The following is a 144179-nucleotide window of genomic DNA, read 5'->3' on the forward strand; positions in this document are numbered from 1 at the left end:
AGTCCAAAAATCGATTGAAAAACCCTACTTTTCTTCAAATGACCGCCATTTTGTTTCCTATGGTCCAAATAACTTAAGCGAGGTACAGCTCCTAAAGAATCTTATATACTTCGCTAACGTAAACTCAATTTTGATTTCAGACGAGCCGGCTGACTTGTGACATACCGCTCGTGGAGGTCTACGTCGAAATTTTGTTTCGTTCCGACGGCACTTCCGCCTTTGCTCATCGACATTTTCGATCGAAAAAATTCTAGTTTGTAGAGGAAATATCAATCAACATTTTGACCCAATTTGACATTGAATATCCGGAGAAAAAATTCTCAAAGAACATGCTTTTCTCGGGCCAAATATAGTAAATCTCCCTTTAAAACTCACATACGACGGCTCGCTCTACAAAAGATCTGTACCCAAAATAGACTGGAAAGTTGCAGAGTTCACACGAAATTCAAAAAAGGGAGTAGGAATAATCCACAAAGTTACATGCCCATATTTTTAACGTCGATATGTAGCAGAATTTTGGGACAGATATTGTCTTCGAACATCATAAATTGCCTCGAAGAGAACGCTGTATTGACACACAGTCAATATGGATTTAGAAGACCTCGTTCTTGCGAAACACAAGTTGCTGTCTACTCACATAAAGCGTTGAGTGCTGTCGACAAAGGATTTCGTATTGGTCCGTGTTCCTAAATTTCCAGGCGGCCTTTGAGACTGTATCTCATAAGCGGCTTGTAATCGAATTGCGTGCTAATGGATTATGGTTATCCGATTGGCTTCGTGATTTCCTGTCGGAGAGGTAACAGTTCGTAGTAACTGTCGGAAGGTCATTGACTTAATTAGAAGTTATTTCTGGATTTCCACACGGTAATGTTACAGGCCCTCTTTTGTTTCTGATCTATATAAACGTTTCACGAGACAACCTGAGCAGCCGTCTTACATAAATAACACATGATGCACCTGTTTGTCGTCTAGTAAAGTCATCAGAAGACCAAAAGCAATTACAAACCGATTTAGATAAGATATCTGTATTGTGTGAAAATTGGCAGCTCACACTAAATAATGAAAAGTGTTAGGTCATCCACATGATACTAAAAGGAACCCGTCGAACTTCGGTTACATGATAAACGAATCAAATCTTAAGGCCGTAAATTCAACTCAATACTTAGCAATTAAAATTATGGACGACTTAAATTGATAGAACAAATGGAACATGTTGTGGTGAAGGTGACCCAAAGACTGCGTTTTATCGGAAGAACGATAAGAAGATGCAACAAGTGTACTAAACAGACAGCCTACACTACACTTGTCCGTTCTCTTCAAGGAAGATCAGCACATTTTGCATAACCAAGAAATAGGGGAGAGAATGTCACGGACGTGATACAGGATTTGCCGTGGAAATAATTAAAACAGAGACGTTTGTCGTTGCGGCGGGATCTTCTCATGAAATTTCAGTCACCAACTTGCTCCTCCAAATGCGGAAATATTTCGTTGACGCCAACATACATAGCAAGAAATCATCATCTTAATAAAATAGGGACAACACAGCTCGCAGAGGTATAGATATTCGTTTCATCCCTGAATATTCGAGAGTGGAATAACAGAGACTTATACTGAAGGTGATTCGATGAACCCTTTGCCAAGCACTGAAGTGTGATTTTCAGAGTGGCCATGTAGAAGCTGATCAACTGCCGATGTAAGAAAGTAAACAATCTACGATACGATCTGACTGTTACATAGGTGCCGGTTGAAGAGCGTGTAGTTCTGATTTCTCTGTTATGGTGCAAATCACCAAAAATGCATCTTTGATGTGAAGTCCGTGACGTATGATAATTAATTTGGTCATTCTGTAAATTTCGTTTCTTACGTAAATTCCAATATGCACAGATCCACATTGCTTCGCTTAAAATGCGTGTAACTTTGCTAGAGCTTTAAGTAGAGATAGTGTAGCAACACAAGGAATTGTATCAATAGTCGCGTGTTGCAAGTTGGTCTCTATAGATGCTAGTAATAGTTACGTGAAAAAGTGCTTCGTTTCGGATGAAGCAGCGACTAACGTCTCCGCACATTTGAACCGTCGCTACGTTAGTTTCCGGCTCCGAAAAACTTACTCAAGTGAACACGTCCGTGGTAGCCTGAGGCTTGATGTCTGCTGTGGCCAAATGCACAATAGAGTCTTAGATCCATATTTCTTTCCAGAGAATAGTGCCGGATCTCCGCGGAAGTGGAGTGTGGCTGGAGAATGTGCCGAGGCAGACTGCATCAAAGCCCCACTGTGTTTTGATGTCTCGATGTCCAGATGCCCGCAAAGTTCAGTTACGACCCACCCACGAGCACATGTCACTCTTGAGCCGTGCACTGGCTCATCATAACGGAAACCCTCATTGCCCCTTCCACATTCTCAGCTGCCATCTCTTTTGGACGCTGAAAAGGAAACAGCCAAATGGTGTCTGTTGTACAGTTGGCCACATCATCTGTTGACCTCTTCGGTAAAAGTATTTGTTGCGTCCATCCCTTTCTCAACTGCACGCTCTGCTCTGGTTCTCCAGGGTCCTCTTCCAACGTCTGCTCTGCCTCGCCTCCTGATAGTGACCACAGAGGCGCAGGCTATACCCAGTTGGGTTTGCCACCTGTTTTATCCGACACAACCGTTCTTCTAACTCTCTGAGTTCGTCATCCTCTTTCTGCCTATTTTCGATTTTTGAATTTATCTCACTCTCCCTCCGCAGTCTACCTGGTGGTGTTTCACCTTCGCTTCTGCACGCTAATTGCAACTGTGCTAGTTCTTCCCTATGTTTCCTATTTGTTTCTAATTGTGCCTCTTTAAACTGTAATAGTGATTGTATCTCCTCCTGGTCGGCATAAACCTCTCGCTGCGTACTGTCAGAGCCTGTTTCGCCTCTTATACTGATCTTTTCTACATTTGCGCTAATCGTATTCATTCTGACCACTACCTCCTCAACTTCATCCCTGTGTTTATTTAGCGCCATTTCCTGCCGTGTGACTTGAGCTTCCACGCTGTCTAATGCCCCTTGTTTATCTGCAAGTAAGTCCTCCACTATCTCTTTGATTCGCTCATCCGGCCACACGCCCCTATGTTCTGTAATATCGCTTTCTATTGCACTTATTCGTACCTCCAAATTATTGGCTTTTTCTTTCACAGCATCACATTCTTGCTGCACCGCATCCAGATTCTTCTCCCCCTCATCTAACCGATTATTAACTGCGGACAGACGCTCATCGATAACTGTGTGTAGCTTCCTCTTTGCCTCTTTATTTCCCTTATCAATGGCCTCCAATCTTTCCTTATTTGCTTCCAATCTCTCCTTAGTCTCCCTATCCATTGCTTCCAATCTCTCCTTAGTCTCCCTATCTCTCTCCTTAGCCTCCCTATCTCTCTCCTTATTCTCCCTATCTCTCTCCTTATTATCTCTATTGATTGCTTCTAATCTTTCGTTAGTTGCTTCAAATCTTTCCTTAGTCTCCCTACTCATCGCTTGTAAAAACTGCAGTATCACATCGTTATTTCCTACTTTCGACGCGCTCACCTCGTTCGCCTGAGAACCCGTAGCTTCGCTAAGGGTAGCTGCACTTTCACCGCACACCTGGCCTAGTCTCGGCTCGCCCGCGTCGTCGGGAAAAGCCCGTGTTTGTGGACAAAGCCCGCCGCATAAAGGATCCCCATGCAGCGGTCCACTGAACAATACAGCCTCTTCGGAGTGTCTGCCGTCCCCGCTTATTAACCCATGGTCAACAGCTACTTCCTGCTGCACTGCTACGTTCACGCCAGAATCGCTATTCTCCATTGTGGCTACGTTTTTCGACTGCGACCTAGTTACTACGGACATTACGCAAAAAAAAAAATTATGAAACGATCTTCCAGCCTTGTGCGATATAGCAATTAATTACATAAAATAAAATAAAAGATCCTCACCAATCCAGAAAGAATTTGCAAACAGAAAAAATTTTACTTCTTAGCGCTATCACAATACATTCCATAAAAAAAATCTTAACGGCAAACCCTAACAACAAAATATCCTAACAAAAACGATCCTGGCAAAGGAATCCTGGCAACAAATTAAATATCCTGGTAACAAAATTATCGTGGCAAAAAACGGAATCCTGGCAGAATATCCTGGAATAAAACAATCCTGGCAGGGTCGAAATTATGAGAGGCACCCACTTGCCTTTCTCATACTGTGGCATCAAGCAGTCAGGCCTGCAAGATGAGTGGTTTGCCAAGCGAGTGGATTCTTCCTTAATTTATCGAGCAACATGAATTCTCGTATCTTACTATTTAGTTACAAATTATCCTCCTGTATGAATAATACGCAACGGAAATACGCATCTGACTATCAGTGATTTATAGAACTCTGACTGTACACTACGCACTGGCAATACCACATTTACCTTTTGTCTTTGATTCAACGGCTTTTATATAAATTCGGGACGTAACGATGACATACAATTTAATGAAAAAGGCCACTAATCTCTTTCTTTTCACTATTTGATTTATTCCTAAACACACAAATTCTACAACCTACAACAAAATCACATGAGAAATTCCGCCCAGTGGGCATGGCTTTACGTTAGTGAATCTCTATACTATGGTCTCGTAATCTATTTACCGCAACAGTGCACTCCCTGGATCGGATGGTGGATCTTTTATTATACCTCACACTTCGCCTCTCACAATAATCCTCACGAAACTTTCCTCCAGATCGAGCGATACAGAAGGAACAGGCATACCCACAAATCTTTCGAAACTACCTTGCTACTCCCATGCAAAACACACATACCCAAATTACAAGACATACACAACACAACAATATGAAATATTACACAAAGAACGGTTACAACTTCATCACTTTCCGCTTTCCCACTTCAATCAATATTTATCCCAGTTTCACACGACACTGCCCCACTTTGTAATTCTACTTTCCTACTGTGAACTCTGGAGATAAACGCACGTCTTCCTGTGCAATGCAAGCCAAGTGGCGTTGCTGGAAAAACGGCCGACTCACCTTGATTCTCTCTCAGAGTTTAAATTTAGCGTCACACGGAATGATATTTCTTAAATACTTCAACTTATGATACACACGCTATTTCTTAAATATTTCAGCTTATTGTACACACGCTATTAATTCTTAAATATTTCAGCTTAAGCTCACGGAAGTATCTCAACTTATAACTACACGTTGGCTCATTGTGACCGTTGGTTTACTACAATCCCCTTAAAATTACCTGCCTCATTTTGTAATTTTCCCCACAAAAGGTCCTGTGAAAGAGAAATTATTAATTCTAACTACTCTTAAATATTCCACATCCATACCATGCCTCCACTCTTTCATTACGGAGCACAACAAAAAAACAGGTCTTTACAGCAGAAGGTTCAGCGGCAGAGTACCTGAAACATGGCCGTATTCCGATTCTCTCGCACCTCTCTCGAAGTGGGAGAAGCACCCTGCTACCTTATTGGTCAGCCACATTTCAGACGCTCAAAGCTCTGGTAACTTCCATCTCTTTGGTCTCACCAAAGGTAGCCAAAGGATCGACTCAAAGATGATCATATATTCCGATTCACTATCTGTGGTTAGCAGACGACCATACATTCATTCCTTTCACAGATCTCACCAAACTGGATGTAGGGATTTATTTTGAGGGAGTGCACATGTGATCAATTAAATAAATAAATTGTCATTCTTTCCCACACTGGTATCCGGCTTCGCTGTGTTAATTGAACTTGAGTTACTTTTACACAAAAATGTGTTGTTCTGACAAGAATTTCGTACCTATTTTCAATGTTGGGCGGTACTGTACCCTTTCACCACCGGCTACCCATGCAGAAAAAAATGGCACGGTACTATCCTTGCAATGCGAGGGTAGTTCTGAACATTATTTTTTTTTTTTTTTTTTTTTTTTTTTTTTTTTTTTTTTTTTTTTTTTTTTTAGGGAACTGTATTAAAACAAACGTAGCAATTCATCAAAATAACCAGGAGGAGACCTTAGCCCCTGGTGACCTCAAATTGACGACCAAATGTTGTTACTTTACCAAATTGGCAGTTGTTGCATTATTGTACTCTCCACAATCCGGAGTAACGTACACATACAAATTTACAACAATCTACATGACAAATAAAACATCACATCATAGAAATGAAAAAATAATCTTGAGATAAAATTTTGCTTTAGTTACTGGGATCTTCGTTATTTTTATGAGTAATCCAAATTTCAATAATTCTAAAACAAATAAAAAATACTTTCTCTGGTGTCACACATATAGACGACAAGAACTTGCATTTCGACTAGCCTTCGTTACACTTTAATGTGAAATGTCACCACTGTGATAATAAAAATAAGTGGATTCAGTCAAAACACCAACAAGATTATTACTATGGACGACATCAAAATACATCAGTTAATTCCGATATTTGTTGTGCAATGCAAACTCTTGTCCCCTGTGACAATCTTACTGATCAATGCTACATGAACCGCTACGTTAGTATTACGCCACTGGCTTATAATTAGAGCATCATTGTACCAAATATTCTAATAAACATGCTACGTGAACTTGATAACCCAGAACAGACAAAAAAACAAACACTAACTATTCTAAACACAAATGTTGATGAAATACAATTACACTTGCTGTCCCTTCAGGAATGAAACACATAAAAAAAAACATTTACACAATTACAAATACATTATTCCCTATCTTGCGAGTCACACGGAAACCTTTCATTCTGTGATTTTCTTGGGGTCAAAAAGTTGCTGATAGTTTTCCTAGAACCACTGTCTCGGTGCCAAAGCTCTCCCATGGTTACCCGGACGAAAGTCTTTGAGTCACTCAAATCGGCATTTTGAACACGCACTGAACAGTAAACTGTATCTCACATTAAACACAAATGTCATAGTCACTGTCAGAGTACCATCCACACGAATCTGTTCGTCCAAAAAAATGGCCCTACAACTACTATTACCCACGGTTCTGTCCTTTCAGTTCATGGTGTAATTAAAAGTCGTAAGTTTCAACAAACAGCACTTATTCCCGCACCAGTTCAAGAAATGTCTCCTACTACAGACGCAAATGTCAATGTCCCACTCTAGTTTCTTGCCTTCATACAATAATTGTTCACCAAACGACAACTGTCCTCTAAGTATACCAAGTGTCCCACATGCAATTCACAAAGCACACTTAACAAGTCGCTACCAAAAGTTTATGGATCCCACCATTCAGTGGTCAAGACAAAACAAAACGATCGTCCTGTCTGCTAAAGACAAAATCTTTTCCACCACTCACAACGTGGAAACACCAGTCCTTCACTTTCCACATTATGAAAAGTCGCAGTCATCTTGTTTCACGGCTCCACAGTCCAGTACTAGTTATTAGCTGCTGGTAAAAAAAAAAATGCTCGCCGGGCTCTGCCGCGCCTCGTCCATTCTGCAGTAGCGCCGCTGCGCGCGCCGTTGAGCAGAAGAAACCACCCGCTGTTGCCTCCGCGGGATACATTCCCCAGTCGTAAGGGTGGCGGAACTCATGAATGGCCAGTGGTACGTGCGTGTCGCCCCAGGCCGTTGACCTGCTGTAGCGGGCGCGTGGAGTGTACCCCGTCCGACAGTGGAGTGGGGAGTGCCGCGGCTCTGTCGCCTGTCGCCATGGCATCGTCAGCTCGGCCCGCTAGCGGTATGGGCGTTACGACACCCAATCAGTTAGCCTTCCGTGCATCTCGCAACATTACAGACAAAAGGAAATTCTTACATTAAAATTATACACCCTAGTTTTCTACACATACAACATCAACATTTATCTCTTTTCTATAGACAGCCCACACTCGTGCTATTCATTGTACCTGTCGTCCCTCATACAAAACATGAAAGTAAAAAAAAAAAAAGGAATAATAAACAATCTATACAGCTCATAATTACAATATCAAATAGTAGGCTACTCTAACATCCTATCACAGTGAAAATATTAGAAACTTTATCCTAAAACTACAATATACAATGAACTTTTGTGCTTGTGACACACTGAAATTAAACCCCTTGAAAGTGTTCTAACAAAAAATAAGAATAATCTACATAGCTCACAATTACCTACCACATGTTATTAAATAGTAAACTACTTTAACATCCTAACACAACAAACATTTTAGAAACTGATGACTCTAAATCTACAACATACAATGCACCTTTGTGCTTGTGACAGACTGAAATTAGTATCTTTCTATATATTTTACCTTTTTATTATATATAACAACATTTCTAGGACATGTATGAACCATCCACATGATGTCAGATCCTGACCTCCCATCGAGGTTCATCCCAATCAAACAATACATAATAATGTTGTAGTTACAGAACGGTAGCATCCCCTTTACAGGAGTGTGCGCATTTATCACACTACTCTACGACTCTCACTCACCAGACATCACATTTTCCCTCTCATTCAATCCATTAATACACTAACAGAATAGGTCTAGAAGTCGGCTAACCTTAACACCACCACACTCACGACAACATACCATACCTTTGCTCCCTTATACTCAACCACATAACACATGAAGCTGTTTCAGAGATAGCATTCCAGTCTCCGAATTCGTCCTTTCACTCTGGCACCTCTCTCCATCGGCTTACCTCCGCATTCGCTTTACCCATTAATCATTCTGCTAAACACCAACTTAGAATTGCGAAATTTCATCTAAGAACAAAAAATACACAAATTAATCAACCTGCAAAATAACTGTACACATTCTTGGTACCGTTTTGATTGGTTATACTGGTACCAGGCTTCAACAACAACAAAAAATATTATTTTTGCCCAATCGCAAATTTTATGCTAAGAATTAGATCTACACTTATATCACATCTTACGTCAGTATTCCACAACGTTCACCATCTGGGTCTCATACTCCCTTTACGTCCTTTCACATTGTGCAGTTGTCCTCATCTCTTCATTCGTATTTCGGCTCTCCGTCCGTCCATTACTCCATCATTTCCTGGTCTTCCTTCATCATTGGCATCAATCTCTATTGCAGCATACACAGGCCTCTCTGTAACATACATCTAAGACATCTCCACATTATTAATTCTACTCACCTTTATTTACCACTGTTTCATCACGTCGAATCTTTCTTTATTAATCACACTGCTTCACGTCGCTTCTCTCCTTAAATATCACCTTTATCTACTACTATTTATCACGTCGCTTCTCTATCTACCATCTTTATCCACTCATTAATCATCACGTCGTTTCTGCTTGATCCTTATTCATATGACAAAAAATACGTACATACGCCACCCTATCGACTCCTGTTCATGACTCATTCGACCAGTCTATTCCGTCATACTTCCTGACATCCCGCCTGAAAATTCTTATGTTCGATTTTGACCCTGCACAACGTTACACACCACAAATAAATACACTGACTATCTACCATAAATTGCCTACTTTAGATCTATCCTTAACTTTTCCATAATTTGATGTTAGAAATGTGATGAAGCCCACGAGATTGTTTTCCCTTGATCGTCTCAATCAGTACAGCATTTTCATGGACAATCCGCCTCACTCTGAATGGTCCACTATACACAGTAAAGAATTTGCTAGTTAGGAATCTGTGCTTCTTTGATAATCGATGAGTTTTAATTAGAACCTTGTCTCCTACTGCCAATTCGATCTTACGGATCTTTCCTTTCTGCTTCTCCTGCCTATCCTTAGCTGCTTTCTTAATACGCTCTATCGCAACCTTGACAATTTCTGTGTGCCTCTGCTTTCCTGATCGCGGAAAATCTACCAGCTCCCTGACTCGATCTGGTGGTGGTTCATTCTTTAGTACAGTAATTGGTGATAATCCAGTTGCTCCATGTGGTAGCTCATTGAGGATGTCCTGAAAATCTTTGAGAAAAATACTCCAACTTCTGTGTTGCCTATGGCAATAGATCTTACACAATTTTCCCAGTTCTTTTACCACTCTTTCACTGGGGTTACTTGCAGCATGGTATCGGGATATGAACACCGGTTTTATCCTTCTTCTCTTCAGTGTGGTTAGCCATTGTCTGGATCTATATTGCGGTCCATTGTCAGCTATGAACTTTTCTACAGTTCCTACTTCTCGCAAAAAATTTTTAACGATCGCTGCTGCCACTGTCCTTCCCGTCGCACGTTTCAAGGCGGTAAAAGTCACATACTTTGACACCAATTCCACTGCTACTAAAACATATCTATATCCCTGCACTGACTTAGGTAGCGGGCCAAACAAATCTGTTGCTCCGAATTCCCTCAATCTACCTGGCACTATCGGAAAAAGCGGTGCTTTGCATGAGATAGTTAACAATTTTGCCTTCTGGCACAATTTGCAACTACCAAGCACGTTCTTGATCCTCCTCTCCATACTAATGAAATAAACTGATTCCCTTAACTTCTTACAGCATTTCCTTGCCCCGTAATGCCCGTAACTTAGGTGAGTGTACCAGATCAGCTTGTTGACTATTTCATTTGGTATACACAACACCCAGTCCTGTGTGTTCGGATTTCTACGGTAGAAAAGGACCCCGTTCTGAATTGTATAAAAACGTGCTATATTGGCATCTCAGTTCGCTCTAACTCTGTCCTTCACCATTCTCCATGACGCGTCTTTATCCTGCTCTTTCGCGATATTTGTGAGTACCGTCCCTATGTATTTCTCGAACGGCACGCCCTGCATATACAATATATCATATCTGTTCTCGTTTACCTCCTCATCAAAGCATTGACCGTGACCTACTGGATTCCTTGACAACGCATCTGCCACTATATTCTGTGGCCCAGGAATATACATGACCGAAAACTGAAACTCCTGTAAATAGAGTGCCCACCTAGCGAGTCGTCTATGGTTAAGTTTGGCCGACATCAGAAACTGTAGTGACTTGTGGTCAGTATAGATTTTAGTATGCCTTCCATACAAATAGTATCTAAACTTACTAAAACCCCATACTATTGCCAAAGCTTCAAGCTCAGTTACCGTGTAATTTCTCTCAGCTTTGCTAAGCACTCGGCTTGCAAATGCAATAGGTTGTTGTATTACTTCTCCTCCTTGCTCTTGCTCTTGGAACAATGTTACCCCAAGTCCACTACGGGAACTGTCCGTGGCCATACAAAACTCTTTCCCTAGGTCTGGATGCCCGAGAAGAGGTGCCGATAGCAGTGCCTTCTTTAACGCCTCATACTCTTCCTGCGCAACAGGGTCCCAATTCCATACCGTTTTCTTTCCAGTCAGCTGACATAGTCTGGGTGTCGCTGCACCCCCAATCTTAATGAACCTCCTGTAAAAATTGATTAATCCTAAATAACCCCGTAGCTGACGTTTTGTTCTTGGCACCGGAAAATCTCTGATTGCTTCGAGTTTGTCTGGATTTGGTCTTATTCCCTCTGGTGTCACAATGTGACCTAGAAACTCGATTTCTTTTCGTCCAAATTCTGACTTTCCCAAATTCACGGTCACCCCATGTCTCTCCAGTGCACCGAGCAATATGCCTAACGTTCTATTGTGGTCTTCCCAGTTTCTTTCGGCTATCAGGACATCATCCACGTACTGTGTTACCCTATCTTTTATCTCATTAGGAATGACAGTATTTAGCGCTCTGATAAATGCCGCGGATGATACATTTAACCCAAATGGTAGTTTCCGGAACTGATACGATTTCCCGTAGCACAAGAAAGCAGTGTATTTTCTACACCCCCTGTCTAAATCCACCTGCCAGAAACTCATTCTCAAATCAACTGAGCTGAGAACTCTGATCCCGTGGAACTTTTGTAGCAATTCGTCAAGTGTCAGCGCCCGATCTGTCTCTGGCTCTATTACCTTATTAATCCTTCTTGCGTCCAAAACTAATCTAATTGACCCATCCTTTTTTTCAACACAAACTAAAGGACTGTTGTACGGACTGGATGCTGGTTCGATAATCCCTTGTTGTAGCATGCTTTCGATCTCAGCTTCCACTCTTTCTTTGTACACAACAGGTATCGGGTACACTTGGGCCCTAAACTGTTTATGTGGCTTGACCTTGAATCTATACACAAAATTTCTTATTGTACCCGCAGCATGTTTAAATACCTTTCTATTCTCGTATAAAATTTTCTGCAATTCCCCGTAGACCGTGGTCCCTCGTAAATGCCAGATTTTCTCCCTGATCTCCTCCTCCAAACATTTATGAATTTCCTTCTTCTCCTGTTCGAACCCCGTATTCTGTGCCTGTTTACCGGACTTTACCGCCAGACATAATGCTAAGTGTGCGTTATCTTTACCATGTAAGCAATCGTCGAATCTTAATGTAATTTCCTCCGAATCTCGTTTCAGCTCCATCGAACCATTTCTCATGTTAGCGACTGCTTTATATTGGTTCAAAAAATTAACCCCTAATATCCCTTCAACAGTTAGAGATGACACAATCATGAACACTGTACTAAACCTCTTCGCCTGGCACACGAAGTCTACCTGCGCTTGTAACTTCACCTCAGTTCCCTTTCCTGTAATTGCCCCTCTCACTGTTGTCCTTTGCAATGGCAACGTTGGCCATGGTTTTGTAAGACTACAACACTTGAACACATCTTCCCTCAAAACACTCATAACACTGCCTGTGTCGATGACACAAGGTACGATTATATTATTTATTTCTACGCTAATTATTGGGTGGACTTCACTCCCCACATCTCCTACCTCCTCTAACAGATTCTCCCTTAGTTTTCCGTAATCGATATACCTAATATTTACATCATTAATAGTCCTGGTTTGTACCCGTCTATCAAGTAGTCACCTTCTTGTCCCTCCGTCATTGTGACAATGATTGTCCTGTCGTGAACCCTATAATTGCCTATCCTCTCTTCGCCCATCATTTTCATTTTCCCTTCTTCTTCCATCTCTGTCCCATCTTCTATCTTCCCGGTTTGCTGGTCGATATCCCCATGAATTCTGCCCCCTATTTCCTCGCCATCTTCCATTTCCGACATTCCTCTGATTCCATGCTCTCCTGTCATTCTGATAGTTTCTACCGTTCCTATCCTCAACTCTGTCTGACCTAAGAGTCATGTCGCCGTTCACAATGTTGCTCTCGTTACCCAGTTCCTGTAAGAGGTGCTGAAATGACGCAGAATCGTTCAAGCCTCTGCCTGCTATCACTATATCTCTGCGCAATCTCACTGGCAACTTCGTTATACAGATCCTAATGAGCTCCCCAGTTTCGTATGGCACATCCAAATACCTGTTTCGTCTCAGCATTTCCTGATAACACGACACTGGATCTCTTATACCACCTTCGTTACAATTTGGCATCATCAATATGCTTTGCTTAACCTGGTCCTGCTTACTTTTCGACCAGAATTCATTTAAAAATTTGTCACAAAACATCTTGTAGTTACTACAGTCTTTAATAACTTCCTGCATTTTCGCTCTAGACTCGTCCCTCAAATGGTTACACACAAACTTCATTTTTAGGAGCGGTCCCCACGATGAAGGTAATGAATCTTGAAATTGAGACAGCCACAGGCATGGATGTTGGTAATTATCAGGATCCGGAAAACAAGTGTACGTTTGTACCGACACGAAGTGTCTCCTACATTCTTCTTCCGCATTTATGTTTTCCGACCTTGGGCTATACCCAGTTGGGTTTGCCACCTGTTTTATCCGACACAACCGTTCTTCTAACTCTCTGAGTTCGTCATCCTCTTTCTGCCTATTTTCGATTTTTGAATTTATCTCACTCTCCCTCCGCAGTCTACCTGGTGGTGTTTCACCTTCGCTTCTGCACGCTAATTGCAACTGTGCTAGTTCTTCCCTATGTTTCCTATTTGTTTCTAATTGTGCCTCTTTAAACTGTAATAGTGATTGTATCTCCTCCTGGTCGGCATAAACCTCTCGCTGCGTACTGTCAGAGCCTGTTTCGCCTCTTATACTGATCTTTTCTACATTTGCGCTAATCGTATTCATTCTGACCACTACCTCCGCAACTTCATCCCTGTGTTTATTTAGCGCCATTTCCTGCCGTGTGACTTGAGCTTCCACGCTGTCTAATGCCCCTTGTTTATCTGCAAGTAAGTCCTCCACTATCTCTTTGATTCGCTCATCCGGCCACACGCCCCTATGTTCTGTAATATCGCTTTCTATTGTACTTATTCGTACCTCCAAATTATTGGCTTTTTCTTTCACAGCATCACATTCTTGCTGCACCGCATCCAGATTCTTCTCCCCCTCATCTAACCGATTATTAACTGCGGACAGACGCTCATCGATAACTGTGTGTAGCTTCCTCTTTGCCTCTTTATTTCCCTTATCAATTGCCTCCAATCTTTCCTTATTTGCTTCCAATCTCTCCTTAGTCTCCCTATCCATTGCTTCCAATCTCTCCTTAGTCTCCCTATCTCTCTCCTTAGCCTCCCTATCTCTCTCCTTATTCTCCCTATCTCTCTCCTTATTATCTCTATTAATTGCTTCTAATCTTTCGTTAGTTGCTTCAAATCTTTCCTTAGTCTCCCTACTCATCGCTTGTAAAAACTGCAGTATCACATCGTTATTTCCTACTTTCGACGCGCTCACCTCGTTCGCCTGAGAACCCGTAGCTTCGCTAAGGGTAGCTGCACTTTCACCGCACACCTGGCCTAGTCTCGGCTCGCCCGCGTCGTCGGGAAAAGCCCGCGTTTGTGGACAAAGCCCGCCGCATAAAGGATCCCCATGCAGCGGTCCACTGAACAATACAGCCTCTTCGGAGTGTCTGCCGTCCCCGCTTATTAACCCATGGTCAACAGCTACTTCCTGCTGCACTGCTACGTTCACGCCAGAATCGCTATTCTCCATTGTGGCTACGTTTTTCGACTGCGACCTAGTTACTACGGACATTACGCAAAAAAAAAAATTATGAAACGATCTTCCAGCCTTGTGCGATATAGCAATTAATCACATAAAATAAAATAAAAGATCCTCACCAATCCAGAAAGAATTTGCAAACAGAAAAAATTTTACTTCTTAGCGCTATCACAATACATTCCATAAAAAAAATCTTAACGGCAAACCCTAACAACAAAATATCCTAACAAAAACGATCCTGGCAAAGGAATCCTGGCAACAAATTAAATATCCTGGTAACAAAATTATCGTGGCAAAAAACGGAATCCTGGCAGAATATCCTGGAATAAAACAATCCTGGCAGGGTCGAAATTATGAGAGGCACCCACTTGCCTTTCTCATACTGTGGCATCAAGCAGTCAGGCCTGCAAGATTAGTGGTTTGCCAAGCGAGTGGATTCTTCCTTAATTTATCGAGCAACATGAATTCTCGTATCTTACTATTTAGTTACAAATTATCCTCCTGTATGAATAATACGCAACGGAAATACGCATCTGACTATCAGTGATTTATAGAACTCTGACTGTACACTACGCACTGGCAATACCACATTTACCTTTTGTCTTTGATTCAACGGCTTTTATATAAATTCGGGACGTAACGATAACATACAATTTAATGAAAAAGGCCACTAATCTCTTTCTTTTCACTATTTGATTTATTCCTAAACACACAAATTCTACAACCTACAACAAAATCACATGAGAAATTCCGCCCAGTGGGCATGGCTTTACGTTAGTGAATCTCTATACTATGGTCTCGTAATCTATTTACCGCAACAGTGCACTCCCTGGATCGGATGGTGGATCTTTTATTATACCTCACACTTCGCCTCTCACAATAATCCTCACGAAACTTTCCTCCAGATCGAGCGATACAGAAGGAACAGGCATACCCACAAATCTTTCGAAACTACCTTGCTACTCCCATGCAAAACACACATACCCAAATTACAAGACATACACAACACAACAATATGAAATATTACACAAAGAACGGTTACAACTTCATCACTTTCCGCTTTCCCACTTCAATCAATATTTATCCCAGTTTCACACGACACTGCCCCACTTTGTAATTCTACTTTCCTACTGTGAACTCTGGAGATAAACGCACGTCTTCCTGTGCAATGCAAGCCAAGTGGCGTTGCTGGAAAAACGGCCGACTCACCTTGATTCTCTCTCAGAGTTTAAATTTAGCGTCACACGGAATGATATTTCTTAAATACTTCAACTTATGATACACACGCTATTTCTTAAATATTTCAGCTTATTGTACACACGCTATTAATTCTTAAATATTTCAGCTTAAGCTCACGGAAGTATCTCAACTTATAACTACACGTTGGCTCATTGTGACCGTTGGTTTACTACAATCCCCTTAAAATTACCTGCCTCATTTTGTAATTTTCCCCACAAAAGGTCCTGTGAAAGAGAAATTATTAATTCTAACTACTCTTAAATATTCCACATCCATACCATGCCTCCACTCTTTCATTACGGAGCACAACAAAAAAACAGGTCTTTACAGCAGAAGGTTCAGCGGCAGAGTACCTGAAACATGGCCGTATTCCGATTCTCTCGCACCTCTCTCGAAGTGGGAGAAGCACCCTGCTACCTTATTGGTCAGCCACATTTCAGACGCTCAAAGCTCTGGTAACTTCCATCTCTTTGGTCTCACCAAAGGTAGCCAAAGGATCGACTCAAAGATGATCATATATTCCGATTCACTATCTGTGGTTAGCAGACGACCATACATTCATTCCTTTCACAGATCTCACCAAACTGGATGTAGGGATTTATTTTGAGGGAGTGCACATGTGATCAATTAAATAAATAAATTGTCATTCTTTCCCACACTGGTATCCGGCTTCGCTGTGTTAATTGAACTTGAGTTACTTTTACACAAAAATGTGTTGTTCTGACAAGAATTTCGTACCTATTTTCAATGTTGGGCGGTACTGTACCCTTTCAACCTCATAAGGATTCATGGTGTTAGTTCCCTCCAGCAAAACTTCAGACTTGAGTTCAGTCCATTCCACGTCGTGTTGCGGCGCTTCTGCATGCTCACGGGGATCCTACACGATATTACGGAGTCGTACCAGTTTCTTTGAACCCTTGGTGTAGTTTCGCCTGGTCATAACACGAATGTGTTGCAATTCACCGCACAAATTCATAACGGGTAAAGTTTCGTTGATATAATCGAACTATTCCTGCAACCTAAGATCGAAGCGCTACTGCTGTCCATCATCTTCTAACATAATGGTGAAGCGCCACAATGGAGCTTTAACGTGCAAAATGGGGTGAAAGACATATTTCTTTAGACGTGGATGAGTCCAGAGGGACCTTTCCCATGGGGCGCCCTCAACCCACTTTCAGGCCATGAAACTTTCTTTTCTGGGGATATGTCAAGGATTGCATTTACACAACACCAATCAATAGCACAGCTACTTCTAGTGCACAAATCAGTGAAAAATTCAGAACTGTTGATGCTGCAGTGATGACCCGTACATTGTCAGAATTAGAAATCGCCTTGATGTTCTATGAGCTAGTGGGACACAACTTGAAATTCTGGCTCAACAGAAGGAAACTTTGAGAAAAACTAAACGCCTACCATAATTCGCAATGCTCCCTTTCTAATTGATGCCAAGTACTATTCTAAAATAACGGGGGTTTATGGATACGGGCTATACCTCGTTTAGGGGTTATCAGTACATGGTTTTTATAATTAAAGTTTCGCTTTCAAATCGCTGTAGAAAGACAAACACGTGACAAAATATAGTCGAATTTTAACAGCATATTATTGACGCAAGGGAAAAGGTAGAACAAAAAGAAATTAACGAAAATTTGACCAGTAGATGGCAGTGTAAGCGTCAGAAGATGCACACCAACAGACGCTAGGCGTCCGAGACGCTCTGCATGAATGACTCCGAGGAGGATGGAGCGCTGGTGGTAAAACACTTTTACAGGTACTTTGACTCTGCACCATAGCCTTGTAGAAGATCCGGACAGTCAAGGTATGAAAAAAGGCATTGGTCCAATGTCTGCTAAGTGCCTGCAGAAAATGATCATAAAATTCGAAAAGACAGGTTCTTTTGAAGAGCAGTGTGCTACAGGGTGCAATGCAGATTATTTGACGTCTCTCGAAGATGTTGCCACAGCACTGCAAGAGTGGTGGGGCGGTGGTCTGAAAACATACAATGCACGAAGAATTGCCTGCGAGCATAATGCATAAAATCCTCCGAAAAATGCTGCTTTGCTATCCATGAAAAAAGTAGCCGTCATCAAAAGTTGCTTACTGCTGACCTGCCAGCAAGACAAACACACGGTCTGGAATTTCCTGCTCGCATTGAGATGAACGGTCATGGGAAAGTCTCTGGACAGACGAACTCCTTTCCCATCTCCAAGGACGTGACGGTGCGCGGAAATGCAGAATATGCCCAACGGAAAATCCGCACGCACATCAAACGTTACCCAGTCACTGTGCAGACGTCACTGTGAGGTCCATACTTTTTCGAGGACATGAGTCCTTCGAATCTTGTTACCTGTACCGTTAGTGGTAAACGCTACAAGAGTCTTTTACGCGCCACAGTCATTCCGGCCCTCCAACGGATCATTTTTATGCAACACGGCGCCTCTCCGCACATTGTACAGCCAGCGAAGTGGTTGCTGCAAAGACGCGTCGAAAATGCTATAATTATCAGCCTTCATTTTCCAACAGCCTGGCCATCCAGATCAGCTGATCTTAATCCGTGTGCCTTCAGGACGTGGGGTTGTTTGAGACATGTTGTGTTCAGTGCTCCAATCACCAACTTAGCGGACTTGACGGCACGCACTGCGCAATGTACTCCGAACTTGTACAGGCATTCACACTGCACAGGATATTGTTGTTGTGGTCCGCAGTCCTGAGACTGGTTTGATGCAGCTCTCCATGCTACTCTACCCTGTGCAAGCTTCTTCATCTCCCAGTACTTACTGCAACCTACGTCCTTCTGAATCTGCATAGTGTATTCATCTCTTGGTCTCCCTCGATGATTTTTACCCTCCACACTGCCCTCCAATGCTAAATTTGTGATCCCTTGATGCCTCAGAACATGTCCTACCAACCGGTCCCTTCTTCTTGTCAAGTTGTGCCACAAACCTCTTCTCCCCAATTCTATTCAATACCTCCCCATCAGTTATGTGATCTACCCATCTAATCTTCAGCTTTCTTCTGTAGCACCACATTTCGAAAGGTTCCATTCTCTTCTTGTCCAAACTATTTATCGTCCATATTTCACTTCCATACATGGCTACACACCATACAAATACTTTCAGAAACGACTTCCTGACACTTAAATCTATTCTCGATGTTAACAAATTTCTCTTCTTCAGAAACGCTTTTCTTGCCATTGCCAGTCTTCATTTTATATCCTCTCTACTTCCACCATCATCAGTTATTTTGCTCCCCAAATAGCAAAACTCCTTCACTACTTTAAGTGTCTCATTTCCTAATCTAATTCCCTCAGCATCACCCGACTTTATTCGACTACATTCCATTATCCTTGTTTTCCTTTTGTTGATGTTCATTTTATATCCTCCTTTCAAGACACTGTCCATTCCATTCAACTGCTCTTCCAAGTCCTTTGCTGTCTCTGACAGAATTACAATGTCATCGGCGAACCTCAAAGTTTTTATTTCTTCTCCATGGATTTTAATACCTATTCCGAATTTTTCTTTTGTTTCCTTTACTGCTTGCTCAAATTACAGATTGAATAACAACGGGGAGAGGCTACAACCCTGTCTCCCTTCCCCACGGCTGCTTCCCTTTCATGTCTCGCGACTCTTATAACTGCCATCTGGTCTCTGTACAAATTGTAAATAGCCTATCGTTCCCTGTATTTTACCCCTGCCACCTTTAGAATATGAAAGAGAGTATTCCAGTCAACATTGTCAAAAGCTTTCTCTAAGTCTACAAATGCTGGAAACGTAGGTTTGCCTTTCCATACTCTTTCTTCTAAGATAAGTCGTAAGGTCAGTATTGCCTCACGTGTTCCAATATTTCTACGGAATCCAAACTGATCTTCCCCGAGGTTGGCTTTTACTAGTTTTTCCATTCGTCTGTAAAGAATTCGCGTTAGTATTTTGCAGCTGTGGCTTATTAAACTGATAGTTCGGTAATTTTCACATCTGTCAACACCAGCTTTCTTTGGGATTGGAATTATTATATTCTTCTTGAAGTCTGAGGATATTTCGCCTGCCTCATACATCTTGCTCACCGGATGGTAGAGATTCCATTAGAACTACTGACGGCCTTGGGAGAGCCAGTCCTGCACAGGATAGGTGGTGTAATATACAGTTGAAACCACAGCCGTGGTATTGCAATTCATTTGTCATTTGTAGGCGACGAGATTTACATTAAGATGCTTACAGTGCCAACTATTGGTAGAATTTTCCTTCATTTATTTTGTTGCATGACATTTCCCCCTGTGTCAGTAAAACTTGAAGTTATTCTGAGCAGTGGTTCTCTTTCTACAGCGTACTAAATTTAGAACTTTAATTATGGACGCCATGTACGTAATGAGACAGATTAGCACGCTTATAAACCATTTTCTCTCTCTCGCGTAGCGAGGAGGCATAACTCTTTTTTTCTCACAAAGTTACGTGGCATAGTTGCGAGACGTAGTTGTAAGACAAAGGACTTAAATTCGAGAGGACGTCCATCTTAAATCCCATCCGAACAGAAGTATTTAGGTGTCTCATGATTACCCTAAACTACGTTAGGCGAATTCCGGATTCGCTCTTTCGAAAGGCCACGGACGATTACCTGCCAATTTCGAGCTTGTGCTCTGTCTCTACGTCTATAATCCACCCGTGCCTCGGGAGAAACGTGAAATGAGTAGAGGACTGGCAATTGCTACTGTATTAGGAAGTTATGCTGTGATGGTTTTGATGAGGAGGCAAAACGTTATGACCACTGCCCATCATGACAATGAATGCCACCTAGAAGTGTTAAGAGCACGTGATGCGGTATGGAGGCGAAACTGACAAGGGGACGGTACTTACTCGTCATCACCGATTACGTCTATTGTACAGAACACTTGGGTCCTCTGCGTTGCCCGGGTATCTATTTATTCCATTAGAACATCTCCTTTCCTCTCTCTTGGTCCATCTCTCCCGCCCTCCTCTCCCTCAATCTCCTTCCCGCACCTCCCTCTGCCTACTTCTTCCACACCATTCACTATCTCCTCCTCTTTCTCTGATTGTCTGTTCTTTCCTCCTCTTCCCATATCCCTCTGACTTCCTCTTGGCCCTCTCTCCTCCTCCGTTTATCTCCTCCTCTTCCTCCTGCTCTCTCTGTCGACCTCCTCCTCACACTCTCTCTTCATCTCATCCTCCCCTCTCTCTCTCTATCCTTCCCCTTTTCCCTTTCTCCATTTATTTCCTTCTTCCTATCTCTCTGTCCACCTCATCCTTCGCCAACTCCTCCTGCCTCGATCTCTCTTTCCATCTCCTCCTCTTTCAGTCTTCTTTGCGTCTCCTCCTTTCCCTCTATATCTCTCCCCATCTTTCTCTGTCCCTCTACATTTCTCTATTTCCTCCACCCCGTCTTTCCTTCCACCTCATCCTCCACCCTCTCACAGTTCATCGCTTCCTCCCCCTTCTGTCCATCTCCTCGTGTTTCCTTATATGTCCATATATTCCTCCATCTCATAGAGCGGTCTAGTGCCAGTCGAATCTCTGGAACAGTTCTCAAGCGAATGCCACGAAGTGGTCCCTTCATATTCGGAATCAAATCAGAGTCGCAAGAACTTAGGTCACGGGAGTATGGTACAGCACTTTGCAGTCCAATCGACCAAACAGAGCAGCCACAGCTTGCGCTACATGCTCCCGCGCATTGTCGTGCAAAATGATGGATGGTAGGCGCAGAAAGTGTAGCGGCTTCTTTCACAAAGCTGTTCGCAGGTGATGCTCCAAAAACGAACCGTAATGCGGTACATTGACGGTCTGCCGTGGAGGAACATAATGCGTTAGGATAATACCATCACAGTCGCACACGAAAATTACCACAACTTTCACCGCACTGGGGCTCTGACGCACTTTCCACTTCCGCGGCAACCCGTAATGACGCCATTCGTTGGATTGGCGTTTCAGTTTTGTCTCGTACGATGTGGCCCATGTATCATCCAGTGTTACGATTCGGCGTAAGGAAGCCTCTCCTTCACGCTCATAGCGCTCCAAGTGCGTCTGAGCAGCGTCGTAACGCATCCATTTCTGCATTTTCGTCAAGTTACACGGAACCCATCGTGATGCGATTTTTCGCATGCCCAGGCGTTCCTTTAGGTTGCGAAGCAAAATCGTATGCGCTAATTGGGTTTCGTGGGTGATCTCACAAATCGTATGGCGTCGATCACTGTCCACTAACGTGGCAACACCACGCACTTCTTCTTCAGAGACGCTAGGACGACCCACCCGATTCTTATCTGCCACTGTTTGCCGACCTTCGTTGAATGCTTTTACCCAAAGTGCCACTGTTTTGTACAGCAATGCCGATTCCCCGCACCCCTCTTGAAGACTCTGATGACACTGTCGTGCTGTACGACCTCTGGCACATTCAATCTTGATCCAACTACGCTGTTCTTGTTTCGAAAACGTACTGACACCGTTGCGTTAGACCGCTCGCTCACAAGTGACTGTCTTTTCCCTCGATTGTGCGCACGCCTGTGACGTGGGACGGGCGAGTCCATTTGCTCGGAGGTAAGGTAGGTAAGTCAACAACGTGTGCTATCAGCGACAGTAGTACATTCTATTGCATAGTGTCTCCACAGCAGTGTTGCCACCGTTTAAGTTCCTACATACGTACATTCATTTTTATAATATGTATGGACACAAATCTTGGCCAGAGATGAAAGTGACAGAAGGGCGAGCTCCAGAAGACGAATCGTTTCGAAAAAATAGAAGAGCTTATTTGGAGTGGGTCGGCCGTGGGATAATCCAATTATGTTAACGTAGTTGTAGGCGGTGGCTGGCGCAGCGGAAAGGATAAAAAAACGCCAATACGAATGTCGGGCAGCCGAGTCCATACGAGGAAACACCGCTCAGATTTCACGTTAGGTACATTGCAAATAATCCGGAATAGTGCTCAATATATTGTATTTAATATTATTTCCATGAATGACATGAAAGGGAAAGCCAAATTAAAATTTGGGACTGCAATTAAATTTCCACGTACAGTTAGTAAATCGTGCACAAGAACTTCGTGTACAAAATTAGATTATTGATTTACAATTGATGGTTTGCATGCGCTGGGGTGATACTCATTGTTAATACAGGGTCTGATGAAGTTTCGTTTAATCTGCACTGGTTGCCCGGTATTCGCATACTGTTGCCGAGATTGCCCGAAGGTGAAAATTAAACTAACGAAATGTGAAGTCCAGTGCGCTTTCAATACAGTTTTCTCTTGAAAAGTATTTGCAGGGCACTCGTGGAAACTGTAAGTACAATTCATTCCCCGAAATTTATCTGGAATGCCAAACATTCCTTCACCTTTCCCTTCCATTCCTTTTATGAAAAGAACTGTAAGTACATTACATTGAACATCATTTAGCTTTCTTTACAGTCTAAGTAATTGTAGTGGGACGTGAAATTGAAGCGTCACCCATCCACCAGTGTCAGCCCAGTTTGCAGGTGAATATAAGTTAATTTAGTGTTTTTTTAATGTATTTTTGTAATATTTGTAATGGCTTTGAATTATCTAAAGTTTTGTATTTATTTTTTATGTTTCATGTACGGAGAGGGCGGCGCAACGAACGGAGACAGCATCTTCACTGCCGGGACCAGAGAGAGAATTGCTGGCCACTATACGTCGCGGGTCGACAGCAAAAGAGCAACAGAAGATCCTGAAACCGAATTGTTGCGTCGTGCTTCTAAAAATTGAAAAAAAAAAATAAGAATTTGTAATGTTTCAACAACAATGACGTCATAGAAAGTTTAATCATGTTGTAAATGTTCAGTCCTATCTTGTCAAGGCTCAGGTTCACGTCTATATGTAGGAAGATAATAAACTAGTGTATACTACAAAAAGTTTAAATACGTGTTCCGAGAATTTATGTATGAAGAATTATGTTACGTAATTTATTTGACAAGATTATTAATTTTTGACAACGTTCATCGCGAGTTGGAGTCTTGAAAGTTTATTCAGTGTGGTTCTAATATCTATTAAAGCAGATAACTTGCATTAATATAATTTCTGAGGAGAAACAAACGATATCTAAATAGAAAAAGTTTGCGCAAAACCAATTGGATTGAGTGACGTAATTCAGCGCATACGACTCAAATGATGATGTTTTACAGTTTCGTTCAAGAACCATTCAGAGGCAATTTAAAAAGAATTTAAATAATTTTGAAGTGTTTCGTAACTGACGTAGTTGACGAAGTCTGCACATGGTCATTTGTTAAAAGAAAATCATTTATACAAAACTTGCGTCGTTACACTACATAATGCAGAAATGGAAAAGAGAAAAGAAAACATTTCTTCATAGGTACTCGACCCGACAACCTATGATGAAGCAAGCTGTGATATTTTTTCTTCCCCTCTTGTTTTGCCATATGCCTACTTAAATTCAATTTTTCAATTTTGAATTAACTACCATTGACGTACGTGAATATACTCTGCATTTTCATAACACAGGAAGGAGGACCTCAGTTTTAAAAAATATAACAGAAGACCTAATTTTGTGCTTAGTTTTAGGTATGTAATTAATTTCCTGCATTATTTTAAATATTTTTTATTTTAAATATTTCTAGTTAGTATCTGTCATTATAGGGTGAAATCAGTAATTGTTTTGTAACTTAAATTATATTGTTCACATATAAACAAGAATATAAGTTCAGCGCTAATTATAAACGTTTGGAAGACGAAATGCTAGTAATCTTAAAGTATCTTTTTGGCTCTATTCGAAAACATGTTAACAAAATCAGCCCTTCATTAAGTCCAAACAAACTAACAATTTTGTCAAAAGTATTGTTTGCATGTCTATACTTGTAAATTTCATGATTTAAACAAATAATTCGGCTTAACCCTGGTAGTGGAAGAAACTGTGAAAAAGACGGAATTTTTCGATGTAGTCAGTTAATGTAACGAGTTAAATTTTAATTGTAATTTCTGTAAATTACACGTGGAACAAGGTTTAGTTTTAGCACCTATTATTGTGAGGTTATATAAGGGCCTGATTTTTGGTCACGAGACAGTCAGTCCACGGCCGACCTTCAGACGAGAAACCTGTGTTGGTTAGAACAACAGCAATGCTTCAACTTAACTGTGGAAAAAGTGTTACACAATTATGCTGTGTGTAAAAACAATGACAGTGTCTGCTCCATACGTACCCGACTATTCTTCAAGAACTGTGAACTTTGTGGTTAGGTGTGTACATGGAGAGTTGTGAAAAGTGAAAGTAAAGGATAGTGAAATGTAACTGTGCATCTGTCGGCAACATTATTTACAGTAGACAGTGTCCAAATTACCAATCCCATTTTTCAGGCAGTCTAGCAACGCAGTATGTCGAAACCGAGGACAACAAACGAAATAAATAAAGCAAGCGGAGCCACTACAAATCCTCGGATGATTGGTCTGCGCTGTTCCCCCGTGATAACGCTGCCTAGATAATACTCGTACGTAACAGGCCCATGCCTCACACGACCCACTCCAAAATCGCAATTTTTTTTGAAATCCCAGGACTCTGGAGGTATCATATCTGTCGCTTTCATTCATTGTAAAGACCTTCATACACCACAAATTCGGACGCAATCGACGATGACGGGTGGGCACGGTCCCTTTCTGACACGAAACTGGAGTCATTTAATCGACGGGGAAGTGCACTGACACTAGCGACTCTGACAGAATGCAAGGTATTAAGGACAGGCGCCTGACAACTGGCACTTTGCAAGCCACAAACCTGGTCAACTGTTATCGTGCTGCTGGTATCAGCATATACTGAAAGTGATTGATGGATGATGAACCCAAGAGGACGGGAAAACGTGTTGTATGTCCACACAGCACAACTGAACGTGAAGACTGGATGCCTGCTCCCTCTGTAAACCATGATAACTGGCGATTTATGGCAGATTTGACGTCTGTTTTCAATGCGAGGCATACAGCTAAACATAGCTTGTTGAACACGGCGTTAAGCCGAAGACATACCCTAATTGTTCTTATGTAGACCCTACGACTCTGCCAGTTACTATTCGAATGGGCACAGAATCATCCAGATTTGCCCATCGATCCCAGTTATACGTTTCTCGTAGCAGCAAGTTGATAACCTGGATACTCCGTCATCCACGCAGAAGCCTGCTCAAAACATGATTCACGCCATGAAGGTAGGCCAATGAGGGCAGTGTTACGATGTGCTCCAAATTCACGTCGGCTTTCATGGTCCTGTGGTAGATACACAAGACTGCATAACAGCTGTAGGCTAAGTGAACTTGATTTCAGAACACCTGTGTCCCTCTATGCTTGATGTCTTCCCCAATGGCGATTGCATCTTCCAGCAGGATAACTCTCCGAGTAACAGTACCGGAAGCGGGCTACACTGGTTTGAAAAGCGTGGTAGTGAACTCACGTTGCTATCGTGGAACAAAGCTCAGCGCATCCGACTCCAAAGGAAGACGTCAAGGACGTCAAAATGTTAGAAGTATTCACAGTCGAACTACACTAGGCCCGTTACAAACAGTACTGTAAGGTGCATAAAAACGGCTTTACGAAGGCAATCAGTATGTGGTACTCAAATAGAATAGCTAATTCATAGGATAAAAGTAAAACCATATGGTCAGCCATGAAAGAAGTCTCTGGTCAGCAGCATGTCATCAACATAGTAGATTCGTAGTAAAAATATTTCTTTACTGTTAAGTCAAATATATGTATAGTATTTAACAATCACTTTCTGAGCATTGCTGGTGACTTAAATAAAAAGCTTCTACAGGGAAACATATCATGGAAACATATATCTCCCTTCGAAAATATCTACCCGAGACTGATGTCTGAAATACTCCTCTGTGATACTGACAAGGGGGAGATTGAGTCGCTAATTAAATCGCTGAAGACTTAGAACTCTCAGGGGTACTATCGATTACTTAGCAGAAGATTAAAGTACTGCTCAAGGTAATCCTTTACTTAGCCATATTTGTAATTTTCCTCTTAAGAATTGTCAGTTTCTTGAAGTACTCAGCAGTAAAGCTATAAACGTGGAGAAAGGAACAATGCAGACAATTTTAGACCTATTTCTATGCCATCAGTGTTTGCTTAAGTTATTTTAAAAGGCTGGTAAGAATAATTGATCATTTTATTTCACACTACACTAACAGTGCATGGTCTTTCTCCTTGGTACCAATACTGTTCATTCACGTTATGTCATGTATAATGGTAATGTGCATGTCATACCATCATTCTAACAGCATACAGCGTCAGATGTACACCTTGTAGCCAATATCGGAACTAACTTAGCATAAATCGGTTCCGTATTAACGCATTAGCATATCGTTCAAGTTTCGTCCCCATACGATAATTACAGCCCACACTGGACATTCGTAGGTAACGGCACATTCATTGTCTATGACAGATGTGTGCGTTGCCTACTTTGAGATAAATTAAACAGTTTCCGAACTAGTTTTGATTTTTCCTTCCCTCCCCCCTGCAGCTCGCTATAGTCCTACCCAATATATGTGCTGAAGTTTCTCCATTCTTTGTCTGACTGGTCAGCACTTAGCGCTAGCCGCCATCCCGCACTCAGTAGAGACATACTGGTCTATGACAGCGCTGAAGAGAGAAAAGGCAGCTCCATTTGGAGCGCTGAGCGCTTCTTTCCGCGGCGAAATTAGGGCTAACAGAAGTACATCACCCCTTTCGACTGCAGACCAAATTGCCCGTCCCGCAAAAGCCGGCGGAATTCGCAGGAATCCTTTGCAGCGCGGAGAAATTTCATTTCGCGTTGCTGATCCATAAAGGGTCATTCTTGCGGTGTGTGTGTGTCTTCCTCCTTTTTTGTCGGTTCTTGTTCCTCTTTCGGGAATTCAGCGCGGAATCTCTTTCCCGGAGCCGCAGCACATAAACTATTCTCGCCCGAAGGCGTCGAAATAACGAGGCCAGGCCCCGCAGGGAGTCGGCGACTTATTTTCCCGCCCACTTTCCTCGGGCTTTGCGGTAAAATACGGCCAGCGTGCCGGGAGGTGGCTGGTGCCTTCCCTGAAAGGAAAACCGACCTGCGCGGATGCTTGAGTTACGTCCGCGGTCGCCAGATAATGGGAACGCGCTTACGGTATCATGTTTCCTAGGGGAAACGGAGCGGGACGGCGATGATGTTTTCGCGAGGGCTGCTATGCGGCGCATTAATTCGCAAAAAATACTCGCGTTCGAGTGGGCGATCCTTCCGCGACTTACAACCTCTAAACCTCTCACTGTGGGACGTCTTAGACTTAGTAATATACCTGGCAGTTCTTCACTGTGAGAGCTTTTACGAGTAACACGTTCACTGTAAACAGCACCAAGGGTCAACTCGCCGGCAGTGTCCAAGAGTGGGGCAAGATCTCAGGTAGTCGCGCTCTGCGATTGTAGACCTATCCTGTAGAAGCACTCTCCATCTCTCGAGAGATGATCGCCGTAGCTCTCAGACAAGAAAAGCTGTATTGGTTGAGCTGTGGGGAAGATGCTGGCGCCAGTGATTCTCTTATCTGCCCTAGCAGCAGTAATCCCGTCCGTTGTGGCAAGTGCGTTTTCTCTTTGGTTTTCCTCTTCTGGGCGCTATTTAAGCGTGGCGCTTCCGCGTATGGCTCTCCCTCCCTCCTCCTTTTCTCCCCCCTCCTCCCCGGACCTCCCCTCCCCTGTCCCTCTCCTCCTGCCCCCGTCTCCTCAGCCATTGGCATCCTTTTTTCCTCCCCTCTCCCCCACCTCACCCCTGTTCCCCTCTTGGCAGGTCCCCGGACTCGCACACGCTCAGTGGACATTCGCGCGCCGGAGATCACCGCCATCAGTGTATCGTGTGTGCCGTCATGTTTAGTGTTCAGTTTCGCCGTCACACTCCATTGTTCATCAGTGCCATCGTCTTCTTCAGTGTTTGTGCGTCGTGTCAACAGTTCGTCGTGTGGATTGTCATCGAGTGTGAACGGCTTCTTGTGTTTTTATGTTCATGTGTCTACTGTTTTTTCCAGCCGTTTTTCTAAGTGATGTCTCTTCTCTGTTTATTTCCTTGTACTCTCTTCGGCTGAAGAGCGGCGTATTGTGCTGCTGCCAGCCTACCTGCTTGTTCAGGTGTCAAAATAACGATAGAGTAAAAAAAAAAAAAAAGCGTATGGCTCTCTTGGTTTTCCGCTACGGGGCCCTAGTGGTCGTGCCTTCCCGTTGCTTGCGCATATGTTGTGTTGGCGAGCCATGGGGAGACCGTCAGGCTAGGCGGAAACTGAGACGCGTATAGCGCGTGCGGCAAGATGCAGCGCAGCGCGCATTTTTGTAACATCACAGGTTCAAATTGGACCGCGCAAATTGAGACGCGACGCGACTGGGACGCGACACGCGCCTGCGCCAGGTCGCGCGGCGTTGTGGTTGTGGCACAGTTTCTCGCGCCGCGCGTCGCGCGTGCCTCGCTAGCACCGTGGGAAATTTGAGGCGGGGAGCGGAAAAGTAGCCCGGCCGTATGCTCACACCGGAACGGCGCATATGAGCAGTGGTAGTATTACCCATACGATAAATTTTGCCTCACTGTGTACTAAATTTTATTGGCCTTGAGTAGTGTTTCTTTTTTCGTCATTTAAGCGCTCCAGATTTTTTCGTTAGTACATTATACTCTTCTGTTATTTATATCAGTATAGTTTTGTTTTGCCTTGATTTTCTTCAGTCAAGAAAAATGCATAATTCAGTAACTGGTGAGCCATTGCCCGCTAGAATTGTATTATATGCCTCGGCGATGTTTTCAGATCGCAAGAAGGGACAGAGGGTAGTGAATAAGGAAGCAAGGAATATTATAAAATTATGTGATTAAGAAGCAAGGCAGGAAAGTAAAACAAGGTTCTCTTCTCGCTGCCTAGTATGATGGGGGATATGTACGATTTGTTACAAAAATTTAGGAAGCGATGATCTCCACAGGTATGATCTCTTTGTGCTCCTGGTGAAAAGCGTCCAAGATCTGAAGTATAGAAGTCTCACTGTGATTACTTAGATATGGATGTAATAATGTAATATGACACACTATACTACACGTGTGTGAACCATTTTCACTGCAAGCTAGAAACACTTGAAAAGCAGTTACAAATAACAACGTGATGAAAAAAAGCATTTCAATTGTTGCATGCACATTATCAGCACTAATAAAATAATTATACAACATGTTACACAATGAAGAAAATGGTCGGTATTATTACGAAAGCAGGAATATACTAAAGGAGTGTCATGATTAGATATATTTAACTTGTTGAAATGTACTACTGACACATAACGCTACAAGTAAGGCAACAATCAAATATTTTCAGTGAGTAGTTTCTGTAAAATAGTTTGAGAAAGATAACAGGTTGCGCGCGCTTCGGTTCTGTCCGCGCAGAGCGTCGCCAGTCGGCACGTGCGAAGTATGTTGTACGCGTCGCCATATGCGCTGGACCCGCGCGACCCGTGCAGCACGTGTGTGTCGCGCTGTAGTGTCGTGTCACGTCACACGTGGTATACACTCAGTCGCAAAAGTATTCGGACAGCACGTAACGGCGCATAATTTTGCAGTTTGCCACATGAACAAATACAGAAATTTCACTTTGTAATGAAATTCGGACTCGGGGTACGTTGTCGCAACGTGAAACACGCGTCAAATACGAAGAATTGTTGTTGGACATGTGTCTGTTACGTAATATTTCCTGAAAACGGCATGGGAAGGTGCAACAAAAGTATTCAGACAAAGGCGGACAACGTGAGAGAATAGTTCATTCCGAGACGCACAGAGGGCGAAGCGACTGCAGTGTGTCTGACATTTCCGCGAGACCATAGCAATGATTAGTTAACACGTATCGCGAGCCTGTGCAGGTCGACGATGGGACGCAGAGGGAAGTGTTCTAAGTTCGAGCAAAGGCAACTTGTCGTTTATCATCATGCGACGGGGAAAACCTGCAGGGAAATTGCCGCAATATTGAACATGAAGAAAAGTACAGTTCACGACATTATTAAACGGTTCGAGAAAGAAGACCGATTGAAATTCCGTTGCAGTACAGGACGGTCACGGACATTTTCACAGAGAGATGAACGTGTGATTGTGCGAAACGTACAACAGAATCCGAAAATATCTGGCACACGAATTGCAAGGGAGGTGGAGGGAGACCTGGGTATAAAAGTTCATCCCGAAACCGTGCGGTGAGTACTAAGACGAGTACTACGACGGCGAAAGCCATTCATAAATGCAGTGAACCAGGAGAAACGTGTGCAGTTTTCGAGGGAATACTCCGAATACGATCAGGCTGGGTGGAATCGGGTGATATTTTGCAACGAATGTAAATTTACATTATGGCAAAGCGACGGAAAGGTAAACGTGTGGCGAAAAACCAATGAAGAGCTGAATCCCGGGAACCTTAGACCAACAGTAAAATATGGAGGTGGGAGCATCATGGCGTGCGGATGCATGTCCGGCAATGGTGTGGGTGATTTAGTGTTCATTGATGATACGATGAACAAGGAAGTGCATTTGAATATACTGCGAGGACATTTGAAGCAGAGTGCACGACATCTAGGTATTGCGAACAACTTTCATTTTTATCAGGATAATGATCGCAAGCGTACAGCGCATATTGAACAAATGTGGTTGCTCTTCAATTGCCCGAAAGTATTGCACCCCCCTCCCCAATCACCAGTTCTTAAGCCAATCGAACATTTGCGGGATAAATTGAAATGGACCCTCCGCGCGGACAACATCTATATGAAGGAGACCTTGAAAGAGAAACTGCGTCAAGAATGGGCAAATATAGGTCCAGGCTTCACGAAAAAACCCGTGGAAACTATGCCTCGTAGATTGGAGGAGGTATTGAAAATGTAAGGTGGACCCACAGGGTATTGACATTTTCGTCGTACAAGTTATTGTAGTGCACTGACCAGACAACCAATCCACTATGAACGGTAGCCGAAAGGCACGCGTTTAAGCTCACGCAGTCTGGCGTGAGGTCTGGAACAGGTCAGATAAATAAGACTAGCAAAACAGGAGGTAACTGGTAGAATACTTAACTTTAATCCATAATTGGCGAACATCGGTCTGATGGTACAGGCATCACAAGTTAAATATCTATTGATGATGGCGCCTTGCTAGGTCGTAGCAATTGACGTAGCTGAAGGCTATGCTAACTATCGTCTCTGCAAATGAGAGCGTAGTTTGTCAGTATAGCATCGCTAGCAAAGTCGTCTGTACAACTGGGCCGAGTGCTAGGACGTCTCTCTAGACCTGCCGTATGGCGGCGCTCGGTCTGCAATCACTGACAGTGGCGACACGCGGGTCCGACGTATACTAACGGACCGCGGACGATTTAAAGGCTACCACCTAGCAAGTGTGGTGTCTGGCGGTGACACCACACTTATGAACATTTATTGGACAGTGTCCGAATACTTTTATAGCAGCAGGGTGTGCAGGATGTTTCATTTTTGTTGTTAATTTTTCTGTTATTTATGTTTTGGAAACGAAATAATACAATAATTCTTTTGTAATTTATGTTGTTATGCATATATATTGCTAATAAATATATTTGGGTTTCATAGTCAGTGTTTCTCGAGCACTCGTTGTGAAACTTCCCACTGTCCGAATACTTTTGCGACTGAGTGTACGCGTCTCAATTTGCGCCTAGGCTTACGGAGGAGCGTTGGTTGCTCGCGGCGCTGGGTTATGATTTGATGAGTAGGTCGGCGGCTGGCTGGTGGTGATGCTGGATGCCTATGTATGCTATGTGGATTCTCATCGTTTGCTGCTACTAACAGTGGGTATCTGTTATTTCTTTGAAGTTGTGTTTTGTGATCAATCTCATCGTAATTTGTGTTCACAGCAGCAAACAGTGATATGTATGTGATCATCCCCACCGTGGTGGCAATACGGAATTCACTCTTAGTTCCGGTATATGCTGAAAAGTGGTGTTAAGAGTGTGAACACTGCTCAGTGACGGGAGCACTAAGCGTTAGTAGCGTAAAGGCTGCATGAGTCATTCTAGGATAGTGCGCAGGCCCTGTGTGCTTGTAATGTTGCTTGAGTATCTTCTGATTTATTCTGTGGTCTCCGTTTAAAGGGACCGTGACTTTGATGTCTTGCATTATTGGTTTTTATGCTCTTGGTTTGGCAGGCCGTTAATTTCTCCAGACTTTATGCTTGTTGTAGGGGTCTGCCTGTTCTATCTATCGCTTGAGCCTTGTCCCACAGGTACGCTGGGTCAGCCATCGTTAGTTGGATTTGGCATGTTAAAGGTTAAGGGGTGGCCGGATCCCTTTCCTACCGCCATCCCGTACCCTCGGGATGGAATGAGTGTACCCTAACTGTCTGCGTCGAGTGTAATCCATGGAATAGTGCGAATGTGTTCAGAGGTCTGCGAGCGGTGTAACTGAGGCGGAACATGGGGACCAGCCCGCTATTCACCTAGTGGGATGTGGAAAACCGCCTAAAAACTACATCCAGGATGGGCGGCACATCGGCCCTTGTCGTTAATCCGCTAGGCAGATTCGATCTGGATAGGCGCGCCTACCCGAGTCCAGGAAGCAGCGCGTTAGCGCTCTCGGCTACCCTGGTGGGTTATTGGAGTCTGCCTGTAAGAGTACAGAATTATGAGTTGTAAGGGGTGAATATTTGTTTGGGGTCTTCCTTGTGATAAGGACATTAAATTTAAATTGGAGGCATAACTCTGAAACAAGAGGGTTGGTTCTTTGCTGTTTACAAACGTTACAGTGTACTACGAACGGTGGGTGCAATCAGTTCCAGACTGACGAATAAAGGGTGCGGCGCCTTGATTGAAATCGGTACGGATGCCGTTAGCTGGGCCAGCTACGTTTTGGTGACGCTGGTCTGTATCCGGCAGAGTCGCTGCTCGACCAAGTAGTTGATAGAAGTGGACTCTCCTGTAAGTATTTGGAGATTCCTTTCGTTAATGTGTTCGGGCTGCTCTAAGGTGCGTTTCAAGTAATTTGGCCACTCTTGTATTAGGGTGAGTCTTCCGTTGGGTTGTGCCCGCTGTTGCGTTGAACTTATACTGACTATTGAGACAACTGTCTTTGTTGTGACTTGGCAAGACAGCCAAGCCACTATGAGGTAGCCGAAAGGCACGCGTTTAAGCTCACGCAGGGCTGGCGTGAGGTCTGGAACAGTTAAAGGAGTTGAGTCTAGTAAAAAAAGTACGTAGCTTCTGGAATACTTAACTTTAATCCATAATTGGTAAACATCTGACGGTACATGCATCACAAGATAAATAGCAAATGATAATGGCGCCTTGCTAGATCGTAGCAAATGACGTAGCTGAAGGCTATGCTAACTATCGTCTCGGCAAATGAGAGCGTAATTTGTCAGTGAACCATCGCTAGCAAAGTCGGCTGTCCAACTGGGGGGAAGTGCTAGGAAGTCTCTCTAGACCTGCCGTGTGGCGGCTCTCGGTCTACAATCACTGATAGTGGCGACACGCGGGTCCGATGTATACTAACGGACCGCAGCCGATTTAAAGGCTACCACCTAGCAAGTGTGGTGTCTGGCGGTGACACCACAGTCTTTTCTGCCCATATATAGTTGTTATACGTGAGAGGGATTTCACTAGTGTGTTCACTATATAATTGGTGGAATTCAGCTCTTATATGACCTGTTTATTAGTCTACGGCTCCCGTTTGAGAATTTGCTATTTTACTTAAAATTTGTTATTTAATACTCAGCACTGTTGTTTGTTTTAAGAATGGTGATTTAGTCCCTGTAACTTCCTGGTGAATTTGTTATGCTTGTCATCTATATTTTATCTGAGGCCATTTGTTATTTAGTTAAAAAGAAGGATATTTACTTAAATGCTTCAAATGGCTCAAAGCACTATGGGACTTAACATCTGAGGTCATTAGTCCCATAGACTTAAAACTAATTGAACCTAAGTAACCTAAGGACATTACACACATTCATGCCCAAGGCAACATTCAAACCTGCGAACCTAGCAGCAGCGCGGTTCCGGACTAAAGCGCCTAGAACTGCTCGGCCACATCGGCCGGCGAACTTTGCTTAACTTGTTTCTTGTAAACACTATATATGAGGTTTTTAATTATATTTGTTATTGATAGCTATTGGAAGTCTGGTTTTGTAAAAGATTTTGAATAACTGATGTGTATAAATTGTTCCGAACTACAAGTCTGTTTTTCCGTTTTCTTGTCATTGCCTTTTCTCACTGGTTTGAGGATTGTAAATTTCACGTCACGACTGATCCGAAAGTGCCGCACTTAAATAATGGCCAAAAGAGGAAAACCAAAGAGAAAACGCGCATGGTATAACGAACGGATTTACTACCCCTAGTAGATAAGAGAATGACTGGCGCCAGCTACTCCTCCACGGCTCACTGGTGTCGTCGGGTGAGGTGAGAGCACACGGAAAGTGGCGAGCAGCCACATTGCGTCCGAGATTTGTGTCGTGTATTACATGCTCTACACTACCACATCCTGGTAATATACGCCCATGTTCAGAAAAATCAGAACATCTTGAACGACTAGAGGTAGGACGTTCATAATCACAGGACGTGTACAGTAGTATGTTCCGCAGAAATGATTAGCATTTGAACCGCAGGTTCATGGTCGTTATCGATATCGCGAGGCAACACCACCTATTGCTAAAATGTGCTAGCATCTCTCGTTGTTGCTAAAAACTGAAGGTAATTGATCAGTGGCTACGAGATGTACAGGGTGCCTCCTAGACGTGTGCACAAAACCGTAACATCAAATGAGTGAGTTTGAAAGAGGGCGCACTATTGGCATGAGAGGACGTGATGCATCTACCTGGGAAATTGGAACTCCTGTGGGAAGAAATGTTATACAACGGGTGTGTGCATAATGGTGCACGGGAAGCAGTAGAATACGACGAGATGGGTCAGGTCGTACTACCCTGACCAACAGCGAGAAGATCGACATCTCATCCGAAGGGCTTTGCAGGACAGATGTGCGGCTCTGGCGCAATAGAGGAACAGTGTGATATCGTACAGTAGTAGCGCTTATTAAGGCATGAATTACGTGCGCAGCATCGACTTCGCCACCTACATAGTGCAGAAACATGCTATACAGGAGTGGTGTATGGAACGACGTAACATCAGATAGAGTTTCCAGACGAATCCAGGTTCTGTTTGTTTGAATATGATGCCTGCGTTTTGGTTCACCGCAGACAGGCGTAGTGGTATACAGTGACTGCATTCGCGCAGGGGATACAGCGCCAACTCAAGGCCTTATTGTCTGGGATGCTGTTGGTGCGTGTCCAGGGCACTGTGACCAGTATGATCTACGTGAATGACATCCTACGACCTGTAGCCATTCCCTTTCTGCCATTTTCAGCAAGCCAATGCACGACGATATGTTGCTGCGCAAACACGTGCCTTCTTTGCTTCGTTGGATGCCAGCCGTTCGCTCTGGCCCCTTAGATCGCCTATCGGAAATGTGTAGGGTTTGGACAAGCAACGGATGCAGCGCTGTGATCCATTGCCAACCTCCAAGTTTGAAACCAGGTGAATGCAGCGCAGTAGGATATACCACAGGACACCATTCGCGCCTTACACACGTCGATGCCATCACTCATGAAAAAAGTTATCAGGGTCCATGGCGGCCCTTGTGCCTACTAGCCAACATGCTGAGCCGAGGTGACTGAAATTATAATCATTTCTCCAGAACATGCTAATCTGCATGTGTATGAACTTCCTGCCTGTAGCCGTTCAAGGTGCTATGTTGTTTTTGTGAATATCAGTGTATTTTGGCGTACTTCTGCGCATATCAAATAAAAGTATCCAGTGAAGTGGGTGTTTCGTGCCATAAAATATGGCCGTCACATGTTTCTGTGAGAAGAAATCGGCCTAAGCGGACAGCATTAGCAGTTAGACTGTTTCGAAAGTTCTAAACATTGCTACATAGCAAATAACATATAAAAACATCATAGTCATATTATGTAGAATCAACAAACAAAAATAAAATAAATGTTACTGAAGAGACTCGAAACCTCGTTACTAAAATGCGAATGTTGTACTGGCACGCTGCTTACCGCACCACGTCATCACTTCAGCAAAGTGTCGTACAGTGGGGAGACCAGACTGAAGGAATAGCGATATGAACCTATACAGATGGCAGCAGTGTCACGTATACAAGGCATAAAATGGCAGTTCGTTGGCGGTGCTGTCATCCATGTGGAAAGATATTCGACGTGATTATGGCCGCACGACAGGTATCAACTTACTTGAAATGAGAAATGGTAGTTAGAACCAGAAGCATGGGACATTCTGCTTTGGAAATCGTTAGGGAATTCAGCATACCGAGCTCCACAGAGCCAAGAGTGTGCAGACAATACCAAATTTCAGGCATTACCTCTCACCACAGACGACGCAGTGGCCGACGACCTTTACTTATCGACCGAGGGAAGCGGTGTTTGCGTAGAGTTGTCAGTGCTAACAGACAAGCAACATTTCGTTAAATAACAGCAGAAACGAATCCATTAGGACAGTGCGGCGAAATTTGGCGTTAATGGGCAATGGCAGCAGACGGCCGATGCGGATTTCCTTGTTACTAGCACGGCATCGCCTGCAGCAACTCTCCTGACCTCGTGACCATATCGGTTGGACCCTAGGCGACTGAAACACCGTGGCCTGGTCGGATGAGTCGCAGAGCTGATGGTAGGTTTAGAGTGCCGTGCAGACCCTACGAAGCTATGGTACCAAGCTGTCTACAAAGCACTCCGCAAGCTGATGGTGGTTACCTAATGATGTGGCCTCTATTTACATGGACCAGCTCCTCTGGTCAAGCTGGACCGATCATGGACTGGAAATTGCTATTTTCGGCTGCCTGGAGACTTCATGTCCCAAACAACCATGGAATGTATACTGACGCTATGAGCTATGTTACGAGGCCAAAACTGAACAACATTCTGTAGCATTAGAGCGAATGTTTTGGCCGCCCTGACCGCCCAATATGAATCCTGTCGAACATTCATGGGACATAATCGAGAGGTCCGCTCGTGCACAAAATCCTGCCCTGGCAACGCGTTTACAGTTATGGACGTCTGTACAGGTAGCATGGGCTGGTATTTCAACAGCAAACTTCCAACGACTTGTTCAGTCCATGCCACGTAAAGATGCCGGGGAAACGATATTAGGAGATATCCCACGACTTTTGTCACCTCAGTGTACGATGAACCTGAGTATTACAACTTACTGTACATTCTAATGAAAAGATAAATTTTTATAACGATGACAAAAGAAGAATTAGATACAGTCACTAACATTTTGACCAGCATTCACCCTGAATTAGTTTCAATGTTCTTGAACTGCAGTGATATATATTGTTTCACAATATACAGAAAGCCAACTCCATGTAATGTGATCGTAAGTGATCTTGTCACCCACGTAAGCCGAAAAAAAAAAGAGTTTTTCCCTCTGTAATTCATAATTGCTGAAATTCCCCTTTGAATCCATTGAAATCCAGGGAGAGCAAGACACATTTTAAGCAAATTTTCCCCACCAATCATTTAACACTAATAAAGTTGAAACGTTATTTTATAAATTACGACAGTGCAATTCCACTCCTGCAACTCATAGCAGAAAATCTATTAAATTAACTCATATGGGAAGTATTTCGAACAGAAGAAACAGATTATTTAAACATACTTAAGTGGCCATTGCTTTGCCGGCCGGGATGGCCGTGCGGTTCTAGGCGCTACAGTCTGGAACCGAGCGACCGCTACGGTCGCAGGTTCGAATCCTGCCTCGGGCATAGATGTGTGTGATGTCCTTAGGTTAGTTAGGTTTAACTAGTTCTGAGTTCTAGGGGACTAATGACCTCAGCAGTTGAGTCCCATACTGCTCAGAGCCATTTGAACCATTTTTTTTTCTAGGCGACTGATGAGCTCAGAAGTTAAGTCGCATAGTGGTCAGAGCCATTTGAACCATTTGGCCATTGCTTTCGCTACTAACGATCTACTACAAACTAAACTGAGACATACGATTTGCAAGTGCATAATAGGTATTAAATTCAGGTGCATCTAAAATATCGTGCCAAGATGTTGGCCACACAGGAAGAAATAGTTCAAGGAACATACAGTAGGTACTTTTCGCAACAAATCACTGTTAGATCAACATTTGACGCAGAATAAGCACTCACAAGGATCCACCGACAATATCTTGAGAATTCTTCACAAGCACCTAAGGGATTTATACGTATTTTATAAAGAAATTACTGTCACTGTTGAATGAACAGCTTGTTTTTAGGGAAAGGTACGTTTTCAACTTTTTAATGGTTTAATTTAAGGCTTCTGTGTTCTTCTCATTATAATTATATATTAAAGAAATGAAGAGCTTCATTCATTATCACTTAAAATTGGTACAAATAATACTAGTTAAGAAGAATATGTCTCTATATATTATCGTACCGTTGTTACATGTAAGGGTGGTTGTAATGTTATGTGAGTCACACTCCCTTTTTCTTAACAAATTTGTGACTAATTTCATTCTGTAGAGCTCAGTAATGTATGTAAATACCGTAAAAAAGTACTTGACGTGAAGCGCAGCTCAGCTGGACAGCAAGAAACTCTTTAGCGCATCAATCCCCGAAAGATAGTAGTTGTGAACCTTAACCTTTGAGTATGGACTCAAAAAAAAAAAAAAAAAAAAAGAAAAAGACAATTGAGTTATTGAAAAAAGAGGACTGTTAATCTGTATCTTGTGGATTGGATTGGATTGTTTGGGGAAGAGACCAAACAGCGAGGTCATCGGTCTCATCGTATTAAGGAAGGACGGGGAAGGAAGTCGGCGGTGCGGTTTCTAAGGAACCATCCCGACATTTGCCTGGAGCGATTTAGGGAAATCTCGGATTGAACCGTCGTCCTCCGAATGCGAGTCCAGTGTGCTAACCACTGCGCCACCTAGCTCGGTTATCTTGTGGAAAAGGAGCGTGTTGCTAGACCGTCGGTCAGAATTTACTTTTACATTTAATGAAAATTGCTACTTCAGTGATAAAACCAAGTAAAGTATGTGTAAGAGTTGTCAAACACTTATGTACACAAATTTTCTGGAAGTTAAGAATAGAAATATCTTGTATTTGGAAAAGGAAGTGAACTTCATTGCCGTCGTTGGCTATCAATCGACAGAATTGTAAACGTACAAAGTTCACTAAAGTTCAGGAAAGGAAATGCATTCTCTATAGTTTTCATTCAATACCTAAAAAAATCTCACCATTTAATTGCAGTAATTGGATTATTTTCTTGTATAATACTATGGTGCCGAACTCTGCTGACCAATTTTGATGCAACAGGACGTGTAGTTTGAACGAAGTTTGTGTGCCAAGCAATCTCCTTTTCTCACTAAAAGCAGATTGCTGTTTGATCTTATTTACTTACAACAGTGGTCCCTTAGGTATGAAAAGCTACGAAAACTTGGACTCAAGGCTATCCGCAATACGGCCACGTAACCAACAGAGTCGTATTTTAGACCTTAAAGAACAATAACTTCATCCAAACTGTAATACGTCACCAACTGGTGCAGAAACTGATCATTGAAGGAGGCAGCAACCTAAATTCAGGTACCAGTTGCAACTTAAAGAAGTCTCAATCAAAAATCAATCTCTCTCTCTCCAGACACATATATAAATATTCATATTATTAAGATAAGTAATTTTATATGGTCACTAAAATTCTCTCTCTTTTAAATAGATATTTTGGGATTTTAGTATTTTCAATGTAAGTACTACGTGCTTCAACAGTTTTCTGTAAAAGACATTAGTTCTCTTACTGATGTAACTGACGCGTATTTTAGATGTACCAAATGTGATTCTTTTATGTACACGGTTTTCTTTCGACAGTGAGCTTGACAACAAATTTGTATTTTTTGGAGTATCTTACTTGCATATTGTTTCACACGGTATTTATTTATAAGACCAATGTACTATTATATTATTGGAAATATTTAGTTAATGCTAAACAATACGTAGATATTTAGGACCAAGTACTTGTTCAAGTTTATAACGAGTTTCAAACAATGGAAAATCCAGTAAGGAACGGCTACGATATCATGAAAAGAATGGGTTGATCCTCACCATGTACTGAAGATGTTGAGTCTCATACAGGCAGAACAAAAACACTGCTAAAAAGTAAGCTTTCTGTCAAAAGACTTTCTTCTGAAGTAGACAAAACAAACACATACACATTCATGCCAACGCAACGTCGTCCAAATGTGTGTGTGTGTGTATGTGAGTTGCTTTCACGAGAATGTGTGTGAATATGTCTAATTCATAGGAAGGCCTTTTTTGCCGGAAAGATTACCGTTTAGCAGTCTTTATAACCAAGTTCTTTGACAGTAGTCTACAATCTATGCTATTGATCCCTTCAGTAGTTCATTGTGACCACTGGAGGCCGAATTGCGGCAGGCAGTATCTGCGATACTATGATCTATGAAAGCTGAAACACGAGATCGAATTCCAAGGTGCAGCACATTGCTCCTAAAGGTGCTTCATATGGGCAGCAGAACATTCACAACAACTACTCCTATAATGAACAAGAATAATACGCTAACGTCATTGTAACATACAAACTGAACCTCCATGCCTTAGAGCAAGTAGAACGCGACACTAAAATTGTACATTCCAAAGGAAAATATATTCATAAATGATTACAAATCACGTAAATTATTGTATCTGTTTTCGCTCTTTAATAGCACAACCAGGTATAACGGTTAAACTGAGACTAATGAACCATCTACCACTAAAATACATCACGGTCCAAAGCCAAAATCCCGTATCGAAGTCTCAAATGGAGCCAAAATAGAATACACATAGTGACTTCATCATGGCGGGTGGATAACTTCGGATCATTGAATGTGTATCGAAAGGTAAATAAAAATGTCAGCTATCAACTCAGTTGGAGTGATGTACCTAGGATGAAGCAACAGCGCACGAGAATGAAGCAAGTTAAACCGTTCCCATGTTTACACAAAAAAAAAATGGTCGGAGTTTATAGAACAAAGTTCCTGCCTCGTTTCCGAACACCTTCCTCGACCTCCCTTTTATATTAAAGCGAAAAATTTCATTCCGGGCCTCACTTTATTCGCCAGCGCCTCGAGATCCAAAAAGTCGTAAAAGTAGGCCTTCATATCGGATGAGGGAGCGTTTGTTTTCCCCGCTTTCACCGCTCCTCAGCGTGGTTTATCGTCGCAGTCTTTAAAGCTACAGCTCGCACTTTTTCAGAAGATTACTTGTTATTCACTCGATCACACTTCAAAGGCTCCGTTTTTTCCTCAAAACGTTGTAGAAAGTATTATACTATTCGTTAAATATGATACTGCTAACTCAGAATTCGCAAAAGCCGTTGTAGAGCCAGGTGTGCTCAAGTACGAGAAAAATTGAAGATTATTGTTGTTATTTAATTAATTAACTCGAAGCTTAATATAAACTTCTTCATTCATGTAGCATAGAAGCTTTCGTCTACATATTCACCAGTCTGCTTTATATACACTGAAGCGCCAAGGAATCTGGTATAGACATGCGTATTCAAATAGACAGATACGCAAACAGGCAGAATACGGCACTGCGGTCAGCTACGCCTGTATAAGACAATAAGTGTCTGGCGCAGTTGTTAGAACGGTTACTGTTGCTACAATGGCAGGTTATCAAGATTCAAGTGTGTTTGGACGTGGTATAGTCGACTCACAAGCGATGGGGCACAGCATCTTTGAGTTAGATCAAGAGAATCATTCAACGTGACAGAAGTGCAACCGTTCCGCAAATTGCTGAAGATTTCACTGATGGTCCATTAACTAATATGAGCGTGCGGACCATTCATCGGAACATCATCGGAATGGGCTTTCGGAGGCGAAAGCCCACTCGGGTACCTTGATGACTGCACGATACAGAACTTTAAGCCTCGCCTGGGGCCGTCAATACCGACATTCGACTGTTGATGACTGGAAACATGTCGCCAGGTCGGACGAGTCCCGTTTCAAATTGTATCGAGCGGATGGACGTGTACGGGTACGGATACAACCTTAAATCCATGGACTCTGCAACTCTGCGGATTTATAAAGAGCACTGCAAGACTCGCGGTGTCTATTCTCTCCAGCACTACTTCAGACTTTATTCGAGTCCATGGCACGTCGTGTTTCGGCACTTCTTTGTGCGCTCGCGGGGACTTTACACGATATTAGGCAGGTATACCAGTTTCTTTGGATCTTCAGTGTAGGTACTTAGATTGAGAAATTCTTTAACTAAAATGTAGACTTTCAAGGCCGGAAATGTCATGTCCATTATGATTATCCGGGCTGTTATGCCGTGGTCGGTTGATGAATTTTGTCTCAATTCCCAATGTTTCGTCCCCGTCTGCGGGAGACATCTTCAAGGGGGTCTGTAGCTCGATGGAAGCGAGCCAGCGGGTGTGTTGGACCTTCCATCGAGCTACAGACCCCCTTGTAGATGTCTCCCGCAGATGGGGACGAAACGTTGGGAATTGAGACAAAATTCATCAACCGACCACGGCATAACAACCCGGATAATCATAATGGACATGAAATTCTTTAACAGCAGTTTTCATCAGTTACTTACGTTGTCAAAGGATTAGATCCACCAGCTATACAGATGTAACTATAGTACATTTTAATGGCTTTTATTTTTACAAATCCCATCTAAATGTGGACTACAGCTACTTTTTTTCCAAGTAATTGACGTATTTATATCAGACACTAAAACTGAGCGAACTGAACAACAACTCACCAATTTTGTTAACAAATACCTCAGAGTTCCTTTCCAGGTTGTTAGACAGTACTGCCTTCCCCTACAACATTTCCTAAGTGTTCTTTCAAATTTAAGTTGTTCCTGGTTGTAATTCCTAGGTATTTATTTGAATTTACGGGCTTTAGATTTGACTGATTTATCGTATAATAGAAGTTCGACGGATTCATTATAACACTCATGTGGTTGACCTAACATTTTTCACTATCAAGGGTTAACTTCCTATTTTCGCACCAGACAGATACCGTTTCTAAATCGTTTTGCAATTTGTTTTCATCTTCAGACGACGTCTTCACTAGACAATGTACGTCAGCATCATTTGCAAACAACCTAACACGGCTGCTCACTTTGTCTAGTAACCATGTATAGATATACATAGGAAACAGCAGAAGGCCTACAACACTAACTTTGGGAACGGCAGAAATCACTTCTGTTTTCAAGTGGTTCAAATGGCTTTAAGCACTATGTGACTTAACATCTGAAGTCATCAGTCCCCAAGACTGAAAACTACTTAAACCTAACTAACCTAGGTAGGATTCGAACCTGCGACCTTAGCAGCAGCGCGGTTCTGGACTGAAGCGCCTAGAACCGCTCGGCCACAGCGGCCGGCACTTTTGTTTTCCTCGATGTCTATACGCCAGTTACTACGAACTATGATCTGACAGGAAATAAAGAAACCAGTCATAACTAACACGATACTCAATAAGCGCGAAATTTACCTACAAGTCGCTTGTGTGGTATAGTGTCAAAAGCCTTCTGGAAATTTGAAAGTATGCCGGCCGCTGGTGGCCGAGCGGTTCTGGCGCTACAGTCTGGTACCGCGAGACCGCTACGGTCGCAGGTTCGAATCCTGCCTCGGGCATGGATGTGTGTGATGTCCTTAGGTTAGTTAGGTTTAAGTAGTTCTAAGTTCCAGGGGACTAACGACCTCAGTAGTTGTCCCATAGTGCTCAGAGCCATTTAAAAGTATGGTATCAATCTGAAATCGCTTCCCAGTAGCACTCAACACTTGGTGTGAGTAAAGAGCTACTTGTGTTTCACAAGAACGATGTTTTCTAAATCCGTGTTAACTGTGTGTCAATAGACGGTTCTCTTTGGGGTAATGTTAGAACATAATATATGTTCAAAATCCTCCTGCACATCGACGTTAATGATATGGGACTGTAATTTAGTGGATTACTCCTACTATCATGAATATTGATGTGGCCTGTGCAACTTTCCAGTCTTTGGGTACGGATCTTTCTTCAAGGGAACGATTGTATATGATTGTTAAGTATGGAGCTATTGTATCAGCATACCATGTAAGGAACTAAATGGTGTACAGTCTGGAACAGAAGGCTTGCTTTTTAGTTGCTTCCCTCCTCTGAGCATATCTTCTTCGATGTGACTGATATTGCCATCTACTCTTGAGTCGACTTCTGGAATATTTATTTCGTCTTTTTGGTGAACGAATTTCGGAAGGCTGTGTTTAGTAGCTGTGCTTTGGCAGCACTGTCGTCTATAATATTTCTATTGCTATTACGCATCGTTGGTATTGACTGTGCCTTGCCGCTAACTCTGATTCTGGTCATGGGTCCGTCCTTGCAGTTTGTCTTTTTTATTAATGTTCACCCTGCACACAAATGTTAAAACTATTAAAATATAAAAGTGAATGAAAGTTCAACAGTCCGGAGTAGCTGTTTTTATATTAGTCGATTAGACACTCACACAACCGGTTTCACAAATTCTAAGTTGCATCTTCTGGTGTATTTAATGCTGTGTCATGTGGTATAGGAAGCTATTACAGAAGGCTGCAGCGTAACAGTTGGTGTGGCTACGCAATTTCCAATATTCTCCTGGATAACATTTGCGAATGGTGTCGTGCGTTGCTTGATATGTGGCCACAGGAATATACACTAAAGAGCGAAAGAAACTGGTACACCTGCCGAATATCGTGTAGGGCCCGGCGAGCTCGCAGAAGTGCGCAACTCGACGTGGCAAGGACTCGACTAATTTCTGGACTACTGCTGGAGGGAACTGACACCATGACTCCTGCAGGATTCTCTATAAATCCGTAAGAATACGAGGGGTTGGAAATCTTTTCTGAACAGTACTTTGCAAGGCATCCCAGATATGCCCAATAATGTTCATGACTGAGGAGTGGTCAGCAGAATAGTTTAAATTCAGAAGAGTTTCCTGAAGCCACACTGTAGCAATTCCGGATGCGTTGGATGTCGAATTGTCCTGCTGGAACTGTCCAAGTCCGTCAGAACGCACAATGATCATGGATGGATGCAGATGATCAGACACGATGCTTACGTACGTGTCACCTGTCAGAGCCGTATCTAGAAGAATCAGGGGTCACATATCACTGCAACTGTACACGCCCCACACCATTAAAGGCTGTCCACCAGCTTGAAAATTCCCCTGTTAACATGCAGAGTCCATGGATTCATGAGGTTGTATCCGTAACCTTACACGTTGAAACGAGACTCGTCCGACCAGACATCATGTTTCCAGTCATTAACAGTCCAATGTCGGTGTTGACGAGCTCAGGCGAGGCGTTTTGTGTCGTGCAGTCATGAAGAGTACACGAGTGGGCCCTCAGCTCTGAAAGCCCACATCGATAATGTTTCGTTGAATGCTTCGCTCAGTGACACTTCTTGATGGCCCAACAATGAAATCAGCAGCAGTTTGCGGAAGGGTTGCACTTCTGTCACGTTGAACGATTCTCTTCAGTCGTCGTTGGCCCCGTTCTTGGAGGATCTTTTTCCGGCCTCATTGATGTCAGAGATTTCATGTTTCACCGGATTCCTGATATTCACGGTAGAGTCATCAAATGTCCGTACGTGAGACTCCTCACTTCATCTCTACCTCGGAGATGCTGTGTCCCATAGCTCGTGCGCCGATTGTAACACCACGTCCAAACTCACTTAAATCTTGACAATGTGCCATTGTAGCAGCAGTAACCGATGTAACAACTGCGCCGGATTCTTGGCGTCTTTTGAAGGTGTTGCCGACCGCAGCGTCGTATTTTGCCCGTTTACATACCTCAGTATTTGAATACGCAAGCCTATACCAGATTCTTTGGCGCTTCGGTATATTTTAAACCACAAAATTGTGACAGTTTATTATTTTAACAAAGACTGGGCATTCATCATTAATGATGGTTTTACTAATTGATGAAAGCTGAGAACTTTGCGTACTTTGCGGCATTCTGCAATGGCTCACTGTACCACATGTCAAAGTATTATATACAGCAGAAGACGCTGCTTAAAAGTTGTGAAAATCTATTGTGTGAGTCTCTAATCGTCTTTAAATAATACAGCTTCTGCTAACTATTGGATTTTGCATTCTGTTTTATATTTTAACAGTCTTGACACCTGTATGCAAGCATCTGTATCTTACTGCATGAATTGGTCAGTCTGTTTTGTTTAGCTATTTTACCTGTGTCTTTCCTAGTTCTAAAAGTATCTTCAAGTCACTCTCCGTATAATTTTAGTATCTAACTGAGGTGAAAATGCCATCTGTTCGTCAACAATGTTCATAACGGCGTACTAATTCAGGGAGGGGTGGCTGTGTCTCTGGATTATTTCTGCCTCAATTAAATGTTCCTACGATAATGATGAAATGCATTACGCTCGCACGGTAATTTCGTTATTCCACTGAATAGAGAATTTCGTTACAGACGATAACTCGATTGTGTTTTGCTTTAGCCATCACTCACGGTCCTGTTTATCTTATTTCCGTAGTATATCTAATTTCACAATGCTGATTGACTGTCAAAAGGTCGAAAGGTACTACCACGAATTTATTTCAACTATCGAAATTTCATTTGTCCATAAATGTCATTGTTCTGCGTATGCTACGTAAGGTTAGTCCGGTGTATGAGCATAGCGCAACTGCTAGTTGAAATGTATTGTACATTATTACTTTTCTGCTAATAAGGTTATAATGAGGCGGAAAATTGTTCTTGTTCCACGTAGGAGTAACTGCCCGTTTCAGGTGTTGTCGAGTATTGAGCTGTTGAGGCAGACTCCAGGAAAAGTTTCACGCTGTCATAATTGTCATCAGCCATTCGTTTTTAATAAAACGAACGCGAAATACTTGGTGCTGTTATCCCTAGGAGTTTCTGTTGGGCCTTGTTGACTAATCGTTTCTTTAGCAGTTAACAACGTGACTTCCGTTGTGCACAGTTGCATAATGTTTGATACTAAGACTTAAAGCGTGATGATAATATTTTCTCAGCGATCAGGAGGGCGTATTTTCTTGCACGCGGTTGTGTAAAGCATAATACCATGAATTAAATCTTCATGATGAACAACGTCTTCCACAGACAGGATTGTGTATCATGCTGAGTTTCACTGATAGATTCAAAGAGCTGAAATCAGTTACCTTAGCAGATATACACCGAAGTGCCAAAGAAACTGGTACAAACATGCGTATTCAAATACAAGGATATGTAAACAGTCAGAATACGGCGCTGCGGTCGGCAACGCCTAAGACAACAGGTGTATGGAGCAGTTGTTACATCGGCTACTGCTACTACGAAGGCAGGTTATCAATATTTAACTGAGTCTGAACGCGATGTTACAGTTGGCGCACCAGCGATAAGACACAGTATCTCCGAGGTGGCGCCGAAGTCGGATTTTCCCGTACGACCATTTCACGAGTGTACCGTGAATATGATGAATCCGGCGAAACATCAAATCTCCACATCGCTGCGGCCAGAAAAAGATCCTGCAAGAACGGGACCGACGATGACTGAAGAGAATCGTTCAACGTGACACAACTGCAACTCTTCCGAAAATTGCTGCAGATGTCAATGCTGGGCCATCCACAAGCGTCAGCGTGCGATCCATTCAACGAAATATCATCGATATGGGCTTTCGGAGCCGAAGGCCCACTCATGTACGCTTGATGACAATTGGACACGAAGCCTTACGCCTCGCCTGGGCCTGTCAACACCGACATTGGACTGTTGATGACTGAAAATGTGTTACAAATTGTATCGAGCGGATGGACGTGTACGGTTATGGAGACGAACTCATGAATCTACTTGTCTAGTGTACTGTTCAAGCTGACGGAGGCGCTGTAATGGTGTGGGCGTGTGCAGTTGGATCCCTGATACGTCTAGATTCTGACAAGTGATACGTACGTAAACATCCTCTCTGACCACCTGCCTCCATTCATGTCTATTGTGCATTCCGACAGACTTGGGCATTTCCAGCGGGACAATGCGACATCCCACACGTCCAGAATTGCTGCAGAGTGGCTAAAGGACGACTGTTCAGAGTTCAAACGCTTCCAATTGCCACCGAACTCCCCGGTCATGAAAATTATTGAGCATATCTGGAATGCAACGTGCTGTTCAGAAGAGGTCTCCAGCCTCTTGCACTCTTGCAGATTTATGGACAGCCGTGCAGGAATCCCCTCCAGCACTACTTCAGAAATTAGTCGACTGCATGCCACGTCATGTTGCGGCACTTCTGTATTCATGCGATGATCCTACACGATATTAGGCAGGTGTACCGCTTTTTTTTTTTTTTTTTTTTTCTATGTGGCTCTCACCGTGTAACCTTATGTAACATTAATTTTTAGGTTTGCGCATTTGGGGGGAGGGGCGCTGATTTCGCAACTGTTGTTGAGTTAATGCAAAACAGTTCCTGTTGCTCAATTATCTCTTTATTAAATCCACATGACCAGTGTCGACCTTAATATTTGGCCTTCATCAAGCTTATCAGAAAATTGTACTATAGTGATGCAATGTAATATGACCATTTGACATTGCATTAATTTTGCCAAAACTCCATGTGAGGTTCCCGAAACAGTAAGACTGAATTGTCTTCTTGAGTTTAAATGGAAACGAGCACGGTGCCGGTACAATCTCTCGAGCAACTACAATTGACAAGTAAGGAGGGTCACGATTAGTTGAGATGAGCCTGTGAACTTTCCGCTTGTTTAATGTCATCTTCCAACAGAATCTGAGTGCATCACACAAGCTATCAAACAATACGGCACTCCTTGGGATACACACGGTGGAGAACGAACGACGAGATATGATGATACAGGACTATGCAACTGAGCGCTAACTTCAAAAGGAGACGCAGCTGTGTTCGCGCGTTTTGTTGTAATGGGAAAAGCATTCTCGACTAGAGTGTCTGTGAACGGGAAAACGGAGCTCTAAACCGTTTACGAGAAATTCCGGTCCCAAAACCTTAGGTGTACTCCCATACTTTGTGTAGTCGTTGGTACTAAAGCAGACTGCAGCAGAGCGAGTAAGCGCCTAGTTTCATAAGCGTTAGGTCTCCGGATCAAATCCCACTGCCGGCATTGCTTTTATTATTCGTTGCCACGTAAGCTTCTCTACATCTACATCGTACTCTCCAAGCCACCTAACGCTGTGTGGCGGAAAGCTCTCCTGGTAACCCCAACTGATGCCCCCTTCCCTCTTTCATTCGCCAATGGTGTGTGGGAAGAATGAGTGTCGGTAAGCCTCTCTCTTAGCTCTCTTTGCTTCGTCCCTCATGCGCTATTTGCTGCCGAGGTAACAGAATTCCCGACTTCACCTACGTTGTGAATCCCAATCCTGGTGTCACGTTTGTCGGTTTTATCATTTTTGCTACTTCTCACTGCTTTCATCTCTTTCAGATTTACTGTCATTCAGTATTCTGTACTCATTAGACTGTTCATTCCATTCAACATCCTATAATAATTTTTCGCTTTCACTGAGGATAGCAATGCCATCGCAGAATCTATCATTGATATCCTTTCACCACGATTTTAACCCCACTCTTGACACTTCCTTTCTTTCCTTCATTATTCCTTCGATGTATTGGTTGGACAGTAGCGGCGAAAGTCTGCGTTCCTGACTTACACCGTTTTTAGCCGGGGCACTTCGCTCTTCGTCTTCCAATCCTATTGTTCCATCTTGGTCCTTGCACATATTGCCGTTCTAGGCACTTCAGTCCGGAACCGCGCTGCTGCCACGGTAGCAGGTTCGAATCCTGCTTCGGGCATGGATGTGTCTGATGTCCTTAGTTAGGTTTAAGTAGTTCTAAGTCTAGGGGACTGATGACCTCAGACGTTAAGTCCCATAGTGCTTAGAGCCATTTGAATCATTTTGAACACATCTTTCCCTTCTGCTCACTTCTATTTTAGTAACAAATCTTGCATCACTTTACACTGTCCCACGCTTTATTCTAGATCAGCGTTCAGCAATTTGCAGACCCCGGTTCAAAGTCCGAACCGGGGCAAGTTAAAAACTGGCTCACCAAAAATATTTTGAAACTATAAATTACGTACCCATATTATTTAAAAAAATATTTTTCTCTAGATAACAATTCGTTTGAGCGCAACATCTGCAACTTTTTTTAGTAGTGTAAAATTAAATGTGGAATAATTATAATTCGTGAAGGTTACTTATAGGCAGATTACATCATTGCTATGCTGTACAGCGCAGGAATAGAAGAGTAGGGTCGGAAGGGTGGTCAGCCGGCGCAACGTCTTTTGCCGATCCCCGTAAAGATTCTGTACACACCAATGCAACACAAGATTTTATTTAATGAACAAGGAAATTTTATAAATCTGTTCAAGACTCTGGCAACCTCTGAAAGCTCTGTTAAATCGGAGAAGGGATATTCATTTAAACACCATTTCTTGTGCTCGTAACTCTAACGATAGCTTAAAGCCTTTCAATGAAATTCCAGGCGAGTTCACCCGGAGGCGGAGAACTTTAACGACGAAATGCCTCCTTTGCGGTGCGGCTGCTTTGTGGTGCGGCAGCATACACTTTGACACGGAAGTACTGTAGCTGCTTTTGCGGTGCGTCGGTAGGAATGGATCTAAAAACAGTACACAAATTTTATCGCCGTTTCGTCAGTTGAAATCTCGTACCGACCGTTCCGTTGTTATCGAGGCTTACAACGCTTCTGTTACTCTGACATTGATCCTAAAACGCGTAAAGTTAATAGTAAAAATAGGAAATTTTTGACAGTGAACTAAGCAATATTGTTTTACTCTGCCTGACAGGGCTGGAGATGTTCCACGTTGCCTCATATGCTACAGCACTGTCACTTTTCATAAAAGTGCCAATTGAAAGCGTCACAACGAAATAACTCATCAGCAGTTTCATAAATATTTTCCTCTGGGTAGTGAAGTTCATCAAGGAAAACTACAGGCATATCTAGCTTCCCACAAAAAAGCAAGGCCTTCCTAGCAGAAGCAGCGATGTGTTTATGTTGGACGCTTAATAAACACCAGACTCCATTTTCATTGAGATAGCAAAAAATAGTCATGGCCCTTTCTGTAGAGATAGAGAGAGAGAGAGAGAGAGAGAGGGAGAGAGAGAGAGAGAGAGACAGAGACAGAGAGAGAGAGAGAGAGACAGAGACAGAGAGAGAGAGAGAGAGAGACAGGGAGGATGCTGTTGCCACAGTTCAAGGTATTCCATTGTCGGCAACAGCTAATAAAAGATGAAGTGAAATTTTGGTTGCTGACAATAAAATTAGTTTACTAGATCTTTCGCAGAAGGCGCTTTGCTAAGTCATTGAACCAGATGAATCATGCCACATTGTTAATGAAACCAAATGTCTATTTTCGTGCGATTTGAAACGCAAGACTTCTGGAGAAGATACATTCAAGACTTTCGATGATTTCATGAGAAAATCAAACACTAATTACGATTAAAAGGTGTCTCTTTGAACTGTCGGGGCCCCATGCGAAGATCGGCAAAGGATTCAAGCATAAGAATGCTGGGTTACTACCTTATCAGTATTCAATTCACTAGGCAGCTCTTTGTAGAAAACTTAGTGTGACTCTGAAAGAAGTAATGAAGTTCATTAGTTTTATAACGTTTCGTTCTGCTCTTCCGCACAGACCGTTCAATAGAGTTTCTTTGGGAGTGTGAATTGGAGCGTTCTGAGTTACTGCAGTACAGCAGTAATCATTGTCTAAGTAAAGGTCAAGTGACTGAACGCTTTTGCAAATAAAAGAAGTAACATACTTCTTAGAAACCATTTGTATATCCTAGCAAACGAACGCTGTTCGCTAGTTGTGGCTTTCTTGAAAGACATTCTGGTACTTTTAAATGTTTTCAATACCCACCTACAGGGAAAGGGGAGATTACTGTCTGATCTGATACGAAGTGTGTCTTCTTTTCGTCGCAAGCTGGATATTTGAGAAAGATGTTGCAAACGAGTACTTTTTCGCGTGCTAACGATTTTTCAATGCAAAAACAATTCTGAATCAAACATTTTAATACTCTCAGATTTTATGTCAGATCTTAAGAAAGAATTTGCAGCAAGATTCCGAGACTATCCAGCGATAGAGAACTGTTGCGATTCTTAAAATCTCCTTTCGAAGTCTCACCAGCGGCATAATCGATGGATGTGGCTGCAAAGTTGTTCTGCCGTTCAAAGCTATACTCTAAACGGAGATAAGAAACTTGCAGGAAGACATCGACTTGTAAACGTATAAAACTGCGTCCGCTGAAGAGTTTTGGAGTGAACACGTCCCAGAAAAGCATAAACCTTGCAAAAAGTTTATGATGTACCTGCTGTTGGGCTCCATCTATGAAATTTCATTTTCTGAAATGAATATTTTGTGGAACAAGTATAGTTCAAGATTAACGGCCACCATCCTTGAAGATATTTATTCGCATAAGCTGCTCCCCACGTGAACCTAACTCTAAGAAATTGGCTCAATACAGCAAATGTAATTTCTCCCTTTGATTCATAATAAAAAATACGCCTATCTATTGTATTTCGCATTTTGTGAGTGAAAATTAAAATAAATAAATACTACTGAATATGCGTTTTTCTGAATTTTTCAATACACATATCCATATGTAATGTAGTTCATATCTTTTGAGAGTGAAGATTAAAACAAAAAAAATAGTAGATCACTTGAAATTTATCTTGTGGACCTCAGTAAAAAATATTACAAGTATCTGGACTCCATCTAACATTACTTGTCGCCCCTGTTCTAGATCACTAAACCTTAGGAGTGTATATTGATTTTCATTCCGTCTTGCTTGTGATGTCAGGAGCAAAGTCAGAATTGCCTCTCTGGTACTTTACCTTTCCTAAGGCCAGACAGAATATTGTCCAGCAAAGCTTCAATGTTCCTTTTATTCCTATTTATATTATTCTTGTGAGTAGCTTGAACGCATGAGATGTTCTGGCCTTATTACATTGGATATTACGTAGATGATAATTTTGCAATAGAGTCATAGTACGTTACCGGTCTCCAAGATTCTACATACCATCTTGAATAGTCATCAGGTTGCGACTGTCCGAAATGATTTTAGGAATCACCCGTCCCTTCTGCCTTATTTGAACCTAACTCCTTCAAAGGTGCCGGCCGGTGCAGCCGAGCGGTTCTAGGCGCTTCAGTCTGGATCCGCGCCACCGCTACGGTCAGAGCCATTTGAACCTTTTGAATCTTACAAAGGTCTTTTAAATTCTGACTCCAATATTGAAGGCCCGATCTCTTCCCTATCGACTCTTGTTTCTTCTTATGTCACGTTATCAGACAAGTCTTCCCCCACACAGAGGGCTTCAATGTACCCTTTCCTCGTATCCACAATCTCCTCTGCATTTAACAGTGAAATTCCCAAGGCACTCTTAATTTTCTCGCTTTTAATTTTACGAAAGGTTGTTTTGTCTTTTCTGTATGTTCAGTCAGTCCTTCCGACAGTCATTTCTTTTTCGATTTCTTCACATTTTAGTGTATCAACTTCAACTTAGCTTCTATTCGCTTTCTGTTTGTTCCATTCCTGATTGACCTGTATTTCTGCTTTCTTGTATTTTCCGGAAGGTTTATACACTTCCTCCTCTCGTTGATAAACGGATTTCTTCTACTACCCAAGCTTTATTCGTTGTTACCTCCGTGATACATATGTTTGTCTGGTGTAACATCTGTTTTTACCCCATTTAGAGATGTCCACCCCTCTAAAGCTGAAATGTGTACTGTAGTATTTCTTATCACAGTGTCTACGTTGTCAGCGCACTACACTTGCGTTTCATCATTCCCCAGTACTTCAGTATCCAACTTCCTTCCACACTGGTTCTTCCTGACCAGTCTCTAAAACTTCAGTCTCCTCTTCATCACTCCTAAATTGTGATGTGAATCTATATCTGCTTGTGGATATGTCTTAGAATCCAGTATCTGATTACGGAAGCTCCGCCTGACTATGACACAATCTAGCCGGTGTCTCCCATGTCTCCGGGTCTTTCACAACTGTACTTTTCCTGTTCTGATTATTGATCAGCGTATTCGCTATTAGCATCTGAAATTTATTGCGGAACTCAATTAGTGTTTCATCTGTCTTCTTCTTACTGCCAAGCAGTTATTCTCCCATAACCCGTTCTTCTATCGCTTCTCCTACAACCGCGTTCCCATTCACCATGAGTATTATATTTTGAACTCCGTTCATATGCCGAATTACCCTTTCTGAGTCCTCATATACTTTCCATATCACTCCAGCTTCTGCATACTACTTTACCATCTATACCTGAACTATCACCGTCGGCATTGAATTTCTGTCGATTCTGATGAGAACAGTCCTGTCACTTAAATGTTCACAGTAGCTCAATCTTCACTCTCGTTTCCTATTCATAATGAATGTTACTCCTGTTACACAATTTTTTGCTTGTGTGGGTATTACCCTACATTCGGGAATCCTATCGTATTTCTGTTTCACTGGCACCCACTACCTTTAGACTGTGCCTTTACATCTGCCTTTTCAGATTTTCTAGTTTTCCTGCTACATCAAACTCTTGACATTCTGTGCCCCTCCGCGTTGGTTATTCCTCCTTTTTCTCATCGACACTACTGCAAGGTTAACATAACTTGAGCTTCGTCGCGCAAGATCGTTGAAGCTGCACCATTCGAAACACTTCGTGTCGATTATACAGGGGTAAGTAAATTATTATCCGCAAATAAGTTATAAAATTTTATTGTAATGAAATAGGTAACTTACAAGAACATCACTTTTCGACATAGTCTCCTTGCTTTTCAATGCACTTGGCCCATCATTGTACAAGCTTCCTGATGCCCTCATAAAAGAAGGTTCTCGATTGAGCTGCGAACCAGGAATGCACTGCTTCTTTCACTGCTTCGTCCGAGGCAAATCTACGTCCCTTTAATGCCTGTTTGAGTGGACAAACGAAGTGATAGAAACGGCTGGAACGGGACTATATGGAGTATGATCCAGTACATCAAATTTGAGTTTCTGGAGCGTTTCAGCAGTGTGGGCAGCAGTATGCGGACAGGCATTGTCGTGCGACAACACAACACCTTTAGACAGCAATCCTCGGCGTTTGCTTCGAATTGCAGACTTTTGCCTGGCAGTAAGCATCTCACTGTAACGTACACTGTTTATTATTGTGCCCCTTTCCCCATAATGTTCCGTTACTGGACCTTGTGCGTCCCAAAAAACCGTGAGCATCAGTTTTCCTGCGGACGATTGGGTCTTGAACTTTTTCTAGCACGGCGACTTTGGATGTTTCCATTCCATACTCTCCGGCTTGGAATGATGGATCCATGTTTCGTCACCAGCAATGATCCTGTCTAAGAAGTTGCCCCTTTCGTTAACATAACGATCCAAATGTTATTTGCCGATGTCAAAGCGCGTTTGTTTATGCAACTGTGTGAGTTGTTTTGGGACCCATCTTGCACAAACTTCATGAAACCCAAGTCTGTTGTGAATGATTTCGTAGGCAGCACCGTGAGTAATTTGCAGACGATGTTCCACTTCGTCAATAGTTTATCGTCTGCCTAAGGCAATCATTTCTCGTGAACGTTCAATGGTTTCTTCTTTTGTGGCTGTAAACGGTCGTCCGGCTCCATCATCGTGCGTAACACTTGTGCAACCATTTCGGAATTTTTCAGTCCATTCGTAGCTCCTATTCCCGTACTATACCAAATGTCTGAGATGGATTTCGGCCCCTGATACGCCTTCCGACTGCAAAAAACAGATCACTGAACGTTGCTCTTCTTTGGTGCAAATAGACAGCGGAGCAACCCTGATTAACAGCATGGCAGCGATAACGAAACTAACTTAGGAGCTTGAAAATGGCAAAGATATAACAATAAATAAATAAAGCATGCGTCATCAACGTAAAACGACAGTACTACCAAAATAAACCAAAATGTAACTAAATTGTGGATAATAATTGACTTACCCTCGTAATTGCCCGTAAAACTGTGTTTCCAATGTGAGCGAACGACTATTTGTTTAATAGCTATACCCTGTGGTCTAGGGACGATCATCCGACCTTCGCACTCCGGGTGAGAAGGTTCCGCCTGTTCCCGCCTCTATCGGTGCGCTGCGAGAGCTTCCTTGTTTGCCCTCTGTGTCGTGTGAGTCATTGTGGGCGACAAATCGTTGTTGGCCTATCGGCGTCTCGACTTTGTGATTCCATTTTGACGCGGCCTTGACTTGCGCCGTGGTGTCGTCCAAGGCTCTCAGGAACATTCCACGCACAGGTACCATCAGCTTTAGTTTTCCACGCGTCATGTGCAGCCGAGCCCGCCAGAAATTAATGATTGGCTTGTAGATACGATGAAGATCACATCAGAACGTGTTCACGCGGCTTACTTCGATTATGAATCGTATGTGTTTAATGTCAAGTTCGTAGTCCATTTTCCGATTGACAGGCTCCTTTTGCGGCAAGGAGAACAATTCCCTTTTATTCATCGCAATGGCTCGAATAGCATGGTTATTGCGGCAAAGGTTTAGGTAGAATATACTAATGTTAGGGTGTTTAACCTCCCTCCCGAAGTTGACAGTTTCTTGAAGTCCGTCCTGCTTCCGTTTGGAACGGAATATACGGCGGGAACGCTGGTCTGGTCGACATCGTTTGCAAGTTTATAGTGGAGTTCCATCCATGGATATAGTAGTGAAACGGAATATTCCTTCACATTTGCGCAGTGCCGGTACCGCGTACATATAATTTACACAGGACAATAGGGCAACATTTTTATATGAAATCAGAGTGGACACCTCCGTGCCGGCCGCAGTGGCCGAGCGGATCTAGGCCCTACAGTCTGGAAGCACGCGACCGCTACGATCGCAGGTTCGAATCCCGCCTCGGGCATGCATGTGTGTGATGTGCTTAGGTTAGTTAGGTTTAAGTAGTTCTAATTTCTAGGGGACTGATGACCACAGAAGTCCCATAGTGCTCAGAGCCATTTGAACCATTTTTTGACACCTCCGTACAAATTGACCGCGTTGTGTTACGGTTTTCAAACCTTCTAGTAAAGTAAGGTAAAGTAAACTAAAACAATGTAAAAGGCTAACTTCAGTGGGTCTGACTCCCTAAGTGACAGCCATTTTGTCTAACGAAGTGTCTGAAGGGTAAGGCGAGCAATGTGTGATGATCCTAGCGCATTTCCATCGTTAGCCTCGCGTCGGGGCTTGGCCACTGTAGCTCCCACGCAGCCAACAGCTTCACTTCTAAACAAGCGCAGACTGACGCAAGACGGTGATGAATCAGACGAGTCTCTTTCTCCGCTCTGCTGAAAAGATTCCGGTGGAGTGGCCTTCCCCTCCCTGAGTTCAGACCGGATGATAACATGTCGGTTGCTATTCGATATTCGAAAGCGTCCAGCACTCCATCCGACCTGAATTCCGAAACCGGGACAGCCTCTTCGGAATCACATGAGGGTAGACCTGTTCTAGAGGTCCGCACTATATCTACGGACTTGCTGGACATCCCTGAGTCTGTAACGTATGCCCATCCTTCTTCTGCGCCCCGAAATGGGGAAAGCTGCTGATCGAACCCCGATAGGCCCACTTGCACCAGTGGCACAAATGGTCACGGTAAAAGCCGCACCTTCAGTTTCCTATCCCATTGATTCCCAGGAGTCACACTGTCCACCTATACCTGATACTGAATTTCCGCAGGGCCTCCCCCCCTCCAAGTTGCCCCATGCTGCAGACGCCTTCCCACACAGCGCCACAAACCAACAAACAACAAATTAAATTGGAGCGTGCGGCATCGCGAAAAAAGGAGAAACAGAAAGAGGGTCGTACCGCTTTATTTCCAGATTCATCCGTTAACCGTGCCGTGGACTGTTAACTATCATTTGCAAGCAATTAACTGCATAGATTTTGTAAGCGATAGATGCAGCCCTATACCTTTCTCACCTTGAATATGGGCAGAATTAGTTCGAAGCTTAGACTTGCGGCGCTGCGGCAATTTACGGTTCAGGTGAAGACATGATATTTTTACAAGAAGTGTTGTTTGAAAATTTTTCTATTCCCAGCTGATCTACTTCCTTTAATGGGGCTCCTGAACTATCTACTGGCACTGCGTTAGTTTGCAATCCCACAGATTAATTTCGAATTTCTTGATGACGGACGAGGAATAGACTGCATTTTTTGTCACCTTAGTATAATTTTTCTTCATGCCCCTTGAGCATTTGGTCGTTCCACAGATCGAGCGCTTTTGTATAAAGAGGATATAGGTTTTTTATTTCGTAAAACACCGCAGAATTGTGTTTTGTGTCATGTGGATCGGACTACTAATTTTAATTTCACTAAGGAACTAGACGATTTGGTGAGTTCTTCGAAGATACGAGATGCGTGGATCTGTCAATATCCTCCTCTCGTCAAGACGCTCATTTCACAGCTACTTCCAGCAGCCGACTATATCGCGTTTATCTTTCTAACTCTGTATGTGAACAGCTGTTAGAGACAGACATGGTACGCGCTTATTTCACTCAATTAAGTGGCTGAAAGATAACCGGAGAAACCTTCTCGATACAAGCGTACACGGATGATGTTAAACTGTTGCTACGTCATATCGATGATGTATCCTTGCTCAAGGACGTATTAGATTCCTTTTGTTCTCTCTCTGCGCCCCGCATTAATGAACAGAAATGTATTCTACTACCATTGCAGGGTTTTCAGTACGTTGTCCTTCCTTGGGCAACGGCTGTTGCTCGCCACAAATCGTTGGGAATTACCGTGAATCGCTGTCCGATGACAATGGCTGCTCTCAGTTGGCGAGAGGTGACGAATCGAATTCAAGGGGCAATTCGTGACCCCAAACGCCATTCCCATAGTCTTCTTAAGAAAGTGCGGATCTCAGGTTCCTATATTTTCAGCAAAGGGTAATAAGTTCTACAAGTATTCTCGCTCTCTGCGATAGTGAGGCGCAAATTTATGCAAATGACAGGTCTTTTCCTTTGGAGAAGTCATATTTTTAGTCTTCGGCATGACGTGGTTGCAAGGCCTCGCCCCGTTGGATGGTTGGGACTTCTCAACATCAAGGTGAAGTCTTCAGTACTCTTTATACGGCGTACCGTTTTAACGTCTGATCGAGCAACTCAACTGCATCTCGCTTATTTGCGAGTCCTCGACTGGCCAGTCTGACTCCGCCTGCCGATGTTGGAAGGATCAACTCTAAATTGCGGCATTTACGTGAATTTTATATTATAATAACTTTTATGGTAGCTGACATTTTATCAATGAAACATCTTACCACCAGATCGTTGCTTTCTCGTTGGGGAGAAAAATCACCCCTCTTCCAAGCTGAAATGGCCGCGTCTAGGGGAGCCTGGAAAACAGTGTGGTTTCTTGTTAGCCTTCCTATCTTGCCGATGGAAGTCACCTCGTCGCGCTATAGGTCATTCACAATCTGATCCCGATCAATGAACGCCTCCATAGCGTTGGTCTTAATCCGACTGATCAGTGCGACGGACCACACTGGTTTGCATCTTGTGGGCGAGAACAGTGGCACTGGATTCGCTGACAACTGGCTTTCCTTACTCGATCTAAAAATGGTCAAATGTGTGTGAAATCTTATGGGACTCAACTGCTAAGGTCATCAGTCCCTAAGCTTACACACTACTTTACCTAAATTATCCTAAGGACAAACACACACACCCATACCCGAGGGAGGACTCGAACCTCAGCCGTGACCAGCCGCACAGTCCACGACTGCAGCGCCCTAGACAGCCCGGCTAATCCTGCGTGGTTCGGTTGATCTCCTGTGTCCAGACTTCTCCGTTTTTCCTCGGACCAAGACTAATTCGATCGTATGGCTCCTCGGATACTATTCCCGCTATGTAGTCGGGTGTGAGAGCGATCCCGACCCCGCTGTTTTTCGTCAGTATGTGGTGATTACTCTTTGGAAGTGCAGAGGGTTCCATGGTATTGTGTTTTATTTGCTAACAGGTTGCAACTTGGTTTTAATCGTCAAGGAATTGGGTAGCTCTTCTTCTCCCCTCTAGAGCCGTCTCTCATTGTGTTCTTCCCAGGGAAAAAAATTTCTTTCCTTTCGAGTCAAGGAATTGTGGCATTTTTGTCTATCAAGTTTTCTTTTCAGAAATCAAATGACCATGAAAATAATGAAGAAATTTAAGAAGGGGGCGGGGGGAATGGTATCGCGGCTAGGCCTCGATTTTCCTTTTCCACCCGGCCTGAAGCTGACTGTGTCCGTTCATTCCTATGGATAAAAAATAAAAAAGTGATAACGTATGAAAAAAGATTAGCTTCGTAAAGATGTGTATGAGGTGACGGTTCGACTTCCGTTCAAACTTAATTATTAATCTATTTTTTCTCACTGGCCGTAATATGTAATTTCGAGAGGTAATATAATGAAAAAGAAAGAGGGATAGCGAATTTAGTTAGTAATCATAACGTCCTCGCTCAAAATGGTTCAAATGGCTCTGAGCACTGTAGGACTTAACAGCTGAGGTCATCAGTCCCCTAGAACTTAGAACTACTTACAACTAACCTAAGGACATCACACACAACCATGCCCGAGGCAAGATTCGAACCTGCGACCGTAGCCGTCGCGCGGTTCCGGACTGAAGCTCCTAGAACCGCTTGGCCACAGCGGCCGGCAAAACGTTCTCGCTCCCGAGTTCGAAATCCGCCACCGCTTACATTTTGATTAATAATCAGCAATGGCGACTGAATACGTCCGGAATTCTTAACTGACCCTCTTTATGCCAACGGCCTTGTCAAAGATGGCGGAGGAGCGCCCAGGGGTTCAGGGCAATCTCTTGTCCTTGGGTGGGAAACCGCCCCTAAAGACGGAGTAATGACCAATGATCAACGGCATGAGGAAGCAAAAGGCAGTGGAAACCACAGTATTAAAGACACGTAATGTGTAACCACAGAACATGTGGCCTGTCACACAGATATTTAAGATAAGAAATTGTGATGGTGAGCCGCTAAGGGCTGCTCGTTACTTACGCGCTTACAGGCTGCCATTCCGGCAATATAGAGTGTGTTCCACTGTTCCACTCTCGGGTCAGGGCAGAGCAAGATGTAAATCTGTCCTTTATTGCCATTCGCATGAGTTGTAAATCTTCTCTGGTTGGTGCTAGAAGACCCTATCTCGCCGTGTTCTACTGTCTTCCATTGTGCACACATCCACTGCACTGCCGAAACACTTCGTCCCACAAGAGTAGCAGTTTCCCAAATGGATGTATCAAAGTCTCTCATGCGAATAAAGCGCCCTGTTTCAGACACACTGATTTGACGGTATGGTTCACTCGTACGTCTGTAACGTATCCTGCACATCTGCTGAAGTCACACTAATCCATTACCTTCGGTTTATAGCGACAGCTAGAGCCACAGTCACATTTTACCGCTAGTTGGTGTTGCACCTCGATATCGATGTTGACCTTCAACCCTCTGGCAGACATGGTTCAAATGCTAATCATTTGGCAGAACATGCTAAGATGAACGTCTTATTTCTAGTCGTTCAAGGCGTTCTGTTTTCCTGAACAAGAGGGTAGGTATGAAATATGTTAAATTATGTGAAATATGTGTCATGTTCGTACGCGGACGGAGCCATGCGTGAAATACTCTTTCTGAATCCTTGGACCGATTTCAGTTGAAAAACCAGAAAATTGCTATTGCGGCAGGACTGATAAGGAGGAGAGAGAAGGAGTAAAGAGATGGACAGGCAGGGAGGGGAAAAGTGGAGAGGGACACAGAATGGGCAAGCAAGAGATGAACAGAGAGATGTGGAGGGGAACAAAGAGGTAAGAGGAAGAAATGGAAGGAGAGACGGGGGTAAAGGCGATACATGAAGAAAGGAAAGAGCGGCAAATGATCGAGACATCGAGGGGAAGGAGCAAAAGGGCTTAGGGGCGGGAGAGAAGGTAGCGTGGGCAGGAAGAGATGGACAAAAAGAGTGGGGGGGGGGGGTGAAGAGGAGGTCTTCCGAACAGGGAGCTAGTTTATGTTTCGAATGCTATTTTCCTTCTATTAACTGCACTGTACAACAACAGCCTTAATTTAATTTCGTATTCCTTGTTACAAATATGAACTGCATGAATGTCCACAGCTCGTGGTCGTGCGGTAGCGTTCTCGCTTCCCGCGCCCGGGTTCCTGCGTTCGATTCCCGGCGGGGTTAGGGATTTTGTCTGCCTCGTGATGACTGGGTGTTGTGTGATGTCCTTAGGTTAGTTAGGTTTAAGTAGTTCTAGGGGACTGATGACCATAGATGTTAAGTCCCATAGTGCTCAGAGCCATTTGAACCATTCTTGAGGTGCATGAATATAGAGTGTGGACTATGAGTTGATTGTGTGGGTCTCACAGGGAGCGTGCCTGCGATAAATCTCTGCAGTAACACTGTGCTCTGTGCCCTCAGTGGCTCGGATGGATAGAGCATCTGCCATGTAAGCAGTAGATCCCGGGTTCGAGCCCCAGTAGGTGCACACATTTTCAACTGACCCCGTTGGTGTATATCAACGCCTGTCAGCAGCTAATGGCATTGATTTAATACTAATTTCATCTGAGATAAGTGGTCAACATGACTTAGCTCATGGACAAATTCACCAGCGTGAACTAAAATTAAGCACGTCTTCGATGTCTCTCTATTGCTGTTTGTTACTAAACAGAAAAACTACACTCTAAAGAAACTCTTTACGTAAGTTAACGTTTTTGGATTCGGCTGTTGGTTGATAGATCCATATTATCATGAGATACGGCTGGGAATCGTGCGCCGCAGTCAACCGTGTGGGACACACACGGACTGGAAAATCCGACATTGGTACTTACGAGACAGCGATTATAGTCCATGACAGAAAGGCGACGAATAAAGTATGTTCGAGGATGAGACTAGGTTAACGCTACTCGGCAATCACCACATACGCAGTAGTGTGAACACAGTGGGGCACTTAACGGGGCGCGAACTGCGACGCGTCGGGCGTAACGGCCAGGCGTGCGTGTGTGTGTGTGTGTGTGTGTGTGTGTGTGTGTGTGTGTGTGTGTGTGTGTGTGTGCGGCAGCGCCGGTGCGCCGCCTCAGTTGCGCAGTTATGCAAACGGCCGCGGAGGAAAATTTGGCCGCTGCACCGCACGTGGCCGATTATGAGGGCAGTTAGCATGCAAATGCAGGGGCGAGCCTGCGTTTCAGGGTCGATGCCGGCCGCCGGTCTGCAACCTAGCGGCAGGTCACACACTCAGGGGCACTCCTGTCTCACAGGGCGTTCTCAGCTGCACTGGTTGGCGGACGGAATCTTTTGCATCTTTCGCTGGAATTTACAGTGAAAGATGGTGAAAAAACCCTGTGCCGAAAATCAAAAATGGTTCAAATGGCTCTGAGCACTATGGGACTTAACTTCTGTCATCACTCCCCTAGAACTACTTCAACCTAACTAACCTAAGGACATCACACACATCCATGCCCGAGGCAGGATTCGAACCTGCGACCGTAGCGGTCGCGCGGTTCCAAACTGTAGCGCCTAGAACCGCTCGGCTACCATGGCCGGCAGTGCCGAAAATCGACAGCAACCTAAAATCAGGAATGCGCAAAGAACCTGTGTTATGTGGTCGTAAAAATTTAACAAGTCATTACTCCCAATTTACTAGATGCAAAAATCTTTGATGTGTGACACAAACTTATCATTTGTGTAGAAGTTTTATGTGTACGATACCCGAGTGCTACAGCACTCTTTTGGATTTTTTTATTCAATTTGTAATGTCGCTATTTAGTGTAGTAATAATGTAGGACGACTATTTTACTAATAGAGGTTTTCTCAGTACTACAAAAAAGGGGACACCACAGATGTCAATAATTAGCCCTCAGTATCCTCGCCTACTGCAGTTTCAAGAATCGTCGACAAAGTAATGTTCTCAAGAGTGGTTAGTTAGTCAGCCTCTGTAGCCGACCTGTTCTAGGCGCTTCAGCATGGAACCGCGCTACTGCTGCGGTCGCAGGTTGGAATCCTGCCTCTGGCATGGATGTGTGTGATATCCTCAGGTTCTTTATGTATAAGTAGCTCTAAGTCTATGGGACTGATGACTTCCCATAGTGCTCAGAGCCATTTGAAACATTTAGTAGTTGGCCATCTCGACAGTTACGCTATACTTAGTAAATCAAAAAATGCTGTTCCACTGAGACAGCAATATACAGTTTCACTGTCCACATAATAGAGTCTTTGAATAGTAAAATGTCACCAATATAAATTTTCTGTGACTAATCCAAAGCATTGGATTGTGTCAACCATGAAATTATGTTACAGAAATTACATATGCGTGGTTTAAATCATATCTGCAGAGGATGAAGCAAGAAGTTTAGTTATATTGTTTAAGTCATTTAATTAAGTTTACCACTTCATCTAACTGGGATGAAATTACATCTTGGGACACCTTCTGTTCTTGAAGTATGTGAATGACCTCCCTTTTTATCTGAATCTAGAATCTAAACTAACACTGTTTTCTGATGATACAAGCATCATTATTAATCCACTAAAAGAAACTCCAATACAGAATTATACGAATAATGTCTTTGGAAAAGATATTAATAGGTTTCCTGTGACTAGTCTTGCTCGGAATGTTGAAAAAACAAAGTACATCCTATTTTCTGCTGCAAGGTGTACAGTTCCTTCAATAAATATAACACATCATCCAAAGTCAGTAGCCAGGGTGGAGCATACTAAGTTTTTGAGTATACATATAGATGAGAATTTTAATTGGAAAATTCATATTCTGTACCTCGTAAAGGGACTAAGTTCAACAACTTTTACAATAATTGCCAATTTAGGGGATACAGAAATTAGTAAGCTATCATACTTTGCATACGTTCAATCTCTGATGTAATATGGGATAACATTTTGCGGTAACTAAACACTGAGGCAAAAAGTATTCATTTCTCAAAAGAAAGTGTTTAGAATAATGTCTGCGGCTCATAGTTGCACATCTTGTATGCATCTGTTTAAAAGGTTATGAATTCTTACAACAGCCTCACAGTACGTTTACTCAGTGATGGAATTTGTTCTCAACAACATAGACCAGTTTGAAAACAACACTGATATTCATGATTATAAGACCAGGAGAATGATATATATACACTATCCTCTATTTAACCTATCTTTGGCAGAGAAAGGAGTAAAATATTCTGTCGTAAAGGTTTTCGATAAATTATAGGATGAAATAAAATGTCTGACAGACATAGTTTCAAAAATAGATCTAAATAATATCTCCTGGACAATTCCTTCTATACCATAGATGAATTCTTGAGTGGGATCAAATAAATCTATAGGTACAATATATTCATTTTGTGCTATTTAAGGGAATGGGGTAGGCAATACAAATTTTAAGCTTAAAAAAGAACCTTGATTCATGTGTCCATTTCTTATGCACTTGACACGTTCCACATCATAACGGTTAATGTGAGATTGAGCAATCGAACACGTAACTAACCAACTAACTAACTTGCAATTCATATTGTTCAGTACAAATCTCATCCATATTACTCTGCTTGTGTGTGTGTGTGTGCACGCGTGCGTGTGTGTGTGTGTGTGTGTGTGTGTGTGTGTGTGTGTGTGTGCGCCATCATAAGCCACCATTCAGCAGTGGCAGTTTGAAAAACCGATATGAACAGACTTGCATGTGACTGCCACAGAGCGAATCTGTGAGGCCACTGTCAGCAAGCGCTCCGAGACCCCAGCGCTTGTGGGAGTCAGCGTGCGAGGCCAGCCGGTCACATCAGGCAGAACTGGGAGTGCAACCGGGTGAGTAACATGAAAGGGACCCTTGGAATACCACCGAGCTGCCGAAGAGGACGGATGTGACCGGCCACCGGAGGGTAGCCGTGTAGCAGTTCAATCACTGGCCGAGAAGAAAGTTGTGCTTTTGCGAACAGTGGAAGTACACCAGGCTGTTCCCGTTTGGTGTAGAGCTGTCTGTTCCTTGCAGTTCTTGAAAATCACGAATTGAGGAAGTGTCTTGAGCTGTGTTTCTTATCAAATAGCACTTCCCCCATTTCTGCTGCAAGTTGTTGTTAACTCTCTCCCATATAGCGGATGGTTACAAGTAAAGTGCCGCTATTCATGTTGGCCCAGTGCTGGTGGTAATTATCGTATCACGGTGAAACTTGGTAAATATGCTAATGCTAATGCGTTAACATGGAACTGACATATTCTGGAAAACTAAGTCCCATTTGTGAACACCACGTGCAAATTAGGAGCTTCACACAGTTGATATGACATCCACGCTGCCATTTGACAAGACTGATCTGAGGCGGATCTGGTGTCATTAAATAGTTTAAGGAAGGTGATAATGAAACTCGGAAACACGGGTAACCTTGCTGCGGCAACTGGAATTAGGGGTCTTACACCGGTGGAAGTTGTTGACGAGGTCGTCGATGCTGCAACTGTGTATGCAGTACATGGCCCAGGTAATGCTGCTAGTGCTCATGCAGTGTTGTCGCGGTAATTGTTCATCCTTTATTCAACAACACAGGAAGTTTTGCTGTCTACTTTACGTTGGTACCTGCACAAGAGCCAGACGCTGTAGCAACTAAACCATGACCAACAGCAACGTTCAGAATATGGCACTGATCGAAGTTGACGACATGTGGCTCGGTAATATTCTATGGAGTGAATGAGACACATTTTACAATAATGGGTCCAGTGAATACACAGCAGTGCGAAATTCGGGATCCTACTAAACCGTGTCTTCTTCACGAAGAGCAATGACACTCGCAGTACTGTGTGGTGGGCATTCACCAAGCACTTTTACTCCCTGTCCCTCATTCCTTGAAATTTTAACACACAGAGGGCCTGTCAGGTATACTATGACGTCTGCAGATTAACGAGACTTTCTTGTACAGCAAGTGATTCATGCCGCAAGGATATCTGGTACACTAACAAAATTAATTTTATAATTATCTTGAGAAATTTCTCACTGAAAAATTCCCACAAGTTCCAACAAAATTAAAATTCGTCAGCAACGATTCTTTTCGTGATACTGGCGAAACAGTTTCAAATCTCTTATAGTATCTTATTTTTTACCTGACAGTACGTACACTACGGGTAAAAAACAAAAAAAAAATAATCACCTATAGCTACTATGGATTTGTGATTAAAGCAGGTATTTCGTTTTGAATAGTCTACCAAATCCCTACTCCGATATTAAAAAGTGCAAACACGTAGACTAAACGAATATATTTTGTATTTGATTGACTGTTCGCCAAGAGAGGCGTGGATCTATTCACAACACTGGTGTGCCTTTACCTTAGACGGTTCCATTCGAATAGACCTCATTCCTTCAGCAGAAGGTGTCACAGTCAGTTCGCGTTAGTTTACACCACTGTATGCAATTTTCAGTGTGTTTGTATAACTGATCAGGTTCATATCATGTTCCCTCCTAAGGGCATAGAATCACGAGATTGGAACTGAAAATAGTGAATAGTAGCTATGCATCACTAAGGCTATTCTAGTTGGACAATAGCAACAACTACATCCACATCGATACTCTGCAAGCCATCGTACTGTGTGTGGCGGAGGGTACCCTGTTTCACTACTTGTCATTTCCTCTCTTGTTCCACTCGCAAATAGAGCGAGGGAAAAACGACTCTTTATATTTATAAATTACAGAGCGGGGCAATCTGTCGTCCTTATTTTTTTGTAGGTTTTATTACGCAAATCCATATTTCGGCTAATGCCTAGCCATTATCAATGCAACAAATTCTAATCTCGATGCATGTAGGTTTCCTGTTGTTCGGGCGTCAAAGAACTATGGCTGCCGCCCGAACAACAAGGAACTAACATGCATCGAGATTAGAATTTGTTGCATTGATAATGGCTAGGCATCAGCCGAAATCTGGATCTGCGTAATAAAATCCACAAAAAAGGACGACTGATTGCTGCGCTCTATAATTTATAAATCACATAACAGTCGCGGAGTGCACTTTTCTAACGGAAGGTAACCTGACTGTTTATATACCTCCGTATGAGCCCTAATTCCTCGTACCTTGTTTCGTGGTCCTTAAGCGTAATGTATGTTGGCGACAGTAGATTCATTTGGCTGTCAGCTTCAAAAATGCCAGTTCTTTAAATTGTCTCAGTAATATTTCTCGAAAAGAACGTCGCTTTCCGGCTGGGGATCCCCATTTGAGTTCCTGAAGAACCTCCATGTCACTTACGTGTTATTCGAACCTACTGGTAACAAATCTAGCAGCCGGCCTCTGACCTTCTTCAGTGTCTTCCCTCAGTCCGATTTGTTACTGATCCAAAACATTCGAGCAATACTCAAGAATAGGTCGCACCAGCTGCCTATAAGCGGTCTCCTTTACAGGTTAACCACTCTTTCCTAAAATTCTCCCAATAAACCGATCATTCGCCTTCCGTACCACGGTTGCCACGTGCTCGTTCCACCTCATATCGCTTTGCAACATTATGCCCAGATACTTAAACGATTTTACTGTGTCAAGCAGGACACTAGTAATGCTGAATCCGAACATTACAGGTTTAATCTTCCCACTCACCCTCATTGACTTACATTTTTCCATGTTTTGGGGTATCTGCCAATCATCACACCAACTTGAAATTTTGTCAAAGTCGTCAGTTATCTCCCTACAAACACTCAACTTACTGTACACCACAGTATCTCAGCAGCAACTGTCATTTGGCCTAGCCCATTCTATAGGTGTGTATACAGCGCACCACACCAAGTAGTCTTGTGACAATGCGAGAAAGTGTTTCGCAACCTGGAAGATCCCGACTAAAATCATACAAGGAAGATAAATCCATACTGGTATAGAGATGACTCGTACTACACATGAATTTCACGAGGTAGTAAATGATGTAGAACGCGATCTCTGTCTCGACTGTGCAACGCCGGCTTCGTGAACAAGATTTGAAGTATGGCGTAGCTACCAAAAACCCTTTATTACGGAATAAGGTGAAAATTTTTCAGTTGGCAACATAAGAATTGGGCCCTGCAACAATGGTCCAGGGTGTTATTTAAGGACGAGTCTAAGTTTGATGCATTTGGAAGCCATCGTCCAATGTTTGTTCGTCTACGTATGAAATGTCTGTGCGTAACGCCAACGGTGGAGTATAGTGGAGGTTTGGTAATGGTGTAGGGATGTTTTGTTGGTGTTGAAGTCGATGATTTAGTGAGAGTTAATGCAACATTCAGGAAGGCAGGATAGCACAAAATACTGATCAACAATACAGTTCCAACTGGCAAGAAACTTATTTGTCACGGGATTGCTCTACAACAGGACAATAATTCCAAACATGCCTGTGAGTTGGGCAGCGGTATGTCAATAGAAAGGGAGAAACGTGATGAACTGAAAAATATGATTTGATGAAGTCAGACAGCTAAATTAAATACCACTGAGCTCCTATGTGATGAACTTGACAGGGAGGTTTGGAAACTGAGCTCACCCAATGTGGAAGATCTAAGCAATACCTTACATACGTGTTGGACTGTAATATCTGCCCACTCTGTGGGCAAATGGTTGATACTTTGAAGAGGATAAAACCTAAGCCATACTGTAGTGTACTTAATGACATTTAAATACAGTACATAGCACACATCATGGGTAATCGAATACTTTTGACCAGTGGCGTACATGTTTTCATCTATTATGTATTCATGCACCTACAAACTTTGAGAACCTTCCTTTTTTCAGTCAAAATATGTTAACGATTCTGTCTTTCTCCACAAGCTCAAGTAAATAAATATTTTTCTTGAAAATTTCTTCTTTAACGTTACTTTGGAGTTTCCATTTCCATTTTAAAGTATCACAAACTAGCAGTGTTGTAAGTACGCGAGATGACTTAGACACGCATCGTTTTTTGACGACCGCTATGGCAAAAGAAAAGTTTCTAGTGTGGAGGGAGGCGTCTTCGTGATCGCCATGAGCACACTCATTGGGGTCTGCGGCTGACGTACTATGACCTTTCTGGCGGCAACTGACGAATACAGTCGCTTACAAGAGACGATACTCCATGGGCACATAATTTAATTACCAGCAGCTTTTGAGGTACTCTGTTTAATGCGTTCAGAAAATGTTGGATTTTGTCGTCATCGTGGGATCATCTGCCGACAACGCTGATGATTTCGCACTTAAAACACCTGTATTGCGTCCTATATTGAGTAAATTTGACTACAACCATGTAGTTGATATTTTCGCCACAAGCAAAGTGGAGAGTCATATGCAGTTTATTACTCGAGAGGATTCAAGCTGAATACAAAATTTTGAATGATAAACGACTAGATTTCCGATTTAACGTTGAAATGTTTCCTTTTACCTCACTCATTTTCTTGTATACAAACTGCCCTTATCTTTAGCTGATAATCGTGCCTGCCACGTGTTACTTACTGGAAAGCTGCCTTTTTTAAAAAAAGAAGACGAAGGTAATAAATTAAGGATGGGTCCATCTTTTTGCAAGAACACAAGTTACTGTAATTTTGTCATATGATGACATGTTGGAGACCGTGGCTGTTGTTTGAAGACAAATGTTGATGGTGTTAGGACAGCAACCAGCCACAAATTTACTTTGAGTTCCTTTATTCATAGGAAACCGTTACCGGTTTCGAATCGTTGTGATTCATCATCAGACGGTTTACACGATTTTTTTCTGACATTTGGTGTGTTTTTATAGATTAATTGTCCTAAAATATAAAGAAAACATAATTATAAACACGCCACACACAGATGGTTGCGTTACAGATTTTCGTTGTATGTGACTTATGTGAAACGTCGGTTTCGAGTGTTTGTTTTCATAACGTTCGTCCAATCGATGTAAATGCATTCCCACTGCATCCTCGTTGTTGCACGCGTAATATTTCTCACTTTACACTTCAGATTTGTCGCTGAGATCATTTCAACCACGCACCACAGGTTTTATACATGCAAAGAGCTTACAAACATATGAGTATCACAGATGCTATGATATATCGTAACATTTGACGATGACGTCCTATGTTTGGATAGGATCATATATTCATTTACAAAACTGTAATGCCTTTTACATTAGTACAGAGACATTTAATTTATTTAGCTAATATTGCTAGATTAATTATAAAGTTTTTTATATATATTTAGGACTGTATAGGTAAAATAGTATATTATTTTATTACATTTGGCATCATGCGAATTATAATAACATATAAATTTGCTACTTGATCTGCAGATAGGTGTATTAATTTTATTTGCTTTGGAGGCTGGAAAGTAAGTTTTGGAAATTTTTCAGGAAAGTGGTGTTAGCTAACGCTGTTTGTTCTTTAAGGATATAGTCTGGGGTGTTGTTTTTGTGTGTGTGTATTTCTAATTCTTCTAATATATTCATAGTGGCTCCTTTTTCTGTTAGATGCAAAATTTTTAAGTTGTCCTCAATGTTTCCCACTGAATGGTTTTCTTCAGCAATATGGGCTGCAAATGCTGATTTGTTCAAGTTACCAAGTCTTAGAGCATCAATATGTTCTTAGCATCTAATTTAAAAACTTCTGCCTGTCGGTCCAATGTAGAATTTTGGGCATGTATCACATTTGAGTTTGTATATTCCTGATTTACAGTAGGGACTCTTGGAGGTATTTACATCATGGATTACTTTTTGTTGTACTTTATTATTTGTGGAAAAGATGATTCTGATATTTTTCTTCTTTTTACGTAAGTTTGCTATTTGGTATGAAAGTGGGCCTATGTATGGGAGAGTAGCATATTTAGGTTTGGCTTCAGTGGCACACTGATTTGGTTTGAAGTGACTGTTGTGAAGTGGATCTGTGGTTTTTGTCTGCATTTTGTTGTGGAGTTTTTCTATTATTGTGGGTTTATATTCATTATTATGAGCAACTGTTTTAATTATATTGATTTCATTTTGTTGGTCTGTGTCATTCATTGGTACTTTTTTAATTCGGTGGAGCATTGTTCTGAAATATGCCATTTTTTGTTGGTGGGGGTGGCAAGATGAGTAGCTAATACTGACATCTGTGGTAATAGATTTTCTGTAAATACTGAATTGATGTTTATTGTTACTATTGCAAATTTTCAGGTCAAAAAAGTTAATGCTTTTATTAGTTTCATGTTCAACTGTGAATTTAATATTTTTTTGCATTTTGCTAAGATCTGCTGCTAATGTATCTATTTCATTGCTTGTACTATCGAAAAGTAGTATTGTATAATCAACATATCTTCTGTAGTATATTATTTTGTTTGAGATGTGCTGGTTAGCAGAGAAGAATTTTTGTTCTATATGGTTGATGTAAATGTCAGCCAATATCCTAGGTAAGCCACTTCCCATTGCCAAACCATCATTTTGTTGGTACAGTTTATTGTTGAAGCTAAAGTAATCATGCTCTAGAATAAGTGAAAGCATTTCTATGAGTTCACAGATCTCTGCAACACTAATTTTCTTATATTTAAGCAGATTGTTTCTTATAATGTTAATAGTCTCTTTGACAGGGATGTCCGTGTACAGGTTGTCTATGTCTAGTGATGCTAACTTAGCTCTTGGTGGCATGTGGATGTCTTTAATTAAGCTTATGAGTTCATGTGCGTTATGTATGGTGTAGTTATTTTCAAATGTATAGTATTTGGTAATGAGGTCATTTAATTCACGGCTTATGAAGTATGCAGGGCTGTTTCTTGATTTAACAATCGGGCGAATGGGACAATTTTCTTTATGAACCTTTGGCTGTGCACGCCGTTTTGGTGCCGAGGGATTCATTGTTATGCAGTTACGTATTTCATATTTGTTCAGTAAAAAGTTACAGTTTTGTAATAGCTTTCGGAGTTTAGTTTGGAATTTTATTGTAGGATCTGTTTTTATTTCAGTAATATTGTTGCTATGGAAAAATTGCAAGGTTTTTCTCTACATATTCTCTTTCATGCATTATGATTAAAGAATTTCCTTCGTCAGCTTTTAATATGAGTGCTTTACTTTCAGACAGTTTGCTGTTAATATTTTTCAAATCTTTAAGATCAGTGTTTTTGTGGGTATTATTTGTTTGAAGTTGTTTCATTATCAGTTTATTTGTCTTATATGCAACTGCATTTTTCTCACATGTGTCTAGTTTTGCTGTGTCACAAGCAAGTTTTGTGCAGGCTATGAGGTTTTTAACACTGTGATTATTGAGATTTGTTCCAGTATTATGTTTCAGACCTTTATTTAATACCGTGAGATCACTGCTGCTAAATTGGATGTCAGTTGTATTAATCACTCTATCAAAAAATTTGTCTTGGTGTAGGTGTTTGTTTTTATCAAACTCTGAATCGTTCATAGATTTTATGGCTTCAATTTTCTTTTTGTGTTTGGATAGGATAATCTTTTGTTCTTTGTCTACTTTATCGTCTATGTGCTGTAGAATGTGTGAGAATCGTAAAGGTGAGAGGCTGTGTCCTAGCTGCAGATGCAAGTTGTACATGACATTGTTTAAGTGTTCTTTTTCCTTGTATTGCTTTTTAATCTCTGTTTTTAGCCACATATATTCACATTTTTGTTTAGCAAATCTGGCAGCTTTAGTTTTGCAGTTAATTTTGACTTGACATATTTCGGAACTATTTTCAGTGACATACACTCTTTGTTGAATTTAATGTTAAGAGACGTTTTCATAAGGTCAATTTTATGTTTCTTGAAAGCATGAATATTTCTCATTATCTGGCGAGGTAAGCTTAATGCAATTTTGTCATATGATGACATGTTGGAGACCGTGGCTGTTGTTTGAAGACAAGTGTTGATGGTGTTAGGACAGCAACCAGCCACAAATTTACTTTGAGTTCCTTTATTCAAAGGGTACCGTTTCCGGTTTCGAATCGTTGTGATTCATCATCAGACGGTTTACACGCTTTCTTTCTGACATTTGGTGTGTTTTTATAGATTAATTGTCCTAAAATATAAATAAAACATAATTATAAACACGCCACACACAGATGGTTGCGTTATTGGATTTTGTTCTCACCCAAACGTTATTCATTATATTGATGTCAATCTCAGTGTGTGTATTCTTATATTTGTATGAAATACGTACGTACGGATTATGCTTAGGTTAGGAAATATAATAAATCGTATTCTGGTGTTAATTAAATCGTGGCTGTTGTTTGAAGACAAATGTTGATGGTGTTAGGCCAGCGACAGCCGCAAATTTACTTTGAGTTCCTTTATTCAAAGGAAACAGTTACCGGTTTCGAATCGTTGTGATTCATCATCAGACAGTTTACACGCTTTCTTTCTGACATTTGGTGTGTTTTTATAGATTACTTGTCCTAAAATATAAATAAAACATAATTATAAACACGCCCCACACAGATGGCTGCGTTATTGTATTTTGTTACCACCCAAACGTGATTCATTATATTAATGTCAATCTCCGTGTGTGTATTCTTTTATTTGTATGAAATACGTACGTACGGATTATTCTTAGATTAGGAAATATAATAAATCGGATTCTGGTGTTAATTAAATCGTATTTGCACCTTAATTTTTGTTTTACATTGCGCGTAGCCTGTGGCTGCCAACCGAAATCAGCCACAGTTCTAAATTACTGCATCATATCATCACAAAACACGAGAAACTAGAGTATCGTGTGCACTGAAATTTTGTATATAATGCATCCTTTAAACTGTATGTCCAAATAAAAATCGTCGCATATGCCCTTTCTTGACCTTACCTCTGTAATATTTGGCTATTCATGAACGGTGACAAATTTCATTCTCTACACCAAACGTGATTTCTGCAGCTGGTCTCGCTTGTAGGCATAGATAAATCCTGTGAAGCTTTAAGAACTATACGCTGCTTTTAGTTATTCATAGATTATTTTCGGTATTTTGGCTATGGTTACTAACGTTTTCTCCTGCTTATTTGCGAATACTGCATCTTACTATGCTTCTGTGGCTGCACATACGTTTCACTGAACAAATTAGGGTTTCTGATACGAGACCGACAATTGTTTGTTACCTGTTTTGTTTTGGTTTGACGCCTGCAAACCCTGAGTCCGTTTCGATTGTTTTCATTCTGCGTGCGAGCGCGCGCGCGCGCGCGTGTGTGTGTGTGTGTGTGCGTGTGTGTGTGTGTGTTTGATATTGCGTTTTGAGCTCAAAACTCCAATATGATAGAAAGAAAAATAATTGTAGCCTTATTTCTGTTTTACCGTTTGGGTTTCAGCTTTCTTTGTAATACTACGTGATTCGTGCATGACGAAGCAGGCTTGGCTCGGTTGGTTCCACGGCACCTGAGAAAGTAAATAAAATTTGAAAACTAATATCTTGTAAAGAATAGTTCATCGCCATCCCTGGTGAGTTTCTCAGCTATGAATGTAAGAGTGTTACTACAATTGTTGTTAGTATGATCAGTTAGTATTAAGCAAGATAACAAATAAGTTTTGGTAAACTCGCTATGCTGTTCATGGTGTACAACTCTGAAAATTTATTTTTTGTCAGCAGGGTGGTAATTTTTATGTGTGTCTCATTCTGAGACAGCAGTTTACTAAGGTCTAAAATATTAACAGTGGCACACTTGTATGTAGCCTAGAAACAGAAGACAACTTATGCCTATATCTTGCGAGACATATTACTATGGTAATGTGTAGGGTTCTGTGCCTCGGTCTATACAACGGAACTCTTATAGGACTGGTTTGTGTCTGTCTGTCTCACTGTCCAACTGCTAAGAACATTTTTTCTCAAGAGGGGGAAAAAAAAGTTCAAATGTGTGTGAATTCCTAAGGGACGAAACTGCTGAGGCCATCGGTCCCTAGACTAACATACTTAAACTAACTTATGCTAACAACAACACACAACCCCATGCCCGAGGGAGGACTTGAACCTTCCGCGGGACGGGGACGCGCAATCCGTGGCATGGCGCCTGAAACCGTGCGGCCACTCCACGTGACTCTCAGGAAGGGACACACGTATCAAGTTCATATTTATGTCACATATATATGTTAGGATATTGGCAAGTGGTGAGTGACTACTTGACAATGGCTGAGGAGAATTCGTCTGAAAAAATGGTTCAAATGGCTCTAAGCACAATGGGACTTAACATATATCATCAGTCCCCTAGACTTAGAACTATTTAAACCTAATTAACCTAAGGACATCCTACACATCCATGCCCGAGGCAGGATTCGAACCTGCGACCGTAGCAGCAGCGCGGTTACGGACTGAAGCGCCTAGAACAGTTCGGTTACACTGGCCGAAAGCTCGTGGATTTTAAACCTCTGGTTGCGGCTGGAAGTCCAAGAAAATTTTGTCAGTATATATCGCAGCAAAACTATACAGTCGTATATTTGGTAGTTTAGTTTCTTGAGTTTCTGTGTGTTAATTTACTACTTCATAGACACCCTTCCTGTGTTCTCTTTTGTGTCGGAAAGTAGACTGATTTTGTGACCTATTAGAAGTTCGTGGTGAGTAACAAATTATTTAGTCTGATATGAGTGTTGTATTAGTTTGTATCTCTTTGTGTTACTCTAATTTATTAGATACAGTCGTTGCGTTTTCGTCAGTATCCACAGTAGAGCTCCGTAGGGCGTGTTGGTAGTCCTTTATTTGTCTGTGTAGTGTAGTTCTCCGCGGTCTATAGCAGCGGTCGGCTGCTGGCGAATCGCTGTTCATGCCCGGACCGCGGAAGGTCAAAACTGACCCCCCCCCCCAAACATTTTAAAGTGTAAATTATTTACTCAGATTATTAAAAAACTATCTTATGTTGATAGCAATTCGTTTGAGCGCAATCCTTATCATTTTTTCTAGTAGTCTACAATTAGTTGCTGCATAAATATATTGGATAATGGTTAATTACAGTTAGATTTAATACGTAGGGGAGAAACCTGAAGAGTGGGGGTGGAAGGGAGCAAGCTGGCCTGCAGGCGCAGTGTGTTATGTCGATCCACGTAAAGTCTATGTACACACGAATGCAACACAGTATTTTATTTAATGAAAAAGAAAATTTTGTAAATCTCTTTCAGGCTCTGGCAAACTTTGAAAGCTCTTAAATCGGAGAAGGCACTATCATTCAAACACCAATTTTTGTGCTCGTAACTCAAACGATAGATTGAAGCTATTCAATGAAACTTCGGGCGATTTCACTCGGAGGCGTCGATCTGTGAGAACGAAACGCCTCCTTTGCAGTACGGCTCCTTTGTAGTGCAGCTGCGCGGCAGCGTAAACTTTGACACGGCATTAGCTCCTTCTGAGATACTTCGACACATGCTGTCTGCCGGCCGCCAGCATTTTTATAAAGAATGGTTCCACATAAAGAACACAAATTTTATTGCCACTTCGTCAGTAGTTGTGAGATCTCGTGCGGAGTGCTTCGTTATTATCGCGGCTTGTAACGTTACTTCCGCAACGATATAGATACTAAAAAGCGTAAAATTGATAGTGCAAATAGGAACTTTTTGACTGAATGGACTGAGCAATATTGTTTTTGTTGTATCCTAGCCAGTAATGCCAACCGAGCCCGCTGCCAAAAGGTTGGCAGCATCAAAGTACGGACGCCGTCCGTATAAGCAGCGCCAGCGATACAGGAAATCGCCGCAAGTCTGCGCGCGCCACCGCTGGCTTCTGGCTTCTTAAGCGCTGGAGTCGCGAGCGCTAGGACAGTTCGGTATTCGCCGCTCAGTTGTATACTCGCCACCGAATTGTGTACTTGCTGGTCAGTAGTGTGTTCATCGCAGCAGAGTTGTTGTTTGTCGTCAGCCGACGCTGACCTAGGCGCTCCGACTCGAACTAAACAGATTTCTGTAGACACAGAGTTCACTATTGTGTTACTGTATCTTCACTAATAAAAGATAAGTACCGACTTTTATTTAATATGAGTGTTTGGGCTTCCATCTTTCTGTTTACTGTTCCAGCGGACCGGTCGGCCCGCTATTAAAAGTGTGGCGGTGACTTCGTAAGCCATTTCTACAGCCAAGTGTTTGTCGCTACGAACACCGCCACAAAAGTTTTACCCTGCCTAAAATGGATGGGGCTGTTCCAGTTTGCCTCATATGCAACAGATAGGTAGCTCTTTTTAAAACTGGCAGTTGAAAGCGCCACAACGAAAAAACTATTCAGCAATTCCATAAAAATTTTCCACGCATACCTAGCTACTTACATAAAAAAGCAGTCTTTCTAGTTCGCCCTACGCGCGAGCAAGAAAAGTGAGCAGAACTAGCGATTCGTTTGTGTTGGACGCTTAATAAACACCAGAAGCAACAAAAACTCTAAGATGGCAAAGAAAAGTACGTCGGAAATGGCCGTGGCACGTTTTGTAGAAAAAAGTATGTTTTGGCCACAATTCAAGATATTCCACTGTCGGCAAGAAGTAATACATGAAAAATCGAAATTTTGGTTGCTGACAATAAAAGTAGTTGGCTCGAACTTCTGCAGATGGCGCCTTGCTAACGCCATTGCACCAGATGAATCATGCGACGTTGTTGATGAATACAAAATGTCCATTTACGTGCAGGTTTTGGATATTGGCTCTGAGCACTATGGGACTCCACTGCTGAGGTCATTAGTCCCCTAGAACTTAGAAGTAGTTAAACCTAACTAACCTAAGGACATCACAAACATCCATGCCCGAGGCAGGATTCGAACCTGCGACCGTAGCGGTCTTGCGGTTCCAGACTGCAGCGCCTTTAACCGCACGGCCACCTCGGCTGGCTTTGGATATTGAAAGAAAATAATTTAGAGGAGAATTGCTGACAATATTGTTCTTGAAAAGTAAGGCTCCCGCTGAAGACTTGTTAAAGACTTTTGATCATTTCATGAGAAAATCAGATATTAATTATTCATGAGTAAATGGAATATTAATTACGATAAAATGGTGTCTCTTTGAAGAGTTGGTGCTCCATGCGATTATCAGCAAAGCAAAATTACTGGTAAAGAGAATCAATGATAAGGATCAGCGCATAATTCACCAGGCAGTCCTTTGTGGAAAACTTACTGTGACTCTGAAAGAATTAATAGATAGGTTGACAAAGTTGATTGATTTTATGAAGTCTCACTTCAAAGAGTTTCTTCCTGCGTGTCGTTCGGCGCATTGTAAGTTACTGTAGTACAACAATGTTCTTTGGCTAAGCAAACGTCATCCTTCTCAAAAAATATGCATTCGCAAGAAGCAAGAAACCATTCCGATTTCTTAGCAATGAACGCAGCGGCTTTCTTGTAAGACATTCTGAAATATTTAAATGCGCTCATTACCGAGCTACAAGGAAATGGGAAATCAATATGTGGTCCGATACGATGTCTATGTTCTTTCCGTCGGAAGCTGGATATCTTTGCGAATGACAATGCCAAGTCAAGAATTTTTTCATCTTCCTACAGTTTTTGAATACAAAAATAATTCTGAAATAGACATTTCAGTAATCTCAAATTTTTATGTCACATCTTATAAAGGAATTTGCAGCGATATTCCAAGACTATACAGAGATACAGAGGCTGTCGCGATTCTTAAAACCGCCTTTCGAAGTTTCTCCAGCGGCAGAATGGACGAATGTGGCTGAGCAGTTGTTACGCCTTTAAAAAGCCTTTTCTCCAGTTCGAGATAGACTTGCAGGAAAACATTTCCTTGGAAGCGCATAAAACTGAATTCCTCGAAGAATTATGGACTGAACATACCCAGAAAAATGCGAAAATTGGAAAATGTTTGCAATAATCTTGGCTCTACAAATATTTGTAAAATTTCATTTTCGAAAATGGAATAATAATTATCGCTCAATATTAACGGATGCCCACCTTGAAAACACTATCCACAAGAGCTGCTCCCTGCATGAACCTAACTTTAAGAAACTGTCTGTAAATATAATTTGTCCCACTGGCCTTTAATACAAGTATGCCTGCGTATTTATTTCATATTTTGTGAGTGAAAATTAAAATTAAAAATTAGCAAGTAACATCAGTTTTTTCTGCAATTTTGAAAACAGATGAGTCTATCTATTGCGTTTCACTATATTTTGTAGGTGGAAATTATAACAAAAATTTAGTAAGGGATGTGAGGTTTTTCCTCTGGATATTGAGAAAAATTTTCAAAAGCATCCAAACCCTATCTCACTGTACTAGGCGACCCTTGGAATACAGAATGGATAGGAAAAGCGATTGCCATGTGCTGATGCTAAGCAAATTGATGACATTTCGCTCTCAGCTCCAGGCTGTGATGGCTTCGATTTCAAAGGTTGAAGCTGCAATGGATGGGCATCACTATTGTGAGCCAGCCGTCAGCTATGGGGATCCAAGGGGCGTCCAGCACCTCTGAGTCCACCGATTGATCTCCACCTGTTGCCTGCTCAGTTACTGCTGTCAATAATGTTGACCCCTCATCCATGGTCCAGTATGAGTTCACCTCAGGTAAGGTATGTAACGAGACTTCCCCACAGGACCACAAGTAAGGCCTACTGGCTTACTCCGACAAACAGGCTCCAGGTGTTGTCTGTGACTGACCGTATCCCTCAGCCAACAGTCACCAGTCCTGTTTCAGACGAATCCTCTCAGCATGCAATATCCAGGCAATCACAGAGGGTGGGATTATTGGTAATTTGGAGCAACACTGTCAGAGACGTTATGGGATATGGCTGTCAAGGAGGGGAAGAGGACCAATGTGTACTCCATGTGCATACCAGCTGGAATCCTTTCGGATACCACGAACTGCACAGGGTTCAGCCAACTGCAGGTGGTGGCTCACGTCAGTACCAATGATGTGTGTTACTTTGGATCGGAAGAGATTCTCTTGGGTTTCGAGCGGCTGTCAGAGTGGTAAAGGCTGTCAGTAGTGCTTGCTAGACGAAAGCAAAATAGCACCGATAGCAGAGCTCTGGTACATAGCCGAATGGAGAGTCTGAATCAGAGGATCAGACGGTTCTGCGGCCGTGCAGGTTGCAGATTCCACCATTCGCGCCATAAGGGGTTTGGGCTTCAGATTTCGCTACGTCAGAAGTCCACTACACGCAGGTGGCGGCTCCACTGTTAGCAGGGGCGTTTTTTTAGGTTGGAGGGTCTCGGGGAAACACAAAAATGGTTTCAGTCTGAAAGGGTGTAGGCCCAACACAGGAAGAACGTAGATACGGGAACCATCGGTATAACAGTTGTATATTGTCGTAACTGTGTTGGGAAAGTACCAGAGCTCCAAGTGCTAATAGAAATCACTGATGCTCAAATCGTTATAACCACTGAAAGCTGGCTAAACCCGGAGATCTGCCGAAATATTTGCGAAGGACCTAACAGTGTTCAGAAAGGATAGGCTATACTCAGCTGGCTGTGTCGTGTTTACTGCTGTTAATAGTTTATCTTGTAGCGAAATTTGATAGTTCCTGTGAATTACTATTAGCAAATGTCATTCTTGGCAACCGGAATAAAATAATAATTGGATCTTTTTATCGACCTCCCAGCTCAGGTGATACAGTTGCTGAAAATTTCAAAAAAAACTTGCGTCTAATTTTAAACATATACCTGACTCATACAATTATAATTGGTGGTTACTTCAAAGTACGATGGACATGTTGGTAAAAATACATGTTTAAATCCGAAGGTACACACAAAACATCATCCGAAATCGTGTTAAACGCATTCTCTGAGAATTAATTCGAGCAGTTGTTTCATGAGCTAATTCGAATAGTAAACGGTTGCGAAAACACACTTGACCTCTTAGCAACAAATATTCCTGAGCTAAAATCGAGCATCAGACCGGATATAGGGATTAGATTAGTCGTAGCGAGATAGAACATTGTAACACCAAAATTTTCCAAAGGTAAACATAAAAAATATATGTTCAAACAAACAGATAAAAATTCGCTTGATGCCCTCCTGTGAGACAATGCCCGCGACTTCCAAATAACGGTGTGAGTGTAGACCATATTGGGGCTTGATTTCAAAGAAATAGTATCGACAGGGTTGAAAGATTTATACGAAATAAATTAACAAACGGTGGAGCCGGATCCGCTTAGTACATAAAACGAGTCGGAGCACTGTTGCAGAAACAACGAAAAATGCATGCCAAATTTAAACGAACACCAAATCTTTGAGATTGCCGGCCAGCCGAAGTAGCCGAGCGGTTCTAGGCGCTACTGTCTGGAACCGCGGGACTACTACGGTCGCAGGTTCGAATCCTGCCTCGGGCATGGATGTGTGTGATGTCCTTAGGATAGTTAGGTTTAAGTAGTTCTAAGTTCTAGGGGATTGATGACCTTAGAAGTTAAGTCCCATAGTGCTCAGAGCCAGTTGAACCATTTCCTCCTGCATCCGCACACAACACACACAGTCCCTATCCATATAGCTAATATGTGATTCACTATAAGAAACTTCTGGAAACCTGCAGCGACACAGGGTTAACAGCTACACTCCAGTTGGCAGAAAGGTCGCTCAACAATGAAAAGCAATAAAAATGTACGGTAGAAGATCGGGCGCTTTTGCTGCTAGAGGCTATCTAGTGAATATTAAAGAAAAGAGACAGTGACCTAGAGTAGACTGCTACGGGGTAACTGTGGTAAGCTACAACTACTGATTATCCCTCGTGTTTATAATGTAAACAAACGTTTATAACCCCGCGAAAATGACCTAATAAAGCTACAAAAACTGCTACCTTCAATGTATCGAGTCTAAATGACACTAATAAACGAAAATACTGAGTATTGAACACTGACAGATGCAGGTACAGAACAAACCCTTTAGCTAACAATAAGAGTTCAGAATGTAAAGCACAAATACGAACTCTACTTGAAACCATCCCGTCTGCTCTCTATACTTTTGTTAATAATAACCTCCCCTTTTACAATAAACTATGAAACCTTGCCTTAGTATTTCTATCTATTGCTTAATAATAACAAATGAAATCTTCCCTTTGAAATTTATTCTCTTTCTCTATCTTCGTTTACAAATTTAATTGCTGCTTATTAAAAGTGATTTTCTGATTATTTCGACGAAACATAGAATGTGTCGTCGTCGGGGCCCTCAGTCGTTATCTGCAATACCCAAAACTGTTCCTTACCTTTTTTACTGTTACTGGATCGCCATCTGACTGCTACATCGAACTGCGACATGAATATACTTACTCTGTTTTACTATACTCTATTAGCTGCTGGTGGGCTTTCATAATAAGTGACTGTATTTATTACCAAAGCTGACGTTATTTTTTAATAGCAAAGCTGACGTTATTCTTTAATTAATTTGACTGATGTTACGTAATTCATAGTTAAACTTTTTCTTGACAACAATAAAATTTTGCCAAGTTTTACGTTGACGGTTTTTTTTGGGATGGATTATAATTAGAAATGCAATATTTCTGGCAAAAGTTAATTATATTCTGAGTGAAATGATTTTACAAACATTCAAATGGGACTTACTTTTTACAATAATCTTACAACTAGCAATGCGCAAACATACCTTCAGTAGTGTTGAGTTTCTCAAAAAAATTAATTCAGTAATATTAGTACCTCTTATGATAATAGTTAGCTGATGTCTCTGTACATCCGTTTATAATCTCTTGTAGACCACAGCTGGTGGCTGGCAGGCACACCGTTCCTCTCAACCTCTCACTTCAGACCTGCTACCGACTCGCTTCACATCTCGCTTACTACTAACTTCGTACGAACGCTAAAGTGCGGTCTCTCCCGCCAACAATGCTTTCTGGTGCAGACAATCCCTGCTACCATTACAAAATGTACCAATGCGCGGTCTTTCCCACTCTTTTCTTAAAATGTATCCAGACGCAGTCTCTCCTGCCTTTTTAAAATTATATCAATTTGCGGTCTCTCTTGTCAACAATACCTTTGGTGCAGACATTCCCTGCTAGCACAATTATTTCCAACAAGACAAATATTAATTATTCCTACTTAATCCTATTAATAAAACATAAACATCTTTCATAAATTGTGATTTAACAATAAACAATAGAAATATACACGTCTTACGCACTTTACAGGAATCGATGTGCTTACAGTACACGATCACTAAAGCCCACAACAAGGTAAGGAATTTAAGCAGACGGCGAGGTGAGTTTTAGCTTTCTGCTAACTAAACCGCATGTAAGAATGGCTGAGATATTGTATTATAACACTGATTTACTCATTACGTACACGCGAAAAATGACCTAATAAAACGTATAAAAACTGCTACCTTCAATGTATCGAGTCTAAATGACACTAATAAACGTAAATACTCAGTATTGTATACTGACGTAATTGAGAATCCCGCGTATTTAACATCGGTTAAGAATATAAACACACCTTTACTTACATGCGAAACTCTCCTAAATTGAAACTTTGCTTTTCCTACTCGGACGCAAATAAAAATTGAAACTTTCAATTTATCAAGTCTATCTGACACAAATGCACGTAAATAGTATAGAATATACAGCAAAAACAATTAATTACTAGCTAAATTACTTAGCTCGTAACGCAGCAAGCGAAAAGCGCTCGTAGCCGGCTTCAGGACTGCCAACACAACATTACTCAGACTAACCCGAACATACAAAAATAAGCCGGCCGCGGTGGTCTCGCGGTTCTAGGCGCGCAGTCCGGAACCGTGCGACTGCTACGGTCGCAGGTTCGAATCCTGCCTCGGGCATGGATGTGTGTGATGTCCTTAGGTTAGTTAGGTTTAAGTAATTCTAAGTTCTAGGGGACTAATGACCACAGCAGTGAGTCCCATAGTGCTCAGAGCCATTTGAACCATTTGAACCATACAAAAATAAGCAAGCAGGAGCTTCAGTTTATATATGTAGGTATAGAAGATTTAATAATTTTTTTCTTTACTTACAAAAACATGACTACAACTTACATTTTATGTGTCCAAGCAGTAATGTTCATGTACTACGTTTTTAACAGAAAAAAAGATATGGCAGGTCATCAGTCCCGTAGAACTTAGAACTACTGAAACCTAACTAACCTAAGGACATCACACACATCCATGCCCGAGGCAGGATTCGAACCTGCGACCGTAGCGGTCGTGCGGTTCCAGTCTGTAGCGCCTAGAACCGCTCGGCCACCACGGCAGGCATGCAGGAGGAGTTGGCCACAGTCCAAACGAAGCTGGAAGCTTTGTTGGCCACAGTCAATAGGCTCCAGAGTGCCACCTTGAGGTGCGGTGGGGATGGGGTGCCTGGGGCAGCCTCTGCTGTACTAGATGAGCAGGAGGGGATGTCACAGCTCTCTGTCACTCAGCCGACCTCAGGTGCGACTAGGCCAGCTGGCCACCTGTCACCTGTCGGTGGCGGCCTCTGTGGAGGTCTCGAGCCTCAAGGCGAAGGCTGCATGGGGGGTGCAGGCTCCTGTCATAAGGGAGGGGGGGGGGAGGCTGAGCCGCATTAGAATGCGCCTTCGGGCAGGATAGTGGCCACTCCTTCAGCAAGGTCCGGGCAGGCAGGTGGGGATAGGGATAGGGGTTTGTTAGTTATTGGGAGTTCCAATGGGTCATGGAGACCCCAGGAACACAGCGGCAAACACTCGATGTGTTTGCAGGAATCCGCAGCTCGTGGTCGTGCGGTAGCGTTCTCGCTTCCCACGCCCGGGTTCCCGGGTTCGATTCCCGGCGGGGTCAGGGATTTTCTCTGCCTCGTGATGACTGGGTGTTGTGTGATGTCCTTAGGTTAGTTAGGTTTAAGTAGTTCTAAGTTCTAGGGGACTGATGACCATAGATGTTAAGTCCCATCGTTCTCAGAGCCATTTTGTTTGCAGGAGAGCCTTGTCTGGCATGTGGAAGGCTCTTTGGCGGCTAGCGGGCGTGTGGGGTGCAGCCAGCTGCAGATTGTTGCACTTGTCGACATCAACGATGCCAATCGTCGGGGTTTCGAGGAAATTCTTGGGTCCTTTCGACAGCTGGCTAAATTGGCGAAGGCGGCCGCCATCTATCGAGGAGTGGTTTCCCAGATGACGATTTGCAGCGTCGTACCCAGAGTGGACCTGGGTCCTCCGGTTGAGTGGAGAGTCTAAACCAGAGGCTACGTCGACTCTGTGACGAAAATGATTGTAGATTCCTCGACTTACGCTTTGGGATGGAAGGTTGTAGGACGCACCTCGATGGGTCAGTGGTGCACTACACCCAGGAAGTAGCTTAATGGGTTGCACAGTATTTGTGTCGGGCACATGGGGGGTTTTTAGATTCTGTTCCTCCCCATGGGAAACAAACAGTTGGCCTGAAAAACTACCAATTCATGACACTGATTGGGGTGTGCCAACTGTAAAAATTGTTAGTTCGCCTAAACAGGTGATTCCAAGGCCCTTAAATACGCTAAACCTCGTGTTAGTAAATTGTTGAAGTGTCTGTAGCAAGATTCCCGAGTTAATCTCCGAAATAAACAGTGGTAATACCAATATTGTATTAGGTACCGAAAACTGGTTGAAACCAGACATAAATAGCAGTGAAATTTTGAACTCGGATTGGACAATGTTTAGTAAGGATAAGACTGATGCTATGGGAGGTGGTGTGTTCATTGCAGTTAAAAGCTGTCTAAACGCAGTTGACATCGATACCGGGTCGGACTGTGAAATAGTCTTGCATAAAGCTGTGAATCAGACAAGAAGTGACCATTGTATTTGGATGTTTTTATAGACCATCAGCATCCGCAATAAACGTCGCTGAACGTTTCAGGGAAAGCCTTGAGCACATAGGAAATAAATATCCAAATTATCCATTAGTTATAGATGGAGAGATTAATTTGGCGTCCATTGACTGGGAAAATTACACGTTTATCACAGGGGACAGAAGCAGACTCGTGTGAAGTTTTTCTAGGAGCACTCTCAACATACAACCTTGAGCAATTGGCTAGAAAACCAACTCGAGATGGGAACATATTAGCTATCTTGGCGACAAACAGCCTTATCTTCTTGAGAAAGTTAATGTAGAAGAAGGTGTTAGCTGCCATAATGTCGTTGTGGCTTCTATGTCAGTGGAAGCTGCAAGAAAACCAAAGAATGAGCGTAAATTTTACTTGTTTGGGAAAGCGAATAAAAGTGTCATTAATGGTTATCTTCATAGTCAGCTCCAGACATTCACCACGGGGCACAAAGATCTTGAGCATCTTCGGTCGGAATTTAAAGGTATTGTCCACCATGTGATAGACACATATGTGCCTAGCAAAAATATAGGGGAGGGAAAGGATCGGCCTAAGTACAACAAACATATTAGGAAGTTGCTGAGAGAGCAGAGAATTTTACACAGTCGTTTTAAACGTAGTCACTAGCCCGCAGACAAACAGAAATTACACGAAATTAAAGCAGCTGCCAAAAGGTCAATGAGAGGGTCTTTTAACGAATTTGAAAGCAATATTTTATCTGCAAATTCTAAAAATAACCCCAAAACAATTTGGTCGTACGTAAAATCTATTAACGCTAAAAATAATTCAGTGCCTTCTCTAGCTGACAGTATGGGTAATGTAACGGATCATGATAAACAGAAGAACGAAATTCTAAACCTAGCTTTCAACAACTCGTTTACGGTAGAGGACTGCAGCACCATTCCCCCTTTCAATTATCGAACAAACGCAACGATAGCTGACATAGTGTTTAGCTTATCTGGGATTGTAAAACAGTTGAGATCGTTAGACGCCAGGAAGGCATCTGGCCCAGACGGTATCCCCGTAGGATTTTATGTTGACTATGCTACAAATATAGCACCATTCTTATTCATCGGCTATCAGAGGTCATTGGAACAGCGGAAAGTTCACGGTACTGGAAGAGAGCCCAGGTCATAGAAATCCATAAAAAGGGTAGAAAATCGGATGCACATATTTACCGACCAATTTCACTGACATCGATTTGTTGTAGAATCATGGAACATACTTTGTGTTCAGACATAATGACCATTTTTGACTTTGAGAAGCTCATCTGCAGAATCCAGCACGGTTTTAGGAAACAGCGGTCATGCAAGACACAGCTGGCCCTCTTTTTGCATGATATACAACTCGACTTTCGAAAGGCGTTCGAGTCAGTTCCGCACTGTCGCTTGCTGCAAAAGGTGCGCTCTTACTGTCTGTCCGATGACATATGTTGCTGGATAGAAAGTTTTCTAACAGACAGAGAGCAGTATGTCGTCCGGAATGGGGAGACTTCGGCAGAAACAAGCGTAACATCAGGTGTGCCCCAGGGCAGCTTAATAGGTCCGCTACCTTATAAACGATCTGGTTGATGGTATTGACAGTGGCATTAGACTGTTTGCCGATGAAGCTGTAGCCTACAGGAAAGTAGTATCACACGGAAGTTGTGAACAAATCAATGAGGATTTGCAGAAACTAAATGCGTGGTGTAATGACTGGCAGTTATCTCTCAATATTTGTATGTGTAGCCTCCTGCGTATAACAAAGCGAAAATCCCCATTAACGTACGAGTTCAAAATAAATGCCAGACTTTGGTAGCGGTAACATCCGTCAAGTATATGGGTGTATTCGAAATTATCTCAAATGGAATGATCAGATTACGCAAGTAATGGGAAAGGCGAACTCTCGATTGCGGTTTATTGGTAGAATTCTGAACCGATGCAGTCCTTCAACAAAGGAAATTGCTTACAATACTTTAGTTCGTCCAGTCTTATTGTGCGTTTGTATGGGACCCTTACCAGTTGAGTGTGATTCAATATATTGTTAAGGTCCAAAGAAAAGCGGCAAAATCCGTGACTGGGGCATTTAAACAGCGCGAGAGCGCTACAAATCTCATTGAAAGTTTGAAGTGGGACACAGTTGCAGATAGACGACGCACTAATCGGAAGGGGCTGCTCACTAAATTCCAAAATGCGATCTTCGCTAAGGATGTAGAGCAATTATTATTACCAGCAACTTTAAAATCGTGCAACGGTCACCATTGAAAGATAAGGGAAATTAGAGCTAGTACTGACGCGATGAGACAGTCGTTCCCTCACGCGATCCGCAATTGGAACAGATTGGCGGTGGGGGGGGGGGGGGGGGGGGAGGGGGAGGGGCGGGGCGGGAAATACGACTTTGTCACGAGTAGTGCCGTCCGCCACACACCGCTTGGTGGCTAGCGGAGTATATATGTAGATGTAGATGTAGAATTATAATAGAGGTTGTAATACGGTCTTGCAATTCCAGGGACCAATACCTTGCCAATATCTATTCCTAAAACAGGGAAAAATCGTTGAGATTCTCGATTCCAGGATTGATGTAATTAAATTTGCACGGAACCCTCAATGCGTGATTCCCACTCGAACCTCGCACTTGGAAAGCTGCTTTTTTTTTCGCCCAGCTATACATGGGAAAAATGTTTCCTCCTCCGCTGCAGTTTATAAACATGCAGGTGCGTGGTAGCAAGTAGCAAGCAGTGTGTCGGACGTTTCCGAAAAGCTGACACCTTATACCGAATGGTATTTATTGGCACTACTGCCTGTTTCCACGCCTGATTTTTAACGCCACCAGTATTATACGCGAAAATGATAAGCCGCACGCCTTGCTTTAATTCCGCTCGGTTATTGAAATATTCAACCCGCTAAAGCTTCCCCCCGACTCGTATAGGCACCGACGTTGGGAAGTTTTGGATAAAAAGCGCCGAGAGAGAGTTAAATAAAAAGCGGACAGCAGCTGGCAGCTAGGGGGGTTGCGGTCAGCACAATACGTTTCAAAACTTTTTCCGCACATTTTGAAAAAATACTTTAATTTCTCCCACATGTTCCCCTCTTTTATCCTTCATTATGTCTGCGGTTAACAAGAACTGCGCCCTTTTGGAATTAAAATACACGGTGGAAATTGATGAACATCATCATCAATTACGTTAAGTGTTCTAAAGAAGGACTTCAGGTGGAATATTAGTACAACTGCTGTGACTTCCATATTGCATGTTGTCCTTATACCAATAAATAATGCTGTGTCTTATTGTAGTACGAAAGCCGGGTGAGGAACCGGAGCAACTTCTTACTTGGTCTCCATAAATAAAAATGAATTGCAGGATCTATGAAATATCATTGACTCAGAATGGCTCGATTGATTAAGCTGATTTTGATTTCTTTATGTGTGTGTGTGTGTGTGTGTGTGTGTGTGTGTGTGTGTGTGTGTGTGTGTGTGTGTGCGTGTGTGCGTGTGTATGTGTGTGTGTGTGTGTGTGTGTGTGTGTGTGTGTGTGTGGGTGTGTGTTCGTAGTTGGGGTGTACGTGAAAGAAATTTTTTAGGAAAATCCATGGTTGTCAGCAGAGGGGGTGTACGTGAAAGAAATTTTTTTGGAAAATCCATGGGAAAAGTCGGAAATGGGTATTGTTTTTTGTACGAAAGTCTTGATGAAAGAAATGTGACGGTCGGTTTGACACTTCGGCAGTCACAAATTCCGCATTGAATATTAATATTCAGCAAATAAGAATACTATTCAAGATGGTATTTCAGTGCGTTGTCGCTGGTGGTCATATCTTTCTTGTGTTGCAAAGACTGAAATGATGTTCGTTGTAATTTGGTGTGTTGCAACGATTCATCTAATTTTAGTTTATAATTTGTTTCTATGAAAAAGACGCCAGCAATGAGGCGTCGAAGTATTGGTCGGCGTACTCACAACACAGGCCAGCTACGTGATTGCCGAGTCAGTGAGACTGGCGAAGAGCGTGGATAGTGTTTGGAGACAAATTGAATAAGAATTTCTCAAGCGCGATCCATTAAGACTCCGGAACAACGCATACAGCTGAGTTCGAGTCGCTCAGATGGAGCTCACGCAAAATATCATTTTGGGACGTTGACAAAACACACGGCCAGTAGTGACGTTTTGAACTGAACGTTGGAAGTTCAGATATGAAGCAGCAGTCGATAACGCCGCGGATATATTGGTCGATTTCGGAACAGTGAAGAATATTTGTCAACGCTGCAGCGCTTTGAGGATTCGACGCTAACCGACCGGATTATGTTGTGAGGGTGGAATGGTCAAGTTAGGACAACTGACACCGTTACCACAGCCTCTGTGGCACGTGCGACCTTGTTTTCCTTTTCTCGGCAGGAAATCTCTGTTTCATATTCCGGGCCCCAACGATTCCTTCAGATTTACCCGTTCAGTTTGGTTCTGTTCCCAATCAAGATTGCATATGCAGTAACAATAAATAAGGTCAGAGAGAGGGAAGAGGAGGAGATGGACAGAGAAGGGGTGATGAAATAGCCGGCCACTGTAGCTGACCGGTTCTAGGCGCTTCAGTGCGGCACCGCGCTGCTGCTATGGTCGCTGGTTCGAATCCTGCCTAGGGCATGGAAGTCCTTAGGTTAGTTAACTTTAAGTAATTCTGATGTTCCATAGCGCTTAGAGCCATTTGAACCATTTTGGGGAGGAAATGGATACAAAGAAGGGAAAGAAGCATATGGAGAGAGATGTGGACAGAAAATGTGTAGGATAAGAAATGCACAGGGAGTGGAGCAAGATGATGGACAGAGATATGGTGGAGGGCAGGAGGAGATGGACACTGGGAGGCGGGAAGAGGAGAGGCATAAAGAGAGGGGGTAGCCGGAGATTAGAACGTATTTACAATTCCCACAGGTACTCAGTAATTACGAAACATTAATGGGTTTGCTAGTTTTTATTATTTCTCCCTTTTTTAACGTCAGACTAACCTTAAAACCAAAAACAAAAAATTACAAAAAGCTATTCCATTTTCGGTTTCAGGAAGCATTTTACCCCTGTGCTATCGTTTGTCAAGCTTTCAGACGAGTTTGAGTAAATTTGAAATGATATTTCCTTAAATCAGATTCCTACTTCCGCACATTATAGTATCACCTAATACACGAATTTATGGGCATATGTTATGTAAGCCGTGAGTTTTACGCGCACACGAACTGCATAATCAAAGCGTTCGTGTGTAATTCAAATAGGCATGTCGTTGGATACCGCCTGAATAGAGTACACTGGTTACTTTGGAGCATTGTAGATGCTGCAGGACTACGATCATACGGCCATTTGACTCCCCACCAATGATATACTGGGGTGGACAAAAGTGGGTGAACATACAAACACAGCAATTTACCACGTCTAATAGGGTGTAGAAAAACCGTTTGCACTGCAAACAGGTTGCAGTCGGATCAGAATGGATAAATACTAGGGCCCTGCCTGGGAATCTTACACCATACTGCCGGCTAAATAGGCCAAAGGTCATGTAACGGTGATGGAGGTGGACAGCGCTCGATCACGGTTGTGTCCAAATTAGACCACAAATAGCTCAACAACACTGATACTTGCTGAATGTGGTGGCCAAGAGAGTTGTGACAATTCGTCCTTTGGCTGACAAAACCAGTCCTGGAAGACTGAAGCTGTGTGAATAGGGAACAGGTCGTCTGGGAAAACAGCGACACCACTGGGGAACAGGTATCGTACAATGGGATGGGCCTGATCTGCCAAAATGGTCGTACAGGGTGTCCGAAAAGTCATTCCCAGATTATATAAATTGATAACTCATGCTAGAAGTAAGACGCAAATATGAAACTGGTGTTTAATTTTTACAAACTATCAAAGTTTTTTCACACATCAGTAAACTTGCACATGAGCACCCTTGGTAGCACGTAGCACATCTAGGCGATATGCAATTACCGTCCACACATTTGCCAACATCACTGGAGGGATCGATTCAACGACTGTGGTTATCCGTTGCCGCAGGGTTTCAGGATCTGGTACACGTGTTCGGTAGACCTCGTCCTTGACATAACCCCATAAAAAGAAGTCTAATGAGGTTATGTCCAGGAGAGTGTGGAGGCCAAACCGTTGGCTCATCACGACCAATTCATCGCCCAGGAAAGGTCATATCGAGATAGGCACGGACGTCCAAATCCCAATGAGGCGGTGCTCCGTCTTGCTGAAACAAGACATCTGGGTGATACTGAAGCAGCTGAGGAACAGCATACAGTTGCAACATGTCCAGATACACTGCAGATATGATGGTAGTCTCAGCGAAGAAGAATGGCCCGATAATTCTATCGTGCAATAGCGCGCACCAAACATTCACCTTTGGACTGCCTCTGGTGAACTCAGTGACCTCGCGAGGGGGCTGTAAACCCCAAATGCGCACATATGGCGATTCACTACTCCACTGACAAAAAAGGTCGCTTCGTGGGAAAAGGCAATTCGTCTGAGATAACCATCATCGTCCTCAACACGTGATAGCATTTCGACCGCAAAGTCATATCGACGTGTACTGTCATTGGGCAACAAGGCCTGAACGATTCGCACTTTGTATGCACGAAACAATAAACGTTTGTCTAAAATGTCATGGAGAGAGCTTTTTGGCATCTGTAATTCACGTGAGGCCCTGCGCACCGATTTCTTCGGACTTCGCAGAAAAGACTGCCTTACAGCTTCCACCCTGTCTGCTGAGGTTCTTGGTCGACCAGATCTCGGATCGTCAGCAACCGATCCTGTGTTCTTGGACTTCTCATACCAGGTTTTAATGCTCTTGACATCAGGTGGATTCCTTCCAAATGTTGTCTGGAAGTGTCTCTGCACTGTGGTTGGTGATCGTGTCTCATGGTACCACAGGACACACAGTGCCTTCTCCTGATTGGTTAACATGGCTTCTTGGGCACTGCACCTCATCCACTACTTACGTACTGCGAACCTAAAACAGAAAAAAAAACTTTGATAGTTGTAAACAATTCGACACAAGTTTCATATTTGTATCTTACTTCTAGCCTCATTTATCAATTTATGTAATCAGGGAAAGACTTTTCGGACACCCTGTATAATCCTTAGCCTGTATAATCCCTCGCACAGCAACCGTGGGACACATGTAATACCATGATATAACTTTCTAGATCATCACCGAAGCGCCACTGTGTCTCATTCTTAGGGGCGTCAACTGGACTGGAAGTTGTGTATGCTATGAAACAAGACACCTTCAAACAAATGGCATCCGTCCACTGTTGCTTAGTGCGGGATTTGTGGCTTCGGCACCACGTTTCCCTGTTACGGCCATTCGCATCACTGGTGAGTGGTCCTGCAATTCCAGCTCGCCGTGCGGTTCCCTGCTTATGGAGCCCCTTTCTGTCGTTTTGGTGCCAACGAGATTCTGGAGTGCGACATTCCGTTCTGCAGTGTCTTTTGCCGCTGTCGCCCTCACAGTCATTTTCAGTGGTCGTCTGTCCCCATCGCTCCATCACTCTTTAATCTGTGTTGCGACTCAGTAGACGATATTTCATCGCTTCCCTTGTATGCTATTTTATTTATTTATTTACACGACAAGTTCCGTAGGACCAAATTGAGGAGCAAATCTCAAGGTCATGGAATGTGTCAGTACATGAAATTACAACATAAAAGTAATAACAGATAAAAATAAAATGTTTATGTACCCAGAAAAGTTAACCCACAAGGTTAAGTAAAGGTAATAAACAATACAACAAAAATCAGCTAAATGTTTCAAAAATGGTTCAAATGGCTCTGAGCCCTATGGAACATCTGAGGTCATCAGTCCCCTAGAACTTAGAACTACTTAAACCTAACTAACCTAAGGACATCACACACACCCATGCCCGAGACAGGATTCGAACCTGCGACGTAGCGGTCGCGCGGTTCCGGACTGAAGCGACTGGAGCCACTCGGCCACACTGGCCGGCTTAATTTTCCAAGGAACTCCTCGACAGAATAGAAGGAGTATCCATGAGGAAACTCTTCAGTCTCGATTTAAATGCACGTGGATTACCGTTAAGATTTTCTAATTGGATTGGTAGATTATTGAAAATGGATGCAGCAGTATACTGCACACCTTTCTGCACAAGAGTTAAGGAAGACCGATCCAATTGCAGGTTTGATTTCTGCCGAGTGTTAACTGAGTCAAAGCTGCTTATTTTTGGGAATAAACTAATATTGTTAACAAGAAATGACAGTAATAAATATACCCAGACTCGTGAACAGGGGTCAACAAGAGGTTCGTGAATTATACCACTTATTGCCCGAGCCGCCCGTTTCTGAGCCGAAAACATCCTTCTAGAATGGGAAGAGTTACCCCAAAATATAATACCATCCTACATAAGCGAATGAAAATAAACGAAGTAGACTCATGTCGAACGATCACTCACTTCCGATACCGTTCGAAAAGTAAAAATGGCAGCATTAAGTATATGAACAAGATTCTGAGCGTGGGCTTTCCATGACAGTTTACTATCTGAAAACCTAGAAATTTTAACTGCCCAGTTTCACTAATTTTATGCTCATTCTGTGAAATTCGTTTTTTTTAAATTCTGTGTTAGAAACTGTAAAAAGTTTTACTGTGATTTAGCGTAAGTTTATTTTCCACAAGCCATGACCTTAGGTCTTCAACTGCACCATTTGAAACCGAACCAGTGTTGCCCACAACATCTCTTGCTACCAGGCTAGTGTCATCAGCAAACAGAAATATTTTAGAGTTACCTGTAATACTAGATGACATATCATTTATACAAATAAGGAACAGGAGTGACCCCAACACTGATCCCTGCGGCACCCCCCACTTGACTGTACCCCACTCAGACCCCACATCACAGCCATTCTCAACACTGTGAATAATGACCTTTTGCTGCCTCTTGCTTAAGTAAGAGGTGAACGAATTGTGAGCTACTCCCCGCACTCCGTAATGGTCCAACTTTTGGAGCAATAATTTGTTGGTTGGTTGGTTTGTGGGGATTAAAGAGACCCGACTACAAACGCCATCGGTCGCAATATTTTGTGATCAACACAATCAACCGCTTTACTTGAATGAAAAAATATGCCTTTTGTTTAACCCATCTAGTACCCCACAGAGAAATGAGAATACAGCATATTCAGTTGTTAAACGAGTTGTAAAGCTGAATTGTACATTTGATAGCAAATCGTGTGATAAAAAATGATCAATTATCCTTACATACACAGCCTTTTTAACAACTTCAGCAAACACTGATGGCATAGAAATAGGTCTAAAATTGTCTACATTATCCTTTTATCCATTTCTATAAAGCGACTTTATCACTTACTTTAATCGTTCAGTAAACTGACCATTCCTCAGGGAAAAGTTAGAAATATGGATTAATACAGAGTTAACATGTGGAGCACAGTACTTTAATATTCTGCTAGCACTCAATCATATCCATGAGAGTCCTTAGTATTCAGTGATTTAATTACTGACTAAATCTCCACCTTGTCTGTATGAGACATCTATCTCGGAAAGGCATTTGACAAGGAAGTTATATGATTCCCTGTAGAAACTAAATTTTTATTTAATTCACCAGCAATTCTCAGAAAATGGATGTTAAGTACTGTACATATATCTGATTTATCACTAACAGAAATATTTTTACAACGGGCTGACTTTATATCGTTGACCTTGTGCTGCTGACCAGACACTTCCAACTAACCGTATGGTTTGAATTGCATCCTGTGAATTAGCTATTCTATTTGCATACGATATACTCTTTGCCTTCCATATAACATTTTAAGCACCTTAGAATACTGTTTGTAACGGGCTAGTGTAGCTTCATTGTGACTACTTCTAACATTTTGATATAATTCCCGCTTTGTTCTACATGATATCCTTATCCCACTAGTCAGCCACTCGGGCGGCCAATTACTGCTAGTACCCCGTTTAGAACGTTCTAATGGAAAGCAACTCTCAAAGAGCATGAGAAATGTGTTAAGGAAAGCATTATATTTATCATCTATGTTATCAGCACTATAAACTTCCTGCCAGTCATGTTCTTTGACAAGGTTTAAAAAACTCTGTACTGCTGTTGGATTAACTTTCCTACATAGTTTGTAATTATATGTGACATTTATTTGAGTACATAAGCCTTTTGGTGTTAAAATTTGAGCATTATGGTCTGAAAGGCCTTTCAAACTTTTGTTAACAGAATGCCCATGTAGCAATGAAGAATGAATAAAAGTATTGTCTATGACTGTGCTACTGTTCCCGTGCACCTTAGGTGTAAAAAGCACAGCCTGCATCAGATCATATGAATTTAGGAAATCTACCAATATCCTTTTTTCTTCCACCATCATACACAAAATTTATAATGAAGTCACCACATACAACTAATTTCTGATACTTCCTACAAAGTGAATAAAGAACCCCCTCTAATTTGAGCAGAAAAGCTCTGAAGTCAGAGATAGAGGACCTATAAACAGCAACAATTAGAAGTTTAGTTTCACTAAATTCAAACTGCACCTGCACAACATTCAAATATCTGTTCCATACTGTGTCCTGACACCTACATCTATGGACTTAAATGGAATACTGTTCTTTACGTACATAGTCACCCCTCCAGTTCGCAAGGAAATTCTTGAAAAGTAGCCAGCTAATCTGCATCCTTGAAAAGGAAGCCTCTGAATTGTCAGTTTATTTAAGTGGTGCTATTTACATGTTACGTACGACGCCTCTTTGAACATCAAACACTTCGTCTCCTTTTCAATGGGAGCACGCATTATACGAGTACCAATAACTTTCTGACGCTCAAATTCCAACATAATATACTCAAAATTACACGAAATACACTTCTCAGCACATTTGCAAGGTACTGAGAGCTTTGCAAAGATGACCACCGTAGTCAGATACCACAGCGCTACCTGTCTACTTGGCTACAATCTGCATATGTGTTCCAGCACATTTACCTCGGAGTCTTCATATTTCTCTCCAAACCTCAATTCACGGCAGAAAAGCAGTTTCTACGTGCCACTCGGCTGTATTCAGTCAATAAGATGGGTAGACGTATATTCACTGCCAACAGAGAAGAGTCTATCGTGCTTGTAATTGCCAATTTCCATTTCTTGAATGAAACTGCCCCCCCTTTTTTTTTTGGGGTGGGGGCACCGACTGTGAAAAGTGTTTACAAGGAATGGCGCACTTCTCACAGCTATGTAAGCCGACGCAGAAACAGTGGCCGTATAAAAATTGTCACCGGTAGGGGCCGGAGACAGATATTAGGTCTTGTCAGTGACAATCTGTTTCAACTCCAAAGGACTGTTTCTGTCAAGGAATACAGGTCAATCTCGAACAGTTTTGTAGCGAACGTTGCTAACTTAGCTGCAAGCAATGGATTTTTAGAGTCGGGTACCGCGTAAAGACCACTTCTCTCAGGTGCAAAGAAACCTGGACGTTATTTCGGGGCAAAAAACACGTAAACGGTCTGATGAATAGTATCCAGGTCTCAGCGGTTATATGGACTGTGTATGCCATTCGTCTCTATGAAGCCTCAGATCTTTCTGGAGACATTTGCTATCAGGTTTATGAATTTCTGTGGTGAAATGACAGCCTATTCTTCTTCAAAACCCGAAACAAGCTTGGAAGTTGATGTTGGAGGCACAGCGTCGTTGTTAGCGGTAGTCTGCGAAAATCAGTTCACACACTGAAGCCGAAAAGTAAAAGCCTTAGGCATGCGTATTCAAAGACAGAGATATGTAAACAGGCAGAATATGGCGCTGCGGTCCTCAACGACTGTATGAGACAGCATGTGCCTGGCGCAATTGTTATTTCGGTTACTGCTGCTACAATGGCAGGTTATCAAGATATAAGTGACTTTGAACGTGGTGTTATAGTCGGCGCACGAACGATGGGACACAACATCTTGAAGTGGAGATGTTCAAAATACGACTATTCCACGAGTGTACTGTGAATATCAGGAATCCGGGAAAATATCAAATCACCGACATGGCTGCGGCCGCAAAATCATCCTGAAAAAAAAGGGACCAACGACGACTGGAGAGAATCGTTTAACTCTTCCACAAATTCTTTCAGATTTCAACGATGGAGCATCAACAAGTGTCAACGTGCGAAACATCATCGAAATGGGCGTTCAGAGCCGAAGGCCCAGCCGTGAACTCTTGATGACTGCACTACAGAAAGCCTTCACACCTCGCCTGGTCCTGTCAACACCATTGGGCTGCTGATGACTTGAAACCTGCTGTCCGGTCGGACGAGCATCGTTTCAAATTGTATGAGCGGATGGACGTGTACGGGTATGGACACAACCTCATGAATCCATGAATCCTGCATGCCAGCAGGGGACTGTTCAAGGTCGTGGAGGCTGTATAATGGTGTGGGACTTGTGCAGTTTGAGTAATATGGAACCCCTGATACGTTTAGGTACGATTCTGACAGGTGACATGTACGTAAGCATCGTGTCTGATCACTTGTATCCATTCTTGTCCATTGTGCTTTCCGATGAACTTGGGCAGTTCCAGCAGGACAATGCGACACACCACACGTCCAGAATTGCTATACAGGAACACTCTTCTGAATTTAAGCACTTCTGCTGGCCACCAAATTCCCCGGACTTGAAGATTATTGAGCGTATCTGGGATGTCTTATACCGTGGCTTTCAGATAACATCTCCACCCCCTCGCACGCTTACTGAATTATGGACCGCCCTGCAGGATAAATGGTGTCATTTTCCTCCAGCACGACCTCAACCATTTGTGAAGTACATTCCACGTCGCGTTGCGGCATTTCTGCGTGCTCGCGGGGGCCCTACACGGTATCAGGCAGATGTACCAGTTTCTTTGACTCTTCGGTGTAGATGTTGGTCACTGCTGGTGTTAAACCCGTTAATGCCTGAAGATGCTGCACTGAAGCACCGAAACTGGTAGGCATACAATGAAAAACATCGTAAGGACGCTGTAGGTGTTTCATTTTATTGGTTCAGATATTGGTATTTTCGCGTTTTGGAAAACGAAACGCTTCTGAATAAACAATCGTGCATTATTAGCACATTTCCTTCGAATTTACGCTCTCCTTTCGAAGCTATTGGGGCGTCCCTAAGTAAAGCGGAATTTAGCAGTAGAAATCACTTTAGGTGGATTCGCCAGTATGAAAGGAGGCGGGGAATTTTGTCAGCAGAGACGCGTCAGCAACAGAATGAGTCGGCCCGAAGCACTTAGTGGATTTGAAGGTTGACTAGTCACTGAATGTCACCTGAGTAACCAATCTATCAGAGATATTTCCACATTTTCTAAATCTGCCCGACTATTGGTGATATGATGACGCAGTGGAAATGCGCAGAACAGCCACAACTAAACCAAGACTACGCACACTTCTTGTTCTGATGGACAAAGACTGTTGAGCTTTCCGGAGGCCGGTTGTACAAAGTCGTATGAAATCAGCAAATGGAGTCACTCGTGAGTTCTGAATGTGGTACAATTGTCGAGGAGCTTCTCATAGGGCACAGATTTCTGCAAGAGCCGTTTGAAGAGGTGGGAAGTGAGAGGTCGCTGGGGAGTGGTTGACGGGAATAGACCGTTTTGGGAAAATAGAAATTTGTGGTAAGGTCTTATGAGACTAAACTGCTAAGGTCAGCCGGCCGGGGTGACCGAGCAGTTCTAGGCGCTACAGTTTGGAACCGCGCGACCGCTACGGTCGCAGGTGCGAATCCTGCCTCGGGTATAGATGTGTGTGATGTCCTTAGGTTAGTTAGGTTTAATTACTTCTAAGTTGTAGGTGACTGATGACCGCAGAAGTTAAGTCCCATAGTGCTCAGAGCAATTTGAACCATTTGCTAAGGTCATCGGTCACTAAGCTTACACACTGTTTAATCTAACTTAAACTAACTAACGCTAAGGACCACACACACACACACACACACACACACACACACACACACACACACACACCCGTGCCCGAGGGAGGACTCGAACCTCCGACGGAGGGTAGCCGTGTGGATCGTGACAAGACGCCTGGGACAGTGCGGCTACCCTGCGCGGCGCGTGATGAATCTTGCTGCACCCTGCGGCTGTCTGATAGAAGAGTTTGTCTTTGGCTACACTGGCGAATGTTAATTTTCATCGTGTGTAATGGAAACAGTGAAGTACAAAGGTGGTTTTAGAAAGCATCGCTCGTGCGAAACTTAGCTTGCCAATTTCTCGTATGACACACTGCTAAAAATTCCGTATTCCCAGATATCCGGTAAGTATTTGACAGGGTGCCCCGTTATAGACTGTTAACTAAGGTGCGACGATACGGAATAGGTTCACAGATATGTGAGCGTCTCGAATACTCCCTTAGTAATAGAACCCAGTATGTTGTTCTCGACGGCGAGCGTTCATCAGGGACAAGCGTATCGGCAGGAGTGTCCCACGGAAGCATGACAGGACCGCTGTTGTTTGTATATAAATGATTTGGAGGACAGAGTGGGCAGCCCGCATCCCGTGGTCGTGCGGTAGCGTTCTCGCTTCCCACGCCCGGGTTCCCGGGTTCGATACCCGGCGGGGTCAGGGATTTTCTCTGCCTGGCTGGGTGTTGTGTGCTGTCCTTAGGTTAGTTCGGTTTAAATAGTTCTAGGTTCTAGGGGTCTGATGACCATAGGTGTTAAGTCCCATAGTGCTCAGAGCCATTTGAACCATTTGAACAGAGTGGGCAGAAATTTCCGGTTGTTTGCTGATGACGCCGTGGTGTACGGTAAAGTGTCGAAGTCAGAGTGAATGTAGAAAGATAAAGAACGACCTGGACAAAATTTCCAGTTGGTGAGATGAATGGCAGGTAGTGCTAAATGAGGAAAAACGTAAGTTAATGCGGATGAGTAGATCAGACCTGTTAGGTTCGGATACAGTATTACTAGTGTCGTACTTGACACAGTCAAGCCGTTTAAATATCTGGGCTTAACGTTGCAAAACGATTTGAGGTGGAACGGCCATGTGAGAACTGTAATATACGGAAGGAGAATGAACGGTTTGTTGAGAGAATTTCAGGAAAGACTGGTTCACCTGTAGAGGAGACCGCTTTTAGGACGCTGGTGCGACCTATTCTTGAGCACTGCTCGAGTGTGTGGCAACTGTATTAAGCCGTATCGAAGGAAGATATCGAAGCAGTTCAGAAGCGGGCTGCTAGATTTCTTACAGGTAGGCTCGAACCGCAGTAAGTGTTTCGGAGATACTTCAGAAACTCAAACAGGAATCCCTGGAGGGAACGCAACGTTATTTTCGAGAAACACGATTGAGAATATTTAGAGAACTGGCAGTTGACACTGACTGCCGAACGAATCTACTGACGCAAACATACATTGCGCTCAAGGACCACGAAGATAAGAAACGAGAAATTCGGCTCATCGAGGCACATGCACAATCGCTTTTCCTTCGCACTATTTACGAGGGGAACAGGAAAGCAAATGACTAGTAGTCTCACAGGCTATTCTCCGCTATGCACCCTGTGGGGGCTTGCGGAGTGTGTATGTACACTAGTAGCCATTAAAATTGCTACACCAGGATGAAATGCAGATAATAAACGGGTATTCATTGGACAAATATATTATAATAGAACTAACATGTGATTACATTTTCACGCAATTTGGGTGCATAGATCCTGAGCAATCAGTATCCAGAACAACCAACTCTGGCCGTAAAAACGGCGTTGATACGCCTAGGCATTGAGTGAAACAGAGCTTGGATGGCGTGTACACGTACAGCTGCCCATGCAGCTTCAACACGATACCACAGTTCATCAAGAGTAGTGACTGGCGTGTTGTGACGAGCCAGTTGCTCGGCCACCATTGACCAGACGATTTTAATTGGTGAGAGATCTTGAGAATGTGCTGTACAATGCAGCAGTCGAACATTTTCTGTATCCACAAAGGCCCGTACAGGACCTGTAATATGCGATCGTGCATTATCCTGCTGAAATGTAGGGTTTCGCAGGGATCGAATGAAAGGTCGAGACACATCTGAAATGTAACGTCCACTGTTCAAAGTGCCGTGAATGCGAACAAGAGGTGACCGAGACGTGTAACCAATGGCACCCCACACCATTACGCCGGGTGATACGCAAGTATGGCGACGACGAATACACGCTTCCAATGTGCGTTCACCGCGATGTCGCCAAACACGGATGCGACCATCATTATGCTCTAAACAGAACCTGGATTCATCCGAAAAAATGACATTTTGCCATTCGTGCACCCAGGTTCGTCGTCGATCATCGCAGGCGCTCCTGTCTGTGATGCAGCTTTAAAGGTAACCGCAGGAATGGTCTCCGAGCTGATAGTCAATGCTGCTGCAAACGTCGTCGAACTGTTCGTGCAGATGGTTGTTGTCTTGCAAACGTCCCCATCCGCAGACTCAGGGATCGAGACGTGGCTGCACGATCCGTTACAGCCATGCGGATAAGATGCCTGTTATCTCGACTGCTAGTGATACGAGGCCGTTGGGATCCAGTCCTCCTGAGCCCACCGATTCCATATTCTGCTAACAGTCATTGGATCTCGACCAACGCGAGCAGCAATGTCGCGATACGATAAACCGCAATAGCGATAGGCTACAATCCGACTTTTATCAAAGTCGGAAACGTGATGGTACGCATTTTTCCTCCTTACACGAGGCATCACAACAACGTTTCACCAGGCAACGCCGGTCAACTGCTGTTTGTGTGCGAGAAATAGTTTGGAAACTTTCCTCATGTCAGCACCTTGTAGGTGTCGCCACCTTCGCCAGCCTTGTGTGAACACTCTGAAAAGCTAATCATTTGCGTATCACAGCATCTTCTTCCTGTCCGTTAAATTTTGCGTCTGTAGCACGTCATCTTCGTGGAGTAGCAATTTTAATGGCCAGTAGTGTAGTTGTGTCCGCCCTCGTGGTCTCGCGGTAGCGTTCTCGCTTTTCGAGCACGGGGTACCGGGTTCGATTCCCGGCGGGGTCAGGGATTTTTCCTGCCTCGAGATGACTGGGTGTTGTTGTGTCGTCTTCATCATCATCATTCATCGCCATTACGGTCGGAGGAAGGCAACGGCAAGCCACCTCCATTAGGACGTTGCCTAGTAAGGCGGTGTGGGTCTCCCGCATCGTTCCCCTACGCTCTGTAAAGAGGCATGGGACTTCATTTTCAGTGTAGTTGTAGATGTAGATGTACATGGTAGTGTCACTGTATGGAGGTGTATTTCGTGGTCAGGATGTGATCCCCGTGCTGGGCTTGAGAAAACACTAAATACGACATGACATCAACACATGTTACTGTATTTTGTACAGCGTACTGAAACAGATCAGTTCGCAGACGATCATTTCTAAGCATGAGAATGCACTCTGTTGTAAAGCACCAAGAGGGAGACAAAGGTTTTAGGACAATAACACTCTTGAAGTGGACGCTCCGTCCTGTATCCATCCCTGAACCCAATGGAACACATGAGTCAGAACGTCGACTTCGCTCCAGACACCAAACATTCTCTTGTTTCGGTTTGTCGACTAGTTGATCTGGGGAAAGGGACCGTACAGCAGTATCATCGGTCCCATCGGATTAAGAAAGGATGGGAAAAGAAGTCGGTCGTGCGCTTTCAAAGGAACCATCCCTGAAACGATTTAGGGAACCCAAATGAAGATGGCTGGAGGCGAGTTTGAACCATCGTCCTCCGAAATACTAGTCCAGTGTGCTAACCAGTGTGCCACCTTGCTCGGATCTGGTTTCGTCTACTGAGGAAAAATGGGCTGCTATTCCTCCACAAACACTCAGACACCTCGTCGCTATTGTAGCAAGCAGAGCTCAACCCATCATATGAGCAAAAGGTGGACACACCGTATACGCTGAAGCGTCAAGAAAACTTTTATAGGCATGCGCATTCAAATATAGACGTATGTAAACGGGCAGAAGACGGCACTGCGGTCGGCAACGCATAGATAAGACGCAAGTGTCTGGCGCAGTTGTTAGATCCGTTACTGCTCCTGCAATGATAGGTTATCAAGCTTTAAGTGAGTTGGAACGTGTTGTTTTATAGTCGGTGCATCAACAATGAGACACAGCATCTACTAGGTAGCGATGAAGTTAGCATTTTCCCATACCAAAATTTCACGAGTGTATTGTGAATATAAGGAATCCGGTAAAACGTCAAATCTCTGACATCGCTACGGCCGGAAAAAGATATGCAAGAACGGTACCAACGACGACTGAAGAGAATCGTTCAGCGTGAGAGAAATGCAACCGTTCCGCATATTGCTGGAGATTCAATGCTGGGCCATCAGCGAGCGTCAGCGTGCGAACCATTCAACGAAACATCATCGATATGGTCTGTCGGTGGCGAAGGCCCATTCGTGTGCCCTTGATGACTGAATGACACAAAGCTTTTGGCCTCACCTGGACACTTCAATACCGAGATTGAACTGTTTATAACTGGAAACATGTTCGCTGGTCTGACGAGTCTCGGTTGAAATTGTATCGAGCTGGTGGACGTGTACGGGTACGGAGACAACCTCATGAATCCATGAACCCTGCATGTCAGCGGGAGACTGTTCAAGCTGTTGGAAGATCTGTTATAGCGTGGGACGCATGCAGTTTCAGTGATACGGGACCCCTGATACGCCTAGATACCGCTGACAGGTGGTAAGTGGTAAACATCATGTCTGATAACGTGCATGCATTTACGTGTATACCGCATTCCGACGGACTTGGGCAGTTCTAGCAGGACAATGCGACACCACACACGTCCTTAATTACTACAGAGTGTCTCCAGGAACACTCTTCTGAGTGCAAACGCTTCCGCTGGTCACAAAACTCACCAGACATGAGCATTATTGAGCATATCTGGGATACGTTGCAACGTGCTGTTCAGAAGAGATCTACACCCCCTCGTACTCTTACGGATTTATGGACAGCCCTGCAGGATTCATGGTATCAGTTTCCTCCAGCACTGCTTCAGACGTTAGCCGACTCCATGTCACGTCGTTTGCGGCACTTCTGGGTGTTCGAGGAGACCCTACACAATATAAGGCATCTGTACCAGCTTCTTTGGCTTTTCATGGTATTAATGTTGACTAATAGGCACCCGGATACTTTTGGTCAAGCAGTTCATAGGATTTGAATGAGAGTACTTGGACATTAATTTCCTAAGGTGGTACGACGGTGTTTCCAAAAACAGCTCGCGAAATTATTTTAGGAGTATTAGAATATTTCTGAACGTTGTACATTTCGCGTATGTTAACATACCTTATGCTTCAAAACAGTCATGGACAAAATCAGTAGTACGATACAAAGTTGCACAGTACCAGACAGGTATCCATCAGGCATCTGCACACCTGCTTACATCAATAAGATGTTCTATAGTCAAGAATACCGCAAGGGAATCATGAAAGCTCTTTGATTTGACAACACATTTACGACTGCAATCTTTAAGCTGTTGACAAGTTCAAATTCGTGAGTTATCGTCAACGGACAAACAACTGACACATTTCTGATGAAGTGGAATATAACAAGGATGTCTGTTATTTATGCTGCTGTTCTCCATTTCGCTCAACCCACTTCCCTGTGATATTTCGTCAGTCTGCCCTAACTCTGTGAGCGGGAAAGCCTCTCATAGTTTGTAATGCTTACGCAGTAGATCTGAGGATATTTATTAGAGATGTCTATGACAACCTATAGCAAGATTTAGAAGCATACGAAAGAGGATCTGTTGCAGCCATACAGCCATACAATAACAATGCTCACACCCATAGGGGCAAACGCAAAACAGTACGAGCGGCCTTGGTACACAATAAAAGAGAAGCTCTAAATCCTTAGACTACACGTCCAAGGCAGTATTCGACAAATGACATCTTGTATGGATGAAATAAAGCTCATTAAACTGAGAAAATTAATAATGAAGTTGTAACTACGTGCATCAAGAAATATTAGCTCAGCCAGTCTTTCTGAGAGATGAATTAATGTCCTGTGTCCAAGACCTTACGTCAATTTTTTTGCAGAGTTGGAAGATAAAGTCGTTAAAACTAATAGCCCATATTTAGAATTCGTCGTTACACTGAAAAATTTGATTCTTTTAGAAACTGAAGGATAAGAACTATAAAATCCCGTATCTGCGGAAATTACATGTTTCGCTACGTACTCGTGTAAAGTTGTTGTTGTTGTGGTCTTCAGTCCTGAGACTCGTTTGATGCAGCTCTCCATGCTACCCTAATCTGTGCAAGTTTCTTCATCTCCCAGTACCTACTGCAACCTACATCCTTCTGAATCTGCTTAGTGTATTCATCTCTTGGTCTACCTCTAAGATTTTTACCCTCCACGCTGCCCTCCAATGCTAAATTAGTGATCCCTTGATGCCTCAGAACATGTCCTACCAACCGGTCCCTTCTTCTCGTCAAGTTGTGCCATAAATTCCTCTTCTCCCCAATTCTATTCAGTACTAACCATACAGTAAAGCTGCACGCCCTATGGAAAAATTACGGCTGTAGTTTCCCCTTGCTTTCAGCCGTTCGCAGTACCAGCACAGCAAGGCCGTTTTGGTTATTGTTACAAGGCCAGATCAGTCAATCATCCAGATTGTTGCCCCTGCAACTACTGAAAAGGCTGCTGCCCCTCTGGAACCACACGTCTGTCTGGCCTCTCAACAGATACCCCTCCGTTGTGGTTGTACCTACGGTACGGCCATCTGTATCGCTGAGGCGCGCAAGCCTCCACACCAACGGCAAGGTCCACGGTTCATGCGGGGGCGTGTAAGGTTATGTTGCAAAAAACGCTAAAAGTATGGCAAACGTACCCAATTTTGCAGTGTATGCTATTTTTATTGAAGATTATGATTCAGTATTTGTTAATTAACATTTGTGTTTGATAAAAGATAGCCGGCCGAAGTGGCCGTGCGGTTAAAGGCGCTGCAGTCTGGAACCGCAAGACCGTTACGGTCGCAGGTTCGAATCCTGCCTCGGGCATGGATGTTTGTGATGTCCTTAGGTTAGTTAGGTTTAACTAGTTCTAAGTTCTAGGGGACTAATGACCTCAGCAGTTGAGTCCCATAGTGCTCAGAGCCATTTGAACCATTTGATAAAAGATAAGTAACGGAAATAAAAGTATTAAACAGGGTTCATACTAACGAGATTGAAGCCACTATTCACAAGTACCCCACTTTTATCATGTACACTCAGACACTACCATGTGTTATATTGCGCTGAATGTCCTTTGTGTTTAACAGCAGAAAGATTCTAGCCTTAAAAGGTGAATTTTCAAGTGCTACTGATAACTGCGTCGTATTTCTTTAGGAGTTTTTTTTTTTGCCTCTAGGCCCTGTGTTTTAAATTCTGTAAGTATGAAGAAAATCGAGGGCGGTCCGTGCGTAAGTTCCGGCTGTAAGGCGTGTACAGCACGACCGATAAACCTAAACTGCACTTTGTCTGTGTTATCATATGAACGTCACTCGAAATTCTCGCCGGTGACAGGTGGTACGATGTGTGTGTTACAGACATATGATTTCGCGGGTCCATTAGATAATACTGTTCGCGTCTGCGGGTATTTCTACACTCCATACAGTCCGGTGCGATAAATCACAGAGCAAATAACTAGAATGCGAGGCGCGTCCATCGTTCATCAACGCGTACTGCCGATGTTCATTAGTCCGCATGTGCCACCGACGGTTCTCTCTGCCGCAGGCAATAACTGTCGGACGGCTTAAAGCAGCACAGTGACTAGCGGTACGCTCTCTGAGCAGAAAATTCGTCACCGTACACTCACAGAAGTCCTAACTCCGCGAGAAGATTTCGTTTCCTTTCCCTTCCCAGGAAAGTAGTTGAATGAACAGCATGTCCTGGGGAATCCATACATGTTATGTGTGTGTATGTTACACATCTCCTCCTAAACAAATGGACTTCTTTCAACAACACTGTGTGCACGTATCGATTACTGTCAGGCAACAATTGATATAGGGGTAAGAACGACCTACCTATCATAGTTTAGGATATATGATGTCATAAAGAATGTAGGATTACTGTGAACTGTTCAGTGATAGGATTTTCTCATGAGAATCGACATCAAACAACTTTAATAACAATCGTTCAAATGTGTATCCCAGCGTCATAAACAGAATATGAGGAGATACGTAAATCATATGAGGATAATGAACGTGGATTACATTGTGTAAAGAGAGAGAATATTTTATAGCCATATGTGACTCCAACGCTATAGTAGGGGAAATAGTAGAAGACAGCGTTACAGTAGAACTGTATGTTTGTAGCACAGCATTCCATAGGGCAATCATGGACTGTTGGAAAACCGTAAAACAAGAGGGTGGAAGCGTTCGAGATGTGGTGATATAGAGCGATGTTGAACATTAGGTAGGCTGAGATGGTTTTCTGTAAAATTGGCGAAGAGAGAAATGTATGGAAAACACTGACTAGCAGACAACACAGAAACATAGAACATGTGTTGAGACATCAGGGAGTAATTTCTATGGAGCTTGTGAAAGACAGAGACGAGAACAAGTCAACAAGACGTTCTGTGTAAGTGTGACTGGAACATCACGAGATTGATATAGCAGTGGCGCAGCGCTCGTGAAACCAGCCAGAAGACTGCTAACGGAAAAATTTGAGAAGTCGTGTAATGCTGTCGGACACCTCTCAAAGCTATCGAAAGTAATTTTAGATACCTTACGGACACCTTGGCGGTAGGCTATAGAACCACACTGAATGTCCCATTTGACGCAGCTGTAGACATGTGTGAGATGTGAGACTGATAATACTATAGTTAATTATATCTATCCAGAGCTACGTTTTTCTAACAAATGTGCGAGAGTTGTTGCTTGTAGGAAAATATAAATTGACTCCGTTCTATTGCAAGTCCTTGGGCATTCAAAATACTTCACGAGTTGTGGATTACAGATGTGGCTTAAAACGACTAGGTAGCTCTGTGTATCTAAGCGTCGCCAAGTTTTTGAGTAAATTTCGACAGGGATAGTTTTTTTAGAATCATCTCACAGTTCCCGACTTTCTAACGGTGAGTGTTTTGTTTCTGCAGTAGAGGTAACAGTTTGCTTAAAGAGGCGGGCGAAACGGTGAGCGACAGATTTTGTCATCGTCACGCGTTCGAAACCCGCTTTGTATATTTATGCTTGGTGGAGGCGTTAAGATCAAGCGCTGAAGACCGAGTGGGGGGTGCCACCCACTCGGTGTGTTGGAAAGCGTTGTCAGTGGGCGTGTTAACGCAGCTTATGAGAGCCAGTTTACGTGCGCTCGCCTTAGCAGTGAAACGCATCGTCTCAGAATATTCTTGTCCACGTTGTGCTGCTAATCCAATGCTAGACAGACGATAGACTTAACCTCTTGAAGTAGGAGACTACTGTGTTGTGGCTTCCATGTCGCAGGGTAATGCAGACGCTAGCTCTTAAGTAATTCATCGAAAAAAAAACAGATTAATTACTGCCTTATTATTTTGTCCCCACTTAGCGACTTTTTACTGTCTACAAAATATTTGTTTCGAACTAAAGGGCTTCATCTTCAGACACAGAAGCATGGTAATTGATTTTGTACACCACAGCAGAACTATTCAGTGATCTTATTGCAACATCCTGGCTGATAAAACTTTCTGCCGCTTCGGAACACGAACGCAGCACTCAGTTTTAATCTGCCAAAGTGTTTCAGAACAGTAGAAACCCCACTGTAGAGAGATTGTTTGATAGAAAACCATCCGATCGTTCGGAATTACGTAGCAGCTGGCGAGGGAATTATTCCTAACTCAATGCCTATGGGCAAACCTAATATTTCCGCCCACCATGGCTTTGGTAAGACCAGTAGAAAACATTGAAGGAAAAAGGAAAGACATACCTACAGAATTTTAAGGCACGGTGACGACGATTGACCGAACTTAAACAAAGGAAGATTTCGAGATCAGACACGTGTTTAAGTTTTGGTATACAGCCACAAGTCGCACTTCGTGTTTTTTATTCGCCGATTTTGCTCTTGAAATGAGCAAGAGCATCATCAGAGTATATACTGTAATAGATACAAGTTGAGACAATGCGGAAAACATACACTGGGGTTACGTAAAGCTTATGTTCCACTTGCTGTATGGTGGTTGACATATATAGTTGGCTGACGGCATTAAATATTCACTTTAAAGTTGGGTAACAGGTCTAAAAACTAATCTGGCTGCACTCTAGTACGTAAACATACGTTTGAAGTACGTTTAATATACAGTAATAAGGGGAGTTTGATGGCGCCAAAGATGAAGTTGACTATACAGCAGTACTTGTAATGTCCATACAATAGAAAACGAAATTTACATCACGCGCCTCTTTTATGTGCTTGTGTATAGAGAACTAGATCCCTACTTTTCAACCATACGAGTACATCTATAAAAACTGAAATATCTTTCAATATACATTATGAAAAATACATAAGAAGTCTATACAAAAATGCATTTTGGGGATCCGCTATGTTGGAACTACATTGAAGTCCTGGGGTCCAGAGGAGGGTCCCCAAGGGAGTCAACAAACGAATGTTCGAAAAAATGCTAGTAATTATGTACCGTCATTCGCTCCACTAAAGTGACTGGACCCATCAACATGTTATCGATCACCCCTCACCAAACATTATCGGAAAACGAAGTTGTAGTATTTCTTCCCCAGTAGGGTGTAGATGTTCCTGCAAGCATCGACTAACACACCGAGCGAGGTGGCGCAGTGGTTAGACACTGGACTCGCATTCGGGAGGACGGCGGTTCAATCCCGCGTCCGGTCATCCTGAGTTAGGTTTTCTGTGATTTTCCTAAATCACTCCAGGCAAATGCTGGGATGGTTCCTTTGAAAGGGCACGGTCGACTTCCTTCCTTAATTCGATGGGACCGATGACCTCGCTGTTTGGTCTCCTTCCCCAAAACAACCCCAACCCCCCATCGACCAACATTACGTGTGTTGTTGATTGCGTTCGGCGTAAACGTGGACTCATGAGTGAATAGTATTAACGAAACCAAATTATTGTCATTTAACCAGTGAAAATTCCAAGTAGAGTGGCATTGTCCGCAACGCGAAGATTGTGAACACGCTGTATGTGAAACGTGTACAAGTTTTCCGTGTGTAATGTTCGCCATACGCATGTTCGTGGGACATGGATCTGTGCAGAAAGTGGCCGTGGGCTGCTAGTAGGACAGTGTGCTGTTGTTCCTGTACAAGTTGTTGAACTACACGTCCAGAAGAAACATGGGAACTGGCAAGAATACGTGTTTCACGCAATGTGCTGAAAACTCTAGTAAATCCTGTAGAAACAGGAATGCGACTTGTCGGAAAACGCCGGCGGTATTCTTCGACAGCAGCAGGAGAACTACAATAAAAGAGGCCGTAAACATACACCAAACCTGCTCCCCAAGGATACATGTGTCCTTTTGTTGAAACATTGCGATCTCGCTAGGAATGTCACAAAAATATTCCCCATACCATAACGCTCCTTCTATGTTTCCATCCTACATCGCCGATGGACAGCACTCATCATGGGTGCTTGAGCGAGGCGCTTGCTGCGAAGGCAACGTACGCTGAGAGGCCGTCGAGGAAACACAGTCCGTAGCCCCTTGGTTCATCTGGATGGTCAGTTGGTGAACAGTTACAAGTCTATTCGCCCATACACACCTCCGCAGCCGTCTTTCACCCCTGTCTTCCGTGGCTTGTGGTGCGCCACAGTTGCCTCGGCGCCTGTTTTGGATGTCGCGAACTCCCCATGCACGGCATGCTTTAATCACGGCCGTAGTCGAACAGTCGAAATGCTTCCACTTTTGGCACGGAAGCCAATGATTATACCCTATTCGAAGTTTGATAAATCGCTCCGGTTCCGCATTGCGATAACCACTATTGCCCGCGTCTCCCCTACACGCTTTATACACTACCTGATCAGAAGTATCTGAACACCTGGCTGAAAATGAAAGTTAGTGGCACCCTCCATCTGTAATGCTAAAACTCAATATGTCAATGATGACACCTTCCATTCTCGCAGGCATACATTGAGTCAGGTGCTTGGAGGTTTCTTGGGGAATGGCAGCCCATTCTTCACGGAGTCGGGGAGGCCTGTCACGAAGTTCGAGTTCCACATCATCACAAAGGTGCCCTATAGGATTCAGGTCAGGACTCTGTGCAGGCCAGTCCATTACAGGGATGTTAGTGTCGTGTAGCCACTCCGAAACAGACCGTGCATTATGAACAGATGCTCGATCGTGTTGAAAGATGCAACAACCATCCCCGCATTGCTTTTCAACAGCGGGAAGCAAGAAGGTGCTTAAAACATCAATGTAGGCCTGTGCTGTGATAGTGCCATGAAACATAACAAGGGGTGCAAGCTCCCTCAATGAAAACCATGACCACACCATAACACCACCGCCTCCGAATATTACTGCTGTCACTACACTCGCTGGCAGATGATGTTCACTGGGCATTCGCCACACTCACACCCTGCCATCGGATCGCCACACTGTTTACCGTGATTCGCCACTCCACACAACGTTTTTCCACTGTTCAATCGTCCGATGTTTACGCTCCTTACGCCAGGCGAGGCGTCGTTTGGCATTTACCAGCGTGATGTGCGGCTAATGAGCAGCCGCTAACCATGATATCCAAGTTTTCTCACCTTCTGCCTAACTGTCGTAATACAGACTGCCTATTACACATTACGACCCTCTTCAACAGTCGGCGGTCTCTGTCAGTCAGCAGACGAGGTCGGCCTGCACGTTTTTGTGCTGCACATGACCCTCCACGTTTCCACTTCTCTATCACATCGAAAACAGTGGACCTAGGAATGTTAAGGAGTGTGGAAATCTCGCATACAGACGTATGACGCATGTGACACCCAATCACCTGACGACGTTTGAAGTCCGGGAGTATCGCGAAGCGTTCCATTCTTGTGTCTCACAATGTCTAGTGACTACTGAGGTCGCTGATACGGAGTACCTGGCAGTAGGTGGCATCACAATACATCTAATATCAAAAATGCATGTTTTTGGGGGTGTTCGGATACTTTTGATCACATAGTGTATATCCACCACTGCTTGTGTTTCCACCTTCCTTCTTACATTGGACATATGCGTTGATCACATTAAAGTGACAAGACGGTCCTAACAGATTTCTCTTACTCATAAATTGATGTCTTTGATATCCTCCTTTCTTCAGCAATCGTCAGTTTTCTGACCAATTAGCAGAACTCATGTGCTGCCAGAGGTGTATTATAATTTAATTTCATCAACATCAGCTGGTTTAATTGAGCTACTTCCACTACTATTATGTTACTTTGGTAAATATTTATCTTAGAACGTCTTTTCGGGATACTATCAGAACTTCCAATTCCTTTGTCGTCTCTGACACATTTGCAGTGTCAGCGGCAAATCTCGTTGCTTTATTTCCTCTCCCTGACATATAATTCCCTTCTGTATGTCATCGTGGTTTGCTTTAATGCTTGTTCAGAGAAAAACTGAACTACACTGTAGATAGACTACAAACCTACTCACTCCCATCACAACTATCTCCTTCCTTTAATGTCCTTCAACTATAGTAATTAGTGTCTGTTTTCTGTACAAAGCTTCTCTCTTTTATCCTCTATACCTTCAGAAGTGCAAAGAATATGCTGCGGTCAGTATAGTCAAAAACAATTTCTAAACTGCAAATATTTAAAACATGATGGACGCTGAAGAAACGAATTAAAATTTGTGCAAGAGCCAGACTTCGAACCCAGGTCATCTTGCTTACTCGGCAGAAGTGGTGACTGTGGTGTCACCGCCAGACACCACACTTGCTAGGTCGTAGCTTTTAAATCGGCCGCGGTCCGTTAGTATACGTCGGACCCGCGTGTCGCCACTATCAGTGATTGCAGACCGAGCGGCGCCTCACGGCAGGTCTAGAGAGACTTCCTAGCACCGACTTTGCTAGCGATGGTTCACTGACAAAATACGCTCTCATTTGCCGAGACGATAGTTAGCATAGCCTTCAGCTACGTCATTTGCTACGACCTAGCAAGGCACCGTTATGAATTGTTATTGATCTTGTGATGCATGTACCATCAGACCGACGTTCACCATTGATGGATTAAAGTTAAGTATTTCACCAGCTACGTCCGTTTTTCTAATTTCCCTGTCCTGTTCCAGACCTCATGCCAGCCTGCGTGAGCTAAAACGCGTGCCTTTCGGCTTCCTCTAGTATTCCTGGGTTGGCTCTCCTGCCAATACACAACATTTGGCGACGAGGCCCCCGCGTTCTTATCGATATTGCCCTGATTTCCTTGTGTAATGGCTTCGCCACAATCTCCAGATGTACTGTCCGAATTTTATCGCTTACAGAATCAGTAGACGCAGGCCTTACTGGATGCCCTTGGACAGCTCGTCCAGGGTCAACGTGCTATGCAAAACGATGCGGCAGCCGCCGCTCCACCGCTAACGCAGCCACAACACGCAGTTGCACCAACTTTTCGACCTTTTGATGCTGCACTGGAATGCTGGACGGAGTGGTCACGCCAATTTGGATTTCATCTCGCCGCCTAAAGAATTCAAGGTAATGAGCGGCAGCTTTTTCTCCTTTCCTCCGTCGGGGTACAAACGTACCATGTGATAGTCAAATTATTTCCCCGACGCGACGTAGTAACTCTGTCCAATGACGAAATTTGGCTGCATTAGATGCATATTTCAAAGAATCAGTCAATGTAGTTGCGAAATGGTATACCTTCTTTCATACAAAACGTACGGCAGGTCAGACTAATCGGGAGTGGGTTGCAACCTTGCAAGGCCTTACTAGGGATTGTGCTTTTGAGTGTCAATGTGGACTCCCTTATTCAGATACTATGGTACGTGATGCAATTGCACAGAATGTTTCTGATGTTCGTATAAGGGAACAGACTTTGAAACTAGTCAATCCCTCACATCAACAAGTGATGGACATGTTGGATCGGCAGGACACACTTGACTTTGCTCAGGAATCATTTGAACCTTTGCCACCCGTGTGTCAGGTTATCCGGCCTGCCGGGCGCGCTGCACGGAACAGTAAACAGTCCTCGCGCCTGGCTGCGCAGCTGCAGCCAGGCTCTCAGCCACGTGTGCCGTGCAGACAAGCAAATGTAGTGCTAAAATCATGCCCGCGGTGTGCTACTAGACATTCGCGTGAGAATTGCCCGTCATGTCAGACTATTTGTTTTTTCTGTAATAAAAAAGGACATGTTCAGAGTGACGGCCAGAAAAAGCTCAGATCGGACACTCACAACCATTCCAGGCCCTTTGCTTCGCGCCGAATTCGAAACAAGGATACTCAGGCTCGTGAAACTTCGCCCATGGCAATTCATATAGTCCATTCCACTCCACCCAGTGCCACTCTCTCTAACAGTGGCTGTGTTCGTTCCACAAATAGTGTGCATCGACATCGCCGGAGATCCTGTCAAGTCGCAAGTGACTCTGTACCAGTGTCAGTTCATGTTGCACGAGACAGTCGCTCTTGTTGTCAACAGGACAATAAACTTTTTGTAGACTTGGACATTAACGGCAAAGTGATACCATTCCAGCTCGATACCAGAGCTGCAGTTTCACTGATCAATCAAGACACGTACAAACTGCTTGGCACACCTCCGTTGCGTGCCACCACTGTTAAGTAGCTATTCGGCTCACAACATCCTTGTATTAGGACAGTGCAGCCTTCTTGCAAAATACAAAGGACAAACAAAACTTGTGTCATTTTACGTCCTTCGTTCTTCTTCTGCAGTGAACTTGTTTGGTTTAGATTTATTGCAGTTGTTTAACTTGTCTATAGTAAATCAGGTCCTATCAGTGAACCAGGCTGTGCCTTCAGACAGTGTTTCTCGTCAATGTGAAGAATTTGATGACATTTCTGCACCGGGCCTTGGTTGCCCTATGAACTATAAAGCACATTTGGAACTGAAAGTCAACGCGCAACCGAAATTTTTCAGAGTGCGCAATGTTCCCCACGCATTGCGTGATGAGGTCGCAAAAACATTACATGATTTGGAATCACAAGATGTAATTGAACGTGTGCAGGCTTCTCTCTGGGCATCACCCTTAGTAATCTTGCCAAAAACCTTCGGGAAATTTGAGACTTTGTGTGGACTTCAAGGCAACAGTGAATCCACAACTAGTGATTGCAACTTTTCCTTTACCCCACCCGGAAGTTCTTTTTGACAAGCTGTGTCCGCGTAAACATTTTTCGAAGTTGGACCTACCAGATGCGTACTTGCAAATACCGGTGGACGAAGAATCCCAGCGCGTTTTGGTGGTTCACACGCAACTTGGTTTGTACCGATTCAAACGACTGCCATTCTGGTGTGCATCTGCCCCAGCATTGTTTCAGCAATATCTACAAACTGATTTTGCGTCGATCCCTACTGCAGCAACCTATCTGGACGATATTGTGATCTCCAGAAAGACGGAAGAAGAACATTTAGCATTTCTCAGAACATTATTTCAGGTCTTGCGACAAAATGGTCTTCGCTTGCGAACGGACAAATGTGTGTTTTTTGCTCGCTATAGCACACGCCTCTTCCATTTCAGCTCCGCTTCATCGCTTACGCCGTAAAGGTGTTCCGTTCGTCTGGACGACGGAATGTGAACGCGCCTTTCGCCAGTTGGAATCGGCGTTGCTTTCCAATACTTGCCTTACGCCATTCGATCCCCACAATCCCCTTTTGTTGATGGTGGATGCATCGGATTTCGGGATCGGTGCTGTGCTTGCGCACGAAGATGGATCGCACGATCGCCCTATTGCCTTTGCGTCCAAATTGCTCTCGTCTGCGCAAAGAAATTATTCACAGATCGAGAAAGAAGCGTTGGCTCTCGTATTTGGTGTTACAAAGCTTCATGATTTCTTGTATGGTCGTCACGTTACCATCATCACAGACCACAAACCTTTGACATCGCTTTTTCATCCGAACAAGCCTGTACCTCCACGTACAGCGCAGAAATTCATTCGCTGGTCTATTTTCCTCTCGCAGTACCGCTACGATATCTTGTATCGGTCCACTGCTAAGCACGTAAACCCCGATGCGTTGTCCCGTTTGCCTGTTGCAGAGGATAGGGCATTGGATTCCTCCGAACTTGCTTGCATGTACATTGATGCGGAAACCGATTATGTGGTCGAATCGTTTCCGATTGATTTTCGTCGTGTAGCTACAGCCACAGCTGCCGACCCTGTCCTTGATACCGTTCTGCGATTTGTTGCTACGCAATGGCCCTTGTCAAAGTCACAGATCAGGTATCCGTAGGTTCGCCGATTTTTTGCTCCCAAGGAAAGACGTTTTGTACGGCGTGGTGTTTTGCTGTTGCGTTCAGATAATAATCAGTCCAGGGTCGTGGTACCACGTTCGTTACAGTCCTCTGTCTTACAGCTTCTCCACCAAGGACATTGGGGTGTAGTGAGAACGAAACAACTTGCTCGTCAGCACTGTACTTGGTTCGGAATCGATGCCGCGATTACGAATATGTGCTCTTCTTGCATGGGTGTGCTGAACAACAATCAGCCCCACCGCAGAAATCCTTTGCATGGCCAAAAGCCACTTCCCCTTGGCAACTCTTACACATCGATTTCGCTGGTCCATTCTGGAATGCTCGATGGTTGGTTGTGGTAGATTCATTCAGTGATTTTCCTTTTGTTGTCCGGATGTCTTCCACGACATCATCTGCCACCATCCAAGCGTTATCTGCTATCTTTTGCATTGAAGGTCTTCCACAGACTATTGCTTCCGACAATGGCCCAAAATTCATGTCCTCAGAATTTCAGTCATTCTGCAAGGCCATTGGTATTCAACATCCGACGTCCGCGCCGTTTTCGCCACAGTCAAACGGTGCCGCTGAACGATTGGTCAGGACTTTCAAGTCACAGATGTTGGAGTTAAAAGAGTCGCATTCTCGGGAGGACGCGTTGTTGCTCTTTTTGTCCTCGTATCGCTCTCAGCCCCGAGATGGTCGCTCGCCTGCTGAGTTGCACCACGGTCGTCATCATCGAACCTTGATGTCTTTGCTATATCCGCCGCATCAGGTTCCTGTGCAGCGGCAGACGCCTGCTTTTGCTCCAGGCGACGTTGTGTACTATCGTCAATATCGAGGTTCACGGCGTTGGCTCGCAGGGCGCATTCTTCGCTGCCTCGGCCGCGCTATGTATCTGCTTTTGGGGGCCTCTGGTGAGGTGCGTCAGCATCTCAATCAGCTGCGCCTCTGTCGTCCATGGGATCTGCCGCTCGCCGTCTGCTTTCAGCGACGGTGCCGTCCGGTCAGCGCCCTGGGGACCCATCCACTGGCTCGCCTGAGCCCCAGGTGTTACGGACGCTGCCTTCCATTTCGGCCCATGGCGACGCGTCGCCGCCGCCGCCGCCGCCGCCGCCGCCGCCTGTGCTCCCGCCGGCGCCGCCCGCAGTGGACGCGTCGCTGCAGCCGCCGGGCGCCTCCCTGGGTCACGCGCTGCCGATCGCTTCCCGTGACCAGTTGTCCTCCGACATGGAACTCTTGCCCGCTCTGGACCACATGTCGTCTTCGCCCGTCGGGTGCCCCGACCCGATGGAGGTCGACCCTTCGGACCCTCCTGTTTCTCAGTGGGCGCATACACCGCATGTTCGCGTGCATCCTGGAGCAGGTTTTGAGGCGTTTCCTAGCTCCCCGCGGTCCGAATGGCAGGGTGCGGGTGGCACGGCCTCGCTTGTTGTTAGGCTCCCCACCTCGTCGCATACATCAACATGGGGTCCTCCCCACGGCAGTTCTGGAGACTCCCTAGCACTCGCCCCAGTTGTACAACCGACTTTGCTAGCGATGGTTCACTGATAAAATACGCTCTCATTTGCCGAGATGATAGTTAGCATGGCCTTCAGCTACGTTATTTGCTACGACCTAGCAAGGCGCCATTATCAGTTGCTATTGATCTTGTGATGCATGTACCGTCAGACCGACGTTCACCATTAATGGATTAAAGTTAAGTATTCCATCAGCTACGTTCGTTTTTCTAAAGTCTAATTTCACTGTCCTGTTCCAGACCTCACGTTGTGCTGGATCCCAACGGCCTCGTATCACTAGCAGTCGAGATGACAGGCATTTTATCCGCACGGCTGTAACGGATCGTGCAGCCACGTCTCGATCCCTGAGTCACCACATGCGAACCTGGGTGCACGAATGGCAAAACGTCATTTTTTCGGATGAATCCAGGTTCTGTTTACAGCATCATGATGGTCGCATCCGTGTTTGGCGACATCGCGGTGAACGCACATTGGAAGCGTGTATTCGTCATCGCCATACTGGCGTATCACCCGGCGTGATGATATGGGGTGCCATTAGTTACACGCCACGGTCACCTCTTGGTCGCATTGATGGCACTCTGAACAGTGGACGTTACATTTCAGATGTGTTCCGACCCTTGGCTCTACTCTCCATTCGCTCCCTGGGAAACCCTACGTTTCAGCAGGATAACGCACGACAGCATGTTGCGGGTTCTGTACAGGTCTTTCCGGATACAGGAAATATTCGACTGCTGCCCTGGCCAGCACATTCTCCTGATCCCACACCAATTGAAAACGTCCGGTCAAAGGTGGCTGAGCAACTGGCTCGTCACAATACGCCAGTCACTACTCTTGATGAACTGTGGTATCGTTAAAGCTGCAAGGGCAGCTGTACCTGTACACGCCATCCAAGCTCTGTTTTACTCAATGCCCAGAAGTATCAGGGCCATTATTACGGCCAAAGGTTGTTCTGGATACTGATTCCTCAGGATCTATGCACCTAAATTGCGTGAAAATGTCCAGGAGCATCAAGTCCATTATTACGCCCAGAGGTCGTTGTTCTGGATACGATTCCTCAGGATCTATGCACCTAAATTGCGTGAAAATGTAATCACATGTCAGTTCTAGTATAATATATTATTGCAATGAATAACTGTTTGTCATCTGCATTTCTTCTTCGTGTAGCAAACTTAATGGCTAGTAGAGGTACGTCGTAGAGTGAGTATTGCCTCTCGAGTTCCTACAATTCTCCGGAACCCAAAGTGATCTCTCCTGGGGTTGGCTTCAACCGGCTTTTCCATTATTCTTTTAATAGCCCTTCTGTTGGTAGAACAGCTGATAGGTGACCATTCTCCACCTTACGTCTGCTTTTATGGAGCTGGCATAAAAAAATTCCTTTATACGAAGGGTCGGGAGCTAAATGTGGTGCCAATTTGAAGCCTGCCATCGCCAACTAGACTACACGATTTTTCAATTGCGCACCTGTGGGTCACAGTCACGGGTCACAGTCACGTCAAGGATTTCCTCCTGTCCGGAACGATAACGCACTGTGGTTATTCTGCTCGTGCGTCAAAACTAACTTGACAGACCACACTTCCCCGTGGCAACGCCCTGGCTGCTGGAACATCGCAACTCAGCTAGCCTCTGCATTAGCTGCCGCTCACCATCGACCGTCGACGTACTCTAGCGTCTTCCGGACTATATTATTTCTCTCATTGTGCAGCTGATAAGTGCTGTGACGGTTCGTGAGAGTTCCCTCACTGCGTATTTCCACGGCTCCCTTAATAATGGAGTCCCGAACAGATGTTTCTGTGGCCAAAATTACTATTTTATCATAATTGAATGTCCGTTGGAGATGCATTGTCCGGCAATAGTAGATTTGGTTGGTTTGCAAAAGGCGAGTGTAGCTTTGATGTTCTTCGCAATAACTTTTCTTCCAGGCGTGCTATTCCCGCAAGGTGTGCAGAACTTCTGTGAAGTTGTTAAGGTATGAGAAGAATATTGTATTCACTTTCATTACAGTTCAGTTAAAAATTTTTATCCACCACCTTTCCACTTAATTACCATCTTTCATTTCACAAGTTCACCTGTTTTGCCTTTCCAGTTTTTTTTTTAGTTCCTGAATTTTACACCTGTTTATGTATTGAAAATTTTCTTACAATAATAACTGCGGAACTGAAATACAGGGTACTTACAAACTACGGAGTGCACACCCCTTATTCAACATGTAAACGTTACTACAATTATTCAGATTTAGCTTATGACATGTTCGATATACCTGCCATCATTGACGATGATGTGAAGCAGACGAATAGTGAAATTCTGCATGAGCAGCTGAAGCGTGGAACATCGATGCTGTCAATGACACCCCGAATGTCACAGATATGCTTTCAGGGTTTAATGCTGCACAACTTGTCTTTAATATAGCCCCACAAAAAGAAGTCTTATGCGTTCAGATCCTGAGAATAGTCTGGCCAATCGAGGCATTTGCCGATGGCCTCTGTGTATCCCTGAGACAGAAAGCGGTCCCTAAACTGCTCCTCCAGCACATCAAACACTCTGCTGCTTCAATGGGGTCGAGGTACGTCTTACATGACACACATCTCGTCGAAATCAACGTCACTTTGGATAATGGGGATGAAATCATCTTCCAAAACTTTCAAGTACCTTACGGTAGTCACTGCGCCATCAAGGAATATCGAGCCGATTACTCCGTGACTGGACATTGCACACCACGCAGTCACCCATTGAGGGTGAAGAGACTTCTCGATCGCGAAATGTGGATTCTCAGTCCCCTAAACTCGCCTATTTTGCTTGTTGATGAACACATCCAAATGCGCATGCACGCACATACTACTACCCAACACACCCCGCAGCCAACAGCGCAGTTTGTGCATCCTTCCGCAAATGGTTCAAAAGTTATGACGATTTAGTTTCATATAGTTCAATGACTGTCGCCGTGTATTAGCTGTTAAAAAACAGTTTGTTTCACAATATTTAAACTAATAATACTGGAGAAATTGTACTTTGACAAAACTGTTAATCATACCTTCACGAAATAACGCTGATGACACAATATATTTATACTGAAATAAGTATTGTGGCGGAAAGGTGGGACTGACAGAACCACATCATTGTATTCACATATGTGTCGATTCCATTTAGTGAACTAAAGACAATTATTCAATTTCAGATCCAATGTCACATTTTCTTTCACTTAGTTTCGCAACATGATACTGGCTCTGTTGATGATACGTTATAGTGAAAAATGTTCAGCTGTAATATGTCTGGCGTAATATCAAATCTGTGAATAGTAGGGTGTATTTCGAATAAATAACATGCTTCAGTTCAGTGTGAAAATGTCTGATTACATAGAACCATACTCACATATGGAATACCGAATACATTTCATCTCCACTATATAGGATGCCACTAACTATTGCCACCAAGAATAACTAGAAGTATGACAGGAGATGAAAAGTTTGTGGGACAAAAGTTACTTGGGACAATGGGCGCCATAATATGACGTTGGGTTTTTGTTGCTAGGTGGGATCGCTTCAGAGATATGAAAGTCAACTGTGTGTGTGGTTTTTTTTATGGGATGTTATGTTTTGGTACTTATTTCCTGATTGCGGCTATCGAGATGGGTCCAATGATGTGTAACAGTAAGATCTTTGAAGATCAATGAATTTCACAAAGGTGGGATGAACATCCATTAACAGAACGTGTTCGAAGTGATGACCATTAGTGTCAATGCACTGCTGCAATCTTCTTATCATGGATTAAGTGGTATTCCTTATTTACTTCGGCACTTATCGAAGTACATGCTCTGACAATTCTCTCTCGAATATCTTCAGGTGTACTTGGAACGTTTTTATAAAAAATGTCTTTTACGAATCTCCACAAAGAACGAGCCGGCCACGACACATCTCTTCCGCGCCAATCCAACGATTTGGGAGTTGTCCCTGCAACTCATTTCCAGCCATCAGCGAAAAATGTTCCGGACAACCATCGTGTTGATACCACATTCTGTTCCTTGTTGCTAGAGGTATTTCTTCCAAGAACAGACTTAACGTTTCTTGCAGGAATGTGGTGTCCTTCCTTCCACTAAGATTTCCTTTGATGAAATAGGAGTCTATAATTCTGTGCTACATAATCCCGCAACATACATTCACCGATCACGGTTTTTGGTGTGCCACTTGCAGCACCCAACATGGATTTTCAGTTGCCCAATAATGCACGTTATGCAAACTAACATTTCCATGGTCCTTGAATATAACCTCGTCAGTAAATAAAATCAAGAATGATAATTTCACTCTGCAGCGGATTGTGCGCTGATATGAAACTTCCTGCCAGATTAAAACTGTATGCAGGACCGAGACTCGAAATCGGGACCCTTGCCCATCGCGGGCAAGTGCTCTACCATCTGAGCTACCCAAGCACGACTCACGCCCCGTCCACACAGTTTTAATCTGCCTGGAAGTTTCAAATAAAATCGAATTAATATTTAATAGTAAAGTTGAGCACATCGGCAGTATTCAATGCCGCGCATACAATCCGTACCAGTAAATTGTTGGTGGAGACTGATATGGTAAGGACGATATTTACGGCGATGCTGAACACGTACTCTGGCTCATGCCAGATTCCCTTGCGATTTGACGCGAACTGACACAAGGATTTCTAACCACAGTGGCAAGAGTACCGATTTCCGTTTCTCGTTAGTAAATTCCCTTTGCCGGATATGTTTCCGATGCCTTAAAGATCCAGTTGTTCTCAATTTATGATAGACAAATTGAAATGTACGACGTGTAGGGTGAGTACATTGAGGATATCTTTCACCGTATATGTTTCTAACTCCCACTGAAGTTCGTTGGCATTCTCCGTAAATGATAAGTGACACCAAAATATGTCTGAGAAAACCTTTTGCACTGCATCTGAGATTTATTTCCCCATTTCTCTGTCTATGCCCACTTGCTCCTACCTACTGCACAGAGAGGTCATTTTGCTGATTTTCACTTCAACTGACTTTCCTACTACAAAATTAGAATTTGAATAACAGCAACGTACTGCTGTATAAATTCGAGAGAATACATTGATATGAATTTAATCCGGTTTTGATCCTCATTCATATTTAGAATTTAGAAAAGTGTTAAATGAATTGATGGGACTAGTTTCTATTTGTCTGAACGCGAACAGGTAATTCTTTTTTTCCTATATTGAAGCTGACCTTTTCACTTAAAATGTAATGTAATGGAAATTGCTCCGTCAACTTATGTTCTTTGTTCCATACGCTGTGGGCGTCAGCTATCTTCTGTTGATGTAAAACCTATGTAATTTTTCGCTTTCAAATACCTGAGCCTAATTGAGTAAGAAAAAAATCCAAGTCGTCACAGAGCATATGCAGTTTGCCATGAAAAGAAAGGGCAGTAATAAAAATTAAGTTACGAAGACGTAAACACTAAACCCACTGTTGTAACACGAGTGAGCGTGGCGAAAATAGTCAAACTTCTTGTGTTAGTAGAGGACGAGACAGTCAAAAGTTTCTTCCCAAGAAAACACTCATGTGACGTGACATGGGACATGACGCGATGTGACTTGACGGTCCGTTGACGACCTGCGTGAATGTGACCTTTGAATGCACTGTGGAATGTTTTGTCGTGAGGTGGTGCGACATGACGGCCTATGTGAATCGGCCTTAAATCAACAGCGTTTTCCTGAGACCACGTGCCAATCCCAGCCAAATATTGGCAACATGCTCAGAACGGAATACTCCATCCAGAGAAACGTCTACTGGATACTCCGTGCAAGCGTCGTCTACATTCCCTCATATATACCATATTTATGAACAGTAACAAGGATTTGTATAATACAGCCAACCGGTTGCAACAAGATTTTAATGTAACCTGGCTTCGACATCAACTCTGGGTGTCTTCATCAGAAAATCCAGATAATTTCATAAAAAGATAACAGAACCATTAACATATAGTAAAACCAAGAACATATGGTTATTTTACCAGACAGATTTATGACGAGACTACACTCACATTGGTAACACACTATATAAAAGTTATACACTGTCAGCAAAATTATCGCTGTATGGCGTAGCACACAATACGCCTCTAAGCGTTGTAAGAGGAAATATGCACTGCAGATGTCATCAGACTAAGAACGTCACAGGCTGAAGCTGCCACAAGGTGGACGATAAAGAAGTCGCGCCATCTATTAACAATCGAAGAAATCAGCTGCTTACATTAGAAAAATATTTTAAATAAATGCAAGTGTGTTATGTCAACTGCAATTTATCCGGGACAGCGCGATAGCAGTTATTCATTACATTTTGAACAGAAAGTAGACAAGAAGACGATATTTTAGACTCTATTCTGAGGAAAAAGAGGAGTCAGTTTTAGGCTTTTCTAAGTACGGGCTTTACCACTGAAGAAATTTTTCTTGCATTACTGCAACTGTTCATTCAGAATGAAACCGTCACTAGGAAAAATTTGTTTCAAAATTTCTAATTCTTCAAAGACATACTCAAACATATACTTCAAGGATATACCCAAAAATGTAATACAACTTGGAACTTCTCAGTCAGAAGCGTCTTATGTAGTACATTTGTGTTATATGATATTCTCATTTACTATTGGCACCTCTAACTCTTGGTGAATTTATTGGCTCACTTGTGAGAAAACTAAGCAGTTTATTTCATTGCAGACTAACTGACAGATTAGGGAACCCTGTTTTCTACATGTCTCTAAAGGTAATTATACATGGATATTTAGATTCTCAAGCACGTCCTCAATGCTATTTGCATTATTTATATTTTGGGCTTCCACATTTCCTTTCCAACCTCATCCTCTGTGTGTAAGAGTGAGCGAATGTGTGTGTGCGTGTTTTTTTTTTATTTTTTTTTTATTTTTTTTTTTAATAGAATGGTGGTAGGGCAGCACCTTCGTCTCTGCTACACTCACAATGTGACCAGCTTACTGTGTTCAGGCGAGGGAAAATGGTTTGTTCCTCTAGGTAGTTATCCGACGATAGTTATATTGGTGGCAGAAGCGATTCCTCTGGTGAGTTCCGGTTACCTGGAGAGATCCAGTTATTGCTAGAAAGTTGGTAAGATGATATCGTAGCTTTAAGAGTGTGATTAGGGGCTTCGGCTCAGAATTACGTATTTTAAGTCGACTACCTGAAATATTTTAACTGATTTACTGCATTAGGCTCAGAATTATGTTTCGTACTACATACAGAATAGGCAATGGTGTTACTTCCAGATTTCATTTTCTGATATTTACTTTGTTCTACGAGAACTTGTAGTGTGGAAATTCGTTCCTCCACGAAATGCTCATGTTTAGGTAGAATGTTTCTTCCTGAATGGGAATGTGCGGGTGACAGTGTTGTGTGAATGCATTTTCTGTTTCTCGTTGTAAATTCATTTCTTTTCTGTTTATTAGTGATTTCGTCATATTAAATGCGAAATGTGGTTAAGATCTTTTAGTGTATTTCTGTGGTATTAAATTAGGATCTTGAATACTTGCTTTGTTTGTGTAGACTACCTACTCAAATGAATCACGTGAGCTCTTAACTGCTGGTATTGAGCGTTTTCATTGCAGTTCAGTTTTCTTATAATCCTGACTTGTATATATTTAATTAATTTGTTCGTAAATATTCAAGTAGTAAAACACTGCATGGTGTCGCGGTGATACGTAGTGATAAGTTCTCTCGAGCTTCCTGCCGCGTCGAGTTGTTTAAAGTCCACGAGCTTTTGGCCGATTACTCGTCGGCCGTAATCAACGGATGACTGTCGGATGATTCCTGCTACCGTCCTGGTAAAGCCGCACGTTCATCTGTGAGGCCACTGGTGAATACTTTCCGTAAGTGGCTCAGTTTCTTTGGCAGGTTTTCAGTGTTTGAGACTGGTTCCGCTCGATCTACCAAAGTTTCTACGACGGATGGTGATAACTACCAGCGTGCTGATATTGGTCCGTATGAGTGAGATTTCTGTAAACACTGCGGCTTAGACACCCATTTGTTTTACGGCGGACGAGGACCTCAAGAATTGGCGTAGTACTCTCGGTCTCTATCTCCATCGTGAACTTCATATTCTTACGGGTATTGTTGACGTGGTCCAAGATTTCTTTTATCTTTTCACGTTCATGAAGCGAGACAACGAACGTGTTGTCGACCCTAACGATATATGCAACCAGGCTTTGCAGCAGCAGTGTCCACGGCGATGTCCTGAATGTGCTCCATCAACAGGTTGGCTATAGCTGGAGCTACTGGGCTTCCTATCGCTACGCCGACTGTCTGGTGAAAATATTCTCCATCGTACGAAAAAACACGCTGACGTCAAAGTGTGCTTGAATAAATTCAGAACAGTTTCGTCAATAAATTAGGTGAACAGATATGTGGATTCCTGGACGGGACCGCGCGTGAATAATGACACTACATCAAAGGTGACGATAATAATTCCAAGACGCAGCCATTTCATTCAGCTGATGAAGTGGGTCGTATTCCTGGCGTGGTGCATACAGTGACCAACGTATGTAGTAATGTGACTGGCCTGGCGTTTCCCTAGACTGTAAGTCGGCAGTCAAACGGTGCACATGATGGAACGTAGATGCCTGTTCTTCTTGTGAACATTTAGAAGGCGATGCGATGTAGGTGTTGGAGGTGTCCGACGAAGGAGATTTTCAGTGGCTTTCTCTTACAGTGAAGACCTCTTGAGAAGCTCCGAGCCGGCCGAGGTGGCCGAGCGGTTTTAGGCGCTACAGTATGGAACCGGGTGACCGCTACGGTCGCAGGTTCGAATCCTGCCTCGGGCATGGATGTGTGTGATGTGATTAGGTTGGTTAGTTCTAGGGGACCAATGAGCATAGAAGTTAAGTCCCATAGTGCCCAGAGCTATTTGAACTATTTTTGAGAAGCTCCGAGGTCTTCCTCATTGTTCTGAATGTTGGGTCCCTTGATGATATGCCTCCATCGCCCGCATCAACTGAATGTTCGCGTCGTAGTCGGCTCGTTCCGTGATTACGGCCCAATTGTCCTTGTCTGCTGGCAGGACTACGAAGAGAGGGTCATTGCGCAGTTCTTAAAGACCATTACGCTCCTGTCATATTCGAGTTTGAAAGAATGCGGAGTGTTTCTCGACGAATTTCTTCTGCAGTTTCACTGACGACCTTGCGAACTCTTTGTTCCGCATCACTTATTACATGAGCGAAAGTTGTCATGTTCGAGGATTTTGAAAGGATGTGTTGCGTTCCTCAACGAATTTCTACTGCAGTTTCACTGGGCATCTTGGAAACTGCTTGTTCGACACCAGTTTCAGCGAAAGTTCTCGATGAATTTCTTCTGCTGTTTTACTGGGCACCTCGCGTCCTGTGTGTTCCGCACCACTTACTATGTCAGCGAATGGTATACTTGTCATGTTAGAGGATTCTGAAAGGATGTGGTTCGTTCGTCGACGAATTTCTTCTGCAGTTTTACTGGGCACCTAGCCAACTCCTTGTTCCGCACCACTTATTATGGCAGCGAAAGTTATGGTTCTTAAGAGCCAACATGGCACCGGTGTTGATGTTTCTCGTCGCCATGTTGATGACGGCGCGTTCTGTTGTTTCTCCGTTCTCCCCAGGCTGTTGCGGTGAAAGCCGGATGAATTTCATTTTCTGCCTTTCCATGGTTGTCCTCAGTGACTAGATTTGTTGTGCTACTGCGGCTGCATCAAGCTGTTCCCAGTCCAGACTAGTGAGGACTTCGTCAGCTGCAGGTGGCCGGGCACTAACTCGCGGCCGTTTATATCCAACAGCTTTCCGATGTGTCGTATCCTTTCTCGCAACAGGGCGTAGCTAGTCGCGGCATTGATGATGTGGTGGCTCACGAACGCAAAACGTGGGATCGTTTTCACGCCAGCAAAGGCTAGGGAGCTTAATAAATAACCGTATTAATGCGCAGCTTCCGCAGGCGTTTGTTGCTGCGCCACTGCTCCTCCCCGTAGAGAATCAGTGAATGTACGGTTTCGCAGCGATATATACTGACAAAATTCTCTTGAACTTCGTAAGAGAAAATATTTTCCCTAATTCGCTTAATATTCTTCACATCAGTAAATTTCTTGTACTGCATACTTTCTAACGTAGCCCATATTCGTTCTATGAGTTCAGGCTATCTTTATAGAAAATTTATTTTAAATAGGTTACGCGGTTTAATCGTAAAAACCTAAAAGATCGATCTCTGCAGAGATCTGTTCAGGCCGATTTGTTGTATGGCATCTCCGCAGACGACGATTCTAGGTACAGGTGGGCCGACTGGTCTACCAAATAAACTATGTGAACAAAAGTATCCGGACACCTGGCTGAAAATGACTTAAAAGTTCGTGCCCCCCTTCATCGGTAATGCTGGAATTCGATATGGTGTGGGCCCACCCTTAGCCTCGATGACAGCTTCCACTATCGCAGGCATACGTTCAATTGCTGCAAATTTTCTTGGGGAATGGCAGCCCATTTTTCACGGAGTGCTTCACTGCGGAGAGGAATCTATGTCAGTCGTGGAGGCCTGGCACGAAGTCGGCTTTCCAGTACATCCCAAAGGTGTTTACAGGGATGTTACTGTCGTGTTACCACTCCACCAAAGGCCGTGCATTATGAACAGGTGCTCGATCGTGTTGAAAGATGCAATCGCCATCCCCAAATTGTTCTTCAACAGTGGAAAGCAATAAGGTGCTTAAAACATCAATGCAGGTCTGTGCTGTGGTGGTGCCACGCAAAAGAACCAGAGGTGCAAGCCTTCTCCATGAAAAAACACAACCACACCATAACACCACCGCCTCCGAATTTTGTTGTCACTACACACGCTGGAAGATGACGTTCACCGGGCATTCGCCATACCCACTCTCTGTCATCTGATAGCCACATTGTGTACCGTGATGGGCTGATGGGTCTCTCCATACAACGTTTTTCCACTGTTCAATCGCTCCTTACACCAAGCAAGGCGTTGTTTGGCATTTACCGGCGTGATGTGTGGCTTATGAGCAGCCGCTCCACCATGAAATCCAAGATTTCTCACCCCCCCCCCCCCCCCCCCCCACCTAACTGTAATAGTACTTGCACTGGATCCTGACACAGTTTGGATTTCATGTGTGATGGTCTGGAAAGTTACCTACCTATTACACATTACGACCAACTGTCGGCGGTCTCTGTCACTCAACAGACGAGGTCGGCCTGTACGCTTTTGTGCTGTACGTGTCCCTCCACGTTTCCAGTTCACAATCACATCGGAAAGAGTGGACCTAGGGATGTTGAGGAGTGTGCAAATCTCGCATACAGACGTCTGACACAAGTGACACCCAATCACCTGACCACGTTCGAAGTCCGTGAGTTCCGCGGAGCTCCCCATTCTCCTCCCTCACGATGTCTAATGACTACTGATGTGGCTGATATGGAGTACCTGGCAGATGGTGGCAGCACAACGCACGTAATATGAAAAACGTATAGGGCGTGCGGATACTTTTCATCAAACAGTGTAAGTAGGTTTGAACGTCATAGTCGGCTCACCAACGATAAGCCGGCCGAGGTGGCCGAGCGGTTTTAGGCGCTACAGTCTGGAACCGGGTGACCGCTACGGTCGCAGGTTCGAATCCTCCCTCGGGCATGGATGTGTGTGATGTCCTTAGGTTAGTTAGGTTTAAGTAGTTCTAAGTTCTAGGGGACTGATGACCACAGAAGTTAAGTCCCATAGTGCTCAGAGCGATTTGAACCAGCGATAAGGGACACCATCTCCGAAGCAGCGATGAAGTGGGAACTTCCAGTTCATGAGTGTACCGTGAATATCAGCAATCCGGTAAAACATTAAATCTCCAACATGGCTGCGGCCGGAAGAAGATGCTGCAAAAATGGGACCAACAACGACCAAAATGAAACGTTTGAAACTGACAGTACTGCAACCCTTCAGCAAATTGCTGGAGATATGCCATCAAAAGGTTTCAGCATGCGAACCATTGAACGAAACATCGTCGATATGGACTTTCGGAGCGGGAGACCCAGTCGTGCACCGTTGATGACCGCACGACACAAAGCCTTTCGGCTCGCCTGAGATAGCCAACTCTGACATTGGACTGTTGATGACTGGAAACATGTTGCCTGCTCGGAAGACTTTAGTTTCAAATAGTATCGGACGGATGGACGTGTAGATGTATGGAGACAACGTCATGAATCCATGAACCCTGCATATCAGCACGGGACTGTTCAAACTGCTGGAGACTCTGTAATGATGTGGAGATTGTGCAGCTGGAGTGATATTGGAGATCTGATACATCTAGATACGACTCTGACAGGAGACGCGTACGTAAGCATCCTGTCTGATCACCTGCCTCCATTCTTGTCCTTTGCGCATTCCTTCGGACTCTGGCAGCAGGACAGTACCTCACACGTCCTGAGTTGTTTCAGAATGACTCCAGGAACACTCCTCTGAGTTTAAACACTTCCGCTAGCCACCAAACTGCCCGGACATGAACATTATTGAGATCTTCAGCCCCTTGTTCTCAGATTTATGGACAGCCATGCAGGATTCATGGTGTCATTTCTCTCCAACATTACTTCAAACATTAGTCGAGTCCATGCCACGACCGAGCGAGGTGGCGCAGTGGTTAGACACTGGACTCGCATTCTGGAGGACGACGGTTCAATCCCGCGTCCGGCCATCCTGATTTAGGTTTTCCCTAAATCGCTCCAGGCAAATGCCGGTATGGTTCCTTTCAAAAGGGCACGGCAGACTTCCTTCCCCGTCCTTCCCTAATCCGATGAGACCGATGACCACGCTGGTCTGCTTCCCCAAAGAACCCAATCCCTGCCACGTCGTGTTGCGGTACTTCTGCGTGCTCGCGGAGACTCTGGACGATATATGGCAGGTGTACCAATTTCTTCGGCACTTCAGTGTACGTGCGACTTCAGGAATTCAGGAATTTTACTACTCGTAGCAACAAGCGCAAATTTTGCACAAAGTGCTCATTGAAGTACAGAAGAATGAATACCCTGTGTCAATCGTTGAAATTATTTACAGTTTCATTATCATTTAAATGTTTAAACTCTGTCTGTATCTTACCGTAATATCGTTTCATAGCAAATAAGAATTCTCACCCCTCTCTTCTCTTATTCATATTCATTTTAAGGGATTGTGACAATAGCTCGCTAAACTGCCTCTTCTTGCACAAGGAGCCGCTAGATCTCTGTACCTCCTTTATATCTCGAACAAATAGTGAAGGGTAAACAGCGCTGACACGACGATTCAGTAGAACTCGGATAGCTGTGCCGACCGAAAAATACAGCACAGCAGTGCTAAATAAAATGTCACGGTTTTGCTGATACTTCCGAGTATGATCGAGCAAACCCGAGTGACAGGCAGGTGCGGCCGGCACGCGCTGTACGTGTGAAGTTTGGCACGGGGTGGCCGACCCTGTGAACAGTATACATACATACTTCCGTTTTTATGATTTGGATAGATGTAGAATGAATGTTAAAAAAGTATTTGTATTTCAACGTAACCTTCCCGTACTGGTGGTGGTAAAAGTGTACCTAAGTAGGTAGGTTACCGTCGCTTTGACCTGTCCTACCGCTCTTGCAAGCTAACGTCTGTAGTAAATGGTTCCTTAAATTCGTGTGGTCCACGAAATTACTGGCCCCTGCGAGTTATTGCTGGGTATAGTTATAATTTCTAGCGGAAGGTTTTAACGAACCGGTAAAAATTTGTACGCAACGGATAACGCAATTTTTTTTAACCACTTCAGAAGGCACCTATACAGGGCTTAATAGGCAGTATATAGCTTTTATTTGCTTTCATGACACAGAATTCGACTGTGGTACTGACTGCCACCTATTCTTTATGATGGACGGAGTAAATAATCAGTCGAGGGTAGAGATTAATTGATATTTATTCAGTACCGATGGTATCTCAACAACTAGTCGTGTTTCTCTTGCAATGTACATCATCAAAACTGGTCTCTAGTTAACATGGTTCAGCTTCGCCACGTAATTATGGAATGGGACAGACGAACGCAGACCTGGCTTCAATGTAATTTTATGCAACCGCAGAATTATACCTAATCCCTCGGTTATTACATTCAGTTGCTATAGATTACTCGGAGCAAGTTCCGCAAAGACAATACAACCAAATTAGGTCAGCGTGGAAGAGTATTTCGCAAATCTTTATCAAATCAGTGGGCATTAAAATCCGATACTTTTCCTAGTGGCACGAGTATTTTACTTAACGCACCACATCGTCAACAAATCAAATCGTTATGGGGGTGCAGAAGAAACATCACCCCAATGCTGTTCAACCCACATGGCCAAGTTTCAGTAGCCAACATAAACCCAGAAAAATATGGACGCACACGATTATTCCTTCCCTATTTTACTTTCGCTCACTATCGCATGATTATTTGTCGTGTACAATATATTTTCAGACCGAAACTATAATTTATCAATGCGGCGGTTGCTCCAACCGACCACGTGGCGCGAAAGCCAGTTCACAAAGAAAACCTATGGAAGATAAATAAAAATCTCCAAAATATTACTGTAAATGGAAGAGCAGATTAAAATACATTGAATGAGCGAATTTCCATTAAACACAGAGGAATAACGTGATCGTGGGCTTAAGGCACATGGTGCGTTGCCCGAACAAGGCACTAACGCAAGGTCTACTGAAATTCGAGTAAATTAAGAAAATCAATTCCCTTATGGGGTTCAGTGATAATTTCGCGCCTGATTTCAACATCTGGACTTCATTACAGAGCAGATTTCAGACAATCTAATACCTATGTTAACATTACGAAAACGAGGGCTGCGTCTCCATGTCTGTCCAGCACCACGACCCAGTAACAAGTGCTGTTCCAACCGAATTCGCCTAACTGTTCCGCTTACAAACGTGGTGGGGGTGGCGCGCCAACCTGACAGAGTCAATTCGCGCGCCTACGTCTCATCTTTGCCCTGACCTGCAAACTTGGTCTCTGCTAAACCTGTTCACGCTTGGGGGGGTTGGTACTACCCTACCCCAGAACGACCATTCATGCAGTGTTACAATCTGTGCCTAAAGCTTTCTGCTAGTTCACACACTCACTCATTTATACCGTCCAGGCCGCACAAAGGAAAGGAAAATGGGAAACGTGGTACACAACAGAAAAAAATTCAATAAATAACACTGTTTAGTCCATTCTCTCCTTTTGGACACCAGCTGAGGTATTACCTGCAAGAGAAGAAACTCTTGCTAATAATTTCTGCATGCTAGCAATTTAATAAAACATTGGAACGGTGCAACAAGTTCCGTTTCAGTATTATTACAAGAACTTTCAATAAAAGTTGTGGAGACAATACGGCGTTGTCATTAAACGGGATGGGATGGCCACGCTATCGTCCCTGAAAAGGTGGTAACGAACTGCGTGTGCAGAGCACACAGCGCACGGTGGGTACGCCACACTCTCGCACAATACGTGCGGCCCGCTCGGGCGCCGGATGTTCCTCCACGCACCGCTACGCACGCGCGCGCTGCCGCCATGTGTTTGCCGGGCCCGCGCCATACGTTCCCCGCTGTCGGGCTGCGGTCTGTGGACACTCCGTCCGCGGCAGCGGGATCGCCAATAAAGCAGACGCGAAACAATACGAGAGGAGAGCCCTGGCATTGCGCCACGTGGCCCCCGAGCAGCGGGCAATAAAAGTCCGCAATGAAATCACGCAGAGCAAAAGCAGAGGGCACGGCACCTCGCCGTAATTGATACCACGGCGTCTCTCTCTCTCTCTCTCTCTCTTTCTCTCTCTCTCTCTCTCTCTCTCGGCTCACACTGTCTTGGATAATACCAACACCGTTTTGCCGACGTATCAGTCTCCAGCGATGCGGTTCGCGGCGAAAACAACTCGTTTCCGTCGCGGAAAAATAGGTTGCTATCAATTTTGAGAGCCGCATTTTTTCGTCAAATTAAAATCGGCATCGTTCGGGAGCAGAGTTATATCTGCAAAATATTGTCTATATCGGTTGGAGCTGTTGGGTAACTACACGAGACCTGATCCGTGCGTGGCTCGTGTTCCCGCCATCATGTATTTTACTGTTGTGTACATAGCTCCGCGTAGTCAGCGCGTACACAACTTTCCCACTAGAGCGCGCCCCGCTAAGCACAACAGCGCAGGCGCAGCGCTCGGCCGTCTCCGCACTACGAGATGGCGCTGCCATAGAGACGGACCAAATTAGGCTTCTGCAAATCCGCGTATTAATATGTAACGCAGCCAATGAGACTGCTGCTAACGTAGAACCTTTTCTCCTCGCGGATCACATTCGCGCAGTGATACATGAACGCGCGAGGCATTAAAACGAGTGTACAGACCTCCGATTAGTCGGTTTGCATTTGTCTGCACGAAGCTGTACGAGTCTACATTTGTCTGTACCAGTCTATAGTCAAGTTTTAGTCTGCACCTAATAAGATTACCGTATTCCTGTACATAGCCATGAAGATGTATGTATACACACTTCTGTCAAGTATCAGAGATATATATGAGAATAAGATTAACGTACCAATGCCAAAGGAACTTCAGATTGTCAATTGTAAATAGCATCTAGAACCAAGTTAAGTAATTTTTTGTTATTATTTTAATAAATGTGTGTGAAAATTAATTAAGTTCTGTTTAAAGTTGGTCACCGTCAACCTGCTACTCTAAGCGTGCAAGTGGCATTTCTATCGTCTGACCTAACGGCAGAAGATAAACACGCCACGATAAGACCACGAGACATATTGCTGACACTCGCCTACTTCGTTAGAGCGACAAGTCAAATAATCTGATGGTGTGTGTACTGAAGGTCTTACAGTACCCACACCACATTTACACCCTGTTTTTAGCGTACTTCCACCTCACTACGTTAATTTAAATTACTACTGTCACTGAGTGGCTGCTTTGCCTGACCGTGACAGGCGCTAGCAGCGCGTATCGATATATCCCCTCTCGTAGTATCTTTGCTTTACTGTTATTACTTTCCAGTCGTTGTCAGTCGTGATCAGTTCGGGTCGCGAGTTCGGGTCTGCCAGTCGGTTGGAATGCGTCTGGAGCGCAGTCCGGACCTGCCAGTCGGCGAGTTGCAATGCGATGCGGCACTAGTGCAGTCGGGTTGGAGCAGCAGTGATGTCGGCGTCGACATGGCTCGCCCGACTATTGCCGCCACGCATCACTTGAGCCGGACCACGGTCTTGGTGGATGTCGGTCGGTCGTCCTAGTGGACGACTTGTTTTGGCTCACCGGTCGTTCCTGAGTCGGGTGCGTGTGCGTGCATTGACTGCCGATTTGTCTTCGTGCGTGCTTAGTGGCTGTTGTGTATTATTCAGGTCTTCGTGCAAGTGTTTGTCAGGCTCTAGTCTGTGTGATTTTGATCAACAAGTTGTCTTAAATGTTGTCGCCGTGTTGGTTCTGAGAGGTCGGTCGTCTCATCGGCGACTTTTAACTGGTTCTCCGAACGCTTATCATCCCCTTTAATTACCGTGTTGTGGAACTTCGGCTGCTCCTTTCCTGGTGCAACGATTTCGTTTAGCCAGTGGGCGTGTTTCCTCTGTGTGGTTGGGTCCGAGCCAGTATTTGCGCCGCCGTGTGTCTGGAGACGCACCAGCAGTGGAGTCGCGGCAGAGCAGCAGTCGCGGACGGATCAGCAGGCAGTCGGTCGGTTGGTGCGGACCAGGGAAGACATCTCCGCGTGGTACAGTCGGCTGGAGCCGCTGGCCACCCCTGCGCAGTGTCGGAGCGTGTGTGGAGCTGTCCGATCGCTACGACCTTCGTGGTTCACCGAACCAGGAGGTCAAAGTTGAGTAGTGCTTTCAACTATCCAAGCCACGTCCATTCATGTTGTGAGGTTCGTTTCAGTCGTTCGCTGTTGGGAAGGTTTTCCTGTGAGCAACACCGAGTGTTTGTATTGCTGAAATTTAGCCGCCATGCGGTGCAATTTACTATTTTGGTTGACTACAGTTCGAGTGCACCAGTGGAATTTTCTGCCTTGTGGCCGTTAGTGTTCTGGTTACCTGCCCTGGCCACTAACGTAAATTCAGGCACTGTTCCTGTTGGGAGAAGTTAACTATATTACCGTATTTCAAATTCAAGTGTACCAGCGTAATTTTCTGCCTAGTGCCCGTTATTGTTCCGGTTAGCTGCCCTGGCCACTAACGTAATTTCCTCACCGGTTGTCGCTGTCCAACATGGTGTGTAGTTTTGACAGCTAATACAACTCCGTTGTGGATTATCACGTTTGTAACATTTCCGGTTTGAGTTCTCATGTACTGATTGACGGGAAGCAAGTCGTTGTGTGGGTCGGTCCGTGGCTGTCCCCTGGTTTGGTTCCGACGGATCAAGTGTAGTTGCGCTCACCACCTGTCTCGCCTAAGTGAACGAGGGCGGACCGACCTTCCTGGATGCTTCTGAGTGCCACCGGTGTTTAATTATCTGTTGTCAGCAACTTTAAATTCAAAGCTTATGGCTATATTTTTATTTTCTTAAAAATTTTGCCAAATTAATTTTTAAATTTATCTTCAAGCAGAAATATTGCGGCCTTCAGCCTTTAAAGGATTATGGTAATACATTCTAAAATTTTGAAATTCAATTGTGGCCCTCAACCATTTGTATTGCACTTTGCGTATATTTCCTGGTCTTCATTTTAAAATTATTTAATTGCTACCTTAATTGGACTTTTGTCTTGTTGATTTATTAAGATTTCTTGTTTGGAGGCCTTCAGCCGTGAAAGAGTTGCATTCGGTAAAGGTCCGGCTATGTGCCACTTTGGTTGTAAAGGTTATTAAGTTACAATAAATGACAATTGGAGGGAGAAACTGACCTCAACCTCTGGCCCTTTCCACAATCTTATTACCTGTTCTGCCCAGCGGGTTCAGCGGGCGTATCAAGACCTGTTACTGAAAAGCCTAAACCTTATTTATTTAGTACACATTCGTGAGCAATAACCGCTTTCGTTAAGGCGGCAAGTCAAACGCCGGCACGCCAATCGGGAACGATAGACCAGAGATGACGACAGCCCATCGCAAACTGACCGACCCCTCTCCAGGACGACGACGAGACAGCAGTGTCTACTATATCAAGAGGACATAGCGCCGTTCCCGACTGGTCGCTGTCCAGTTGAATAGAAGCTTCAAATTAGGCACTTGTACAGCAGCCACAGGACTGTTCACACTGAAGAACATTGCTTATTTTGCGTGCCACCCTGTGCTTGCGACACATCTGTGTAATTGACAAAGTTAAGAATTGTGCAGCTGGCGACTATTGGTAGACGTGGCAGGTGGATGGTGTGTCAGGAGGCACTCTATCAGTTCGCCACTTTCCGGATCCACAGGGGAGGTGACAGTTATCTATGTACGCCAGTGGGGAAGTAAAATAAGAGTGACTTTTGACCATTTATTTCTATAAATACATCTCTCCTTAGCGATGCTACGGTGGTACTTTGCCGCTGCTTGTTCGGTTGCGCCGCGAGCGCCCGGCAGCTACTCACGAAGTGGATGCTGCGTCTCCACCGTTCATACTCGAAAGAAGGTTGCGCGTGCGTATGTGGCTTACACACGCTGACCTAGGGGGTCCTGTATGCCCTCCCGTAACTGTGGCTCATCTCTGCTCTGTGAACTGCGATGACGGTTCTGCTGTGGGAGAGAAGTGCGCCGACCATGGGCTGCCACGCAGGTAGGCCCCGTGGCTCCGCTGTAGTGTCAGGAACGTTGGTGTCCTGGCCCTAGATGACACGGGAGACCCCCAGGAAACCCATCTGCGTTGGGAGCTGTCAGCAGCGCCGAACTCGTGGTTGGTGCATACGGAGAGGAAGAAATCTCTCCGGCGGCAGTTGGCGGGGTTGAGTACGAGCAGGAAATCTACAACAGGCTTACACCCAGCGTTAATACCCTGTCAGGGAATCGAGTACTCGCGTCTTGTATACCACCTATTCTACAGACCAACTCCCTTCTGAACTGAAGTGCTGGAGTACTTACAGTGTGAAACATTGGCTGTATTCCAGAATGAGATTTTCACTCTGCAGCGGAGTGTGCGCTGGTATGAAACTTCCTGACGAATTAAAACTGTGCGCCCGACCGAGACTCGAACTCGGGACCTTTGCCTTCCGCGGGCAAGTGCTCTATCGTCTGAGCTACCGAAGCACGAATGACGCCCGGTACTCACAGCTTCACTTCTGCCAGTATCTCGTCTCCTACCTTCCAAACTTTACAGAAGCTCTTCTGCGAACCTTGCAGAACTAGCACTCCTGAAAGAAAGGATACTGCGGAGACGTGGCTTAGCCACAGCCTGGGGGACGTTTCCAGAATGAGATTTTCACTCTGCAGCGGTGTGTGCGCTCACATGAAACTTCCTGGCAGATTAAAACTGTGTGCCCGACCGAGACTCGAACTCGGGACCTTTGCCTTTCGCGGGCAAATGCTCTACCAACTGAGCCACCCAATCACGACTCACGTCCCGTCCTCACAGGAAGGTAGGAGGCGAGGTACTGGCAGAAGTGAAGCTGTGAGGACGGGGCGTGTGTCGTGCTTGGGTAGCTCAGTTGGTAGAGCATTTGCCTGCGAAAGGCAAAGGTCCCGAGTTCGAGTCTCGGTCGGGCACACAGTTTTAATCTGCCAGGAAGTTTCATTGGCTGTATTCACCCAACGTCACTTGTAATGACCGCGTAGGCTTTCCTAATACGAAGCTATCAGCGATGCCGCGTATGACACTCTCTGGCGACAGGGACTGATCTACAAGCTACTGCAAGTTCTACCAAGTCGAGAAATTGTGCATCTAATATCCAGCAGGCTTAGTGAAAGGCAATTTGAAGTGTTTCTAGGCAGCTGTAAAAGCCACAAACGGAAACTAAATAATGGACTACCACGGGGATCTGTTTTAGCCCCATCGCTATTCAATTTATATATTAATGATTTTCCAACCACAATGTCAACTAAATTCATCTATGCTGATGACATCGTACTGGTAGCACAGAGCAGTAATTTAGAAGATGGTGAACGAATTCTCACGGAGGATCTGCAGATGATGTCAACTTTCTTTAAGACCTGGAGATTGATCCCAAGCACATCAAAAACTGAAGTCTCTTTTAGCGAATCGTGCTACGAACTACAAGAGTTCTGCTCAATGGACAAACGTTGAGGTACAATCCTTTCCCAAGAGATCTCGGAATCACTATAGATAGAACCCCGAGCTACAGAGAGCACATCGCATGCTGCAAGGAACCACATATTACATAAGCTCGGTGGTACCACCTGGGGAACCTCTGCTGATTGCGTTTAACTGGCATCAGTCTTGTGTACTCTGCTGCCGAGTACTGTGCACCTGTCTGGTTGGAAAGTGTACATGTGAAGAAGGTAGACACAAAACTTAACGACACAGTGCGCTGCATTACTGGTTCCATCAAATCAAGCCAATGCCATTGGTTACCTGTACTGAGTCACATCCCTCAACCTCACAAGCTCTACTGACGGAGGCCAAGAAAATTGCTGCAGCACCTTCTCTACCACTGCACCAGGAATTCTGTCAACAGCCACAGCAGCGATTGCGATCAAGAAGACCAGAAAGTGTTACAGCAGGACAACTCATCGCGGATGGTTTTGATCTAAATGAAAGCTGGAAGAATGAATGGTCAACAAAAACATTGGGAACAAGAGCCCATCACCTTGATCCCACAAAGAAGCCAAAAGGTTTTGACCTACCGAGGAAACTTTAGTGCCGCCTCAGCAGGTTAAGTACTGAACATTGTTATTGTAGCTACTTCAGGTACAAATGGGGCTGGATCAGTTCACCAATGTGTGAATGTAATCAAGAAGAGCAGACAACTGAACATCGTGTCCAACGCTGTCCACTTCATTCATACCCTGGAATTCCCGACGACTTGTTCACTCTCACACCCAGCTTAATTAATTGGTTGAAAACAAGGACTTTAAGGTTTAATCTTGCCTTATATCATATGTATATTGTATAAAATCACTTGCCTTATATCAACTGTATACTGTATAAAATCACCATACGATTAAATAAGCGATTCCTATGGCGCCTTATTTGCTTAACACATTTGTTATACCAACAGAATGCTCCGTAACAATATTCGGTACGCCTTCTCGCGATAGCGACGACTTCCCAGTCGTATTGCTTTACTAAGCTCCTGCTAATTCTAGCTACCCAGTTCGCGCAAAGTGCTGATGTCCTGCTTTCCGCCTGCCTTGCTAACGTGATGAAACGATGTCGTTTCGTGTCGCGCCTGTTGACACTCCCACTTGGAGCACAAAGTGAACGGGGTCCCATACGTCCATCCGCTCGATACAATTTGAAACGAGACTTGTCCGACCAGTCAACATGTTTCCAGTCATCACGGTCCAATGGCGGTGTTGACGGGCCCAAGCGAGTTGTAAAGCTTTGTGTCGCGCAGTCATCAAGCGTACTCGAGTGGGCCTTCGGCTCCGAAAGCCCATCTCAATGACGTTTCGTTGCATGGTTCATGCGCTTACACTTGTTGATCGCTCCGCGTTAAAATCTTCAGCAATTTGCGGAAGGGTTGCATTTATGTCGCGTTGAACGATTTTCTTCAATCGTCGTTGGTCCCGTTCTTGCTGGAGCTGCAGCGATGTCGGAGATAAGATGTTTTATCGGATTCCTGATATCCACAGTAAACTTGTAAAATGGTCGTACGAGACAACGCCCGCATCATCGCTACCTCTTAGATACTGTAACCCATCGTTCTAGCGCCGACCGAAACACGACGTTCAAACGCACTTAAATCTTGATAAACCGCCATTGTAGCAGCTATAACCGACGTAACAACTGCGCCAGACACTTGTCTTATGTAGTCCCGCCTATACCAATTTTTTTGGAGCGTCAGTGTATAATAAATACCATGACCTCACAGTCCAAGCTAAAGGGAGACAAATCTAAATTGTGATTGACTTCAGTGGATATTAAACTTGAAGTGTTGATGTAGAATTGAATGTTACTCGAATGTTGAACTAAATCTTAACGTGCTTAGCAAAGAAGCTTTTATCCTTCATCATGATTGCCTTTAAATGGATCTGAGCTTCCAGAACTGTCCAGGAATTCCCATGTTTAATAAGTTTACTTATATGGTGTAGATTCTTACAGCCACCGTAATGATCAAATGGTAGCGACACGAAGTTGTAGCCTCCACATTCTGCACCGCTTCTCCTGAAAAACTTATTTAAGTTTATTTGCCACGTTAGACATTCGTGGTCACCTACCTTCGTAGCACACTCTGGGATGTATGAATGTAGTCGTCTAAGTTTTGGGGGGTGAAAATAAATTACAATTCCTATGCAAACCTGGCCTATTGCGAAGGAATTGACCGCGTGCAGGCTCGAACAACACTAATAAAGCCACAAAGACGAGTGTCTAATAGTCTGTATTTGTAAATTTGAAGCACAAATTTCCAAAGTTGTTAAAATAATGGAATAGCTAACCTCCGAATAAATATAATTTATATGATAAGTTCTCTTTAACAAAACAATCAGTTTCGTTTTTCTGATCACAAGATATTATGACTCAGCGTTTCATTAAACTTACCCTTCTAACTAATTCTGTAACGACTGAGGTGCAACAATACAGTTATATCCGCTCCGACAGCACGTCTTGGTGTTCCAGCGTCTCAACCCGCAGTAGAAAGTATTATTAATCCAGTGTCAAGAATGCTATCTAAGCACAGAGTACCATATCCTTCAGAGAGTCCAAGAATTGTCTCCAGCCTCAATGAAACGGCAGCCATAAGGCCCACGCTTTCTCACGCTAGACAATTCGTTATGGGGACCAATCATGTGCGATGGAGCTCAACCTTAATAAAGACTAATGAAGAACTGCGTAAACTTGTTCAGCAAGCCTTTTGCAGTACCATTGTGTATATGTCAAGGAGGGTATCATTATGCATAGATCTCCGTAAAGGCGGGATGATACACAC

The sequence above is a fragment of the Schistocerca piceifrons genome, chromosome 9 (genome assembly GCF_021461385.2).
Source record: "Schistocerca piceifrons isolate TAMUIC-IGC-003096 chromosome 9, iqSchPice1.1, whole genome shotgun sequence".
In the NCBI taxonomy this organism is placed as follows: domain Eukaryota; kingdom Metazoa; phylum Arthropoda; class Insecta; order Orthoptera; family Acrididae; genus Schistocerca; species Schistocerca piceifrons.